Source organism: Hermetia illucens, chromosome 6 (assembly GCF_905115235.1).
Source record: "Hermetia illucens chromosome 6, iHerIll2.2.curated.20191125, whole genome shotgun sequence".
Lineage (NCBI taxonomy): Eukaryota > Metazoa > Arthropoda > Insecta > Diptera > Stratiomyidae > Hermetia > Hermetia illucens.
The window spans coordinates 71,591,383-71,708,746 of NC_051854.1; the positions used below are offsets into that span (position 1 = coordinate 71,591,383).

Sequence of the window (117,364 nt, forward strand, 5' to 3'; positions counted from 1 at the left end):
TCGACTGTTCTCGGATTTAATTTAAGGTGGATTCTGCAAGCTTTCACTTTTCGTGGGGAGAAAACTTCTGCTGCATTGTATTCGGGCTTGATCTTATAACAAATCTCGCCGGGGAATTCCGCAAAGATCTTATCTCTCATCGGTTTATTGAGCAGGGTGACGATCTAGTCCTCCTTCGTTTCTCAGCCCTTTCTTTTGTTGCTCTACAATTTGTGTTGACTTTAGGCACTCAGTTTTCTATCGATGTGGTGGGTTGTTTTTTTTGCTCCTGTGCTCTGGCGATTGCCTGAATGAAGTCGCCTTCAGATCTTCAGTCTTTCTCTTTTTGCATTTTCACGGTTAGTTTGGCGCTCATGGGACTCCTAATGGAGGCTTGGTACTTACAATGCTTTCAGAGAGTTTTGGCAATCTCCTGCCGTTGCCTATGCCCGCCTGTGTAGAAGGAAATGTAATGCATTATCTCTTCTAAACTCATCAGCCCGTTTTAACCGCTTTGCTGACATTTCCTGGTGGAAAATTGCTGTCCATTTCCTCTACAGCTCTAGCAAACATAGTCAACTGGCCTCTCATTCATTCTAAGTCCAAATCTACCAATAATCGCACTGTAGCACTATAGAATGTTGCTATCCCCCAACCCTTCATTCACACACTTTTTTGAGATTTCTTTCGTATTTGGCTGAGGTACCGCGAAGTGTTTCAACGCTTTTGCTGAACGCTGCGATGAATTGCACATTTTTACACTGTGTCCGAATGCAACCATCAGTTGCTCCTTCTTCCCAGGCAGAATAGCACTCGCTCAAGATGACGCGCCTACTAATAGCGGAATTGTTTACCCAGTGTCCGCAGCCTGACTCTAGATAAAGCTGGGCAATCGTAGAGAAAGTGCATCAGGGTTTCTCTTCCTTCTCCGCAGCTTCGGCAATGCGAATTGTAGGGTATGCCTAGTCTGGCGGCATGGTCGCCTATGGGGCAGGGCCCCGTGCAGACCGTCGTAATCTTGAATGCCCGCATCTGGCACAGGAGCTCTCATGATCGGGCTATGTTATAAGCAGACCAAATTCTCCTTGACTTGGCACAGTTCGTAAGCCTTCGTCATATCAGGCCCGTGGCTGCTAGGTAGTGCGAGTGGACTCGGCCCCGTGGAGATCTGCCGTCAGTAGAGATTTGCCGATGATTCCAGAGGCTCCCAGAATGTTCTGACCTATATCGGTCCTTTACCGGTAGCACTTCAACAAGAAACTATCTCAAGGCTAGGATGCAGGTATAATGTTAACTATGGAGTAAGAACTAATTAATCCACAGCCTTGCCATTCCCCCCAACAACAACAGAAAGCTCTTGGACAAATTCTAAGAAACAATCAATGCTTTCAGTCGTTGCATTCCAGGTGGCATCCGGAAACCAGTGAGAAACGTTAAGGATACCTTACACTAAAGGTCAAGGCTCAAATTGGTTTATTGTGTGGTTGATGAAGAATACAATTTATGTCCACCTTTTTCCCTGTTTTAACTAGTTTTCCTATTTTAACTAGTCTAAAATTTTCAAAGACAATGCGTGGTATTCTTCAAAAACTTGGTCATCCATTTATTATAGGGTAAAAGGAGCCAGCTGATTGGTTTCCAATAATTTGGTACGTATTTTACGGACCCTACACTTGTTTCCGCAGTCTCAACAAAAAATTTAAATTTCGAATTTGATTAATCACTCAAGTATCAAAAACGACACTATTATTTCACCTCGTATAACTTTTCCAACGCACGTTTCAACAATTGCTGTGCCTTCTACCAAATCGCCACTATAATAAAATCCTTTGGAATTATTGTCGAACAGGACTTGGTATCTAGTTGCATAAGGCATTTTCGCGACACATTTCAGCAATTTATGGAAAATTCGAATTAACAACTAAATCCGCGGAAACTATTCACTAAATACGAAAACACAATTAAAAACTCTAATTATCTAAACGGAAACTATCTTGTTATTTCGAATGTGATATTAAATTCCAAGTTAAATATTGACGTACTGAAAATTTCACGCGAACTAATAAGGACATTGTTTCAACCGAAACTAACTCGTCAGAAGTTAGGCTAGGATATTTTGGACTAGGAGCCTCACAAAAATGCCTTCGCAAGCGTGTCTGTCTGTCTGGACGCCACAAGCTCTGAATTCCATTAGATATGTGGCGCCGTGAATCCTTGCGATGCTGCTTGAACGGAAAGCTCCAGAATAATGATTTGTTGTTACCTAAACTTTTTTTGTAGACGAATATGTGGAATTTTGTAGGAGAACTTAATCCTGTATTTGATTGAAGGGGAGGTGGAATATTAAGCCTAAATGACCGTTTAGCACTTTGATAAAAAAGAAACTTCGAAAAACAGTAACCTGAAACTAAGTACTTTATTGGCAATGAAAGAGTTGTCCTTGAATATTTTAGAGATTGCTTGATGGAAGTGGAAAAGGCGTTATTAGAATAGAAGGTAGCAAAAAGAATAAGTGACCATCACCATTGAAAAGTAATTATATCCTGTGGTGATACTACCTAGACCACGTTTTCAGCGTGGCTACAAGATTGCGAATCCCTTTTGACGGTATGTGACTTTCCATAGTGTAAGGAACTCTCATTGACAATTCCAAGTTTGGTTATTGTTGTTTCTGTTGAGTTATTCAAGCGACATACTCGAAGCGTTGAGACTGTTGCCAACGCCAAGCATCCTTCGGATACTTGCTATCTACACTATATGATTGCAGCAATTGATTCTGCAGGACTGATGTTATGGTGGACGAGCAATTCGGAGAAAGTGTGTCGGCGACAAGTATCCTGCGTTTTCTGACATCATGACCTAGTTTGTGCCAAGTTCTTAGGGTGACCTTCACATTGACTTAACAAGACTTTTAAGATAACATTTACAAGGTCCTGAAGACGTTGCAAAAGCTGCTGTTGCATCCAATGTAAATGGGATAGAGGATAATGGGAGGTGGTGCAATATAGCACGGTGTTATGGGCGCGTAAGAGAAGGATTTTAGAATTCATTAAAACCTTGGCGCCTGATTGACATGTTCGATTTAATATACTGCAACTATCTTAAGGATAATTAAGCTTTTGTTTTTCACATAATGTTTTGGTAATTAGGTTTGACGTCAATCTATTTATCACATACTTGCTTATTCCTTAGATACCTTAATTGATTCACCAAGAATTAATGAATGAATGCATTTTATTGTTTGAATATTTTGTTAGGAGAATGGTATCAATCATTTCTTTTAGGTTTTCAGCCATTAAACAAATGTCGAGTCTGGTAAACGGTTCCAGGTGCGATCAGATATTTAAGGATAGCTACGAAAAGCTCGAAATATCACTCATAACAGGACTTCAGAAATATAAATTTTTGAGTGCCTATTCTGCAGGTCCCTAAATCTTATCAGTAATGAAACGCTATCTAAATCATAGGGAAGCACAGAGTATCGGATAGCACTTTTCTTTATCTTACAAAACGAGTGTTTTGAATTTCTGCTTTTTGGAACAACCGAAAACTGGCATCAACCAAAATTTTGGATGAACAATTTGACCACAGATTAAGCAGTATTATGATGATACAGTTTTACGCTGTAATGAAGATTTCTGATACAGGGGAGTGTCCTGTTAATAGCCTTACAAGGGTCTTCATGTCCCACTTGTCAAGAGAAAAAAAATTCCGTTCTAGAATAAAATTCTGGGCGGGGAGAGAATCAACGCTAGTTATTATCCTTTTCTCCGCCTTGAGTAGCCAGGAAGTATTTCACATAACTCTTCTGTTCAATATTCCCCTCGCGTGTGATACAACCACCTTATTTTTAATGTTGCTCTTGCCATTCTGGCGGCACATCGGAGGCATGAACCACGACTGCATTGTCGTGGTGAACTCGTCTCCGCCGACGCACTGTACTGCCGCCGCCACGGCTCATGATTTGAGACGAGGCCGGCGCGCAAACTTTCGTCCTTCTGGATTGAACCGCTGGCTCGAACGAACGTTTATGAAAGAGAATTTATTTTTTCCTTCTACACTTTTCATTACAGGCAACCAACGTCACTGTCTTCTATTCAATCTCAGTTATTCACAGCGAATGGAGTCGATAGGTCTTAGGACGGCACGTAGTATTCACTCTAATTGACCTCGAACTTGAATGTTGGCCAAGGAGACTTCCGATAGCTAGTTTGGCGCGAGTGCAGACCGTAATGTGAATATTTCTTTTCAAAGCGAGAGCAAATTAAAAACAAGTCGGGAAACCGGAAGTAAGTATCATAACGCAGTTCTCCATTGATTAATAGCATTGACTCGAGATATTTTAATCGTTCAGTTCTGTCAATGGCAGTAACCTGCCCAGAACTGACTGATTTAAATATGTCGGGTCAGGGATTTAGGTACAACACCTGTAGCTGACAATATTATGGAAACTACAACCACTTTCCCAAGACGCTAAATTTCTTTGATTTCTCGAGCCAGTGGCTCAAAGTTCATCTTCTTCTCCACGTATTTCCGTTCAATGTTGCTATTATGGGGGATAGCAAGATCGATAATATACACAGAGCGGCCCGTTTTGTCAATTAACAGTACGTCAGGCTTGTTGTGTGGAATGCGTCGATCAGTTAGAACTTGCTGGTCCCAATACATGCTGTAAACAAAACTATTAAGTACTGCTTGCAGCTCATATCTGTAAGCCGGATATATGGTATTTTCGTGATTAGCCTATGCTTGTATACAAGGTTTTGATGGGTCACCTAACATACAGCATTATGTCTGGTGATGTATTGCGGTGTCATAACGCCGTCGGTCTCTAACGCTGAACCATACATTCTGTACTGGTTGTTCTCCACCCGTTCTTTCATGATGAGCTTTTTATAAGCACCCAGCCATCTATTCCACAAATGCAAATCGACAAATGGCTGCCAAAGACAATTCACGTGTTTACCGTGCATTGCTTTCGACTTCCATTCATCGATTCGCTCTTGGTCCGACTTCTCCCCACTCAGAGGATTGAAAGATTGATCCTTCAAGTTAAGTGGAGTCAACCCACAATCTTCCTTACAGACAGCCGCATGCAAGGGACTCGCCTGCTCTTAGCTGTAAAAACAAAGGCACAGCGAGTCGACTTGGCGATGATGTTGTGCCGCCACGTCAACCACGCCCCTAGCTCGGATGTCACGAGGCAGGTTCATCCGCTCCACGGCAGACTTTGGGTGATGCATTCGGAATTTGGACATAGTTGTCCGTATCCGCTGCTGGACGATTTCCACATCGCTCTTCGTCCACGGTAATATTTCGAATGCAAAAGCTAGTGAAGGGATAGCGAATACATTCAGCGCGATTATTTTTTTCTTCCCCGAGAGATGCGATTTCAGCTCCAGCTTTACACGTCGCAGGAATTCGGACCGCAGAGCATTCTTCAGATCACCAACTCGAGCATGGGTTCCTTGCAAAATTCCTAGGTACTTGTAAAAGTCTGTCTCGGTCATAGTCTGGATGTGGAGGTCTGGTGTTCGTGATGACCTTTGCGGATGGCTTGAATTCGACACTTGTGTAATCCAAGCTCCATCCGAATATCACGACTGAGCATTTCTACTATTCACAACAGACTTCTAAGATGGTTGTCAGTACCAGCATACAGCTTGATATCATCTAATTACATCAAGTGTGTCAGTTCGCATTTTGCACGTAGGCTATATTTAATTGCAAAACCATGCCCTCTAGCTTTATTCAGTAGCCGTGAATGTGGGTTCAGTGCCATGCAAAACCAAAGGGGACTCAATGGATCCCTTTGGAAGATGCCCCTCCGTATACGGGTGGGCTCTGAGGTATTAACACCCTCAGATCTACGTACTGATAAGGTGGTATTCCACTCTTCCATGATTGTCGCCAAAAACTTTATTAATTTCGGATCAATGCGATACAGATGTAGGACATCGAATAGCCAGGTATGCCACACGCTATCGAAAGCCTTGACATAATCGATATATCAACTAAAGAGGTTTCTTTGGCCTCTAGTTGCTTGTCCTACAACTACCGAGTCGATAATGAGTTGCTCTTTGCAAACCCTTGACCCAACTCGGCAGCCCTTCTGCTCCTCGGACAGAATGATGTTGGTTTCGAGGTGTGAATTGACCCTTCCACTAATAATGGACGTTATGAATTTGTAGAGGGTTGATAAGCAAGTAATCAGGCTTGTGTCTGCGGGGTCCTGCACCGTGTCCTCCTTAGGGATAAAGTTGGTAATCCCCGCAGTGAGGAAGGGTGGAAATTTTTTCGGCCGGCTCATGACCTGGTTTATGCTATATGCCAGCCGACTGTGTACGCTAATAAATTTCTTATACCAGAATCCAGACCTGGGTCCTCTAGTTCTTCGAGCTGTTTATGGCTCGTTAAACTTCCTCTTCGATAACATCCGCAAAATTCATGCCAGGCGTATTGGCATGGCGGCTGCCTTCGGCGGTGATCCACTCAGCATGCTGGGCGAGTAACCCCCAAAGTCCACCCCAGTATTCTTTCGCTTCCGTCACCGAAAACTGTACTGCCTGGACGCTCTGTTGGGATTCGTTGAGAGATCTAAAAATGCTCCGCTAGTTCCTCGCATATGTTGCATTCTGGACACGTCTGGAATGATTTTCGCTATACCGTCGTAACTGGCTGAATTTGACAGAAAATTTCTGCTTTAGTGTGTCCAGAATTTCAACTACGGGTGTTTCATTGGGGATGGTATAGTTTCTGTAAACTTTCTGCACTTTATTTCTCACCCGTCTGCTGGCATTGCATGGATGGATTTCTTCGGTCACTCAAACCAATAAGACGAAAGCGAATCTTCTGACCGTGCAATCTGACAGCTGTAACTGCACCGCAATACACAAATGATTGTATTTGCAGCAGCGCAGCAGCATATCAGCACACAATGGAGCTGCAATCTCATCATTGATTTAAGATAGGATTCCCGGAGTTGCTAGAGATGCATAGAGTCTGGGAATACTTTGTCTATGCAAAGGATCCATTTCCAAGAATTTGGAATTCCTCCCGAACCTCAGCGAAAACCTCAGCTGGACGGTGGAGAAGAGTGCTTCGGTGAGTACTGAAACTGTTGCCTGTAGTGCGACGTAGTGTTGTTGATGCTGCCGCATCTACCCTCATCGACTCTCGGTCACCAGTTTCCCCGATGACCTCAAGTCGAACACGATCCCTGATGATGGCCGGGTTTGTATCGCTGCGAGTTATAAAGCGGTACTGGTCTGTGACTCCTCTTTTATGATTTTCTTTATTTCCTTATTTTAATTATTATTTGTTATTTGTGATTTAGAATATATGGGATCATGAAGTATAACTAGATTTCCTTGATGTGTGGACTTCCTTCCACTCTCCTCCTCCTTGATCTTATAAAACTCACATATATAGGTATATCCTCTCAAATAATTGCCTGAGGATGTTGAGGAAGGGATTGACTTCATGATCCGTCGTGGATCTTTCACCCCTCGATGGCGACAGTCGGGTTCGGAGGTTTACTGCTCCACGCACGCGGTCGTGCCGTTCAAGTTTAGCTTGTTTGTTTGGTGATTTTCAGATGCGGTGCGAACCCACGCGTCGGAGCAGACACGTTAATTTGGTATAATAACACGTGAGGGATCGAAGCACTCAAAGGACCCCCTCTCCACATTCCCGAGCCTGGTTAGTATAGAGACGTACAAGAACGTGCCAAGCGAGTGCTTTCATGTAGCTTCAGTATTTGCGGACATGCCTTCACGGTCCACTTAGCCAATTTATTTTAGGTTTTGGGATAGCTCTTCCCTCTAGATCATCTTGGCCACTCAGGATAGTCACTTCACTATCTAAATCTCCTAAGTTCATTATAGTGTCATGAGAGGAATTGAGAGGAGTATTCTTTACAACTTCAATGTCAGCAGCTACATTGGTTTTCCTACATTCACGAAGGCTATTACCTGATCCAGCCTAATCATCGGACCAGCTACTATCATCAACATTCCGCAATTTTTGTAAACAATGATGAAATGATTGAATTTTTGTTTTGGATGTCAGTCAAACGTTTTATTTGCAGTAAATTAGATAATAAATAAGAATTAAATGAGTTATGACATTCATTGCGGCTTGAAGAAAACAAGCTCCAATAAAATACAATGAGGGGATAATGCGCTCCTATTTTGGTAACAAGATAAAGTAATCTAAATCTAATAAGTCTAATATCTCTGTTTAGTTTCTTCAAAAGGATGGTGGCTTGTGCAAAGTTTTCTACATAGTATCATATCATCAAATTCATAATACACTGGATATTTCGGCACATATGGAGCAGGTTCCAAATGCTGATTTTCGTCTAAGTCATTGTTGCTGTCAACATCAAAGCGCGTTGCTTCTTCATATGATGGTGGGGCTGTAATTTTTTCAGAGTTTAGAGTGTGTTAACTTTTAAAAATAAAAGGCGAATCCTTACCTGGTATTGAATAAATTCCATTTGAAGTTGAATGTGAACTAGAGGGCTGGCAATTTATCTTTGGTTTCAGTTGCCCGCCGTAAAATAAGGGAACAGTTCCTATCACAACTGGTAGTCTCATATTCATATTGGAGTGTAGTCCTTTTGTTTTTAGATGGAAGTCGACAAAGTAGGAAAGTCCAATTATTTTGCATGTATTGAATGAAGTAGGGGGTACCGAAGGGATGCGCAGGCAACAACTTAAAGATTTCTCTCGGAATTTTCCGATTGGTCCAAATCTGTGATCAACTAACGTAACAGAATCGTACTTTCGTCTACAATGGGGTGTTGAACTATTATATTCGACCGTCCTCACTAACATCAGTTTCAGCTCGGAGCATTCAGTCGAGGAAAAGTTTCTAATGACTACATCTATAGGTATGTGTTGACCGGGCGCAAAACCGCTGTGTGGCATATGTGCAGTGAGTATCATCTCACCTCCATCGCCGCAACACAGGACCTTTGTGAAGCGTGTTTTGACAGTTTTGTCTACCGGTTGCTGGAAGGAGGAAAAATATTTAATATGTCTCTGACACGATTAGATTTCCTGCAAACTTACCCTGTACTTAGTGTGTATATTCAAATCCAGAGGGCATATCACTGTGAACGGTTGTCTGAAGACGTTATCGAATCGCCAAGGTCTGTCTATTGTTAGAACAACTTCATATCGGATTTCTCCGCATCTGCCTAGGAATGACGATGGCAAAACATATGGTAGGTGCACTTCGAAATCAAATTCGTATTTTCCAGGGGTCAGGTTGAATTTGTTTCCGCTTGTTACAGTCATAACTTGTGTCCTTGTCGTGAAGTATTCATCATGCGCTCTGAAGTATACTCGGCGTGTTGCACCACTTGATCGCGTCTCAGACCAATGTACGTCAGCATATCCACGAATTACAATGTAAATACCTGAAAAGGAAATATATCAGTTTATTGACGGAATCTCCTTTGGAAATATTGTATATACTACTGAGTATGCGTTAAGTTATATGTTAAGTGTCCGGATGACTTAAGTGGTTAGTGCGCTGGGCTGCCGTAGCGGAGTTTTTTGCACGTTGTAAATGTGCGAGTGATTGCATGTGATTTAAAGTTAAAAGTAGTGTTGAGTAGTTTTTGAATTGAAAGTGATGTCTTTATTGAATCAATGGAAAGCTTGATTAAATTATTTGAATGATACATGTCAGTTGAACATTGATGATGATGGTTCCCGGAATATCAGCATATACAGGGTGTGGCGCGGGAACTTCCTTATTGGAATCGTGCCACACAGCGGCTATTAATCTTACGAAAGTGGGCGTGTGCCCATTCAAAAGGGCGCAGCCCAAAGTTTTTGTACGGTTAGTTTAGCTACGACCATGCAGCGGACAAGAGAAGAGCATGTGTTCGCCGTGGTCACTTACTTTTCTAATAATCGTTTGATTATTGCAACTCAGCGTGCATTTAGAAAAAAAATTAAAATCGCACCTGCAGGTGCTGTTCCTGATTGGAAATCGATTGTTCAGTGGGTGGACACATTTATGGATACTGGTAGTTAAAAACCACCAGGACTCCAATGAACGTCAGAAGGTACGTAAGGCGGTTCTGAAATCCCTGAAGCGATCTGCACGCAAACCTTCAGTTACTGTTAGGATTTTTGACCGCACAATAAGACGAATTTTTCATGAAAACCTAAAATTTTATCCATACAAATTGGCAATGGTCCATAAACTTAATACACGCGATTTCGATTCACGACAAAGGGCTTGTGAAGTCTTTGTCGAAAGCTTGCCTCATGACGCGCTTGTGTTCGTTCTTCACCGATGAGGCACATTTTCATCTGTCAGGATGCGTTAATAAACAAAACATGCTATGTTGGAATAGCACAAACACCCGAGAGGTTGCCCCTGCATGCAGAACGTGTGATTGTTTGATGTGCATTGTTGGACCTTGATTTTTTGTAGAAAACGACAAGGCAATTAAACCTTGAACGTCTTATCTCTTTGAGGGATGATCTTGAATGGCCAGCACGCTTTCCAGTCTTAGCACCCCGGGATTTTTTTATAGGGATATCTCAAATTTTTGGTGTATACTAATCATTCGAAGACCTTGAGTATACTGAAGACCAATATTCGTGCTGCTATTGCTAACATTGATACGGGCAAAGTGGAACAAAACTTGCGGTTTCGACTCTCTCAATCTAATGACCAGAACGGAGGAAACCTTCAAGATATTAGTTTCAAAAAGCGAATTAAAAAAAACTTTAAATGTACTTCTATGTAAAAATAGAAAGAATAAAATGACGTTTCCAATAATTATTGTTTTATGATCTTTTCGAATAAGGAAGTTCCCATGCCTAACCCTGTACGAATAATACTGACGATAAAGCGACTGTCTGTAGTAAAATGTTTGGCGACAGCCATGGCAAGGTGACGTACCTTATTCCCAGTACGCTCAACTGAGGCTACCAGCGCTTCGAAGCCCATCCGCATACAGAAGAGGCTAGAAGAGGCTGGGGGCATTTTCTAACGAGACTTATTGAGCTTTCTTTGGCTTTGTGTGGCATCGAACCCCCATTTATGGTTTCTGAATGATATAAGAGGACATGGTTCTGCAATTAAATATAGCTTGCGTGTTAAGCGCGATCTTATATGATTATGTGATCTTATACGTGTGTTGCGCATAGTTGAAATGTTCAGCTGTGATATTCGGATGGAATTTGGTTCAGATAAATGTTGAATGGAAGCCATATGTTATCATCAACTGAATGCCGCATATAACATTGTTGACGTCAAGCTATTACTGGACTGATTTCTACACCTACCAAGGAATTCGGTAAGCAACTCATGCTTAATTTGTAATTTGAAGAACCCTGTGCTGTTCAAATCCTTGTGACATCTGGAGCTGATGAAAAAATTGTATCTCTTGGGGAGGAACAGAATAAACGCATTAATGTCCTTGCCATCCCTGTCAATGCAACTTTTCTCGTGACTCCAAGGCGGGAGCGTGGTAGCGTCGTGGATAACGTCAAAGTGAAATCGACTCACTACTCGCATATTTTTGCAGTCAGGAGCAGATCAATCTCTTTCATGAAGTTATTTGTAAGGCAGATTACGTGCTAATTCCACTATATTTAAAGGGTCGAGGCTTGAATGTTCTAAGTAGGGTGAAGTCGGACCAGGAGCGGGTCGATTAATGGAAGTCAAAGGCAAAGCACAGCAAATACGTGAATTTGTTCATGCTCCCCTTCTGCATTGCCACCATTTGGAGGAACTGCACCTTCCAGGGCGGTTAAAGTCGAGAAACGAATTAAATAAATGAAATTGGGGAAAGCAACAGGACCTGACCACATCGCATCTGAACTTTGGAAAGCGAATGTCTGGGACTCAACACTGTAACTCAGTGAATTCTTCAATCTGACTGGCAAGAAAGTTTCACAGTTCCAATATGGGGAAAGAAAGGTAGTCAGCAGAATGTTCAAATTACCGTCCGTTTTACAATGGTATTCACGAAATCGTTGAAATAGGCGTGAATCAAGCCGGATTTGTCAAGAACTGCGGAACTACTGACGTAATACACGCTGCAGTTACTCATAGAGAAACATCGTGAGAAGCATCGCCCTCTTTACTTGCACGTGCCACACGAACTCATCTGGTATGCTCTACGACAACACTTAGTGCGAGAAGAATTCGTGCACTGGATCCAACTGCTCTACTACCATCCGGAAAGCAAAGTTCAAAATGTGGCGAAACGCTCCTTGTCTCTGTAGGTCTTCATCAACGAAGCGCGCTCTTACCATTCCTCTTTGTTCTCGTTATTGACACTGTCACAAGGAACATTCAACATCCAGCGCCCTATACATTGCTCTATGCGGATGGTATTGCGTTGAACTAGTGGCGTGACGCGTTTTGAACACATCCGAAATGAGGATATCGGCGGTTGATATGGAATTGCATCGATCATGGAAAAATTGGGAGAGAGGCGTCTACGATGGTATGGTCACGTAATTCGCGTTAACGGAAATTTACTTGTCAAAATTGGTCTGAACATTGAAGTCGATGGTAAACGACCAAAGGCAGGCCGAAACAATGGTGGTTTGATACGCTGCATGGGGATTTGAAAGCCTCGCGATTGCATCCGGATCAGGTTGTTGATGAAACCAAATTGTGCAACCGATCACGACGAGCCGTTTGTGAACGGGAGAAAGGCTGAAGAAAGAGATTTTATCTGTTTAAGAATACCACCATGAAATTCTATAGAAGGCGGAAGTTGTCAGCAAGTCAGACTACTTAATTTAGTGTGATATGAATTGATATTCAGTGTTTTTGATTGCAGTAAGTTTACACAGAAGAGATACCTATGCGATACTGTAATTTTGTCAATAGTAGCACAGTTTTCACGAAACTTGTAGGTATCATGCTTTCAATTATAGGGTATGTAATTTTTATTAGTTTAAGATAAACTTAAGGGAGTTTTTAGCCAATTTCCCAAAAAGATGACAATATACCTTTATAAATTTTATTTGAGCAGAAATCAATGTAGAGAGGAAGCCTGGACCTGGGGCATCTCTATATCTTCTTTTCAGCTGAGTACTTTCTTAAAATGTCCGGATAGCTGACTGGTTAGAACACAAGGCTGTTGTATGGAAGGTTGCGGTTCAAATCTCATTTGTGGCAGTGGGGTTTGTATCGTGATTTGACGTCGTATTCCAGTCAACTCAGCTGTGAATGAGTACCTGAGTCAAATCAGGATAATAATCTCGTGCGAGCGCAATGTTGACCACATTGCCTCCTACCTCTAAAGTGGGAAGATAAGATCTAGGTTATAAGAAGTTGTTCGCAGGGCACAAAAACCGAGGTATTCCTGATCATCAAAATAAAAAAGCAAACATCTACAAACATGTGAATTAGGGAAGACACCATACTTCAAGACACATCTTACTAGTTTAGAAATAAAAACGTCCGCAGTTACTAAATTATTGGCGAAAATATTACCAAATATATGCATCCCAAGGCGAAGCCATTGGCTCCTTATCGCGAAAGATGTTAGCTCGATTTTGCTATATGTAGTTCCTGTCTGGGCCATGACATTAGAATATAATGCAAGTAGAAAAAAAATTGCAGGCTCCAATCGATTAAGTGCATTGCGGACATCGTGCCTTACTGTACAACATCAAACGAAGTAGAATGTTTGATAGTAGGCATGGTCTTGATCAACATCTTGTTGAACGAGGGGAGACACCTCTGTTGCCCAACATGAACAATCGGCGAGATCTATGTCTGTCGTCGGCAATTGGCACGAACTGAAACAGTACCGGAGCGGCAGAAGAGCTGGGATTATTCACTTAAAGGATTCACAAAAATATCCCAGGTGCCTCACAGTTAGGTTTCCAGAATTATCCCATATGCCTCGCAGTGCCTTAAACGTCGGTTTTGAAATTTCCATTTTTGAAATGATTGTTCTTACTCTGTATGAACTAATCAATGGACATCTTTAAAGTCCAGTTTACACGCCACGAGAGATCGTCTCGATTTCTCGACGACGCTTCAATAAATTGTAACGATTTCTTGTCCTACTCCGCCATCGACAGCTATCGACATCTATCGACCCCAATGAACAAACTAACAAAAAGAAGGAAACTCACTGATTCTGATTGGGCAAGAACACAGAACTGAGTTAAATTGCAGCAAGAAATGGCTCCAACCTGTTTACATGTTCAGACATATCGTTACGGTTCTTCGAAATTGATAAATTGATCCGGGCCCGGACCAACTGTCCAACCGAACTCCAAATCCGATAAAAAGCTACGATATCCCATCTACAGAAAGGTCAATTGAAATAAATCGATCGTTACGATTGCTCGCTTTTATCGTTGCGTGTAAACTAGCTTTAAGAAGCAGTAGACACAGGAATTCTGATGATACAGTTTTACTAAAATTGGTTCAATGTCTGCCTGTTTGACCGTCTGCCCATCTGCCTGTCTGTCTATCACATGCACTTATCTCAGAATATACCGAACTTGGGAACTGTGCACGCCCACACATACGGTAAGTTACATTTTGCCATGTTGAGTATAAGGAGGGCCCTATATATCATACAAAAGGAGGTTGTACATTTTTTCTTCACCGAATATAGTTGCGTTGGGTATCAAATGAAAACCTCGGTTAGTACATTTTGAAGCTAGTCTTGGTGTCTTGAAAAGGTGGGGAGTGCGGGAATCGAAGTGATGATATTTTTAACGGACCCATTCTCAGAAACTACCCAACGGATAAATGTGAACAAGGAACATGAAGCTGCCTCTGTGTGGTGCCCAGGCCTCAAAATACTCTCCATATCGATATCAATGCAACTTAAATTAATAATAGCATATTACTGTATTTTGAGGGTATTATAAAAATGTCCAGTAATATAGACTATAGCATGAAGCATGATATTCCCAAGTTTAATCAAAATACTGATAGAGTTACAGTAGTTCAAAATTGTCTTTTCCGTGTAGATTTACTGCAACCCAAAGTACTAAATATCAATATCACACGAAAATGGGTAGGTTATGATGCTAAATATACATATACATTACGGGCTACGCAGAAATGGGATAGTTCTCCACTTAAATATACTTACATAAGAAACAGACAAAACCTTTCATAACGGAAGCGCCGAGCTTTCGCTTTCCCGACTTGTTGAATAACTAGCCAAATTGCACGTATAGCGGTTCATAGCCTACATATTTTCACCAAATTTCGTGACGATAGCTCCAGCGGTTTGGGAGTAAATATCAGGGGGCAGACAGACGGACAGGCATTGAATCGATTTTAGTCAAGCTTTGTTTGACACAAAACCTTAAAAATCAATCGAATCAGAATTAAAGCCGTTTTTCTGTATTAACACGAAATAGTATATAAACTTTTTGTTAGATTAGAGTCTTAATAGTGATAATCTTTCGAAACGTTAGAAACGAATAGTATTGAAAGTAATATTCACTATATAACTGCGCACATAAAATACGTCATATATATCTTTATTCTAAACTAATCTTTCCTTGTTTATGATTTACTCTTCCTTCTTTACTTAGCTTATTTGAAAAACTAAGATAATCTATGTACATACATATTGTATAGTGGAACCAATCTACCACCTCAAACATTCGAGTTACAGAATAACTGTTGGAAGATTAGCAATGGCCAGCGATACAGTATCACAAATTATACGTAATTGACGGCAATCAAATTACAAAGCACGTTTATTCGAGTGACGTGAAAGATATTTTAATATGCAACATTTGACGAATCCAAATTCTATTTCTTTTGTATAATAAACGTGCAGATGAACTAACGCCGGTTCAAAACAAATCTTGTTTTGAAGCAATTCATTTTGAAGAATTAATATTCTTTTCAAATATTCTTACCTTGATCTACTGAACAGTTAACCAGGTGTACTTGAAAACTTTCAACAAAAATTAACTACTATAATTCATTCATTCAGGATAAAAATAATTACATAAAAAAAAAATTATGTTGGCTGGTGTCCCTTTGATGGTTATAGTGTAGCTATTAACTATAGTATGTCAATTAGTCCCATAGCCAACAGATATTTTCGGATGTTTTCTACTCCTTTTAGGAACCTGGGAGAATTTCCATTAAGGATCCTAAGGCTCTTCTGATAAGGTTCAAATAATCCTGCGAGCACTTTGATTCATATTTCCCCATAAGCACCCTGGGTTGTTCCAACTGGTATGTTTTAAGATAGTGTTCCCACAGTTGTTTCTCGGTTTTTCTGAGTTTTATTCCTTAGACCTCTTCCTGACTCAACAGAAGGATTCTGGTTAATAGAGCAGCGTTTTTGCTTTTGGTCAGCTTATTTGGATATCCTGAGGATTGTATGTGAAAATGAAGAAGACTCAATCCTAGAAAGGCTGCCGTTGGGCAGGTTCTCATAACCTGAGAGACACAAGCCATTCTTTGAAGTTTGTAGAACTGAGTTTAGCATTGGGTTTGATTCTATCTTCCCCGATATTTTCGTGGTGCACCCGTACTCTTTTCTTGCTAAATCATTATAGACTTTGTAACTTTGTTATATGTATTTCCGACGTGGGTCTTCCAGAGTAGCTTTTGGTTCAGCTAAATTCTACTTTCGCTACCTCAAACTAAACACATTTTTGCCTAACGGGTCGGTATAAGCAATTGAGAAACATCTACGTACATATAAACTGTTATGAAACCGAATCGAAATTTTTGACCGTCGTTCGAGAAAAAAGAAAGATTTGTTTTTCTTTCAAATAGCAGAATGGTAACCTGCGTTGAGAAGTAAAAAGTAGAAGGTTTTTTTTCTGACGCTGCTTGAAGAACAATATGGTCGATGTGGGTGTCCATTCAACTACCAATGCCCGAGTGCCAGATCATTCAGTACCAAAAAATGCTGTGGCATGGCATATCCGCTGGATAATGTTTCAGGGAGTAGCATTGTTTCTTTTTCGTTATAATCCTATGGATTTGATTGCCGCTCTAAGAACCGAAATCGTGGCCGAAGGATTTCGGGAGGGATCATCGAATGAAAGGGGGAGAGGGTTCGAACGGAAACTCAAAGAATCTTTCCAAGTAAGGACTTCGGCGGGACCTTTTCCTTTCTGCTGTGAGGGCGTGAAATTGTGATCGCCTGAGTTCTACTTCTGAGGTGAAATATTGGCAGAACGTACGCGTAAATTGTGCGAAGGACTTCTCTTGGTAAGCATCATTGCCGGGCATCGGTAGAACTTGCATATTTTTTGGAAGCTGAATGACGAATCTTAGGATCTTTCGCTTGTCGCCACTAACAAAGTAATCTTCAGTTCGTCATTGTCACCGCATCTAGGGTTATCCTGTTTAAAACATTTAAATTTCGAAAGTTTTCATGCTTTGGGAAAATCATACTGGACTAAAGATGAACGAAACAAATGTAGTAACAAGGGTAAGTCAATAATAGGTATTTGGTCTAGGGCTGTCTTAGTAACGAGCTCCAGACATCCTGGTTTTTAACTGAGCTTTACCCTTTTAATGGTTGCGCATGAAATATATATTGTGGCGAACTCAGTCGAAGTTTATTTTTATAAATGGGAGGACGGTATTAAGCCTAATTTGTGGCCTTTATCTATTTATTATCTTCCCGCAGTGGGGACCTGTGCTGTTGGAAACGGATAAGACACAGTCATAAACAATGCATATGGGATCAGGGCCTTGAAGTGTGTTCGAGCACTTCATTCAAGATTGTAACGCTACACTACAATACACTGCAGAAGGAAATATGACCAGCATTACGCTCGCCCAAGATTATTATCCTGATTTGTCTCAGACACTCATTCACAGGCTGAGTCGCCTGGTATCCGGCAACATCCCAGCGCTCTAACCAATTGAGCCACCCGGACACAGTTCTGGTGATGTTTAATTCTAGAACTGCGCGACCTTTGTATTTATTTTCATACCTATAAGAGGATAGTGTCGACTTTACTTAAGAATCTAATTTAATCATTGTTGTTTCTTAAAACGTAATTACGAAAAAATATTTATACTTTATGTGACAACAACAACTGCACCTAGTTGGAAATTGGTGGACATATGGGGATTAGGAAATTCTTCGTATACAGTGAAGCTTGACGAAAGGTGGGTGGAAAGTGGAGGAGGATTGCCTCTGGGCCAAGAGTTTTCTTGGGGTCAATGGCCGCGAAATGGGGGAATGATTGACTGGTACAAATTTTAAGTGAAACGGGACCCATTATCAAAAATTAATCAATTGAAAAATTTGAGAAAAATTATGATAAAATTAAGTCTTCCTGATCTTTATTCAAATAAAGTTTACTATTACTATATTTTCGCATTTTACTGGAAAGTACCTTTTAATTCGTGCTAAGGCTACAAAAGTTCAATGTAAGGCAAAATATTGGAAAGTTTGAAGAGAATCGTACCATTATTATCAAATTAATAGTAGGACAAAGTTATCTGTTTTGTGTGAATTTACGGTACTACAAGGTAGCATATTTGCGGTTAACACGCTATGTCCCATATAGGAGTTTACGGCAACCATACGACATCATAGAGTGACTGTTTCTGTGTGGCACATTAAATTTTTGATTTAAGGTAATTTTCATCACTCTTTTGTTGCTTATATAACTTTCCTTACTTTCAAGTTTGAAATCAAGCAGCAAGATATTATCGGAGCTCACACATTCAAATCCCCTTTTCTGAGTTGCATTCATTGCAATTGGAATGCTCCTTAATATGCATTGAAATCCGGTAGTGGGTATCCTCTTCGAAACCGGCTTCCAGGGAGCACCCTTGTGGTTGCCATAAGGATTATTTCAACAGCAGACTGATGCTTAATTCCGTTAGATTTTCCAAAGCACAAGAGTACTGTGTCTTATGATCGAGAGGAGTACTCGATAGAATCCCACTATCAAACCTCATTGCTGCTCATTGCGTTGGGACTTCACCTCAAGTTGGAGAAAATGAGCATTATGGGGTTCTTCGATGCGTTTATGAAGGAGCATACATACAATCGAAAAACTAAATTGTGTCCTTATACGATAGCCAGAGAACATAACCGTTATCCACGGCGTGAATAGACTTTCAACCGAAAGAAGAAGACTCGAAATTTACAATGCTAGCCCCTAAATTTCACTCCCCTTTAGTTGTTTTTTACATTAAACCTTGTGTTATCATTTCAGTGCGTTATAAGATGCGTTAACTTAATAGCGAATATTACTTCAAAAACATCCTTAAAAAAACATCCTCGATTATGGAAAAAAATTCTTCAAGCAAGATAATCTCTTCCCAGAACAGAGTAAAATTCACCAATCCTAAATGCTTTCCCTTAATAGTTGCGGGAATTTCTCTGTTGGAGTCTCCCTCAACAAGTTTCTGTTCCTGAACAGGGCCTATAGGTATCACACCTGACATTTTCTCTTCGCCTATCCAAAACCTTTCGTTGATGCATCTTTTCGGATTAGGAATTTACTTTATTATTCATTTTATTTTTTCCGCTTTGCATTTATTTACTTCACAACTGTAATTGCCCCCGAGAACCTTCACTTGTACGACCTCGCTGTCTAGAATTCAAAACGAAGACCGTCCACCTGGCCGTTTTTTCACTTCCCAAATTTTTCCAATCCCGAAGTGGGTGTCGCTACTCCTCTTTCTCGAAAAAAAAAAAAACAATTCAGGACGGTTTATTTTGTGACTTTCTTAACTTTATTTGTCAACAACGAACATAAAATTTGCTCAAAGGTTTTTCAGCGGGGAGATCCCATATGTCAGCATTTTTGAAAACTCCCCCTACAGCGCGTCAACTTCGCGTATATTATCGAAGAAAAATTCCGGGATGACTTCGATGTACGTTTTGATTATTATTTCCGTAAGAAAATGGCTTCAATCGTGGCGATATCCTTCTGTGAGAAGTGTATTTGGGCGGCAGATTTGACGGTGATTGGGATCAAATTGGGTGCTATTGTAAGGCTTAGAACGCCTTCTAGGGTGACTGACTTGGCAATTTGCTGCCTGCGGTGTAACTCAGAACAAGGAGACAAGGGCATCTTCGAAGCGTAACCAAATAGATTTTGTCTATGATACTAAACGACAACTAGCACAACATAACTGGCAACGAGGTGACGTCGTAGGATGCTTGTCTTGCGCAAGACTAGTAACATTCTAAAAATCGAGCGCAAGTGAAAATTCGATTATGCAAAATTATTCAAAATGAATCATATCAGCATCAGCAGGAAAGTATCGTTGCCGATTATATTTTTTATTTGAACCTACTCAAGGGAACCAATGATAGCAGCAAGCACTTGGGCTTACGCAAAAAAGTTAACACAATAACTTTGAACCTCCCGAACAGCAATAAGGGGATGATGTACGCTACTAAAGAGTGTAGCGGAAGTGTAGGCGATATGGAGAAGGAACTACGTCACTTGGCTTTGCAAAATATTTACTTTTAGCAGCTTGCGCCGACTGAGAGCTCTCCCTGGGGTCTTTTACTTTTACGTGGCGTACTCTGGTATGAAAACTGATTACTCAGTGCTATCGCGTGAAGATGTACAGGTTGGCGAATTATCAACAGACCGTGAGAATGCATACTAACGGTACAAACAAAAATCTATCTTTCAAACCGGTACTTAGAGGTGGTGGGGACTCATCTGAAGTGGTTATCTGGTCATCTGGTACCATGGGAACCGGGAATCCCTCTGAGTTCTTTTGTCTCAAGACAATTTCGGGAGTATGTGCTCTCGGCCCGGTTATTTACGGTTGGCACCCTTGTGGGAGTTTAATGGAGGTTCTTGCTATGTCCACATGCGGGTACCGTACTCCTTAGTTCGGTAGAGACCTTAGGTAGGTCTTGCATTCAGTATAAACTGGTACCGTTGAGTTTGTCACGATGGGACTCTGCTTGTGACCCACAAAATCAATTCATATCTTAAGAAGACCGTGGGGTTCGGCCGACACAACGGATACCCATGTAAAACCGCCAGGGCGTACTTTTAAATACGTTGAAAAGGTGATCCTTTGATGATGCTATCCATTGTAAAGGAACCGCTGGTACTACACCTTTACTTCCAAAATTTGCAACCTATATCAAACCTAGAAAATCTTTCATTTGTTACTTCAGATATTTGGGAAAATAAAATTAATATCCTGCCTCTGCGTGTATGAGGAGCCCACCTCCATTCTAAACTCCAAATAGCTAAGGGCACTCACTGCATGCATGGGGCTTTATAAATTGCATACCAAGTTTTGTTTCAATCAGTACAGCTATTTCCGAGAAAAGTGATTGTAGTAGACAGACAGGCCAACAAACATACAGTAAACCCACTTTGGTAATATTTTATTTGCTGAGAACCTTAAGAATGTAGTTTTACGAGCCCTACTTTTTAATATCAAAATATTATCTAACAAATGCGCATAAGCTGCGTAGAAGTTATCTTCAAAATTTATCCAATATCTACATCGCGACCTTCACTTTTAAATAAACAAATAAAGCGTTTGAACGTTTTATATAGCTCAAAACTAAATAGGTTTAAGAACACATACCTCTGATGATTTTAACTTTATCCGTCACCAAAAATACTCTGCCAGATAATTTTTGACCAGAAAAATACACCCCATCGGGATTTTCATTAAAGGTCATAACACAGGAACTAGGCATTGTCAGTTTTAAAAACTATCACAAAAATTAAATCCACAAAATGTTCATGTTTAACTTTGATCAAAATATTATAAATTTTCTTTTTAATTGAAACCGGGGAAGACTCCGTTCAGAATCTACTTTTGCTTTCTTCAATTGCGATAAAACTGAAGTCGTCTCGATCAAATACTCTGTACAAAACCACAATTATTTGGTTCCAAAAATTAAAAGCTCGCCGGCCGAATTGTACTGGAGATAGTTAAGATATGTGTGATTTAGATAAGATATTGTATCAGCTTCACTCCGCAAGATGTTGAATAAATTATCACGTTTTATCAATTAGACAATGCGCGATCTTTGTTATTATTATTTATGTATGCATTTAAGTTGCTGAAATGATTCCACTTAGTGTAATAATTTCTATGAGAATTTATTGTCAGAGCCAAGATAATTTGATTTTTTTCAACTGATTTAATTAACAACTAAATGCGGAAATATGGTTCATCGATTTAAATTGTCATTATCAATTTATATATTTTTGAATATAATTTCAAGCTTTATCCAAAAAACAGAGAGTAATTTCGCCTTTTTGTTAAAAATAATGCGTTTTGCTTACTTTAATCAAACCCTATACAAGTTATCTAGTAAAACAATGTCTTTAAGATATCTGATGTATAGTGTGCACTCAAAAAAAAAAAGATTAACTTCTTATATCAGAAAACAAAAGCTTTAAGCTGGGATTATCATTTCTTATCGCAGGCTGATAACAAAACAATTAATTTTATTTTTAAAGCAGAGACGGTGTTTTCGAACTTTTTTATTGTTCCACGAGTTATCTTAAAATATGAAATACAATTCGCCTTCCTTGCTACTAAATAAATAAAAATTAAATTTTTGTTGTTGATTGTCCAATGTGATTTGCTTATGTATTTAAAAGCTAATACAATTACCAGTTCTGTTTTGATAATTTTAATACTAAGTAGTCCTATCCAAATTATCAGACAACATGCACGGATTTCATTTTCTTATCTCTCCAAATTATAATTATTTTTACGTGATTTTATCTTAAAATCACACTTTATTCGCAGATACTGAGTGTAGTATGATAATAATAAAATTTGTTTGTTGTCAAGTCTAGAAGAATTTTGTGCGTCTCATTATTTTAATAAAACCACATCTACAACTATTCATCTGCAAATCTGAATGGATTCATTTATTTGTCTACGAACCATCGATTTATATCTATTCGATTCGGCCTAAAGTGAAGATGACAATTATAAATTATTTGTATTGCTAAATAGAACACGCTGGCCATTGATTGATTATAGGAAATTTTATTCATAAACGTTTTTTTTTACTAAATCAATAATTGTCGCCACTCATTGATAAATTGTAGTAAATCTAACTTATGGCTTATGTTCTTATATTAATCTGGCAAATAATTGCCAATTGGCACTTCAGAGTTGCATGTATTTGGCTTACGTCCTCCTAGTGATAACAAAAGCAAAAACATTTCTGAAATGAGAAATTACTTTGGAAAAGCATTAAAATTTGTTAAAAAAATTTTCGAAAATAATATTAGTGAAACTTCAGTTCATCAATAATATTATATATATACGTGGATCCTAGCTGTTGTTCAGGGTAGCTTCTTTTGTTCTGGAGTGAACTGGTCAGTTAGCTTCGTTAATTTTAATTTTCTGCAGTAAAAGTTATTTCAAGTATTCGCTCTTCCGTGACTTTCGAGTCATCGTTTGTTTTTCATTGTCCTAAGTAGTGCAATTAAATGCATTTTGTCTAACGGCTCGACACAGGTAATGGGGAAATTTCTTTATGTATAAGTTTGTCAGATAGCCAATTTGCGTGCCAATATTAAGAAGTGAAAAAGGCTACCTTAGGTTGCCGAAATATTTGCAATATTCTATGCAGATCGTTACAGTATTGACAGCCACATTCTGTACGAGCTGATCCTACTACTAATAAAATGTTGCGGATCGAGACCGAGGGGTCAAGCCAAGCGAAGATCAGCCTGGATTGATTATTTTGATGAATTGCACAACAACCAATATATCGGCAGGTTGCAGATCCCGCCGCCGAAGACGACGAACAAATACTGCCACCACCAAGTATAGAAGAAGCAGTCCGTGCAATTCATCCGTTTAAAAATTACAAGTCGTCAGGAGCCGATAGAGTTACAGCGGAATTGGTTAAATATGGTTGCGACCAATTACACCAAGCGGTTTACCAACTGATGCTCAAGGTCTGCGACAGCGAATCAATGTGGAGTTTTTGGCGCCCTACTTTAGGATGAATGATTCCGTAGCCTACGTAATAATGAAATCTGTGAACGATACCATGACCATCTGGTTGTGGATAGAATCCGGCTGAATAGCTTTCGGTAGGTGGGTTACCAAATCCGTATGGATGAGGATGAGCACGGAAATCTATGGTAGAAAAAGACGATGTGGCGGACCCTGCCTGAGATGAAACGATGGCGTTGGCCTGGAAGCCAGACAGCTTTCAGGGATATCGTATTGGTGGACCTCTTTGAAAAACCGGGACGATTGTAGCTTCTTACTAAGGCAGGCCTAAACCGGATACTAGTTGTTGCGCCGTTGATGATACTCGTAATGATACCTTTGTTAATAATCGTTGAGTTTCAATCAAACTTTCCGGTGTTGTCTTGAATATTGTAATATACAAGTCCAACCTTGTCTTCACCTACTTTTCCTCCCTTTCGCCAAATGTCAAATGGTAAAATATTCTTCATGCGCCGATTATAATGGCCAATTGCGACGACCTGTCAAGCATCATTTTCCCTTTTTCCGCGCTGTGGCTATTCACTCTGCCTTCTAGATTTACTCGTTGTTGATGGCTGGAGGATGATATCCACTTTCAGCCACTCTGCTAATTCATTTTTAAGTACTTCCATCTGCAGGGTTATCATCCTTGAATTTACGGATGGTATTTCGAATCTCAGTATGTCTTGGCGGATATTCTTCTATGTTTCTAGAAGTACTACTTGGCTATTTTTAAGCCTGTAAAATCCAATTTAGATTGGTTAAACAGAAAAACTATTGTTGCGCCAAGTTATTAGGCACAGTTGACGCTACTGTGCATTGTTTTGATGTGACAATTCTCAAGACCATGGTCGCGAAAAGTAGGAGGGGTAAAATCAAAACCACCTCGTGGGGTCCACGAAATTTATCAAATTTTTTGCTCTACATCGTTGAGATCACTGAAAAACCGTTTACCAAGTATCTGTTGCCTGGAGCTAACTGATGCAATTCTAAAGAAATCGCATGAGGAACTCGATTTCCTTGGCATTGTGTACTATGTTGTATGTCGAGTTTAGTGGCATGGGCTTATATTGGTCAGGACCCTGTGTAGATAGACAGGGTTATACAGGGTGCGGCAGCATAACTTCCTTTTTTAAAATGCGCGCCACTCAGTTAGTTGATATCATAGCGGAGCGCTAGTGGTCTCGTTCAAGAAGGGATACTGTAAAGTTTTGTCCCGACACGGTTCAGTCGCCATCATGCGTTGGAATAGTGAGGAGCGTGCCTTTGCCGTTAAGGTTTACTTTTCAAGCGGATGTTCGGTTATTGCAACACAGCGTGCATTTCGGAATCGCTTTAGTTTATCCCCGTTGGCTCCCGTCCCAGACTGCAAATCAATTGTTACATGGGTCACTACATTCAGACAAACTGCAAGTGCGACAAAAGGAAGAACTGGAGTCCCTCGGCCCGTTGGATCACCTGAGAACATTGAAGCAGTGAGAGCGTCAATGTTGCTGTCGCCACGGCGTTCTGCGCGCAAACACGCATCTGCCCTTGGACTATCCAATCGTTCTGTGAGAAGAATTCTTCGTGATGATCTTCATTTTCATCCCTATACGATGGCGATAGTGCAGGAACTTTCAGAACGTGACTTCAATTCTCGGATGAACGCGTGTGAGCTTCTTCTTGATGTCGTTCCCGAGGGTGCTATTGTTTTTTTAGCGATCAAGCCCATTTTCATTTGTGTGGGTCGGTTAACAAAGAAAACATGCGCTACTGGGCTGACACCAACCCTCGAGAATTGCATCAAAAGCCTTTGCATTCACCCAAAGTCACAGTGTGGTGTGCAATTTCCTCAGCTGGAATTATTGGTCCCTGGTTTTTTGAGGAAAATGAGGTTACAGTGACAGTGAATTCGGACCGGTATGTAAACATACTACAGAATTTTTTTTTTTCCACGGCTAAAAAATTTGGATTTGGGGTACACTTGGTTTCAACAAGACGGTGCAACAGCACACACAGCATCGATGGCTGTTTTGAGGGAACACTTTCCAGAGCGCCTTATCTCAATTAGAGGCGATTTGGAATGGCCGGCACGCTCTCCCGATCTGTCCCCTTGTGATTTTTTTCTATGGGGTTTTTTGAAATCCCGTGTTTATGTGAACCGTCCAAGAACCCTACAAGATTTGAAGACCAACATCCAAGAAGAAATTGCCAACATAACACCTGCTATGCTAACAAGAGTCATGACAAACGCCAGAAATCGGTTTACGCAATGTATGGAGAATGGGGGACGTCACCTAACAGATTTGATCTTCAAAACAATGTAAATAAAAACTTTAGACATGTACCTATATTATAAAAAATAAATAAATATTTTCCGATGCATACAATAGTTTTTATTGAGTTTTGAAAAAAGGAAGTTATGCTGCCGCACCCTGTATACATTGGCACTCGTTTGGTTCATAAGTTGGTATGTCCAGGTTTTACTGTGGGCGGGCAAGTAATAATAATAGTCGATGGCACACCAATTGGATCTGGAGCTTAAAGTGTGTTAGAGAAAGCACCCCATTTGAAGGCCATAACAGTTTACCGGGGGGCAATGTGGTTAAAAGACACGCAATAGTAGCAGAAAACGTACCGCGCACTTTGACTTATGCAGCCCTAGCTCAAGTGAGGGCAGTACAAAGCTCATAATACACATAAGCTGAATGCGGGGTACAGAAGTCAGGGGTACGTTTTGAATTCAGGAAAGTCACAGATGGTAGCACATTTTGTCATCTCGCTTATGACGCCTCGGCAGATGAGATGTAAAAGAATCGGTTGATCGGTGGATACCCAGATTGAACGGTAGTATCAAGGACTGGTTGGAGAGAAAGCATGGCGAGATCAGTTCCAATCCACCCAGTTGTCATGGGAATAAATAGTACCTCTTCTCCCTCTACATGTTCAATTTGGACACTTCTTCCCGGTGAATATGTCCTTCCAGGGAAGGGGAAAGATGAGGTGGTTTTAGTGGATAACAATTCCATATAATGACGTGTCCAGGTTAGTGTCCTTTGAAGATTGGTAGACTCTAAACGGATTCTAATAAGGTATGTTAATTTTGGTAGATACGATTTGTTGAAAATTTCTGCAAAAGATCTTAAAACTGTTAGTCTAATAGAAGAATGGCATGAACAGGGGTTCCCACTATAAAACTAGCTTTGCATTCGGCAAAGCAAGCGGGTTGAATTTAAACTCTCATCATTTGTTGGTGGCTACATTCAATTACCAAACGCGACAAAGTATTTGGGAATGATCCTGGATACGAAGTTAAACAGAATTGTGGCAAACCCGGCTATTTCTACAGGGAAGTCTAGAAAACTGATCACTCAGCCAGTCAGTACGGTTATCACACTCTTTATGTTTGGATTACTACTTGAAGCTATGTGCAAAGCATCTAGTTATTCACTTCCATTTTCTTTGGGTTTATAGGATAGCTCTACCTTCGTGGTTGGTAGTAGTCCACTGGGTGGTCTTTCTGGTCATTCCAATTCGCCTTTCATTACAATGCGAGGGAGTGTTTAAACGACCAATCTCAGATTGGGTAACCGCGGAATCAACTGCCAATACTCGTTGGAGCGAGTAGTGTTACAGTTACAGTTTTATAAAACGACATAAAAGCAAAGTCGGAGATTAGTTTACAAAAAATCAATATATTTTCTTTCAACAATAAACGATTCGGATATATCACAATAAGATTTTTAACTAATTACGTTCTTCTCAAAATATCGAGTGTCTTATTAACTATTCTCTGATGAGTAATGATATACTGGATATTTTGGGGTGAATTCCGTCTGGGTAACACGTTCGGTTTCGTCTGTTTTGCGAATGTACTGTGGACCATATTTCATTGCTTCTTCGTATGACGGTGGTGCTGAAATTGAAATAAAATTTATTAAACGATCAATTTATAGCAGATTTATTTTTGAATGCTTATTTTAACAATTAACAAATTAGGAACACATCGAGATTAGAATTGAATTTGTTGGGAATCAATCAAAGTTTTTCAAGAATGGAAAATATCGTTTGTCAAAGAAATTCAGTGGCGGATTACGAAGCAAGGCTTCCAAAAATCAGAGTTGGCGGTTTCTAGGGCTTTTGAAAAGTGAAAGGCTGCTACCTCACACTAAACAAGCTGAGGAAAGCAGTTTCCTTATATATAGAAGCGGAAATTTCGATTGGACGTACCCCGCAATAATCTGACAGAGAGAATTAAACTCAACACAGCTGCCTGTGAGTTATATAGACTTCAAAGACTGGCTTATGTATCAGTTGGGCAATGACAACATGCCCAAAGGCATCCCTAGAGTTCCTTATGGGCTTAACTCTTCTCCATCTTTGCCTACAGATGCAGGCGGTGAGGGCGATCTTCAGAATGCCCAGGAGTATCAGCGAGGCGGGAAGCTTCTTAAATTGAAGGAAGATAGATATTTTTTATAAGTGGCACCTAAATTACTGATACCAAGGGATAACATGGTCATGAGGTCCCATTTCGATAAGAAATTCGGGCAATCCAGGGCAACTATGGAAGCGTGGAAATAACCTACGGCTAAAAACAACAAGTGGTTACCAGTAGAGGTACCGTGCCGAGGTCGTTGGTTCAAGGAAACGTATGTTGGACCATCACCATCATCAACGGTGCAACAACCGGTATTCGGTCTAGACCTGCCTTAGTAAGGAACTCCAGACATCCCGGCTTTGCGCCAAAGTCACCAATTCGATATCCTTAAAAGCTTTCTGACATCCTGGCCTACGTCATCGCTCAATATCAGGCATGATCTACCACGTCTTCTCTTTCTACCATATATATTGTCCTTTTAGACTTTCCGGGCTGGATCATCCTCACTCATACGAATTAGGAGACCGGCCTACCGCAACTTATTAAGCCGAATTTTACCCTCAACCACACGGTCGTGGTATCGCTCATAGATTTCGTCGTTATGTAGGCTATGAAATTGTCCATCCTTATGTAGGGGGTCAAAAATTCTTCGGGGGATTCTTCTCTCGAACGTTGCCAAGAGTTCCAATTTTTCTTGGTAAGAACCCAGGTCTCCGAGAAATACATAAGGACTGACAAGGTCATTGTCTTGTGCACCCTATGGTGAGACGTTTCAAGCGAACAGTTTTTGTAAGCTGAAATGAGCTCTGTTGGCAGCTAGTAACCGCGCAGGGATTTCATTGTCAAAGTTGTTATTGGTTGTGATTTTCGACCCTATTTAGGATAAATTTTCAACGGTCTCAAAGTTGTAGTCTCCTTTATTGCTGTCGTTTGACCAGTGGGATGCAATATTATTGGTTCTAAAAGTTAAAGAAGGCGCATGATGGGGCATGTCCTTGTTTTAGACCGTTGTTTAGGTTGGGTGGTCTCGAGGCTGATCCTGCTGCTTTTATCTGACCTCGCATATTGATCAGAGTCAGCCCAGTCAGTCTTATTAATTTCGTCGGGATTCTCGGAATTCTCTCATGGCCGTGTACAGTTTTATCCTGACTATGCCATCATAAGCGGCCTTAAAGTCAATGAAAGAGTGGTGCCATTGATGGCCATATTCCAACAGTTTTTCCATCGCGTGCCGTGCAGAGAAAGTGTGATCCGTTGCTGATTTGCCTGAAGTGACGCCTCTTTGGCATGGGCCGATGATGTTCTGCGCGGATGGGACTATCCGAGCTCAGCAGCGTTACACCTCTATAATTACTGCACTGCGTGATATTTCCCTTTTTATGTAAAGAAGAGGTAATGTCACATTGCCAGTCGTCGGGCATTGATTCGTGGTCTCGTAGCTTCAACATCAGTTGATGAACCGCTTGGTGTAATTGGGCGCCTCTATATAGTATTTAACCAATTAATTCCATCCGCCTCTGATGGCTCATGGTTTTTTCAAGCCGATGAATTACATGGACCATTTCTTCCATGCTTTGTGGTGGCAATATTTGTCCGTTGTGTTCAGTTGGTGGAACCTCCAATTTGTCGATATTTTGGTTGTTGAGCAATTCATTAGAGTATTCAAGTATTCAAATTTCCCTCTCTGTGTCGCCGGGATGAGCATCGAAGTCTATAAGGCTTTACCATGCTGACTCGTTGGTAAAACTTCCGCATCTGGTGCGGTTGCTCTCTGTACTTTAAGAGTTCACAGACCTGCTGGTTTTCCCAGCCTTCCTTTTCCGTCTGTGAAGTAGCTTCTTTACTCGAGGGAGTTCATGAAAGGTCTCTGCGCGTGCGCGCGTTCTTTGTCAGTGCAGCATTGCCCGGTATGCAACATTCTTCCGTTCCGAAGTATCCTTCTTCGATTCGACACTCTCCTTTGTAGAGGCGTGAACGTTAAGGAATTTCCAAAGCCGATAACCTACTCCGAGCATATCGTTTACTGGATGGTCGGTATAATATACGATGTAGTGACTCTTTTACAGAAAACTTTGAACCAGGCGGAAACAGATGTATCTCCTTCAATCTTGAAAGGAGCTATAAGGGGCAGTACATTGCTACTTTGACCGGCAGCCAAGCAGTCAGCGAAACACTCAGGTCCGGCTTGGTATGGGAATGTCTTGAGAGACTGAACACATTGAGCTCAATAAGATCTGCATGCTCTAGGTTCTAGGCCATGTTGGGATGGAAGGCAATGAGAAAGCGGACGAGTTGGCCAGGAAAGGAGTAGGGATACTTTTATATAAGTCAGAACTAGGGCTCTGGAGAAAAAATCCGTTAATGTTACTTACTTCTTTGTGTGCCTCTATATCGAGTTCGACGCAATCACCTTCTTTCCTTTCCTTTTCAGGTCTGGGAAAGCTACGTGCAAGTGCACTGCATATTGCCTGCGTTCTGTATCATCTTTGCTTCGGCCTTACTGTCGCTGGATGTTTGGTAACTCGTATTTCGCAAGAACTAGTTAAATTTTAACGGCCCCGCGTAAAGTGATGTGGGTACATATTTGGATATTATAAGCAATGGTAAGTATAGGCGAAACAACAAATCGAATGAGGAGTTAAATAGTCTACCTATATAGGATTTATCAAATGAAAGAGGCTAAGTAACTCCTCAAACTGGATTTTTTGAGGAAGAAAATAGTGTCATCTTTATCATTTTCCAATTCGAAATTCTTGCTTATTGTCAACGGGTCGTACAAACTTATTTAGGCCAATTGGTGACTCCCTTATGCCTTTGTAAAGACGAACCTAAGGAGAGTCAACAGTGCCTGAGAAAAATAAATATCTGGTAGCAGTGAAGTGAAAACAAAGATAAATAAATGTAGTCGAAAAAAGTGCTCAAGGACAAAAAGATAATATTTGACTAGGCAAGAAATTAGAAAATTAGTGGAATGACTCCTTTGGAGCTAACCACCTAAGCTTCATCAATCAACTAAGTATCTCCCGTGTTCAGCCTTGGGTAACGAAGTTGGCTCGTCTGAATCGGATTTTCTACCTTACTGACGCCGCTTCGGTTTGCCTTTAAATTAAATTCTCGAATCCTAATAGGGCAGTTTAGGCTGCCGCTGGGGGATACCAACCCAACAGCTCAAATTGTTTAAACCTCACCAAGAAGTGTCTCTGGACCATAGTAGGAATGCTAACTGGACTTGCCACTGTCATCTGGGGAAGTTATGGGTATCTACAATGTCTGCAGTTCTCTGCGGAGAGTGACGAAACTTTAATACATGCTCTGGGGCAAGTTGGAAATAAGGTGAGGCACCTAGGAGAATACTTAATACCAGAGATGCTCGAAAGTAGGGAATATACTAAAATTTCTGTTGGTTATAGTCGTGCTTGACATACTATAGTTAACCGGTACACTATAAGTAGTAAAAGGGGCACAATAGTTCTTATTATTACTAAGCGGTACTTAATAGGGAATTTTTAGAAGTTGCTTTGTTTGGATTAAAATTTTTGAAGAAAAGATTGACAACGTTTAACTTACGTATATATATCTTACCTGTAAGAAGCAAACCATCAAATTGATTACCATTGACACCTCTTTGCAAGGACAATGGTTGACTAGTCACAATACTGTATTCAGGAGCAGCTCCAAGGAATAATGGGACGGTACCGATAGTTATAGGCAAGCGAACAAACATGTTAGTGTGTATTCCTTTCGTTTTCAGCTGTATCTCCACAAGATATGATATTTCGATAATATTGCACGTACTAAAACTAGACGGTGGAAGTGGCGGGATCGACAGATTGCAATTCAGCTCACGCTCTGGTAACTGGTCCACTATATCGAATCGTTTGAGCGTTACGACGATTTTTTCATAGTTACTTTTCGGACGGGGATTGCAACTTCGAAACTCGGTCATTTGGATCAGTTTGATCTTGACTTCGTGATATTCGATTTTGGATAAATTCTTTATCGACGCTTTAACTGGCACGAATTGTCCAGGAGCAAAGCCGCTGTGAGGAATGTATCCTGTTAGCAATATATTCCCACCGTCTCCACAGCAACATATTAACGAAAAGTACTTAATGGTCGACCGATCAACTGGTTGCTGAAAGAATTTTTTTAAACTTTTTATCGATTTATGTAAACTGCTATCAAACCACCCTTGATTTATTATTTTCAATCACTATTCGAGGGTGTTAATGTATTGAATTGTCAATTATTAATAATTTACCTGATATATTGGGTTCACATTAAGGTTGGCTGCTGAAACAATAGTGAAAGGGTGTTTGAAGACGTTATTAAACCGCCACGGTCTGTTTATCGTGCACACAACTTCATAGCGGATTTCACCATGTTTTCCACAGAACGACGAAGGCAACTGATCCGGTAATTTGATTTGGAAATCGAACTCATATTCTCCCGGCATTAAGTCGAAACGATTTCCATCTTCTGAAGTGAAAAGATTTGTTTGCGTTGAGAAATAATTATCCCGGGCTGAGAAGGTAATGGTTTCAGTATCGCTGTGCCCATCAGCTCCAGATTGTGGTTCCTCTCCTGTCCATTCGACTTCGGCATATCCCTGGATTGTTACTGTAACAGCTGAAAATATAAATATCAATTATTTTTGAGGTGCTAATTGAAATATGGGACGACAAGTCGATTATTTGCGAATTAGTCCTTCCAATAAGATAAATTATAATAGATTAATTTTTGTATTTGTATTTTAGTTTTTGCATGTCACCTCAGTTGGAAATTGGGCACAGAAACAAACTCAATAGTTTACTAAACATAAAAGCTATCTATTTTGTTCAAACTTGAATACCGCCTAAGGCGGGTTGGAAAATTGTCAAAGTATAATTCTGCTCTGGAAGAAACTTTGATTTTAGCACGAAATTCATTTTCTTGTATGCTATGGACGGGCTTTGCTAAGGAGAGTTTTGAAGTTAGTAAAAGAAGTTAGAAGTAAAAGGACAAGGTGGAAACGGAAGCTAGGCGCTTCAGATATGAGAGATTTTGTAGATATTGTATCTAAGTGCTCGATGCTTCTATTTGCATTAAGTTCGTAGTGTATATGTACTAAGTATGTCAACTTATTCATTTTATCGTCATACTATATAGTGCCTTACGGTGAAGTAAAGCGAAAACGGCACTTTTGACCTGCTACAGTTTTGTTAATAATAGTAAGATTTCCACCAAACTCACCGCTGATGGTTTTCTGAAAATTTGTCCTTAATGTAAGTGATCTTTTTCTGCCCCGCTAATTTAGAAAGTACTAATTGAGACCTTTCATTTGAGATCCTTTATGTCTATATTAGGTGAAAATTCGGCCCCCCCTTTTGCATGTAAACTCAACATATGACCATGTCACTCATTACATGCGTCTGGATTCATAGGTCCCACCTTTCCATCAAATTGCATTCCAATAGGTACAATTGTTTCTCAGAAAAGTGTGTGTGACAAAAAGGCACGGCGAAAAGTTTCCAGATCTCTTATCAGACGTGTCCCTTCGTGCGGATAAAGCAATTCCCTCGGTGAAAATTACGCCTCTATTTTGCATTTATGGGGACCCCCTTAAGCTTAACGTGTAGCTATGTTACTCGCTGCTTTCATAGATTGTGGTTTAATGGCTTTGAAGTTGAAGGAGGCAAATAGGTTTAGGCAAGATAAATACTAATAAACTAAGATTATCACCCTGTGCGAAATCCACCTTCGATGTCCAACTTTCGAAATATAAGTGATTTCTCTATACTGCTTTATGGAAACAACCCATGGAAAGTGACCCCCACGTTTACTTAAAAGCTTAACAAGTGTCATTTAATTGGTTGTACACTTTTGAACCATCTCTTTCCTTATTTTGAGGTGATCAGCAACACGTGATCTGGGCCTATTATCTTGTATTTTGGAACATTTATCGATAGGTTGATACGCCGTATTGCCAATTCAACTTGTCACATTCGTAATAGTCAGTAATCTGATTGACAACTAGAAACTATTATTTTCTAATTTTAGCACGAAATCATGTGGTTGAGGCCATTGTTCCTGGAGTTATAACAAAAAAAAGTTTCCCATCTGTTGTCTTCTGCATTTTGCCTGTTTTTAATAAATTTACTTTTGCAAACCGTTTGTAATAGAACATGTACTATATCATAAAGCTAAAGCTGAAAGCTTTCTACAAAATAATGTATATTTCTACTGAAATGTTATTAGTTCTGTTGCCTGTAAACTCATATGCCTTCTCAACTCTATGCGGAAAATGTGGAGTGTATCATTTACGATAGATGGCTCCCGGTTGTTGAGAGCCAAGGAGCGGTTTCTGAAGGGCAGGATAGGTTCAGTAAAGGTTTATCAACTAGTGATCCTTTCAAATTGTTTATTAGCTTGACAGAAGACACAAGTCACAGAAAGGGTAGTACCTACAAACACTGCATGGTGGTAAACTTAGACTTGGAAAATGCACTCAGTTCGGCCAATTGAAGTCTTATACGGAAGTCTCTGGCGACATCGTGCACCATGATGTACAACCAGTACAATAGATGTAGTCAATCTCCCGATTTCAGCGTAGACAACGGTGGGGGTAGAGCTGATCATATAGCATTGGTTGTGGTAATTTTTAGTTAGAGAGTGGTTTTAAACACTTGCGGAGAAAGAAATGAAATTTACGCCCGCATCAGAACTGTTAATCATATCATGGAAGGAAGTGCCCGGTAACTTAATGGTAAAATAGTTATCGTTCCGATGCTTGTAGTTCTTCTAAATAAAAATAAAACTAGGTAGCTTGCTCCTACTACAATATATTTTAATAGTTAGTAAATAGCTTAAGGTAGCTAGCTTAAGGTAGCTTAAGTACTGAGGAAGAAAGTAAGCAGCTTTCGAAATACGTATTTACTAACTATTAAAATATATTGTAGTAGGAGCAAGCTACCTAGTTTTATTTTTATTTAACTTAATGGTAGTTGCGAAGTGAACGCTCAGGAAAGGGTCGTTGGACAAATATGACAGATTCCTCGCATCAAGGAATGACTGGGACAACATGAGAAAGTCTATTATAATCTCACCAAGTTTCTCACGGGAGGATATTTCCATTGTTTAATAAAAGTTCGAATTGCATTTCTTCTGATTATCAAAACATGCCTTGATCTCACGAAGTACTCAGAACACGTATTTCTACTATCCCAGATTGGTAGACGAGAAAAGAAAGCTAGTAAATTAGGTGCTGATGATACTAGCCAGCCAGAAGCACTGCGATCAACTTCATGATTGGTACGGTGAAAAGTAGAGCAAACCAAGAAAGCGCAGTTGCGAGAACCAGTTTTTGGAAAAAGGAAACCTAATTAGAGAGCTGTTTCCGCTCGGGATGTAATACTTTACGATGGTTCCACAGGGCGGAGAAATTGTCGAGATGGTTTTAGTGGGTAAAAATCCCGCACATTGCCAGGGCAAAATCTCTGGAAATTTCCACCTCCTTAAAAAAGACAGGTGGACAAACAGGCATGCATAACTGGCGTGCAAGGTTTATCGCACAATACCGGGAGAAGCACATTCATATAGTATAATAATAATAATAATCGTTCGCACAACAATCCATATTGGATCAGGGCCTTGAAATGTGTTAGAGCACTTCATTCAAGACCGTAACGGTACACTACAGTAGACTGTAGGAGACAATGTGGTCAGCATTGCGCTCGCCCGAGATTATTACCCTGATTTGACTCAGGTACTCATTCACAGCTGAGTTGGCTGGTATCCGACGTCAAATCACGACACAAATCCCTCTGCCACCAACGAGATTTGAACCGCGACCTTCCGTACGACAGCCTTGTGCTCTAACCACTCAGCTATCCGGACACTATTCATATAGTATGCTGTGCATTTTTGTGAAATTTTGCGGTCCTATGAAGAAACAAAATTTGAAAGTGTAGTAATATCCTGTTATTAACTCAAGGTCGTTTCGGAGCCTAGATTATTCAGGCGCATCACTGCGATTTTTTTTTTCAGATTTTTCAATCGAATGGTGGTGTCTCGATTTTGGATCCTAACTCTCTTACCTCCACCTCCAGTTGGGCCAGTATGGCAAAGTTTTCTGCCTAAGATAAGACTTAACACAAAATCATGCGACGCGTTGCATGTAAAGGGATTTAAAGACCTCATGTTCTCACTAAATTTCGTGGCAATAGATTAAGCCATTTCTGAGTATTCAGGTGTAACAGAAAGACAGACAGTTAGGTCAGTGCCCTTGAAGACTTCCACTTCTAAAAAAAGTGCAAATCGACAAATGTTTCCCTCAAGAACTTAAAAATTATCTACGGAATATTATATTATTAACACTTTTTTCTCGTAAGTTCTGAGCAAGGCAAACCTACCCGCTGTTCAGGTAAATCTTATGAAGTTCCTATCACAACCATGGAGGAAGTCCGTGCCTCAAGGACTTCGGGAGAGGATCACCGAAAATAAAGCTTCAGGCTTAAACGGCATCTCGAATAAAGTTTTGTTTGGCCGTCCAGACTGCACCAACTTAACGGAATGGAAGAAGACTTTTCCCAACAGAATGGATGCAAAAGAAACTAGTGCTGATTACGAGTATGCCTAGTAAACGGCATCAATAAACTATTCAAACGAGTCATCTATAATAGGCATATGACGACAGTAGAAAAGGAGGCTCAGGGCTCAAATAGGCAGTTCTGATTCGAAGGATGAGACGTGTTGTCAATGCGATCAATATGGCAACGAAAATTGTACAGACGGCAATGGAGATCAACAAGTCTTGCCCGAAGATTACTCCTGACGTGAAGGATTACTTCAATTTTGGGAGATGGAGCAAAATAGATTGACGCTTTACCCAAATTTAGCATTCTCAAATATCTGCTGCGAATAGTTATAAACGACGCTGTTCTGCTACGATGTAAACAATGGACCTAGGAAGTATCGGATAACCTGTGGGACTTGGGACTGTTGGGACTGTGGGGTTTTTAATGTTTAAAATGGGTTGCAAGAAATTTACATGGAAACGAAAATTTTGACAAGAAAAAATCTTGACTCATGGTTTCGTCCAGGGCAGAGGCAACTTATCAGCCGCTACTTCACCTCTACCCTGGGAGCAGTGTGACCGAAAGTGGCAACAGGTGGTAATCCCTCCATTTATCGCTCCAAATACGACATGAGTGCCAATTATATTGAAGGTCGAAGTGATTTTTAAGGTTTTGTGTGAAACAAAACCTTATTAGAATCGAGTCGATGTCTGTCCGTCTGTCTGTCTGTCACATCCGATTTATTTGGAAATGGCTGGACCGATTGTCACGAAACTTGGAGTATGTGATCTGTTGTTTCCTTTACATACAGCCTGTTGCCGCCATTTTGTGTTAAGTTTAAGGGGGTCTCCCCATACATGTGAATGGAGGGTGTAAAATTTTTTTTCATAAAATGTGGCCATGTGGTGTATCAAATGAAAGGGCTCAATTAGTACTTTTCTAAACTGGTTCCATATTTGATATCGCGTGAAACATAGGGAAGGGGGGGGGGGGGCTCAAAATATGATCCCCAAAAATTGTAACAGGTCTCGTTCTCAGAACCTATCCAACCGAAAAATCTGAAAAAAACCATAGTGGTGCACCTCTACGAAATCTAGGCCTTAAAATACATCCGGTTCCGATATGTCCACAAATAAAGTTAATAATAGCATATTGCCACATTTTAGAAATTTACCCGGCAACCCCCCTTATATTCATCCCAGAAGTACAAAATTCGGCACGAGAGTAAGGGATAATATAACGCACAACTTGGTCAAGCTTAAAGGAAATCCAATTATTATTAACAAAGTTATGGGAGTGAAACTGGGTGCATTCTAAAACATGCATGACGTCATCATCACATATCAATTCATCAATACCACATCCAAGGGAGTTCGTATGAATGAGGTCTCAAAGAACTATTTTGTTTTAGTTTTTTAGTCATTTGTATATGAATATCAATTATTCCAAACAGACGTATGTATATGTAGGTATACAATGTATATGCGTGCTAATGGAGTTTGCGGGTAGTGTCTAATTAAGATAGATATATTTGTAAATTAAACCAGCAGTATTTAATGTTTGTGCTATATTTGTACATATGTATGAATTTGTGCCCGAAGTAAATCGAAAATATGGAAAATATGCATATATGTACAGTATTCGGAAATAGGGTGAGGATAATATCTATGGCTGTAATATGTACGTATGTCTTGTAGTTTGGAAAAATATGAAGGATTATGTTGGATTTGTACCTATATAGGGATAGAAAAATGTGCGTTGAGGTTTCTTACATAAGATGCACACAAAACCTTTATACCCGAAGCGCCAGCTTCCCGTATTCCGACTTGTTTTTTGTTGCGATGCTGGCAGTCCGTCATTGAGAGGATACGGACTCAGAACTCCAGGCATCCTCAACAAAGAGACACTTTTGAGCTACTGTAACTTTGATCAAACTTGTGGATATCATGTTTCATAATATAGTCTATATTATTGCAAATTTATAACTCCACGATGAATTTAAGGGTGGTTTCTAGTCAATTTCCCCTAAAACATAGCAATATACTGTTATTAATTTAATTTTAGTAGATATCGATATGGAGAGTATTTCGAGCCCTGGAGACCTTATGGAGGCAGCTTCATGATCTGAGAATGGCTCCGTTAAAGAAATCAGTAATCAATCAGCGCCACGTATTCCCCGCGTTTCTAACCAATGTCAAAAGTAATGCTGGCTTCGTACTAATCGGGATCGTTCGTTTGATATTGATATCCGTGAACAAATTGTACTCCCGTAATTTCAGAAGATTTAACTATGTGCGCCTTCACAGTTGCCATCTTCCCACCAAATTTTCGTGCCCGCTGTTCCTGGGAAAAGCGCGTGTGACAGACAGACAGACAGATGGACAGACGAGCAGGCGGATAGACGGATACACGGACAGACTGACAGACGGAGAGACATGAACCGGTTTTAACAAGGTTTTGCTTTATTTTACAAACAAAGACTTAAAAAGGGCAGGGAAGAAGTAGATTCTTCATGAATGGAACTCGAATGTCAATTATTCTCTTTAATATATACTATACAATACTATACAATAACCTCCCCATGTGAAAAAAAAAATAAAATTTTACAAAATAGCGGAGTTTAAAAAAAAATTACAATTTTTCCCAAAAATTTGTTGATTTTGGTAGGGCAAAATTACATTTTTCATTCCATCCAAAAACTGGATGGTCATTGTGTGGAGGAATATATACCGAATACCTAAGCAAGTCAATCGCGCTATTTGTTATCGACTTAAAACAACAGCAAATTTGAAAAATGTCGTTTTAAGAAAAACGTGATTAAAGATAAAAGCACTGATTTGTAAATCAAAAAATCTAATATATAATATAATATAAACAATATGCGAAAAATTTCTCGCATTATTATCTACTCATACATATCTGTGTATGTGGTCCCTAATACTACTATAATTATTTATGAGGTCCCCTAACCCGAATAATAAGTTAGTAGGTGCTCTTGAAGGCTGGAATTCAAAGACTGTTTAAAACACAATCTTGAAAGCTTTAAATACTATTTTTAAAGGTATAAACTATCCAAATGCAATACGATAAAAATCAATTTTCCGGAAATTTTACAGGAGTTGTGCCCCTTAAAGAAGATGCAATAAAAAATGTTTCAATTTCCCCGTCCATTACAATTGTATACAACTCCTTAGGTTTATTCCAGAATAATCCTTTGCAAATTTGCAATAAGGTAGGTTTTAATATGGAGAATCATGTTGCCGGCGCTCAATGAGTAGTATGAGTCCCAGGGCAAAACGTGGATTGGTACCCACGATGCAGCATAAAACCTGGGAAATGCCTGCTGAACCAACACGAACAGCTCTACTACCAAACCCTATCCCCACCTCCACGTGGTGATTGTTGGGAGTTCTTTATTGATGAAAACTGCAGACGGAGAAGGATGAAGGCGAGTCTCCCGCGCCTAAAAATGTGACGAATTCTTCCAACTGGTCCTCCAGATTGGGGTTTGACAACCCTACACGGAAAAGCGATATTATGAAGCCACAGAAGGAACCTCGGACAGGATGGACTTTAAAACGATGAACCGGACAACGACATGAAATAACGATTTGTGCATTTTCTCATGGAACGTGCGCTCCCCATACAGCAGCTAGCTGATACCCTATCCCAATATATGGCTGATGTAATAGCGTTGCAAAAGATGCGCTGGACAAATACTATAGCGTATCTAGAAAACCATCTGCTCGGAGTAGATTTCTTAGTGAGCCAAAAAATGAAACCTGCTGTTATCGGCTTTGAAAACATACGCGAGCGCTTGCGAGGCAAGTTTAGAAATATAAGTCTCATTACAGTTCACGCCCCTACAGAGGAGACTGCAGAGTCGGAGAAGACCTTCTGTCTCAGATATGATATTAAAATCATACTTGAGGATTTTAACAGCCAAGTAGGGAAGGAGCCCGTATTCAGGCGATACGCTGGCTCCCATAGCTTACACCAAAATACAAATGATAACGGACTGCGGATTATTCAATTAGCAGCGTCACACGAAATGGTTGTTGAAAGTACTTGGTTTGCGCGGAAAGCGGTCCATAAACATACATGGGCCTCTCCAGACGGAACCACTTTCAACCAAATTGACCACGTATTGATCGAACGCCGCCACCTCTCAACCTTGATGAATGTCAGAACATGTAGGCCAATCAAGTTAGAAGGTTAGTGAAACCATTCACAACACAGTGCTCCATAACACCTAGAAATATCGGCGAGTTGGTCGAGGAGGACGGACAAATGCTGCCACCACCACGCATAGAAACAGTTCGTGCAATCCACCGGCTTAAAAACCGTAAATCGCCAGGAGCCGATGGAATTACAGCCGAATTGGTTAAATATGGAGGCAAAGTATGGGACAGCGAACCAATGTCTGACAACTGGCATCTGTCCCATAAATAAAAAAGGGGATATCACGCAGTGCAGCAATAATAGAGGTATCACGTTGCTGAGTACCATCTATAAGATATTCTCTGCAATCTTGCTAGGCCAGATGGCCCCATACGCCCAAAACATCATTGGCTCATACCAAAGAGGCTTCACTCCAGGCAAATCAGCAACAGGATCATATCTCTGCGGCAAGCAATGGAAAAACTGTTGGAATATGAACACCAGTTGCGCATCGACTTTAAAGCCGCCTATGATAGCACAGCTAGGGTAAAACTGTACACGGCCATGAGAGAATTTGGTATCCCAACCAAATTTATAAGACTGACTAGACTGACCCTGACCAATGTGCGAGGCTAGATAAAAGCAGCAGTATCACTCCCAAGACCATTCGACATCAACAGCGGTTTACGACAAAGGGATGCCCTATCATGCGTCCTCTTTAACCTCGTCCTCGAGAAAGTGATCCGTGATGCTGAGGTAAATGCAAGATGTACGATCCTCTTTAAGTCCACCCAACTAGTGGCCTATGCTGAAGATATCGACACCACAAACAAACCGCACTGGTCAACAGAGCCTATTTCAGCTTACAAAAACTGTTCCGCTCGAAACGTTTCACCATAGGGTCAAAGCTCTTACTGTACAAGACAATGATCTTGCCCCATGTATTATTCGAAGACAAGAAAAATTGCGAACTCTTGCACGCGTTCGAGAGAAGAATCTTTCGAAGAATTTTTGGCCCCTTACATGAAGATGAACGATTCCATAACCTACATAACAGAGAAATCTATGAGCGATACCATGACCGTCCGGTTGTGGATAAAATTCGGCTCAACAGGTTACGGTGGGCGGGTCACTTAATCCGTATGGATGAGGATGATCCCGCCCGGAAAGTCTATAAGGGCCATATCTATGGTAGAAAAAGAAGACGAGGCAGACCCTGCCTAAGATGGAGTGATGGCGTAGATCAGGACGCCAGAGAGTTTTTAGGGATATCGAATTGGTGGACCTCGGCGCAAAACCGGGATGTCTGGAGTTCCTTACTATGTCAGGCCTAGACCGGTTACCGGTTATTGAGCCTTTGATGACGTTTAGTGGAAATTGTATTATCAGTAGCGAAGTTATTGCAGATTGAAGTTTGTCTTCTCCTACAAATTTACTACACATTGGGTACCCAAATATTGTTATAATACATAAAAAATTTGTAGATTTCGTACCTGAAGTGCTAAACTTGTTTACTATGTGTTGTTTAAAATTACGCTTCTTTGCGTATCTCATTAAGATCGGAACCAATCTATTCAATTAACAGGTCTATCTCATTGCTTTAATCGAAAAAATGATGTGCCGGAAGATTTTGTACCGCATTCTCTTATTAAACATTATTAAATTCACTTTTCATACAGTTAACTAAAAAGTTTTCAGTCAATTGTCAACCTCTATACATATATCAATATTTAAATATTCTTATTCTTTCGATTACTTAGTGCAAACTTATAAATTTTAAATCATAACATTTGCTGTCCAATAAACAGCGATGTGTGGTAAATTATATGGGAAATTACGGTCAGCGGAGGTCTGGAGATTGAATAACTACTGAGAGGGGCTTGACCCACATAGTTTTTATCGAGTAATGTGGAACCTCCACGCCATTAGTATTTGCATAATAGTTTTCTCATAATCCGAAAGGTCGTCTTTTGATAAAAATAGAGCCATTTACATACAAGGAAGCTTTATTATAATTGTTTTATATAATTTCTGCGAGATGATTTTTCCGATTTCAAATAGGTGCTGAAGTTGAAACGTAGTGTTGACGTACACACGACATAGTATCTTAATGCTAATTGTTTGTTGGGACAAAGCTTGCACTTATTTTTCTGACTTCGTATTCTTCTAAACTGTTGTTCAGCGCGGATAGATCTTCACTTTTAGATCTGTATGGCTGATTTAGATCACCGCTTTGAATTAAAATTGGGCTGATTTTCCCCTGACCACAAAAAATCTTATACCTTTTATAGCCTTCACTTTTTTTGTAACTAGATTCACTCTTCCGGATAGGATTTGTCCAGGGCTATATACGCCCTCAGGATTTTCAAAAAACACAATTGAACAGGAACTTGTCATTTCGCCACTGTTTTTGAAACTCTTCCAAGCTCATATCACCTTTAGCAGTATTCGCTGATTTTTCCGTTCACCTGATAAGAGACAACAATTCCGACTGTTCACCGCAAGATAAAATAACTTCTAAAAGTGCTTTCATAAAACATCAGCAGCTATAACTTTGTTCCGTGAGAGATAAGAGCGAAACAGGTTGGTTGAACCAAGGCTCCGTGTTTGAGCTTGAAAGTTATTTAGTGTTGAAAATAAGATAAATTGTTATTTGTGTGCGTATATCACTCTGAACAAGCGAGATTCGTCGTTACTATCTAAATATTTGATTTCAGATTTGTAGCTACGTTCATGGATAATGAATGTCTTGGATCTGACTCGAGTGTGATTGTGTTAGGTTTGATTGTTGGGGACAATTTGCCAACTAGATTTTAGCTGTTTTGATGGGAAAATCGTTTACATTCGATCTTTGATTTGCACGAACTGGAGTTTGGAGTTCAAAGCTACAGTTTGCTTGGAAGCCAATTAAACTAAATATCTGTTGGTGACTATTTACACTCAGATTTAAAATGAAATATAACAACAGTATTAATATACATATACTGTGCATACTTTTGTTCCATGATCAATTATGCACATACTCGTATAACCTGTTGATCTTGAACACTATTATTTTTACGTCTATTATTTCTATGGTTACACCAACTTCTGCTCTTATGAGTTCGATTTACGATAGTAATACAGTGTAATGGGCTGAAAATATTTCGAAAGTACAAAATATTGAAAATGCACTGACAAAACCTCAGATTGAAACTTAAAATTCAACGTTATACTGCAAGAAATGGAGCGCCCCACAGTAGGTATAGAGATGGTCAATTTGCCGCAAGAAGCTGTTCCAATCGTCCTCTTTGTTTTCTGCTTTCAACAAAACCTTATTAAACACAAAACATTATTAAAATCGATTAAATGTCTGCCTGTCTGTTCGAATTTTTTCTTTGGCTTTGTAAAAAGGTGGAAATCTTCAAAAGACTCTGGCCTGGACACGCCAGAATATGAAAGTTTTATCCACTAAAACCACCCTCGACTCCACCATAAGGTATTACATCACGGGCCGAAGCTAGTTCACTTTAGCTATTTCTTCACTTTTCTATGCGAGACGTTCGTAACTGCGCTTTCCTCACCTCTTCCGCTTTTCGCAGTTTCCCCTGGATTGATGCAATCATTGAGTTGATCGCATCCCAATTCTTCTGCGATGTTAATATTCTCTTTACCACATTTTCTAGTACCAGTGCTCCACCTAAACTTTCCTCGAGGTTTCTCCTCTCGTCCCTGGATCTAGGCAATGAGTGCATTGTACAATTTGAACCAGTAAAGGTACTGGCGATATCCTCCATGCCTCGTCAGAAACTGGGTAAGATTATAATTAATCTCCCCATGTTGACTTCCCAGCCACTCGTTGATGGTAGGGATCAGCCTGGGTGCCTAACGGCTATTTCCCAAGTGGCCCTAACGCTCCTGCCATCTATTTACAGATCTCTTCTTTTCGGCGTTTTTCGTCTGCGACAAAGGAGGGACTAACTTCAGATTGTATATACTCGTCATCTCATTTGCCAAGAGACGAATGCATCCTTATCTGAGACGGTTCCGAAGGCAGAACACACCCTTAGGGCTATGCTCCTATAGACTGCACTCAGTAAACGAACATTACATGATATACTAAATGCCTTTTCCCAAATAGGAATGGCACAGAGCAAGATCGAGCTCACCACCTTGGCAATAAGTAGCTTACAAGTATACCGTGGGCCTCCCACGTTCGGCATTATTCTTGCCAGTGCCGTACTCGTCGTGAATATCTTGTCATAAGCTTATGGCAAGTGTTGTTTAAAACTTACTTTCGTATCTATCATCACTTTTAAGTATCTGGTAGGCTTGGAAGTGACGAAGTGATTGCCGATTCAAATTCGGGTGTAATTTCGTTTCTGGCGGTTTGTTGTGGGGACCGCTTCCATTTTTTCCTTCACAGGTGCCAGCCCAGCGCTCTCTGGTCAGGCTTTAACAGAACTAATAGCTTCGCAAGAGTATAACTCAGCATCCTCTAGATACTTTGCGACTACAACCAATGCTATATCAATGACATAACCCCCCATCGTGGCCTTCCTTGGAACCGGAAGGTTAAGTACATCATTGTACATGATGTTTCATAGTAATGAGTCAAGTGCGCCTTGTGGGATATCCGCTGAGACAACGTACTGCTTGGGTCCATCATCGGTGTCGTACCAGAGCGTCCGTTCTCGCAGATAGCTGCGAGATAGGTGGGATGGGGATATAAGGTTCCCGAATTAAATGCGTTCTTCACCTTTCCATGAATTGCATTTACGGCCAAGCCAGTAACCATTTTCGTGGCATCAACAATCAATCAACTGAAAGGCCACCCAGGCTCCTGACGATCGGGGATAATCTATTGTAAATTACCCGCTGCAACATTTCCCCCATTGTGTCTAGAACATATGGGTCTATAAGAGGATGGTTCACCTGGAGGTTTACCAGCCTTAGGCAGCAGTACCAGTTTCTGGCACTTCCATGCTGTAGGGAATATCCCGTCGGACATGCACGCTTCGAACAATTCAGCAAACATGTCCGGTCTGGATTTTACAGCGGATAGTTCTTCCGGGTCAGTTTTCTGTTCTCTATGAGTCTTAGCCAGAATATCAAATCACATCCGTAGCATTTAATGTGCTTTTCTGCGTTTTATATTTTACTTCTCCTGAATGGATCAGTTTTTTGGTCTCGGAGTCTCTCCTGTAGTCCTCCGTCTCTCACAAATGCGTTGGGAATCGAAATCGCCTTAGTCGGGTAGCGATCTCCTTGCAATTCATTTTTTGCCTTCGTAATTGGTGTTCTTGGCATGGTTTTGCTTCGATTGAGCACCTCTTTCTTCAACTTTAAATCACTTGTAGCATTGAATGCCACGGTGGCCAAATTGCCCACCACCGAGGCACTGCGGAGGATGGATATCGATGACCGGGAACCCGCTCACTCCCAAAAGCCGTCGGTACTGGGGTTCCAAGCCCTGCACCGTAAGTTGCCTAATTCTCTCTTCTTCCATGTTGGTTTTATTTTCTGGGTATTTTTCACATAGCTATTTTAGTCTACGTACCAGAGATGACCAAACACTAGCCTATGCACTGTCAGAAAAGAAAAGTACATAAACACATAGGCATGCCCCAATTCATCAACCGGAGTCGCACATGATGGGAGATGTGGCCACTACTTACAGGTCTGTCTGTCCGTTATAACCGATTTACTCGAAAACGGCTAAACTAATTGTCATGAAATATAGTAAGAAGGTGTGGTCTGTGAATCCCTTTACATATAACCAGTGGCGCCATTTTGTGTTGAGTCTGATGAGGGACTCCTCATATATGTGAAAGAGGGTGTACATTTTTTTCACAGAATGTGTTTATGTGAGATATCAAATCTGTCTTCGATTAGTGGGGCTCGATTAGTGCTATCGAAAATGATCTTGTTTCTGATATTGGGCAAAAGATAGTGGAGTGCGGCTCAAATTGTGTGCCCCAAAAGGCAAAGAAGGTCTCGTTTTCAGAACCTATCCAAGCAAAGAATCTGAAAAAAGATCACAGTGGTGTATCTCTACGGAATCTAGGCCTCAAAATACATCCGGTTCCGATATTTTCACGAATAAAATTTATACTAATTTGTATACTTCCATATTTTGGGAATTTACCCGGTAACCCTCTTAAGTTCATCATTCATTGAAAGTACAAAATTTGGCATTGGTGGAAGGGATAACATACGGCACAATTTGAAGAAAATCCAATTATTAGCAACAAAGTTATAGAGGGTGAAACTTTTCCATTTTTTTGTGAATTTCGTGCATTCTACAAAGTGTATGACATCATCATCACATATCAATTCGTCAATACCACAACAAAGTAGGCTCACATGAATGGAGGGTCGCAAAGAAATATTTTTAGTTTTTGGTTATTTGTATATCACTATCAATTACTCCACACATTACGTGTGTGTACATTAAACCAGTGGTATTCGATATACGTGCTATATATGTACATATATATGTATGCTTTTGTGCACGAAGTAAATCGGAAACATGGGTACGATCAATTTATATATGTTTATGTACATGTTCAGTATTCGGTAATGGGCAGTTCGTTTGTTTACGGTGAGGATAATATCTATGCCTGTTTGAAAAAATATGGAGGAATATGTTCGATTTGTAGCTAGATACGGATTTCTTACATAAAATGAACACAAAACCTTTGTACCTTTATAGCTGCAGCTTCAGCATTTCTCTGATGCTTATCCTGATTTCAAAAGAGTCTTCTAGGCTCCTTATGACCGAGCAAAATCGTAGATAGTAGAACGTGACATGTTCTGGGTCCTCTGGCATGCAACCAAATTTAGGCAAAAGGGGGAATCATCTAACCTGAGTGAGAGTGAACACTGAAGCCATCCACAACACAACCCTCCGCGACACCTATAAGAGGGGAAATGGATGCCGCAATAACTGCAGTCAACAGAGGACCTGGAGATGAAGCATCAACTAATGATCTTCACAACCACCTGAAGAACGTTATCATGGATACGGCCACAAATATACTTGGCCCCAGCCGCAAAAGGGGTCGGAACGGCTGGTTTGACGATGAATGTAAGCTAGCAACGGAACGGAAGAATGCCGCATACCGAGTAATGTTGCATTCTCAAAGAACGCGGGCACGCGCAGAGACTTATCACGAACTCCGTCGAGCGGAGAAGCGACTTCACAGACGGAAAAAGGAAGCCTGGGAGAACCAACAAGTCTGTGAACTAGAAAAGTACAGGGAGCAACCGCACGAGGCGCGGAAGTTTTACCAACAAGTCAGTAGGATGATGCCTTATACACCTCGATGCTCATCCTGCCGAGACAAAGAGGGAAATCTGATTTCCGACAGAATGGGCATATTAGAGCGATGGGTTGAGTACTTTGATGAGCTACTGAACAACCAGAACATCGGCGAGTTGGAGATCCGCCAACTGAAGACGACGGACAAATACTGCCACCACCAAGTTTAGGAGAAACAGTCCGTGCAATTCATCGGCTAAAAAATCATAAGTCGCCAGGAGCCGATGGAATTACAGCCGAATTGGTTAAATATGGAGGCGACCAGTTACACCAAGTGGTTCATCAACTTGTGCTCAAGGTATGGGACAGTGAATCAATGCCTGACGATTGGCAACGAGGCATAATCTGTCTCATACATAAAAAGGAAGATATCACACAGTGCAGCAATTATAGAGGTATCACGTTGCTGAGTACCATCTATAAGATGTTCTCCACTATCTTGCTAGGCCGGATAGCCCCATACGCCCAGAACATCATTGGCCCATACCAAAGAGGCTTCACTCCAGGCAAATCAGCAACAGATCAGATTTTCTCTCTGCGGCAGGCGATGGAAAAACTGTTGGAATATGGACAACAGTTGCACCATCTGTTCATCGACTTTAAAGCCGCCTATGATAGCATAGCCAGGGTAAAACTGTACACGGCCATGGGTGAATTCGGTATCCCGACGAAATTAATAAGACTGACTAGGCTGACCCTGACCAATGTGCAAGGCCAGATAAAAGCAGCAGGATCACTCTCAAGACCATTCGACATCAACAACGGTCTACGACAAGGGGATGCGCTATCATGCGTCCTCTTTAACCTGGCCCTCGAGAAAGTGATCCGTGATGCTGAGGTGAATGCAAGAGGTACGATCCTCTTCAAGTCCACCCAACTACTGGCCTATGCTGACGATATCGACATCATGGGAAGAACCACCCGAGACGTGCAAACTGCCTTCATCCAGATCGAGCAGGCGGCGCGAGATCTTGGGCTGCACATCAATGAAGGCAAGACAAAATATATGGTGGCAACGTCAGTACCGAAGACGAATCAACCAACAACATCAAACCGCACTGGTTAAACACAAACACGAAGAAGAATAAGGATAGGAGAATACAACAAGAGACCGTTGACAATTTCTCCTATCTAGGGTCGAAAATCACAACCGATAACAACTACGATGATGAAATCCGCGCACGGTTGTTGTCAGCCAACAGAGCCTATTTCAGCTTACAAAGACTGTTCCACTCGAAACGTCTCACCATAGGGTCAAAGCTCTTACTGTACAAGACTATGATCTTGCCAGTCCTCATGTATTCCTCGGAAACTGGGGTTCTTAGCAAGAAAAATTGCAAACTCTTGGCCACGTTCGAGAGAAGAATCCTCCGAAGAATTTTTGGCCCCCTACATGAGGATGGACGATTCCGTAGCCTGCACAATGACGAAATCTATGAGCGATACCATGACCGTCCGGTTGTGGATAAAATCCGGCTCAATAGGTTACGGTGGGCGGGTCACTTAATCCGTATGGATGAAGATGATCCCACCCGGAAAGTCTATAAGGGCAATATCTATGGTAGGAAAAGAAGACGAGGCAGACCCTGCCTAAGATGGAGCGATGGCGTGGGCCAGGACGCCAGACAGCTTTTAGGGATATCGAATTGGTGGACCTCGGCGCAAAACCGGGATGTCTGGAGTTCCTTATTAAGGCAGGCCTAGACCGGATACCGGTTGTTGCGCCGTTGATGATGATGATCTAACCTGAATTCGTGCAGATACTTCCTCTAACCATCATACCTTGACAGGAATTGGGTCACGTGGTAGTTAATCTCGCCGTGTCGTCGCTGAATCCATCCTTCAGTACGGGGAATCAATGTGTGGGTCTAGCGACCCCTCTACGAGTCAACCCGTCGTTGTTGCTACTTTTCCATCGACTCTCCCTGCCGCCTTTCTGTATTATGTATTCTTTTCAGGTGGATCAGAAAGCGTGCCTCACTTGCCAGAATGTCCACCGGGATAATTTCTGCAATAACATATACTGCCTCGCCTGAGATTGTTCTGAAGGCACTGCACACCCTTAGCGCCGCTAAGCGCTAAGTCATGTGTACTCTCTCTGATTGCTCTCACATGCTAGTGCTCCTCCAAAATTGGTGCTGCGTATAATAGTATAGAACAAGCCACTCTGGCCACAAGTAATTTGCAACTGTATCTTGGGCCTCCAATGTTAGGCATCATGCGCGCTAATGACGCAAATTTTGTAGCGAGCAGGTGCCCAGAAAAAAAAGAAAGAGAATTTTATTCACGTTTCGCAATTACTACCCCTTGTGAAATTAAAATCGGAAAGAGTTTCTGCTTACCTTAAAGGAGGACAACTGCAATGGGGCGAGTGTTATGTTTACACGTTTTATATATTTCAATTATGCTGATGCGACATACCTGTATACAATTGCGTTTTTGTATTTGTCTTGACTTTGAACAGCTGTCCAATTTCAGGTTTGCAAGTGAATTTTGTTTGTTTTCCGGATTCCAAATATGACGAGGTCTAATTTACTCAAGTTGGAATTTATTTGGCTAAGTATTTTAGTTACATTGTCATTTGATTACGTTTACATAACTCGTTAGCATACACTTCAACGTCTTCAGGTTGTTTCACGAAGACGACCACGGCTAGATCTCTGCGAAACCAACCGACCCCCTTTGGCACGGGAAAGGCAACGACACCATTGTAGATCAAGTTCCACAGGAAGGACTCAACACTGAGCCTTGTGGTACTCCTGCTGTGACCGTACCAAAGTACCCTTTCCGGGAGGTAACTTTCGATTAGCTTAGTCAAATAACTAGGAACATCCGTTTTACCAATGAGCTTTTCATCCACTCCCAGCTGGCTGAATTGAACGAATTTTCGACTTCCAACGTCACCATAGCACAATATTTATTAGACGACATGGCATCTCGAGTCAGTTTCAAAACCAGGTCTACCATGTCAATCGTTGGGTGTGCTTATCAAAATCCAAATTGGCGCTCTGATAGGCCATCCTTATAATCTATGATAGAAGCAGTCTATTCTAGACGGCTCTTTAGAACATTTGGCCTACCGTGTCGGCAAGGCAAATTAGACGGTATGATGATGGATATCCCGGTTGCTTATTGGGTTTCCGGGACAAAACAAGTTTTTGCCTCTTCCAACGAGCGGGAAAAATACCCTTCAAATACCCCAACAAACCAGTGGGGTCTGGTCTTAACAGCGAACTTAAGGGCTCTATTAGGAACAGCATCCAAACCAGAGCTTAGTTATCACCGATTTTCCAGCAAATCTTTGCAAGTTTCTTCTTGTTACCACAGTTACAGTGTAAACGTCCAATACTTATCTATGTTTTTCCGATCCCCTTTATCCGGAGCGAAGAGCACCATGAAGACATTGAGCCCCTTCATCTTCATAATCACCCTGAACGCTGTTTTCCAGGGATTTTGGTCTGCCACTGCGCAAAGTTGATTGAAGCATTCTCGCTTGCTGGTCCGTATTGCCTGCTTGAGCCTGCCTCGAAAGTTCGCATATACTTGCCGTTTCTCGTCGAAGTCCGGTCTTCCTCTAGATCGTTGGCAGATCCTTCTAGCTCGAAAACATGCAGCCGCAACTCCACGATCTCTTCATTCCACCAATAGTTTGACCCCCTTTTCGCGGCATAGCAGCGTCGCTAAAGCGTTTTATCATTTGCTTTACCTTTTCTAAAGTTGCAAAACCCGAATTGTGGCCTTCTAATAGCATCTCCATGAATGCATCCTCTTTAAACTTTTCCACGGACCAGCTCCGTAAGAAAACACATCGCCACATGGCCCGAATTCGATCTGGGGGAAAATTGCTTAGTGGCCACTATGAGTATACCATTCACTCGCTAACAAACCAGACCATCCTACTCGGTAATGTGGTGAAAAGTGAATACATTTCCGTGTTTTCTTCAAGCATAGCTCCGCGAAAGCCTCAAGCAAGATTCGGTCGCTGGGGTGTTCGTAGATTTATTGCTCCAATCCACAGCCCACGCGTTGTAATCACTCGCTATGATCTTGGGGTTTCGACTTTTTGCATCCGAGAACAGCATACCTAGCATTTCCTCCTTCTACTATCCCCGCGTTTGGTGGAGCACAGTAACTATATTTATATAGATGCCAGCTATTTTTGCCCTGACAAATCCACCTTCTGGAAACTCCATCACTTCTCGAATGGCTTGATTTCCACACTCCTATATTGCCGCCTTGCTAGTTACATCTGTAGCCCAGACAACACTCTTATTGTTGCCATAATTCCCTTGTAGTAGATGATCTGTGAGGGTAGATCTTGCGCCGCCTCGCAGTGGCTGAGGTTGATTTGCATCGACCTCACTTCTCTCCTGTGTCCGAGGCGCTCCAAAACACTGGGTATCTGCTGCTGCCTGCAACGTGTCGATAGTCGACGCCCTTTTTCGCCTTGCAAAACCTACATTCAGGGTCAGCCATGCACTTCCTGAACATATGACCTTTTCCCCATTTTTTCTTCACTTTTTTACCTGTCACCGCCGGAAAGTGGCCAAATTCCAGGCGTCTAAAACAGCGCTCCCTGAGTCGGCAAATCGCCCAACCTATTTTTACTTTACCAGCCGCCACTAGTTTGAATGCTGCTTCAGCTGGTAAGCTAATAGTTGTGATTTGCGTGCCTCCGTATGCCTTCTTCAGCCCTCTGGATGCGGAACCTTGCAAAAGGGTGGCCCGAACTGTTTTTCTAGGTCTTCGTGAAAATCCTCCTTGGTTGTTAATGTCTTTCCATTGTATCATAATCTCTGGTTTTCTGACCCGAAATTGTCCCCTTTCCCCTAAGGACTTCTTAACTTAGCCGAGGCAATTTTCAGCAGTTTTGTTTGAAGACGTCTTTAGCTCCAGCATCGAATCTCCTTTTTGGGAGTGTTTGATTTGGCTAACGCGACATCACTTGTGTTGCCTGAGTGGCTTGCTTTCTTGGAAGAATTTTTTCGTAATTGGCACTGTTCGTGTACTATGAATGGCTCTGACAATGTTTTTGATGGCCTGGTGCACAATGTATTTGTTACGAATTTGGATAACCTTTTAACTAGAGACTATTATGTAGCTTCCTTCTAGATTTCATTTAAAGTAATTCTAGCTTAGTTAGCTTTTATGCTATAGAGGGGAAAGTCAGGAAAAACCCCTCTTAAATTGATGGCTGTCGCCTTTCGACGATTCCCGACCTATGTCGGGAGCAGCTTCTGGGTTGCCTTCGAATCTCGACTGAACTTCTCTCTCGCTATCCCCAATGGGGTGCATACTTTTGGAGTCAGGATCTGGCTATTGGGGGGACAGTGACCGGTCGTCTACTTGGCGTTTTCACATAGGTCATCATGCAAATTGTTCCTGTGCTTCAGCTTCCGAACATTTAACCTCCCTTTTTTTCAATTAACTTTTGCACTTTCGACTTTATTGAGAGAGGACTGTTCAAATACGTTGCATTCACTCGGAAGTCTGACAGGAATCTACTAAACCTCATCACCGCGGTAAGGTAATTATAGAGACAAACCTAGCTAGAGGGTGCCAAATTCCTTGGCATAAATTCCAGCCCGAGTAGTTTAAGGATGATAATTGCACTGCCTTCTATATGGATTAAATATGTACGATATATTTTTTCTTTGGATATATTGCAATGATAATAAAAAAAATGCAAAAAAGTAAAATAGTTCGATGCTTCTATTATACTTTGATTAATTTGGTTGAGATGTTACCACGTCAATCCTGTCATTTGGTTGTACGCCATTGCTACTTTGAAAGCTATAAACCGGATACCTTGGCAGGAAATTAACGTTTTGTATGTATTTATCTTCTTCCCTGTTTGTGACGTAATTTGGTCCTAACTTGATAGCTTCTTCGTAGGCTGGCGGATCTAGAAATTAAAACAACAATCGATTAATAAAAATTATACATTATTAAATAAATTTGACATGATCGCAAGAGAACAAAATTGCTAATTAGTCTTTGCATTAGTTCCTCCCACTATTGTTTGATTTGCCAATTTAATTTCTGCAAAATTTGGCGAAGTGCACATCTTTGCGTTGTAGTTTAGATATATTAGATATCTTACCTCCTGATGCAACCGCTGCTTGAGAAAATGACGTCCCACTTTCTTCCCTTTGATTGTAACCGGTGAAGTAGGGAATAGTGCCAATAGTTACTGGCAACTTCACAGTTAGATTAGTATGTAGTCCACGTGTTTTAAACTGAATTTCAACGCAGTAGGATACCTCGATAATATTGCATGAATTTAGGCTTGACGGTGGAATCGCAGGAATACATAAATTGCAGTTATGATCCGTTTCCCCACGTTTTTCTAAAGGACCAAATAAATTGATTGTCACTAGCCTCGCTTCTGATGTACTGTGCTGATATGGTGTGTAACTACGATAGTCAACGGTTTGAACAAGGCAAGCGTTTGTTTCGTAAGAAGTAACTCTCGAGAGATTTTTTATGAATATCGAGACTGGTATACTTTGTCCTGGAACAAATCCACCACATGGAATGCTTCCTTTTATGGATACCTCACCACCATTGCCGCAACAGCATATTCTGGAGAACTCCTTTCTGTCTTGCCGCTCGACAGGAAGCTGAAAATAAAAGATAAATCGTAACTTGTTTAGAATAATCCTGGCTCAAAAATGTTTCTATTCATAGTTATATATATGACAGCTTTCTAGGATGAACCTGTGGTTCCTCTTCATACCAGGTTTATTGCCAATAAGTTCAAATCCAACGGCCTGATAATTGTGAAGGGATGCTTGAAAACGTTATCGAACTTCCAAGGCCGATCAATAGTGCAGACGACTTCGTACCGTATCATTCCGTATTGGCCGTTGAAAGAGGATGGCAGGTCAGGCGGTAAGGTAATTTGATAATTGTACTCATATTTGCCTGGGGCCAGGTCGAAACTATTTCCATCAGAACTGCGTAGTACGTCAACGCGAGAGTCAAAGTAGTTGTCATGAGCATGATATCCTTCAGATCTATCATGTAATGAATTTCTGTTTGCATTCTCGGTCCAATGAACGTCTGCGTACCCTCGCACGGTTATGTATATGCCTGAAATAAGAGTTAATTTAACAGAGTCACACAGTTTTTCAACGCATTGGTCTAATCTTCTCTTTTTATCTACTTAAAGAACTTCTTTCCACTTATATGTACTATTCTATCTTTTACGGTATCTGTAATGGTTCAAATTTCGTGAGGATAAATTTGGTAGACCTACCGTCTCCTTTGAATCTCCTATAAATCTATCAGTCGTCCAAGATGAATTTACTTCTGACTTACCTCAGAATATAGTAACAACAATCTGAATTGCGAATACGGAACATTCGTAAAGCACAAATTATGTATGTATGTCACTCAAAGAAATACTATAATGATTCATACGAACCTCTTATTGCTTTTATTCGCTCAGTTGTAAGGCTGACTTTTCCAGACAATACTTGGCCCCCATAATAAACCCCTGCCGGACTTTCGTTAAAAGTTATAAAGCACAAGGTAGGCATGTCCTTTTTTATGCAAATACACTAGAAGCGCAATATTCGAACCTGTTTCTCCGTAGATTATCAAATTTACTAAAGCACTACACTATGCACTGCAATCTATCGCTTATGCCCAAATATCAGCACACATAAGTACTTGCTTGAATTTTATCAATATTTTAGAAGAGTTGATTAGATTAGAATTGGGGAAGCCGCTTTCATGGTTATATTATTACGAGTATGTTTGCACGTATAGGCATCATATAATTTTTGAATAAAAACTAAAGTGCATGCGGGAACTTTCTGTTGATATATATATATGCTCATCCGTGACCGAGTTTTGAAGAGCATGATATGAGTTACCAAGCTTTCTGGGTGCCAAGTTTCCACTATGCTTCGATCTTGCAGAAAATTAGCCTCTACTGCGTACCAGCATCGTAACAACGGCCAATTTTGCCCCTTTTATACCTCTGTATACTATTCAATTCCATCCATGGTATCAAACATATACGCCAATGCAGTGGGTGTCTGCGAGTATAGTGAAGAAAACTGTTAGATCCTGGTTACTTAGGCCGCTCTAGTTTACTGTAGTCGACGCCCTGATCTAATGGAATATCCCAGATTCGTTTATGTATTGCAGGCTGTGATACTACCCTCCGAAACTGAAGTAAATCAGCACCAAAGTCTGACATCTGATACACCCATAGGAGTGGCACGCACATATAAACTTTGCAGAATGTTCTGTTCTGTTCTGACAGGCTGTGTTTAGCAGGTATTAAGTAGTGCCCCCTGTTTTTATAGAAAGCGTCCCATTAGGAAATGCTGCAACTCATTTGATAATTGAAGTGTCATTATTGAGATCGAACCTATTTTCGGTAAGGCATTGGAGGTTTCATTTAGCCCTGGGCCACAATAATCAGCTGCCCAGATTAGTACCACTGCGTTGGAACTAGATATATAGTTTAAGCGAGTTTTACTTTCCCGAATGATTTTTAATGTGACCAAGGAATTACTCAATGCCCTCAAAATGGTTTGGCTTCAGATTGTGACGCGCAAGTCCATAAATCGCCTGTCAATTACCCCACTTGTCTCTCTCAGGATTCTATATCCTGAAATACGGTTGTCTACTGTTTCTAGTAGACCGCCGACTTCCCGTTTCTATTTGACAGATAGATGCATACTTTGGAGCCTTTTTCAGTTTTTGGCGTATCGGTGGTGAAAATATCATTATATCTCGCCATGTATTCTTCTAGCCCCCCTGAATATATGATTTCTAATTACCCCTTTTGGGGTACAGCACACCTCCGCGCCATCGTTCGTTGAAATGCCCTGCAACTACCCGCAGCAATCCCGACACACCGTCGCTCTTCCTCCACTTTTCGGCGCCAAGTTCCCTTGGGACGACCCCCACGTCGGTGATCTTGGCAGAAGAGTTTCCACTGCATGGCCTACCCAGCAGTGCAATCATCGCCCCTCCTTAATGTGCAATGTGTTAATGTAATCCGGGTGACTGGTTTGTGCATCGTATAAATTCTCCGTTTGAAATATTATCACGCCAGCATGCTTCGATGATACGCCGTACACTGGTGTTGACGAAGGCTTGGAACTACTCCCGTATAATATCGTATATAGTAATATCGAAAGAATACTAGCAAAGAAAAGTCTCAATTTGATATTGGGGATGAAATAACTGCTATTACAAATTTGGACGAGGCACCGAGTGCAGATTTAGTGCTACTAAGAGTCGGCAAAAAACACACTTTCTAGTTATACAAACTGATCAACGTTTCCAATACTTTGTTCATTAACGCAGGTACGGAGAGTGCAGTGACTCGTCAGACTAAAAACCTTGGTTTTGTTGGTGCTTGCCATCAATTCAACTCTACTGGTTTTTCTTTCAAATCCAGCGCCATTTGGGCAAGATCCATAACTTGGTGGGAGAGCAAATAGATGTCATCAGCGTAATAGAGATGTTTGAAGAAAGATGTCGTAGTCCTCCACAACCTTCGAACAGGGCAGCATGAAAAACGATACCGATAGCTAGGAGAAATAATACCGACGGTGGACTCCGTTTTGGACCTGAAATTTCTCTAAAATTTCAATGGGATGCAGCTCGTCACATTTTGCTCCACCATATAGTGCTCCGATAATAGATACCACTCTCTACGGAATGCCCTTGCGTAGAGTATGCTAGAAACGCTCCCTGTTCATACTATTGAAAGCCTCCTCGAAATCGACGAAGAACAAATGAAGCGAAGATCTAAACTGAATAGGTGTTCCTTCCAACTCTTCAATTGCTCGTCATCGTGAATGCGGAGTCGACTGATAAGGTCATTCACGGGAACATCAAAAGATTTGCGATCATATCCAAGCTTTTTCGTGTTGCGGTATACATTTCTGAAATCATTACGCGGCAGCTTCCGCTTTTCTGACTAGCGCAATAACAAATTTCCTTTTGTCGCGGCAGACACTACGTTGAACATTCCGTGATTTCGCATCGAATCGGAGTTCGAGCGCATCATACCCGACATCACTTGCAGCAGTGAATTGAGCCTTCGATGGCTTCGGGTCAACCAAATCTTATTACGCCCCTTGTGGACGTGGTCAACGCCAGCGTAGCACCCGGGAAAAGAGCATTTTTGATAGCGACCATATACTCCCCACTATGGAGCTGGATCATACAATTAATGAATGTTGAGTTTGTCAGGTCGCAATTCTCCAACCCTGCGATAAGTGGTGGACGCCACACTCTAGCGAACGTGCGATCTTTTTTGATGGCTGATTTCAGTGCTATTCTTGTTATGTACATGCAGAAGACGACTCCTTATCCGACGGGTAATCGCAAAGCGGTCTGATTGCCTGTACGATATCTGTCAGTTGAAAGCCAACTGACCTTATGGCAAGCTCTGTGCTCGAGGAATGTGCCACCAATGATGATGTGGTGTGAACTGCAGAAATCCACAAACCTCTCACCATTATCATTAGGATTGTAGATCGTACTTTCTCATCACACGTCCGAGCAAAGCCCCCTTTGGCATTCAGATCACACAATTTGTTAGTAGAAAGCATCCTTCTCCACCATTTCGGGCCTCTCCTTTGGTGTATAGGACTGTGCAATTGCGATGGTCTTTAACCTGGACCGAAGTCTTCCACTCAAAGTCCTATCAGAACCCGCGCCCAGCTCAAGAGAGTGCATCTTGCGGTAGCCGCCAGAAGCAATCCGACATGGAATTCGCGTCTTCTAACGCTTTGCACTTTCTGTATTAGAAATTGCAAATTATTTCTTTTAATATATAATAAATAAATATTCAATATATGTATATTACCTAGTAAATTACTCATCGGGTCAACTATGAAGTTAGTTACTAGTCAATAAATAGCTGCCGAAAAACAGAACGTTTCCATTTCTATTCGTACTTTGCATTTGTTATTTTTTTCTCATTGCGACCCAAGACCCACCAAGGCAGTACCCAAGTTGATCAAGTACCGCTAGAGTGGCTCTTTGTTGCCCTTAGATGTTTTTTTGATTATGCCATCAATCACCAGGGACGGAAAAAACTAGGCGCTGTACGGTTTGGACATACCAGCTCAACGAATTTATCATCCGCGCGTGCTATTGTGTTACCAATTTGGAACGGAATCCCGCAAGGCACAGAAATCGACACTATAACGAGCATAACTATATCATGCTCCGTTGTTAGCCAGTACGGAATAGTTCCTACTAGATAATCAAAAAGACAAAATACAGGAGGAGCAAATCAAGTGTTTAGGGCGCCCGTACCGTAGAGACGAAATAGCTAACTGCCCGTGGCCTTTCCGGTTCATGTATTGGTCTGTCATTGTGCCGATGGTTTGGGGGGCATTGCATCACATATACAGCACTAACACCAGAATTATTAGGCGGATTTTTTTCGCATATTCACCGTAGAAATTGGAACATGCGCAATGATTTCTTCCCACCATACGATTTCGAACACTGACTTGAGAGATGAACCTCCTGTGTTTAGCCTTCATGTAGGCAACAAATTTTTCGAGAAATTTCACTTCTCAGGTATCCGGTGGACGGAACAAGGAGCGGTTGAAGAACATCCTTTGTAAGGAAGTGTAGGAAGTGGGATGTTGACCCAATTTATATTTGGACGTTCATGGATTTCCACAACTTTCACCGCCTCGTCATTGGTGACGTATTGTTCCAGCATAGAGCCTGGGATAAGTTCGGTTGGGTTTCAACTAACTGACGCCGTAATCAGATCATTCATTCATTACCACTACATAACGTGTAAGCTGACTTAAACTTCTTTGCGATTGTCCAGTTCTAGTCAGAGACAGGGTACGGACACCAGCTAAACCATTCTTTGAGGATCTAAGGAATATCTTTAGTTGGACGGTGGGAGAGCTGCTTTCATTTGTGAATGCTATGAGTTGGTTGCTCTTACCACAGTAGCCATGGTCTTAGGATTGTACAAATAAACAAGTCGGGAAACCGAAAGCTGGGCGCTTCAGGTATGAAAGGTTTTGTTTGCTTTTTCTGTGAGTATATTTAAGTGTAGAACTATCCAATTTGTACGTAGTCCGTTATGTATATGCATTTGGCGTGTCTGACTACTCACTTTAGTGTGATATTGATATTCAGTTGTAGTAAATTTACATGGTTAAGTCAACTTTGAGCTACTGTAACTTTGTTACTAATAGTATGATTTTGAACAAACTTGGGGATAATAAGCTATTTTATACTACTACCAACTTTTGTAACTCTGGGATATACTTAAGGCGGGTTTTACTCAATTTCGCTAAAAATATGATAATATACAATTATTAACTTAATTTGAACAGATATCGGGCACTATATAGAGGCAGCTTCATGATTTTTTCGGTTTTTTTTTTTGGTTGTGTAGTTTCTGAGAATGGGTCCGTTTATGAAATCATCACTTTCGACCTCTCCCACATAATAAATCTAAAAACTAAGACTGGCTTCGAAAAGTACTAATCGAGACCTTTCATCTGGTACCCCAAATGAGTATATTCGGTGGAACAATTTTTACACCCCCCTTTTCTACCCCTAAATCTCAACGTAGAAGGATATCACTCACTGCATGTCTGGGGGTCCACAATTTCCACCTTCTCACCAAATTGCAGACAGACAGACAGACAGAAAGACAGACAGACAGACAGACATTGAATCGATTTTAATAAGATTTTGTTCTGCAAACAAAACCTTAAAAAGGAAGGAAAATTCTGTTCGCATTTCTTTCATATGTTTAAAGTTTTTAAACTTTTGGTTGTATCAGGGGTTCGTCAGTTATTGCTTCACTTTCATTCTATTTACGAGACTCAAGGAATTGTGCTTCTGTACTTCAATTTTAATAGCTAATTATTTGCAGAAAGGAAAGCATTTCTTACATCCAATATTTTATTTTCTTCAAAAAGATGAATTAATTTTTGACTTTTTGGTGGTTTTTCTCGATTAATCTTAGCCAGGGGTCTTCCTTCAAATGAACATGTTATTGACAGAACTCCACTTTTCAAATATTAACGCTCTTTAGTGGTTAAACCATTTCGCCATTCTCAGCTAGTCACCCGTTGTACTGTATACCTAATTTTCTGGTAAGTTAGTTGTCCGTATTTGCTTCCTTTTATCAATATTTCTCTTTGGTTTCAGTTGGTTGAGTTGTGATGGCAGGGGCTGTATTATCGGGTTGGATCCCGGTGCCATTTGCAAAATTATAGACAGGATATCTTGGCAAGAAATCAACGTTCTGCATGTACTGATCTTGTTCGTCGTTGGTCGAGTAAACTGGACCCAGTTTAATAGCTTCCTCGTAAGCGGGAGGGGCTAGAATTGTAAAGTAGTCAATTGAAATAATAATGGGGCATATTTATGCTAAGTAAAAATAGAAGCAAACTCACCATCTGGGGTAACTGCTCCTCGTGATGTTGTTGGTACGCTTGTGTCCATTGCATTGTAATTATAAAAATATGGAATTGTGCCAATCGTTACAGGTAATTTTACAGTCATATTGCTATGGAGGCCTCGAGTTTTAAGCTGAATTTCAACATAGTATGATACCTCAATAATGTTACACGAATTGAGACTCGTTGGTGCAATCGCAGGAATACATAGATTGCAACTGAGTTCCTTTTCTTCATACTTTTCCAACGGACCAAATAAGTTCAGAGTCACTGGTGTCACCTCGAATCTGCTTTTCCGATGAGGTGTGTAGCTCCGATACTCTACAGTTTGAACGAGGCAAGCGTTGGTTTCATAACAACTAACTCTTGCTAAGTTTTTTACAAACGCCGAGACTGGTATAGTTTGCCCAGGAACAAATCCGCCAACGGGGATGCTTCCTTTGATGTAGATTTCGCCGCCATGGCCACAACAGAAGATTCTTGAGAATTGTTTCGTTTCCTGTCGTTCGACGGGTTGCTAAAAATGGAGTAAGGTAGTGCATTAAATCAATCTGATCTTGAAGTAGTTGTAATTATACTCAATTTAGGAGTAATGCTTTCAATGTTCCATGCATAATCAACAGGTCAAATTATAATTTTTAGTATTCTACTACTTATCCAGCATAAATGGTGCAGACATTTTAAGGGAGGTCTGTGAAACTACAGTCTACTTGATACAAACATTCCAAAAACTAACTGAAGAATCTTCGAAAGAAGCCATCACACGCAGGCTAAAAATCGTTGATACTCTATTCGGTTTGTTCTCACTATCATCCTCAAGTCGATAACCCTTGGACAATGCAAAGCAGCAGAAAAGAGAGGGTGAACGAGTAGCTTAAAACAGAGGTGAACTGAATAGTCGTTTAGGATGAAGGCGGTATAACACGCTAGTAATCGCTCGCAATATAATATTGCATTGAAAACTAGCATGCGCATTTTCTCATGGAGCATGCTCTTCCTGTACAGATTACTCAGCAGCTAGTCGATACTCTGTCTCAATATAACGCTGATGTAACAGCGTAGCAAGAGATGCGTTCGTCAGGGACCGGTTTTCTGGAGAAGAGCCACTACACCATATATTATAGTGGCCACCCAGTAAACCATGTGTTCGAAGAAGGTTTCTTAGTTAGTCAAAAAATGAAACTTGCTGCGTTCACGCATCTACAGAGGAGACTGCAGAGTTGGAGAAAAATACCTTCTACGAGGCAGTTGCAGTGGCGGACCCTCGAAATCTATCCCAGGAATGATACCAACATGTATGAGAAATCAACCTTTGACGTCTTTCACAGGATCATCAAGTGATGCGATATATATTTCTGAAATCCTTACGATCTGCAGCATCTTAAGCTTTCCTGACCAGCGGAATGCCAACGAACAGTATATACTACGTTGAAATTCTCGGGATCCCGCTCGGTGTTGAAGTTTGAGCGCGTCACGCTTGCTATCACTTGCAGCGGTCAGCAGAATCTTCAACCCCTTCCGTTCATTGATTCGCTGCCGTGTTTCCACAATCATTCAGCTCTTTTGAGGCCCCTTCGAGACGTGGCTGACAGCCTATGTAGCACCTGAAAAAGGAGCTAGTAATAGCCCATCTGCTGTCCGATCAGCGACCATCGGGGACACCATCCAATAGACAGCTGTTAAATTTTCTACTGATTGCGAAGTGATGGAGCTGATAGCTCGTACGGCCTTAGTCAGTTGAAACCCAACTGAGCTTATGGCAGGCTCTGTTCTCAACAATGTGCAGCCAATGACGAGGCAGTTGAAGTTGTCGAAATTTACACCCCTCCCTCCAGTACCGTTCTGGTCGGCGGGATCGTGTTTCGCCATCATAAATCCGAGCAAAGTGTTGTCGAAGCTCACCTTGGCATTCAGATCGTCCATTACGATCACAATGTTACCTTTAGGAAGCTTTCTTTGAACTTAGTGGGATTGCTAGTAGAAAGCATCCTTCTCTACTACATCGTGTAGGAGAAAATTCTGAGAAATGACCCTCACTACCGTCGTCGCGGAACCTGCACACATTTCAGAAACCGATCTTTGCCCGTTTTCGATAGCCAAAGGTTGTAGCCATGAAGTCATTCCCTATCCGAGGCGTTGTTGATGTTTCGGTAGCAACAAAATTTTAAATTTGCAAGTTGCTTGCCCACAAATTTGTATCTCTTTTAATTGCCTTTGGGTGGATTGTTAAGCCTCAACTCACAGGTCTACTTTACCAATTTAGGCGTTATCAAATACCTATGATGTCTCCTTGGAAAACTATCTTGCTATGGTTACTTTCAGTTTATTTTTTTGGTAGGATAGCGAATACGTTTATGCAGTTAAAAGGGTGCAACGATACCAACTATTATAATTACTCAACTCTCCATCGTTAGCGAACTAACCTGGGAACATTTGTTACGTTGCTTCAGGCTAGGTCTCCCGTTCTCCCGCATTGTTTAGCATTCAAGACAGATAATACCTTGAATCATCCCTCTGCCAATGTTGTTTGGAGAGAACTCCTTTGTGTCTGCGCAAAGTGGTTGACGAATATTATATTGTTTTCACGAACAAACATCTCCTTTGAGTCCTTGTGCTTGTAAGTAGCGTTACTCCTTAGCAAGAAGGACAACGATCGCCACCATGACCGGTTCCGGGACAGAACGATAGGCAGACACCACCTGTAAAGTCCACAGGGTCTGGATTTGCTCAGGGTACTAATAATATATCTGCTCAACAAAAGCACCAGCCCACGACTTCTTCCGGAGAGCGACGGGAGCCCGTTAGAAGAGAGATTTCCATTCTTTTCTGGCCCTCTAGTCTCTCATAGAGCAGGAAGCGCTTTCTCAGACAATCCCTCAATATCTACGCCCCGGGTCATGGAATCCCTCAATATCTGCACTAGACAATCTGTCTTGGAATGAGTTGTCGTGTCCCTAGCTTGTCTTTCCTTCTAACGGAATTAAAAATATTTCTGATATCAGGCGTTACGGGGATTACCATCCCTCGCATCAGCACAACGAAACCCATCTATGACCTGGATAACAGCATCCAACGTGGATCTCCCTGCTCTAAAACCGAACTGCCTTGGGGATAAGTCCCGGGCTAGGGGAATAACGTCGTCGTTATAAAAGGAATAACGCCGTCGTTATGGACAAAACCAAGTATGACCAAGTTGTCATTCAAAAACTGGAGAATGGAAACTTCTTCGAATTGCGAAGTAAGTCGCTACTCGAATCTATCAAAAGGGTCCATCGAGCGTTGAAGAAAGCTAATGTTGTCTTCCTGACCATTGGGCGACTCCGAATGCCAAATCCTGCGCTTCCAAGAATCAAATATCAACCGAAAACCCATGGCGGGCCCTTGGGAGGACGAGCAGTAAGTAGTGGCTAAATCTCACCAGCTAATCCAGAAGCTACAATGCATTGAGACGATGAGGAGGTAAAGTAAAATTTATGTAAACTTTTCAAGGCTCTGTATAAACGAAAACTATTTTACGTTTCGTGATGGATTCTACAAAACCATTTCGGAAGTAGCAATGGGGAACCCTCTCTTGCCGTTACTCACTGAAAGGTTCATGGCATCGATCGAAAAAGAAATTATGTCGAGAGGAATAATGCGTAAAGTATGTTTTAGGTGTGTAGATGACGTATTTGCGATTGTTAGAACTCGGTAAACAAAATTTATCATAAAATTGAGTTTACACTAACAATAAGATTTTGTTTTACACAAAACCTTAAAAAACAGGCAAGCCGGCAGAGAAGGTAAATTTCATTTTAATAAGGTTTCGTTTTACACAAACTTGAAAAATATTTCGGCAAAAACTTTCAATACTTACCATATATATTGTTGCTTGGTTGAAATCCAAGGGTCTTATAATTGTGAAGGGATGTTTGAAAACGTTATCAAATTTCCATGGACGATCAATTGTACAAATCACTTCATATCGAACCGTTCCATACTGGCCGTTAAAGGAAGAGGGCAGTTCAGATGGCAATAGAATTTGGTAGTTGTACTCATATTTTCCTGGTACCAAATCGAAACGATTCCCATCTGGACTACGTAAAACATCCACACGAGAATTGAAGTAGTCGTCATGAGCCCGATACCAAACAGTGTCTGTTACTCTCCTGCGATTTGCCCCATTCCTAGTTCTATGCTCTGTCCATCGAACATCTCCATAACCGCGGACGGTTATATAAATACCTAGAAAGATATCAATTGGAATTTTCATCTAAGTATATATACATTAGTGTATATAGTGTAGGCGTTGGCCTCTAATTACATTTAAGGAAAATTTGTTTTTCTTTTGGTTGAAAGGAAAAAAAAATGTTATTGCTATCGATGAAAGCCGATGTTTCGGCGCCTAGCGGCGATGGAGAGGATATTCAGAGGAAAATGAAATGTTCTGTTTTTGTAATCCTATTGAAAAATTGCAGCATCGACCCTCCCTTAAAAAGTGATGACTGATTTATGTCATGATGGTTGGGTTCAACTATGAATTTCCTCCCCTCCCCTACTGTCGGTGCGTAAATGCATTCACCTACCCTACCCTACAAAAAAAAAAAAAAAAAAACTATAAACTCCAGAGAAAAAGGAAAGTATGAAGGCAAAGGCAAAGTCTTCTCTCTCAGACCTCGTTGCAAAATCGCGGCGGTAACCCTTTAAAATGTTATGGCGATACATTGTAGTGACCGCGGCTCTGCGACCGGCGCGGAATCTCATTCATCTCTTTCTGAATTAGTTTGCTCAAATAATGCATTCCATAATGTGCAGTTACCCTAATGTTCCGCGCGGATTGCACATATTTCAATGCATTCGAGGGAATTGATCTTGACAGGGGGAATAATTTGCGGCATCCGTAGGCGGACGCGCATGCTGCTGCAACATGCACTCTCGGAGTTTAACAGAGTTCAAGGTGAGACTAGCGGCAGGGGGACCGGTTCGTGGGTGGCCAGCTGGTCAACAGCCGGTGGGATTCGGAGAAAGGTTTTGGCTGGCACCAGGAACAGCCTTTTCTGAATTTCCCTTGAAGTGAATTATTGTGAATTAGTGAATCTCGTCCGCCCTTTGATTCGACCAATCAAAATTTGAATTTAAAAATCTCCAGTTCGCCGGGTTCTTGTCGTGCTGTGTGTTTGCCAAAAGCGATAAAAATATATCAAAAAAAGTTTCTAAAGATGGAAAATTAATTGCGAAAATTGACGAGAAGCAAAATGATCGCGAATTTCTTCTTTTGTGGTCTATTTTTAAATCCGGTGTGGACCCACGCATCAGTATAGACAGTTAATTTTGTGCTAATGACACGTGAGGGATCAAAGCGTTCCAATGACCCCCCACATTCTCGAACCTGGCTAGCACAGAAATGTGCAAGAACGTGTCAACCGAGCACCTTGATGGCGCTTCAGTCTTTGCGGGCAGACCTTCACGGTCAATTTCGCCAACTTTTTAGGTTTCTGAGATAATTCTTCCCTCAAGGTCATCCACGGCCACTTAGAACGGTCGTCTGATCCTCCTATTTCCCCTAGGTTCATTACAACATATGGGGAAGATTTTGATGTCATGATGGTAAAGTTGGATTTGCCAGCCCCATCTCGAAGAAACTGGATAAAAAGAGCCTCGTTTCTAATGCTCCTGAAGAATTGTGGCGGTAATCCGTAGTGTATGGTGCCCCACAAAAGGGCTATTTTCGCATCATTAATAAACTTATAAGTAGGACAATCGTGTATGTAACAGTATCACAAGGACTGGGCTAGACAGGAACCGGTTTCTTGGAAAAGAGCCGCTACACCATATATTATAGTGGCCATCCAGTAAACCACATGTTCGGAGTAAGTTTTTTAGTCAGCCAAAAACGTTTTCGATTTTGAAAACAGAAGCCAAAGGGTATGCACTCTGCGCTTGGGAGCAAATTTCAAAATATAGACTTCATTAACGCTCACGACCCTCTAGATGAGAAGACCTATGTTGTCGACAGAGGGAAAATTATGGTACTAAAAAATGTGACAAAAAGGTACTAAATAGTAATTTTATATAAGCGTACCAAGTTTCAAGTAAAAAGAAAAGGTTTTCACCTCTCCTGTTGTTATAAATTGTGTCATACATATGTATATCATGCAATGTGACTATCAATATTGTTAACAATAATCGTTGACGCGACAATCCATTTGGACCTGGACCTCGAAGTGTGTTAGACTACTTCACTGAAGACCGTGACGGTACATTACAGGTCTACCCTATACTGTGGGAGGCAATACGGTTCGCTCGCCTGTGATTACCTTGATTTGACTTAGATATTCATTCACAGCTGAGTCGACTATTGTCAAACCCTTCTGTCATCAACAAGATTCGAACCGAGATCTTCCATTACGACAGCCAAGCGTTTTAACCAGTGACCCATTTGGAGACACCAATATTGTTGGTACATCGTTTTAGGAGAGAGGAGGTTGAAGACCGCACATCTAAACACGTATGGGATAATACGATGAAAAGACCAAAACATTTATGCCCACAGCCAAGAAAAAGAAAATGAACATATACAAGTAAAACAAAAGTAAGTAGCTTTCGGAAATATCTTCCTGAAATTATTATTCTTTTTGGGGAGGTGTTCCTTGTATGGGCCTGAAGTTCGAACAAATCCTACAGATGTTGAACCAGGTTAAGGTTTACCGGTTGGAGAGGCATATAAAGTCGACGTTGGACATTATATTGCACAATAAGTGTGCTAGGGGATGTTGTTGAAGCCTCAACTTATTCGCGCCATCATGCTTGATGGTTGCATGTATAGTGTATGGTGAGTATTGTCTTACCAATAACAACAACCCAGATTCTACTTTTATCGGATCAAAGAACTAAATACAAAAAGTCAAAGAAGAGTTCTTTCATAAAGGCAGGCTGTTTTCTCGCTTTTTTCAGAGATGAATGGCTTTTCTCTGACGCGGAGACTATGTAACTTCGCTACCTGCAAAACTATACGTCTGCTCTAGAAGTAGGCCTATCCGACTGTGACGCTTTTTAGCCAAGCTTTATGCGAATTACGTCCAGATATTTTTGAACTGTCAGCTTCTGCAGTGGGTCCTGCGTTATGATGTGATGGACTGCATTCACCGAAATGAGTTTCGGGAAAGTTTTATCTATTTCACGAAGTTGATCACTTTGTAGCGAAACGTTAACAATTCAACTTTATGGTCATTTTGTCATTCAGCAAAACGTGATATTGTCAAGTATTAATTTCGTTTCGGTTTCTATTGAAAGGTACTCAAAAGCACCTATTTAACTAAAAAAATACTGAAAAATAAAAAAAACTTACTGAGGCGCTGATGAACTTCAGCCATTGGATCAAAAACACAATACTGGTGACAATGGAGTCAGGGAAGGATCTCTTTCACGTGGCAGATAAACGGACCCTCAAAATATAACCCAGGTATGATATCAAAATCATACTTGGAAATTTCAACAATTGTGTTAGGAAGGAGCCCGTGTTCAGGCTATACTGCGGATTATTCAACTAACAGTGTGATACGAAATAGTTGTTGAAAATACTTGGTTTGCGTGGAGAGCGGTTCACGAACAATCGTCGACCTCTCCAGATCAGACCACAATCAACCAAATTGACCACATTCATAGGGAGTAACTATTGACTGGGATCACTATCTTGTTGGCATGATGTTCCGAGTCCGAATAAAAACACCACCAGATGAAATTGAACACTAAAGCCATCCTGAGGAAAGCCGCAATAACCGCAGCTAACATAGATCCTGGAGATGAAGCAGTGTAAAATTATCTTCACAACCACCTGAAGAACGTTATCATTCAGACAGGCACAGAAATACTTAGCCCAATCCCAAAAACATTGGAAGGATTGGAACACCTGTTTCGACCATGAATATAAGTCAGCAACGGAACGGAAGAATGCTGCACTCTCAAAAAATGCGGGCCGCGCGGGGACCTTTCGCGACCTTCGTCGAGTGGAGAAATCACTTCACAGACAGAAAATGGATAAATATGAGAATTAAGAGTCCAGCGTGCTCGTGAAGTAGAGGGAGCAACCGCACCAGACGCGGAAGTTCCATCGATAAGTCGGTAGGATGAAGCCATATACACTTCGATGCTAATCCTATAGCAACAAAAAGAAAATCAGATTTCCGACCGTATTTTGCTGAACTGCTCAATAGCCAGAAAATCTACCAACCACCAAACATGGAGGAAACAGTGCATGTAGCCCACAAGGTTAAGAATCATAAGTCGTCTGTAGCCGATTGAATTACAATCGAATTGGTTAAATACAGAGGCTCAAATTATCAACAGGTGATAGTTTCTGTCTGCGGCAAGCGATGGAAAAACTGTTGGAATATGGCCATCAGATGCACGATCTCTTTATGGATTTTAAAGCCGTCTATGATATAATGGCCAAACTGTACACGACTATGAGAGAATTCGGAATCCCGATTAAGTTTATAAGACTGACTAGGCTGACCTTGCCCAATATGCGAGACTAGTTAAAAGCGGCAGGGTCACTCTAGAGACAAAGAATTTACAACGGTCTAAAACAAGGGGATGCACTATCGTGCATTTTTTTAACCTGGCTCTGGAAAACGTGATCCGTGATGCTGATGCAAATGCTAGAGGCATAATCGTCTCCAACTCCACTTAGCTTGTAGCCTGTGCAGATGATATTCATCAGAAGAACAACCCGAGGATGACAGCCTACCTTCATCCAGATCGAGCAGGAGGCGATTGGGGCGTGATCTTCAGCTGCACTTTAATGAAGGCAAGATGAAATATAGGGTTGCAATGTTAGTACCAAAAATCCAAAGAAGTAATAACATCAAATGAGATTGGTCAAATGAGAACAATAAAGTTAGGAGACTACAACCATTTGACCGTTGATAATTTCTCCTATCTAGGGTCGAAAATCACAACCGATAACGGCTATGATGATGAAATCCGTGCACGGTTGTTGGCTACCTATTTCTGCTTACAAAAAGTGTTTCGCTTGAAACGTTTCACCATAGGGTCAAAACTCTTACAAGATAACGAACTTGACAGCCCTCATGTATCCCTCAGATACATGGGTTCTCAGCAACTCGAACTCTTAGACGCGTTTGAGAGAAGAATCCTTCGAAGAATTCTTGTCCCTACATGAGGCGACCGTTTGGTTGCGGATAAAATAGGTAGGTAGGTAAATAGGTTGCAGTGGGCGGGTCACCTAATCCGTACGGGTGAGGATGATCTCGTCAAGAAAGTCAATAAGGGCAATATCTACGGTAAAAAAAGAAGAAGTGACTGATCTTGCCTCAGCTGGAGTGATGACGTAGGTGAGGACAGACAGCCTTTGGGGATATTGAATTGGCAGACTTCGGCGCAAAACGGGAATGTCATGAGTAACGATGAATCATCATTGCGATCTGTAAGGGGCTCTCATACCATCGAGGATGGGTAAAGGGTGGAGGAGTAAGGCAGCAATCCCCTCTGTAAATCTCTTGAATATTGCGATGATGTTTGCCCTACTAATAAGGTTACTAATAATACGAAAATAGCCGATTTTCGTTTTTTTAAAGAGTGGTGACAACTGCGGCATCTTATTCTTTCGCTTACATGCCCTTTTTACAGCCTTTCTCTGCGAGGATGGAGTATGCAAATCCAAATTCACCAGGATGATTTGAAAATGCGTTCCATTTAAGAGAGGATGATCGCTGCTATTTTGCAATTTTGCAGTGAGGTTTTGAAGAGAAGATTTCCCGCACTGCCCCTCATACCTTCTTTTCACGCATAAAAAAACCAACTTAGGTGGGCCATAACTTTCTAAGAGGGGTAACCACCAGGAGTTTTCACCTCCCCCTCTTTGCTTCATAATATTCCGACCATCTTCAGGGATGGGGTTGAAAAGTGTTGTTTCAATAAATTAAATTATAGCCGAAAAAGGAAGACCGTTTTTTAATTTCAACATTTGGAATACTGGGTACCTGACCACCTTAAAAATTGCCGAATTGATTATTGTATCAATTGTTTTCTGTCAGAGCGCTTTTGCAAATTATCCTATCAGCCCATAAGCCTGAAATCACTACCTGAAACTTTTTCAAATTATCAGTTCCCAGCTACAAATAAACAACGAATCGGAAGCAAGGAAAATATCAAACATATGCAAGCATTGATTTAGTGAATAGATTGGACGAAAATAAGATAATATTACCAAAGAAGATAAGTGAATTTTCTTGTTCGCAACTACTAATCGCATGTTGATGTGAATAGAGACTTACAGTATTATCTACAACGGACATTTACGTCAATTTTTTGTTACTGCTCGATAACTATTTCCGATATAACCACTCTTCTCTCTACTTACTCTCTCCAATAGATACACTTTTCCAACTCAACAACAATGTTATAATAATATGACAATATCACTAAATTAAAGAAACGGAACGATTTTCAGGGAAATTTTCAACTAAAAATAATCAGCTTCTGATTACAACTTTCGTAGTATCAATCGATAATAATTGAGATAAAATATTAGGAATATATTCCTCACTTTTATAAATATCTGGAAATAACCACTAAACGAACCTCTAATTGCTTTTATTCGGTTGGTTGTAAGGGAAACTTTCCCGGATAATACTTGCCCTCCGCAATAAACCCCCGAAGGATTTTCATTGAAAGTTATCGCACAAAAGGTCGGCATTTTATTTTTTTGCAGTTACTCACGATATAATATTTCTTGTTATAAAAATCAGGAAGGCGTACTCATCCACCCACTCTCAAATCACCGACTATTTAATAGGGGCTGTAATCTACCGTTTATAAATAGTCGCGAATTCCTTCCCGGATTGAATTTTATCAATGGGTCGACAAGCTTGATAAGATTAAACTAACTTTGGAGGTGTGACGTGAACTCAGGGAATCCGTCATTATAATCGCATTATAAGTTTGTATGTTTGGTTTTATCAAAGGAATGTATAACGAACGCTGGGATATTGAATAACCTCGAAAAAACAGTCACAATGAATTAATATAATATTATAGTCAATATTTATTAAACTGTCTACTTTTGGCAGATCTCTTCAATTATTGAAATTGATTCAGTGTCCATCCGTCTTTTTTCAATGGAGGAAAAAAATTATTATAAGGTTATGTCCGTAATTTTGAATTCACATACCTAGGTTCCTTACAAACATTCTAAATATTTTCCACACTTGTTGTGGGGCAATTGTTTTGGCATTACTTCTCAGGACTGACGCAATCTATAGCTAGTCTCCATTAGTGGATTTTTTTTTGGCAGTAGGGTAGGTGAATGCGTTTATGCAGTGTGTGTAGGACTCCCGTAACAGCACGCTGGCGGACTACCAACTCAACACTTCTCTGTCATCAAAAGCAAAAGAAAAAGGTGTGTTCAGCATCGTCCGCCACTCCATTGCAAAACATACAATCAGGAGATCGCGCCTTCCCAATCCTGCACAGATAAGACTGAAAACCTCCATGCCCACTTAGAAGTTGGGCAAGGAAGTAGTCAATCTCACCGTGCGTTCTGTTCAACCACGGGTCTAATTTGTCGATAAGCCGCGCAGTCCACCTGCCCCTTGACTCATTTTGCCAAGAAAGTTGCCACTCGGTAAGGGTGCGTTGACGTTCTTTACGGGCAACCACCTCTCTCAAGTTTTCACCCTTACGGCGGTAGATAGCTCTGCGCTCCTTGGCAAGGAGGGTAACAGGGATCACTCCCGCGATCACCATCGCAGCCGGTTCAGAGGCGGTGCGATCAGCAGACGCCACTAGCAAAGCTGCCCGCCTCTGCACTTGAGCGAGGCGTTTACGATCCTTGTTAAGGGCATCAGCCCATACCTCCGCACCATAGAGAAGAATCGACTACGTTGCTCCCATAAGGAGACGTCTCCTAGTTGATATAGGGCCCCCGACATTCGCCATTAGCCGACTCAAGGCCGCAACTCCAGCTGCAGCCCTGTCCGCTGCTGCTTTGATTTACTCGAAGAAGGTCATCTTCGGGTCGAGCATTAAGCCAATATATTGTGCCCGGATAGCTGAGTGGTTAGAGCGGAAGGCTGTCGTACGGAAGGTCGCGGTTCAAATCTCACTGGTGACAGTGGAATTTGTATCGTGATTTGACGTCGGATACCAGTCGACTCAGCTGTGAATGAGTACCTGAGTCAAATCAGGGTAATAATCTCGGGCGAGCGCAATGCTGACCACATTGCCTCCTAGTGTACCGTAACGGTCTTGAATGAAGTGCTCTAACACACTTCAAGGCCCTGATCCAACATGGATTGTAGCGCCAACGATTATTATTATTATTATTATTTTTGGCCGCCGGTTTTGATTCTATAGTCAATTCGCCGATCGATATGGGACGCAGGGTCGGGATTTTCCTTCTGGTCAGGATGACTACTTTTATATTACTATATATAGACTATAAAATGAAATTGTAGTTTGGAGTAAGCTACTGGTCTATAAATTTTAGGCTTAACTACAAATAGAAGAAAATAATTAACCTCTTAGAAATGACTACTTCGGTTTTTTCCAGCGTAAGGTTGAAAGCGTGAGCAGTCATCGATCCGCTTACCCGTCGCATCAATATGCCAAGTCTGCTTTGCACCTGTTCAACATTGCGTCCGGCAACAAGTGCCGCAACGTCGTCTGCATAACCGACCAGGCGCAACTCTTCGGACATATCGAGTCTTAGCAGACTATCGTAGGAAGCGCTCCAGAGGTCCGGCCCTAGGATGGATCCCTATGCTACTCCCGACGTGATTTCCATCCTCCTTTGGCCCTCCAGCGTCTCATAGTGCAGGGAGCGGTCTTTCAGATAATCCCTCAATATCGCAAGAGATAGCAAGCAAGCGTTGAACACTTCAAGCAACAATTCTGACCATTGGCGGAACAACAATTGCAAACTTCCGCCGGAATGCCATCAGGACCTGGCGCTTTCCTGTTTTTCATAGTGAGAGCCGCTTCTTCGAGGTCTCTCATTGTGAAAAGGGGGTAATCCATGACGCTTTCCGCGCTATTTACATCAACCCGTACAGGGTGTCTGGAGAACAATGCACGCACAATGCGGTCCATCTGGTCGGTGCTCAGTATGAAGGGCTTCCGCAGAGCCCTGATTTCCCGGGTGACAAGCTTATAGCCAAGTTACCACAGGTCCTCATTCACCTCATTAACAAGGTTCTGCTAGTCGCGAGCTTCGCTTTTATTTATAGCGCTGCGGAGTCTTCTTTTTGCTGATCTTTATTGTGCCTTTATGGCACATGCTTCCTCATTGGCAGGCAAACGTTGTGCCAAACGGCGGAGCTTATGACACTCCTTCCGTAGGTCGGCAATTTCTGCCGTCCACCAGTACAAAGCACGCTTGTCGCGCCTGGGGCCCCTCCGAACCCAGTCGAATTACGCCCTGAAGATCGGACACCGTCTCAAGCCCGCAGTCTGTGCGACGCTTTCACTAGACGCGCCACGATCCCTGCAGAGAATGCAACTCTCGCTTTCCTTGCAGGTTTTCGCTTGATGACCCACTTGGCCGCATCTCCGGCATGCTGTCCTCCTGTTCGGACCCTTGCAAGCTGCTGACGTATGTCCATAGTCCAGACACCTGTAGCACTTGGTGGGGACTATCCGCATTCGCACCCTGCATACTACCCATCCAATTTTGATTCTCCCGCTGCTAAGGAGTTTCCTCGCATATTGTACCTCTGGACATTCACGTTTTAGGGCCTCCTCTACTTCGACCTTTTCTGTGAGGCAGTCAAGATCCCGTATGGAGAGCACATGGGATCTAGGCTTGAAACAAGAGCCTTCTTCCCCAATAGCCCCTTGACCGCTTCGCCGAACGTACTCTTGTTGGTCGTCTTTGGGGGGAAGGGGAGGGGGTTTAGATGTCGTTTCTTGGCGCACTTTGTAATCATAATCACTGGAGCGACAATCCAACTGGAACTCAAAGCTTGTTAGAAAACTTCATTCAATACCGAAACGGTTCACTATAGGACTACAGTACTATAAGAGGCACTGGGGTCAGCATTACGCTCGCTCGTGGTAATTACGCTGATTTATCCCAGGTACTCATTCACAGCTGAATTGGCTGGTGTCCGAAATCCAGTAACAATACAAACTCCTCTGCCAACAGTGAGATTTGACCTGTAACTTTCAGCCTAGCACGCTAACCATTAAGCCAACCGGGGACGCTCTTAATGATTACGTATTTTAGTTACAAATATGTACCTACCAAATTCTGCACACTAATTAAATCCAGCATAGATGTGCATGCTATTAATGTTAGATTCCTCCTTATGACTTTTCTTTTGAATTCTTCGGTCCGTAGTGCGCATTGTACACAACTTCTCGATGTGTGGGTTACCAATGGAACCTGAACCATATCGCGTGGCGGATGAAAACATGCAGGCTAAAACTGGATAATAAATAAACAAGTCGGGAAACTGGAAGTTTGACACTTCAGGTATAAAAGGTTTTGTGTTTCCTTATGTGAGAAGCATATCGTAGTTCTCCATTGGCTGACAGCATTGACTCGAGATATTTAAATTGCTCAGTGCTGTCAACTTCAACAACCTGCCTAGAACCGAGCGAATTAAATATCTCGGGTTAAGGTTATTAGCTAATGGAGAACTGCGTTTTGAAACTGCTTCACGCATTAATGCGACCTGGATGAAGTGGCATTCCCCAACTGGTGTTCTTTGTGATCGACGTATCAGCGCACGTCCCAAAACTAAAATTTACTGCAATGTCATCCGTCTGCCGCTTTCTATAGTTCTGAATGTTGGCCGGCTATAAAAGACAACGAACGGCGTCTTGCGGTAAAGGAGATGAAGATGTTGTGGCGTGAAACGTTTTGATCACGTCCGAAATGAGGATATCCGCGATCGATATCGGGTTGCATCGATCGTGGAAAAATTGCAAGTGAGGCGTTTTCGATGGTATGGTCACGTAATTCGCGCTAATGAGAATTCACTTACCAATATTTGTCTGAACATCAAAGTCGATGGTAAGCGACCAAAAGGCAGGCCGAAACAACGGTGGCGTGGTACGATGGATGGGGATTCAGAAGTCTCATGGTTACATCCAGATCAAGAATTTGATAAAATAAATTGCCGATCACGATGAGCCGACCCTGTTTGTTAACGGGACAAAGGCTAAAGAAAAAGAAGAAGATGTGGGGAGCCGTATTGAGGCTTAGATTTTGTAGAGATACACCACTGTGTTTTTTTCCAGATTTTTTGCTTGGATAGGAGGACGGGACCTTTTACACTTTTTGGGGGTCATATTTTGAACCCCCACTCCCCTACGTTTCACCCGATATCAAATATGGAAACAAGTTTCGAAAAATAATAATTGAGCCCTTTCATTTCATACAACACATAACCACATTCTCTGAAAAAAAAAATTGTGCGCCCTGCATTCACTTGTATTGGGGTGCCCCCCCCTTAAAATTAACACAAAATGGCGCTACTTGCTTTATGTAAAGGGAACAGCAGATTACATGCTCTCACCAATTTTCGTGACAATCGGTCTAGCCGTTTCCGAATAAATCAGGTGTGACAGACAGACAGACAAAGGATGTAAACTACACAAATCTGCCTAAAGTCTATGTAAACCCCGACGAAATTTCTGTAGTGGTAGAAGAGAAAATTCTTGCTGCAGCAAGGAAATTCGCTGAAAATAAGACCCCAGGGCCAGATGGAATCTCGAATATCGCCCTGAAAGTGGCAGCCAGGACAGCACCAGGAATGTTTGCCAAAGTTTTTTCGATATGCCTTAGAGAAGGAGAATTCCCCGAGAAGTGGAAGCTGCAAAGGTTCATACTTATTCCGAAGCCAGGTAAACCATTCGGTGACCCTTCCTCATATGGACCGATATGTTTGGTTAATATCATTGGTAAACTATTTGAATCAGTATTATACAATAGGCTGCTTGCTGTTGCAGAAAAGGAAGGAGGCTTATCCGACAAGCAATTCCGGTCTCTATTAATCGTCGATGCAATCAACTTGGTGACTGGTCTGGCTCGCGCTGCAATACAAGATGACGAATGCTGCGCATTGGTGACACTCCATGTAAAAAATGCATTCAACACTGCAAAATGGACGAAAATGGTAGAAGTTCTAAGCAAACTACAGGCTCTGAAGTACAATATACGCATCGTGCTTGCATTTCTTCTAGGAAGAAGATTATATTGTGGTTCGGACGATGGACTGAAATTATTCCGAATGACATGCGGCGTACCACAAGGGTCTGTTTTAGGTCCCTTAACGTGGTTAATTATGTACAGTGGAGAGCTGACGCTACGTCTTCCTGACGGCGTGACAACCATTGGCTTTGCGAACGATATCGGGGTAACAATAGTTGCAAAACGCTTAGACGAGATCGAAATCTACGCAAATGAAGCCATTGGGAGATCAATTCCTGGTTGAAAAAGTCCTGTCTATCACTTGGTGAACATAAAACGGAGCTAGTGCTAATCAGCAAAAGAAGGAAGGACACAATAGTGAAAATTAAAGTTGGTTAACAAACAATTTACTCTCAAGAGTCGGTTGAAAATTTAGGAGTAATGATTGACAAAAGGCACAACTTCAAAAAACACACTGAATGCGCTGCAACTAAAGCGTCTTCCATCGCTCTAACGATCTCGAAGATACTACCGAACATTGGCGGACCAAGACAAAGTCGACGGGCAACCGTACTGGAAAACAAATCAAACTACCGAAAACTATAAATGGCGTATCGACTAAGGGCACTCCGGGTATGCAGTGCTTAGCGAACAACATCAGGAGGAGCAGCATATGTACTGCCAGGGACAATCCCCAATGACATCTTGGCGGATGAAGGTCGGCGCCTCTACGATAAAATGTATGCAATCAGGGAATCTATTCTACTTCTACGGCAACTAGCACGGCGGGAATCCATCGCAGAATGGCAAAAGAGATGAAACGAGGAACAAACTGGCCGTTGGATCTAACGTATCATTCCACACATTCGAAAATGGATTGAAAGGAGCCACGGAGAACTAAGCTACGAGCTAACACAGTTTTTAAGTAGACATGGAGGTTATTGGGCTTACCTACATCGATTTGGACACGACGAGTCACCATGCTGCCCAAGATGTGGTAACGTGGCTAAAAATGCGGAGCATGTTGTATTTGAGTGCCCAAGGTTTACAGCGCACCGAACTAGGCTGCAGTAGGAGTCTCACATAACTGCATGGCAGTAGTCAGCAGTTGGTTTTCAACCTTTCCACCTTCCAACGATGACAAAAAAAAACGACAGACAGACAGACACCGACTCGATTCTAATCAGGTTTTGCTTCACACAAAACTTAAAAAATAGAAAGGTTCATCTACGCGCAGGTGCATCTTTTCGGGTGCCTTGTCCTGTAATAAGCTTACAAGAGATTTATTTGCTAATATGGCACATCTTACTTTTCTTTTTTTTTCTTAGCTTCTCCATTATACTTCTTCCAAGCTCCTAAATTCCATGCCGATATTCACGCATTTTAAAATATCCATTTATTAATGATCACTTTAGCCGTCTTTCACAAGCTATGATCGTTTCGACTTCTTGCATCCGAGACCAGCATACCTAACTTTATTTCAAATTCTGCTATTGTCGCGCTTGGTGGGGCCTAGCAACTATATATGTAGGTGCCAGCAATTTTTCCGCTCACGAATCCAGCTTCTGGAAATTCCATCACTTGTTGAATGGTTTGATGTCCACACGGCTATATTGCCACCTTGCCAGTTACATCTGTAGTCCAGGCACCATTCTTATTATTGCGATAAGGCTCGCTGATTATGACAGCTCCGATACCTTTCTCATAGATAGAAGAGAATAGCCCTTGTGCTGCCTCGCAATGATTGAGGTTGATGTTTCTTTACTGCACTCAAGGCTCTCCTAACCACTGGGCATCTACTGCTGCCTGTAAGGTTCTCCTTGCAAAGCATATATTCAGGCTTAGTCTTGCAATTCCTGAACACATGACCTTCTTCCCCATATTTTCTCGATTTTTTTGACCTGTACAATCACCGGTACATTTCGCCGCTATGTACGCTTCAGCTACCAACCTTATAGTTGCTATTTGCCTTCCTCAACCCTTTGTTTGCGGAATCTTCCAAACCAAGTGGTCCGAATTGTTTTGATCGCGGCATCGCGGATATCCTCCTTGGTCGTGATTCCATCTATGCCTTTACATTGGATCACAATCTCTTGCCCACAATTGTGCCTCTTCCCCCAAGGACTTCTCCACTTTGCCGAGGAAATTTTCGGCCGTTTCGCCAGGAGACTTTTTCAGGTCCAGCATCAAATCTTCTTTTTGGGGGCGTCTGATTTGGCTGACACTTTATTTCAGTTCGGTCCACATTTCTACACTCAGCCAGGTCCTGTGATATTCTTTTGAGACGTGGCCGCCAATTGCATCCAATTTTGAAGTAAAATCACTTTTGATACTGCTCTAATTTTATTGGGCAGGTTGTTCGTAGTTTGTGTCGTTTGTTCTCTTTCAGTCAGTCAAAACCCAACTCATTTTCTGGCTGGCTCGAATAATATACCGTCAATGATGAGGCGGTAAAGGTTGTAGAAATGTACAAACCTCTCACCGTTGTTGTTATGACCACGCCTCCCCATCACATACCCGAGTCGACCTTGACATCCAAATCACAAATCATGACCAGAATGTCATTTTACGGAAACATCTCCTGATGAGAAATGGGCTCCCGGAGCTAACTGTCGCCATCAATCCGACGATATAGGTGGAACTTGCATTCAAGTTGAAGAAATCAAACATTTTGTTGTCCCTTGATACCGTTGTTAATGAGTAACATTCCCTGGAATCTTGAAATCCCAGTCAATCTACACAGATTGTATCAATGTATTATCACCTAAGGAATTTACAATCATCCAAAAAAAGTGCACGTGACTTGGGCAATGAATCATTGTATATTGTTTAATTATTTTTGTCTACCGTAATATTTTCACCAATTTATGGCCATATAAGATCTGATAAGTGATAATCGGTATTTATGGAACAGGTGAGTCAGATTTGCTTATACCTATTTCTAGTAACCTTTACTGTAGATTCCATGTTTGAAAAAAGTCCTGACTAGTAAGTTTATGAGATTTATCAGGAATTATTCAAAAGAGATGAAAGTAATTTCAGCTAAGTAAGTGAAGCGCTGTTTACAGACACATTATGATTGCAAATAATTAATTTTGCTGGCGTGATAACACAGAAAGAATGTAACAAGCCTCCATTTGCTGATAACAATGATGTTCATTTGATTTGTCTTGATGTAGATTCATTTGCATTTCAATAAAATATCATCATATCAAGGCTAAAATGTAATGGCAAAATATTTAGACTTTTTAACGAGTCGTAGTTTATATACAATATAAATGAATACAATCGGGTTTAAGAAAAAGAAAAACTTCAGAACATTTTAGTTAACGCAGAAAATTGGAGCAAACTTGGAGGAACATATGTTTGAATACGAGAGAATACCCACACTCAAAACTCACTCACGGTTCAATTAGTAATTTAGCAAATGGCTAGAGGAGAGACTAGCCGTGGTAGTGCGGGGAAACGTTGAATTAATTTTGACGCTGGTTCGTTGATTGGTGTTCCAGATCCTCTCGCGACGCCCGCATTCATCCTCCACTCCCTTTAGGTGACCTATACGTTGGCCATCTTGGGGGTGTGGCTTCGACTGCATGGTGTAACCAGAAACACAATTATTGTTCCTCCTTAATGTGTGACCTACCCATTGTCACTTCTACCTTCCAATCACATGGCGTACGGGTGACAGGGTTGTCTGCTGACCAAGTCCTTCGTTTGAAGCAAAATTAGAAAAGCTTACCTCGATAATATGTCACAGGACAAGGAAGTATGAAGAACGTTACCGTAAAAAGAAGAAATATTATAATATGGGCGACGAAATGCAATCCTGGCGGCCTCCGGTTTCTACATCAGATTTATCAGACATTTTACCACGATACGGCATCATATGTCACTCTTATAATTGCTATTAGTTTCTCTGGAATTCATCTTCTCGAAAGCCTTTTCGAAATTGATGAAGGGCAGATGAAATGGAGATCTACGTTACGCGCACTGCCCCGAAATGATCCATAGGATGTTGATGTGGCCAATGGAGAAACATAGAGAGCGAAAAGAACAACCCCCTTCTCACGTCACACTCTTCAGAACTCGCAGTGGGTAATGAAGCCTTCAATCTTTACAATTCATCGATTCCTACCCTAGCCTTCAATCTTTACAATTCATCGATCCCTATCGCTTCGGGACGTTGCTGACGACCTGTATAGCATCCGAGAAACGCACGTTTTTGATGGCGGTCTAATGATCATCGGTGGTCTTAGGAGGGTTATTCAGGGTATCTGCCGTGCGATCATTAAGATAGGTTTCCTACTGCCGAGCGACGTCAGATAATATATACGATCGACATTAAACTTTCGGGGTTGCAGCTCTCCAACTCTGTAGAAAGTGGGGGGAGGCAACGCGCAAGCGAAAGTAATGGACCATTAGATGATGATAACTTTCGAAGCCAATGTCAGTACCTTTGCTCTTACCCCATCCAAAAGACAACTCCTAAATCTACTGCTGACCTCAAAGTGGTCAAAGTGACACTATTACTGTATGATTCTGTAGTGGACGAACTGCAGAAATTTCTGAACAGGACAGGGTATCACGCTCGGGGGTACACTAACGATATCTGTAAAAATTCTTGCCAGCGTTTCAAATTGCTCAAAATGTAGTCGTTGCTAGATCTAATACCTGGTCACTACCCTCTATAAGAGCATCTGTATACGATAAGCATCGATACTGGAGATGGATACCCAAAATGTAGACTTTGAGGTGGGCGAGACGGCCTCTCATGATATTCTAGACTGTTCGGCACTGATGCGGTTTATGTTTGACCAGATGCAACTGGTTGAATATCTTCTAAGTCTAGTGAATATGATCTTGGTAACGTAGTATCATATCTTTTGTTTGTTCACGTCCCCGTGTAAATCGAAATGAGTCTAAGCATTGGAAAAACATCTTGGAAATCGATCAAGTTTTCGTCAATCATGTCAAAATTTTTCGGACAAAATTTCAGTTTTTTGGCAACTCAGCTTCAACTCGTGGGTGAAATGAATGTTATTGAGGTAACGCATACGGTTTTCGTATCATTCTACGCACGTTTTTGATAGTGTATTTCGTCCTGGTGGACCTCGGGCACCCGTCATTCATAACAGTCGAAGCTCTACCTGTTTCGTAAAATCTTTTCATGATTCGATTTAGGGCATTCTCATGACGTTTCAAATTAAATTCTCCTTTAAACACGTCCTGTACCGCTACTACACTTTTATTACACTTGAAATACTGCTTCATGACAAATGCACATGTATCTTTGGGGATACCTAGGGGCTTGGTTTTGTTACTCTACTCAGGCTACTCAATAACCTATCACCTTGATAGTCGGAAAGCCTAGTTTATGTGCGAAACCACATTCTTCACTTCCAGCCGCACCTTTGCAAGCTAATCCTTAGAATCGTAGAAGGGCGACCAAAGAAAAAAGAAATCTAGCGTCACTATCAACTCATACCTATCGAACATTCCTCACATCAATAAGGTTCTAAACCGTGCCAACGGTGCCTTCATATCACTACCATATACCCCACATTCCTCTTTAAAAAGTGGGATTTCATCAAAAGTCAAGGTTTTCTGCTATAAGCAGCTAATCCGACTTTTAATCTCTGTCAGTTTCATCTTCTAGAATGACACCTCGCTTTAACAGATGGAGTGGTTCTACCTCAAGGAGAGGTAGATCCTTCGCCAATGTATCATCCTCTTCATATTCACCTCGAAAACACCACATATCGACTCCTTCCTTGCCAGATATGTGGTGAAATTACTTGAGAAGTATCTGCCTGACAATCACTACATTGATCCGAAAAGCGGAACGGAGAGTTCAAATTGGAGGAGACTTTAACTTTAGAGCCTTCGAATGGGGTATAGCTTAACCAGATTCTCGAGGGTGTTATCCCTGATATTACTTTTCTTACGGAGTCCATAGCAAATTTGCGGGGTGAATGAGCCAACAAACCCGGATGTACATAAAAGCACTGCGACTGAATCGTTAGTGCATTCAACAAATGGTGCTTGCCCACGCGGATGATGTTGAGGCACCAGTTGCCGCAACCACGATTTAAAAAACTCAGCACATAGTGGGAACGGTGGTGCTGCAAGTCAGCAGATAGATGACTGCTAATGGATTGGATCATCTCGAAGCAACATATTATAACTCTATATTATTATAACGCTGTGGGTTCGATCTTCATTTGTTAGATCAATATTTTTGCGTGGGTGTTATGACCATCTAGTTGAAGCAGTACAGAACGATCTATTGTAGCCCCATTGAATTTCACAAATTGTTAAACCACCCCAGAAACAATTCTGCAGCCATCCAACCTGGGACACTTACAACCCCCCATGCTCCAGAATCTGTGTTGATTAACTGAGGGTTCATCCTCTTTCTGGGAAAATCCATCATAGGGGACAAATATTGTCAACTGGCGCTGAAGCACATCTCTACTGTTATACCGTAGTTGGACCTTTTCCGCAGAAATGAAGGCCCCTATTTGCTTTTGACCTCGTCTAGCTACGGTTTTTGAATGTGTTTCGTCGTAGTGATAGATGTGGTCTGGCGTCAGATGGTGTTCGTCCTAGATTCTAAGTAAAAATTATAAAATTGATGAACAAATTTTCTGTTGAACCCTGCAGCAAGCACAGCTGAAGTGGTCAAGAACCCTTGAACCCAGTCTTTGCCAGCTTCTTGTTTTTCAGTGTTCAACAGATGGGGTTAACAATTTGAATCTGCTGTACGAAGTTGAAGCGACGGTGAAGACGTCTTGTTGCGGAGCGATTGCTCAGAGACGAGCTTCCTCTTCAAAAAGCTGCAAGAGAGACGCCAATTGCGACTTTTGGTCTCATGTCGCTTCAGCTTAACTTGGGTCTCCTGCTCCCCTTCCCATAGAGTTTCATCATTGCGGACATAACTACTGCCTTCATCGGAGCTAACGCGCTAAAGCATGATGGTCGTTGACCTGCGACCTTGGGCATGGTTTTCTCCATTATCGACCTTCATCGCTCCTTTACCAAACACCAGTTGCGCCGGAGGATGTTGAGAAAACTACCGTAGCGATGTCTTTCGACCTTTTCGAGTTTATTGGCATGTCGTTGGGCCTCCATAATTCAGCCCAAACACTCAAGCGCACGATGAATCGCTTGCTTCGAGCACCCTTGTCTTCTCGTCTAGCCACAACAAGCATCGACAACACCTTCGACAATTGTTTTCCACGCTGCTAGACGCGAAGCTATCCATCAACTGGGCCAAGTGTCCCCTCGGGAAGAACGTAGTTATCTTCGCAGGATACCAGGTCGACCCAAGTAGTATGCGCCCGCCGCCGCCCAAAAACCAAGCAATATCTGACTTCGCTAGGTCAGTAGATTCCTCTCAATTACGGCGTTTTCTCGGCATATTCAACTTTTATCGGCGTTGCATCCCGAACGAGGCCGACATGCAAGCTGCGCTCACCGAATTGTTGAAAGACTCGCCTTCAAAGCGCGTGACTCTCGTATGTAGGACGACCGTCATAGACATCTTCCAACGCTGCAAGGATAGCATCGTTAATGCCACAATTATGGCTTTTACCGCCCCGTCCGGCCCTCTCGCCTTTCGAACGGACGCCTTTAGGCACGCCATAGACGTCACCCTGGATCATCGTCGCCCCGACGGTAGTTGGGTTCAATTGGGATTCTTTTCTAGGAAGCTATCGTCGACGTCGCCGTACGATCTCGAACTTCTCGCTGCCTTCGACACCGTTAAACACTTCTAACGTATCTTGGAAGGTAAACAGTTTAGGCTTGTCACTGATCATCGCCCACTGACTTTCGCTCCCGAGCAGAGCCCTCAGAAAAGGTGGCCAGAGATGGTCTTTCCCCGTAGCAGCCGAGCGGATGGATTTCGTCGTTTTCTGCGTACCGCCCACTTTATCTTTCCTGTTGCGTACTCTTCCGTATTCATTTAAACGCAAATAAAATCCTTTTTGCCAATGTCGTGTATATTTCATTAGAGTGTGGTCCAAGTCGACATGATATCTCGTTCCCCACCTAAAAATGCACTTCAGGAAATTAATAGAAACCATCCTGATTAGGCTAACGCGCCTTTTGTGAATCGTTCAATACAGTTTTACATTATTGTTCTATGCATAGCTGGAGCTGTTTCGCTCTGCAAATCCCACTCCCTAGTCCCCTTTCAAGAAAATGGGCAGTGAAATACCACAAGTTTTTTTCGCTTGTACTTGGAGTTACTTTCTTTTTGAGAATTGTGGGGTCCGAAGTCTGCATCAACTTAATGCCGGACCGGACCAAATGGGGAGCAACTTACTCCCTCTTTTTTTGGTCACCGGACCACTCGATTAGGGCTTAGCACCCAAACTTTAAAAGAATGTCAGGCGATGACGGCTTTACGGTTTCTTACCAGGGCAGAGGCAAATCGTCAGACGCTGCCTCACCTCTGCCCTGGGAGCAGCGTAAACGGAGCGGCTCCCAGATGTTAAGTGCTCTTTTCTATAATTCGCAGAACACAACATGACTACGAATTATATTGAGCGCAAATCCGCCTTCCTGACCAGAGCTTGGGCCGGCCCGGCATTAAGCTGATGCGGACTTCGGACCCCACAATTCGCAAAAAAGAAAAATATTGTCAGCTCTGGCCAAGCTCTGGTAAGGCGGTTTTGCGCTCAATATAATTCGTAGTTATGCTGTGTTCTGCGAATTATAGAAAAGAGCACTTAACATCTGCGAGCCGCTTCGGCCTCGCTGCTCCCAGGGCAGAGGTGAGGCAGCATCTGATGATTTGCCTCTGCCCTGGTAAGAAAGCGTAAAACCGTCATTGCCTGACATTTTTTTTGCACTTGGAGTTCTTCAGAAACGAAGTAATTCGTAAATAAATGAACAAAAAGTAAACAGAATAATAAAAAAATCTTTTATTTTATTTCGTATGTGTATAAATAAGGAGATATGCACACGATATACTTATGCATTCCAACCAATTGGTCTAGGCTTCACATCAGGCTGTTTTGGCGGCGAAGAAGGCTGGTCTGCTGGAGGGACTGGCGGATACATCGGAATAGGACCAGGAGTCGTAGCTGCCGGATTAGGAATAATACCAAGATTCAACTCTTCAGGTGTTGGTCCAGCGGCTGGAACATTCGCAGGTGGTTTACTGGGCGTAGTGTGTCCTATTGTTGGAGGAATTGGTCCGGAAGTAGGAGCGTTCGGACTATGATAAACTGGATATTTTGGTACAAACGGTAATGCTTTGCCATACTTTTCCTCTTCATCTTTGTCTACAAAGAGCTTTCCACTGTGTGTTGCTTCTTCGTAGGCAGGAGGGGCTAAAAACATATCAAATGATATTATTAACACAGAATTTCTTAATTATTAAGGTATATAAAGTCTCACCTATTGAACTGTATGGTGGTGGTTGCCCGTCACGTTGACCATTCGCTTGGGGCTGCATTGTAATTACGCTGTCACCTCCTGCAACGGTGCCCGCCAAAGGAATAGTTCCAATTGTAACTGGCACGGATATATTCATATTTGTGTGTAGTCCAGCAATTTTAACATTGATTTCCAAAGTATATTTCACTTTGATTATACTGCAAGTTTCCAAACTCGACGGAGCCACTGCGGGAATTTTCAGGAAATCTTTATATTCCTTTCGGCTCAACTTTAAAACGGCTCCCAATTTTTTCTCTGCCACTTTCATGCTTTCGGTGCGATGTTTTGCTTCTGGAGTTCGAGTTGAAAACTCAGTAGTTTGGACCAACTTGATTTTCACTTCTCTGCAATCGACATTCGATTCGTTGCCCACAAATATTTTAAAGTCAATATTCTGTCCAGGGGCAAATGCTGAGTAAGGAATGTCTGCGTTGAGGACGATTGGATCGTTTTTGAAATAGAAACATGTCCCGCAACAAAATTGTTTTTCTTCCTTCTTTTCTACAGGTGCCTAGATAAGAGTAGATTCATTTGAAAAAGGAAGAAAGGATTAACTTGAAAATATGATATTTGATGTTAAAACAAATATGGAAGTTACCCTATAAATCGGATTCGTATTTAAATCAAGTGGTGAAATGACAGTAAATGGTTGTCTGAAGATGTTATCATATTTCCAAGGCCTATCGATTGCTAAATTGACTTCATATCTAATTTGTCCGTAAAATCCATTGTAAGACGTCGGCACATGGGGTGGAAGTTGAATTTGGAATGGGTACACATATTTGCCAGGATGTAATTCGAAGAAATTTCCAGTATCCTGGCCTAACACCACTGTTCGTGAGGACAAGTACTGCTCGTCACCTCGGAAGGTTTCAATGTAATTCTCACTTTTCCCTTCAGCAGTTTTTCGGGAACGGCTTTCAGTCCAGCGCACCTGAGCGAACCCATTGATTGTAATGTAGATTGCTGAAATTGAAATAAATTACGTTAGCGTTTTTACAAGTAAATGCCGGCAAAATGTCAATTCTCTTGTTTTTAAGTAATTCTTTGTTAAAAGATAGAAGTTTCACTTTCTCTGTTATCTTCGAATTTATCAGCTTTGCTAGAAAAATTCGTATATGGAAGTTCTAAATAAAATTAAAGTTCACTGTAGCTTTTAACTTGGCAATCTTTGCAAATAATATTGCAAATTGCAACACAGCCTCGATTAGTGTATATAATATCGTAGATAATACATAATACACAAATCAAGCTAAAATCTGCGTCGCAGCATCTTGAATACATTTAAACATATTTAAGTTTAGCTAGACTTACATCGATAGCACGCATTAGCCCCAATCATCCTCCACTCTCTTCCCTTGAATGCAGTGAGGATTTTCATTGAAGTCTCATAATGTCAGACTCATCAAATCCAATTACAATTGATATAGCGAACATTGTGTTGCTGTTAAGAAGCACAATAACATGGAAGTTATCGCTGAAAGCTACCCTACTTCAAACAAATCCAACCATTACAAACCAGATAACAAATCAGTTCAAACCTTGAAATTCTGCCATTCAAAGTATCCAGAATTCTTCACTTTAATTACGACAGAATTCGAGCAATCTTCCCTTGAAAGCAATCAGCACCCACCCGAATTGAACTTTAAACCACCGTGAATTCAATATTGGGCTATTACATATCTCACTTATCTGGAACTCTGTTTAGTGTATTCATCACATCTAGTATCTTTTACCCTCATAGGGGTTGTGGCTCCTTTCCCGATCAATTCAAAGAATCAATTTCTGGGAAAATAGTGCTAATAGATAATAAGGCCATGTAGTTATGACCGTTCGAACCAAAACATCTCCATGGGATCAAGGTTTTACGACTTCATGTAAAGAATATTAACCACGCGCATATAATTCAAGCTGTTAGTACTTTTACAATTCACCTCCTACTTTTCGGGTACGACGGTGAAATGCATTTACCCATACAGTGCCGGACTCCAGTCTCAGGCAGACTATACTATCCCAGAAACGGTGATCGCATTATCTCAGGCTAGACCTATTCAGTGTAGAACCACAACCCCGTGCTCCAGGGAGCCTCAGGTACCCTGTGGTCGCTCCTATCCATCTCCTTCTTCTTCGCCACCCCGCCTTTCATTTTTCTTCTCAAACGACGGTTTTCATATTTTCCTTGCTTTTCCTTAAAATTGTATTATGTAAACCTCCATTCAGTATATAGAGCGATCGGGATAACTCCTGTTACCAGCATTACTGCTGGTTGTGAAACGGTAAAATAGGCGGACGTAACCCGCAAAGCCCGTCGCCCCCCAATCGTGGGAATGGTATAGAAAGTCGGAGTCAACCGTTTTTAACAGCAAAGGATGCCTACTGGATAAGGGACTTCCGACAAATCGCAAATATTCTGAATGGGTCCTTGTCTGCGGTGTTCACCTTCGTATCCATGAAGCCGAGATATTTCATCGCTGGCTTTGACAAGACCATGGTTTCATCAACCCGAATAGGAACGACTGTGGAAACCTTCTGCATGGTCAGGACGACCACTTCCATTTCCATTTCCAGACTCAGCCATCCATCTCCTGAGCCGTCACTTTACACGTCACATTGCCAGTCTACGCTGGGCTTGTTTGACCATGCGTATGAGACGCTCCAAAGATTCTGACCAAGGGTAGATCTCTGGGTCGCGCGCATCCCCAATGTGACTTCCATTCTAAGCTGTCCTTACCGGGTCTCTCAACATACGCAAAATGTATTTCTATTCTACGCCTCGACCATTCGCACCACCCCGCAAAATTAAAGATATTTTTTCCATCTAATGTCGCAAGGAGCACCCCCAGCATCATGTGGACCACTTCCTCAATCGCATTGATTATGGATAGACCCGCTCTGATTTCAGATTATTTTGGTGAGAAATCTAGTCAGCCTTAATTTGATAAGCCTCTCAAGTAGCTGTAGCTTCCATCCTAAGCTGTCTTTACCAGGTCTCTTAACATACGCAAAAGGTATTTCTATTCTGCGGCTTGACCATTTGCACCATCCCGCAAAATCGAAGAGGTTTTTTGCATCTAATGTCGCAAAGAGGACCAGCACCACCATTTGGACCACTTCATTAATTACATTACCTAATTACATTACATAGGCCTGCTCTGACTTCATAATATTTTGGTGAGAAATCTAGTCAGCCTTGACTTGATAAGCCTCTCAAGTAGTTTCACCGCTATGCTCAATTTACTAAGAGGTCGGTACGCTGCCGGCACCTCGGGGTTGTCTTTGCCTTTATTTATCAGCACGAACTCCGCAACCTTCTAGTAGGAGCGGTGAGTTGCAAGTCGGCAAGTTTCAGCGTTTCGCTGGAGATACGATCCGCTCCTAATGCTTTTTTGTCCTTCATGGACAAGAACGACTCTTCCAATTCCTTTATAGTGAAGAGTAGGCATTCCTCAGTACACCCGCTCTCTCGTCGCCAGCGTCAGTTCTGATGGGGTTGACAAGATTTCTGCGATTTTTTCCAATGTTTTCATGGAATTTGGTAACCAATTTACACCCGAGGCCCCACGAGCACATATTAATGTCAATGACTCGCCAGCAGCGTGTTTTCTGCCTGCTGTTTTCGTGGTGAAATTCCTTTCTCTCTCTTTTATATTGCGAATCTAAGTTCTATCTCACCTTGGACTCTTACACGCTGTACAACCCGCCGAAGTCTGCAGTGGTGGAAAGGCTCATGTTAAGTTAACCAACGATTCAATCGCAGTTCTTCTTTCCACATGCGGGTCTCATAACTCCTTTACCTCTGTTGAAAGAGTTTTGATAAATTTGCCAGCATCGATTTGCCGGATTGTCAACCCACTAGATATTTACCGGACATACGAATAATGTCGGAACATGTTTGTCACTTAGGGTGAAGTGCACTGATGATCATTGGGCGTGAAATCTTCCAGTACCCGCCATCGTTGCATCGGTGATACTATAGACTCTGTAGGAAAGCCACGTCAAGGATAGTCCCCTCACCACAACGGCGTTGAAATTTCGGAGTGCTCCAATACATTGCTTGCACCGAGAATTAGACTGAACTATGCCTCATTCGAGGGCTCAGACGCTAAAGTCTCCTACAACTTTTACTTTACTGTCCGTGTTTCAAGCCTCGTCATCCAAGATATCGAGTCTATTTCGAAAAACGAACAGTCGTTCGGTGTGAGGTAAACGCAGTTAAAAGTCACTTCCGCAGAGCAAACCCAAATGAAGTCACTTCCTCGACTATGGTCCTGTTGACCGATATATGGCGGTACCCCGATGGTGAACCACTATCTCAATACTGCTCGCTGAGGAGTGTTAAATCAGCTTTTCTTTCTTGTTCAATTTGCCCCATCAAATCGCAAAGAGCATTTTCCCGATGTTTTCGTTTTATGCGAGAGTTCACCATACTTATAACATAAAGTGCTTCTGTTCTGCCCTTTGCAAACCTCTGAATGTTCTCATAAGCCCATCTCTTTAAGCAGGGGGTTGGAACTGCCCATCGCTTTATTTTGCAAATTCGTCGTAAAATTTGTCCTCTGGTATTAACGTATGTGATTCCCACCTTGAATTGTCTCACAAAATGTATTCTTCTTGTCAGTTTTCGACCTAAGTTCAATGAGTATGACACCGATTTGAATCTGCGGGAGAGATTTAACGTCTACGACAACGTCTTCTGGTTTGACGTCATTGTGGATTTCACGAAGAAATTTCGCGAAAGATGTCCCTTCGCTCGATTGGATGACAAGGGTCTCTGACCGTGGTTTGTCACTTATCTTTCATCGTAGTTGACACCGACCTTGCTAGCGTTGAAGTACGGAAGGCGCTATCCTGCGCTATCGTGGCATTGTTGTTGTTTCACTGGTGTGTCATAGGGTCCAATAGTTCCTCCATCTCGATTATGTCATTTTTGAATTGCATAGAAATGTTACGCTAAACGATGGTAGCAACCTTCATTTTCTCTAAGACCACCCCGAACTTCATGAGTAACCTTTCTTCGTCTACAATTGTCTTTCGGATAAAGTCCACCCACTCCGATGAGATGACTTGCGTTTTCGCCTGATTAGGGAGTTTGCCTATCTTTCTTCCCGACAAGGGAGTGGGACGCAGCTCGAAGCATGCTATTTTTTCTTATCACTCTTTTTCCGACCACAAATTTGGTTGTCAGAATTATTAGCCTCCACAGTGCACTCTCTTATTATTAATTGGTTTCTCAATTGGAGCAGCGGCCTTTCTACCTTTTCATTAGTTAACTTTCAGAACTTCGCACCCCCTCCCGTTTTTGTGATCAGAAGCGGTGAGCGTGGTGTATTGCCGTTCTCTCTAAAAATTTCAGATGTTGTCGGTTATGTCGCCGTAATTGCCGTTGTTTTCAGTCCCGCCTGAAAGCTGCTATTTCTGATAAAAAGTGTAATCGGCTTAAATGACCCTTAAATGATTGTTTATGTGAGCAGCGTGGTCACGCATGGGTTCACAGCCATTCTTATGGAAATGTTGTTCAAAGAGGGGATAAGGCGCTAGTCAGGAGTCCGCCTCAACGGAGCCTGTACCTTCAGCCTTGCCAAGATTATTATCGGGACGGAGTCATCTGTAACATTAACCTAAAAGCCACTTTTACAGTAGTAATAGTGGTGTAGATACGGAACAGAATGGCAAAGCTGTCAGCCAATGTGCAACTAATTTTGAACCGTTTGCCAAACCGTAAGTCCATGTCACGGCGACTCGACGTCGCAATCGTTGTTCAAATTAGTTCACTACCTCTATACTAGCTGTTATCCGTGGCTACAAACTGTGAGATGTAACTTTGGCAGAGCCCTCAGCTTAGATGTTGTCGCGGATTCTATGAAAACTCTACACCATCCTTTTGCACATATGGGTCATAGGATATATGTTGATGTATACAGTTTCAACATTCTCACCAAATTTCATACCAGTAGTGGTACCCGTTTCTGAAGAAAATTCGATTGACCAATAGATCGAAAGACGGAGCCTAAACTGATTTTGATAAGGTAAATAAATTTGTTTCTAGTTCTATTTACTCGCTTCATCGGGGACCACCTAACTTCGTTGCTTCATCACAAAGATACTATTCTACTTGATATATCAACTGGACTTTGCTTTATAGTGTTTGTGGTCCGATATTATCCTTATAGACATACAGACACACATAGATTCTGAAACAGATAGATAATATAGGATATACTGTCTCTTCCTTCTTCCCACCATTGCTCAAAGGTAAGTAAAATCGATTCACCAAAAAATGACCTAAAATAAATTTCACTCATGGCATTGGAACACGCTTCACACAAGATCCGAACAACGAGCATTTTTCTGCTCCCATATAAAAACACAGGCGAAACAGTCGCGGAACCAACCTCTACTTAATGTTGGCGTTCAGATAACTGCATTCTTACGACAATATAGCGAAGGTGGATCTAACTGTGTTAACGCATTGACTAACATCGAGCTCGGTAACTTTGCTGGCAGAAACAATGATTCCTAGATATGCAAGTTGGTCAATCTCTTTAGTGGACTGACTATCAATGCACTTAAGGAAAGGGCAATGACCAGTCAGACTGCGAAGATTGGGTTTATTTGTGTTTATCTTCAGTTTGATTCTACTTGCCTCCTTTTCGGAATCCAGAGCCAGAATACGATTTTATGGAGTCATACAGCGCTCTGATAATAACTATTAGTTCCTGCGAGGAGCTTTCTTCACACTGTTTAAAGCCCTCTCGTATTTGATGAAGAGCATATCAGATATAATGACATAATGACATAATGCATCATGATCACTGTAGAAATGAGGACATCGGCGATCGATATGAAGTTGCACCGTTCATTGGAAAATTTTAAAAGAGGTGCCTTCGATGGTGTGGACAAGATCGGCTTGAACATTGAAGCCGATGGGAGACGACCAAAAGATCGTCCTGAATCATTTTGACTCAATTCACTAGATGGGGTTTTGAGAACAAAATGGCGCAACCGATGAAAATCATCCGACCCTTCTTCTGACTGGGGCAAAGGTTGAACAAGAAGAAGTTTATTTTCAAGTAGTCGTTCCATTATAAGCAAATCTAAAATATTAAGAAGCTGAAGCATTCAAGAAAGGATTCAACGTATAAGAAGGTGTAAAAATGGAAAACTGACTGCAAAATCAACAAACTGGTAAATTTTCCAGAAATTTCATTGGAAACTAAAGGCCAGGACTTTACTTTTTGTTTTCAATGAATTATTTCGTGCGGTGCCAATCTTCTGAAAAATTTAAAACCGCTGTTCCAAGTAAAGCACATGTTGAGATAACTATAGCGGGCGTTCATATCTCCAGACCCAAAAAAAACACTAACCAAGGATACAATTGGCTCCGTAGAACTTTCCAAGCGTCAATGGAAATGGGAGTTACAAAGCTGTTCACGAAAAGGCTAAAGATCCCTGTTCAATGTGCATCAGTAGACAGTCACAATGAATTTTAGAATCTTTTGTTTTGAAGTGGAATGGGAGGTGTACCTTGAACTCCATGTCTCAACTTACAACTTAACAAATGTTGCTAAAGTTTGAATGAATGGTGTAATGATCCTTTAGGAGAGTGATTTAGAGTATCTAAATATATACCTGGATAGCCGATTAAATTGGAGGAAGTTAATCGAAACAAAAGTACTGCATCTAATTCTACTACTTGAGTACAAACGTCTGCTCCACGAAGCCATCTTAACGTCAATCTGAACTTATGGGGTTCAGTTCTGGTGTGCAGAACTGAGCCTAATTGGTGCACCTGCATTATCATCAATGGCGCAACAAAGGTATCTGGACTAGGCCTGCCTTAATAAGAAACTTCAGACATTCCTGTTTTGCATCAAGATCAACCAATTTGATATCCCTAAAAACTGCATAGCGTCCTGACCTATGCCATCGCTTCATCTGAGCCAGGGTTTGCCTCGTCTTCTTTTCTACCACAGATGTTGCTCTAATAGACTTTCCGGGTTGCCGCATAGAGAAAATCTGATCTGTTGTTGATTTTCCTCGAGTGAAGCCTCTTTAGCATGGACCACTGATGTTCTCGGCGTACGGTTATCGGAACTAGCAAGATAGCGGCGTAGTGGGTATCGGAACTAACAAAATAGCAGAGAATATCTTAGAGATGGTACTCAGCCATGTGATCTCCCTTTCCATGTATGAGACAGATAATATCTCCTTGCCAGTCATCAGGCATTGATACACTATCCCACACTTTCAGCAGATATTGATGTAATTGGGCCCCTCCATATTTAAGCCGCTTCGGTTGTAATTACATCCTGCCGAATTGTTTAAGCCGATATATTGCACAGATTGTTTCTTCTATACTTGATGGCGACAGTATTTGTTCGTAGTCTTCAGTTGGTGGGACCTCCAACTCGCCGATATTTTGGTTGTTGAGCAGTTCATCAAAATACTCAACCCATCGCTCCAATATCGTATATTAGATTTTCTTCCATGTCTCGGTAGGATGTGGATCGCGGTGAATAAGGCTTTTTCCTGCTGGCTTTTTGGCAAAACTTTCGCATCTGGTGTGGCTGCTCCCTCGAGTTTACAGACCTGTTGGTTATCCCAGGCTTCCTTTTTCTGTCTGTGTAGCGGCTTCTCCGCTCGATAAAGCTCGTGAAAAGTATCCGTGCGGGCTCGCGTTCTTTGAGAATGGAACGTTACTCGGTATACAGCATCCTTTCATTCCGCTGCTAGTTTACATTCATCGTCGAACCGGCCGGCCCGACTTTGTTTGCAGCTGGGGCCAAGCATGTTCGTTGTCGTATCAATAGACTTTAGTATCTGAAAATTGTAGCGGGCTCAAAATTGCGTCAATATGGGAAGAGATGTCATTCCAGATAAAGAAGTATAAATGAAGACTAGCCTTCCACCCTAACCCTGATGTGTCGTTTAAGTGCTCACTTACTTGAAAATTAAGTGTCATGGGTCAGAAATCTAACGTTTTTAAGCAAAACAACTTGACATAGCAACTTTGGTAACATATCCTTGTCTTCAAATAGCGAGAAAATAGGTGCATATTGTCACAATGGACGAAAAACTCGAAAATTGTATTTCGACAACATCAAACAAAGGTAGTAAGTTTGAAGAAAGCTGGTAATTATGATTTGAAAGGATTGGAAAATTGGCAAACGTACCCTGGTAAACCAAAATACCTCAACAATATCCTAATGGTGGCATAAATATTAGCGTTAGTAACACTGCGCGGCCAATTATATGTAAATATTGTTGTAGCAAAGTCCATAGGCCTGCATGATTCCATAGGGTGCCCATTGTGTCTAGAAGATGTGTAAGGCACTGTGGCGCGGCAGGATTCGCGGCATTCGAAATTTATTTCGAATGTTGCGAATACGAACAAATAGATGGCGCGGAACTCTCCACTTTTAGAACTCGACACGGGAGTGGAGGATTAGCGGTGAAAAAGTGCCGTTGATTGGGACAGAAAAGACCGCATGGCAATAAGCCGGTCTCTTCTGCCTCAATCACCAAGGAGATTGGAAGTTCGAGTCCACACAAATATCTTTACAAATTTTGCTCACTATATTTTATTCTATTTCGATTATAGAAATATGCAGTCGAGTCGTATAGAATAGCCAATTTGAAGTGAATTTAGTAAATTATATTCATATAAGCAAATCGTTTAAATATACAATTTTGTTATGTAGTGAAAAATGCATGTTTTATTTGAGTTGCAGAGTTCGGTTGTCGGTACTCTTCCGGTGTATCATATTTTCGCGACCCCGTTAGCAACTACTTTGACTTTTTCATCAGAAATGATAAGTTTTCCTAATATAATAATTTTGCAGATGTGTAATTCTACACTAAAGCACTGAGAGAATGGCTCGCCTCAAGGTTTATTTGCTTTGGAATATTAGGTCTTGCATATCCGTGAGCATAAATTTCTTACTTGATTTCCCTTTGCCATATTCTAACATTCTCACAGGCTCTTCTCTGATTACTGTGAGCGCTACTATTACCTCTAAAGTTCCTAATGGTAGTCACGATCTCTTCCTTGTTGAGGACGTACGAGTATAATCTAGGATGGCGTACGGCTTTAAAGTCTCCCATCACAATCCTCTAAAGCCACTTCGAATTTGGATTAGTTTGCCCGAGAAAGTGCGTCATCACGCCATTAGGCCATATTCACTTGTGTATAAAGGTCTCTCTGTGCGTCTATCCTCGATAAGTGTTAAGACATATACCAGAGCAGCGCTAAGAAAAGTTGTGGAATATTTTTCTTCAAGCTATATCATTGCAAAACTAAGGCATTATTATTACGGACGGAAATTATAAAAACCCGGATCATAAACCTGTCCGTAACCCATTTACCTGAATTTCAATTTTGCCACTAAATAACTCCATATCTGAACTATTAATGAAAATAGTAGTCACAAAATAGATCAAAGGAAATAGTGACTATCGAACCCAGAGAACAACATCAGAACTGAGACTAATGCATGCAGACAGGTTTACCTTTTGACAAAACTTGAATCAGTAAGAATTTGACTTTATGTTTCCTCCACGAGCATTTTTTGCTAATTTATCTCCTCCATGTCAAGAATGAGTTACAGGTTAAAAGACCCAACCGACATTCTTCACGTTATTTATTCAAAATGTATCTTATCTAGATTTCTTTGCATTCGCTGCAAGATTGCGGCAGAACTGTACAATGTGCGACCTTCATGCTTGAAAATTAGACATTTATTTTTAAGTTTGACGATATTACTTGAGAATTTTAAACTTGTACATCTTCATCTTTCTCATTTCTGCATATCAATCGAGTTTCAGCTTTTCTGTTGAAAGTGGTGTTTGTTAAAGGTTCATTATTTATGTGTGAAATTAGATTGTATTTTCCCCCCGAAATCTTGTATCTTGTATGTGTACCAGAAAATGTGTTCCACACTTCTCCTTTTCTGAAATGTTGAAATTTACCCAACAAATAGGAAACAGAAAACACAAATAACGCAGCTCCTTAAACAAGAAGTTAATTTTACGTTTGGGGCCAATCAGCCAACCAAATCTAACCTCCTCCTAAACTAACCTCACTATTTAAATTGGCAACTGGTGCCCGTCGAAGTCGTGGCCACGCTAGTGTTTTAGTCATCTTCAGAAAATGGTCAGGACTCTTGGTATTTTGGCCATTAAGGAGCAATTGCACAAAATTTACCCATTTTATGCCTAATGCAACGGGATTCACACCGACTCGTCGTCACCCTTAAATTTTTTACATCAATGAAATTCGTTATTTAAGCAATACGGTTCGACCTGAAAATGAAATAAAGGACTAAAAGAATCTGAGAACCTTGCTGATCCAAATGAAGACATCCAACGAGAGAGAATCGAACGAAATTTATATGTGCATGGCCTTTGAGATTCCTTGGGATCTGACGGTAGACACACCTTGAGATGGCCTTTTTAACTATTACACCATCACCTCAGGCTGCTCTTGCATTTGTAGCGAATCTTGCGAGGAAAAATCATAAAAATCACTATGAGCCCATATGATGGTGCCACCCAGAAGGACCCACCAGGTTTTGATCCCTATTCTGACAAATCCACGGGAAGAAACCCCAAATGAACCCTCTTCGTGTACTTTTGGATAAGATGTACAATTTCTGTTTTGGTGCACTTGACTGCTATGCAATGGAAAGTATTCTTTTATTATTTATTAATATACATCATTATGAGGAGAGTCCATAACTTATAAGATCTGGTTGACTTCGAGGACATTCAGGTAAGTGGAAGTTGGTACTCATGCATTAACCCCTTGGGTGTATGGTTGAACATGAGTTTATTTCCCTTGCTTTTCATATAGTTTAGGATGACTTTAGGCAGCGTCAAATAGGAGTGCACCCTGAATGCTAGAGACCTAGCGACACATGAAAATGCAAAATAATACATGTTGTACTGAGGTAGAATTTCAGAAAAATTTGAAGCCCGAAGCGGTGTCCGACAGGGTTATATTTTGTCACAGACGCTTTTCCCACTCGTGATCGGTGACGTTTCTCATGCTCTTTGAGTGGAGGACCAGAAAAGAACATGCCTTCTTGCCTTAAAGACTTTCAACCCGACCTCACTCAATGGCCATACCACGCCGTCCAATATCGTAGGAAAACCAACAAGTAGGTCGTCCCAGAATGATACACGACGCAGAACAACGGAAGAAAAGTGCTTTTAAAAAGTACCTAGGGGAAGCGGAAGAAGTTTGCCAGAAATCATCCTTAATTGCAGCGAACCTCCGCAATCACCTAACAGCGGGATCACAGTAAAATCGATCGATGGTGAATTCCTACACATCCACTCAATAAAAGCTGAGGCAGTAGAAGTATCATACGAGTATGCATTCTAACATGGATTTTCCTTCCTTTATCGAGGTATCTGAATAGCGAGATATTCGATTCCACGTACGTTATCGGGAGGTTATTTGCATTGGTAGTATAGATAACTTGTGTCTAAAAGCACAAGGCTGTTATACGGAAACCCACGGTTCAAATCTCACTGGTGGCAGTAGGATTTGTATCGTGATTTGCAGGATCGTCGCAGTGCGCTGAAGAGTCAAGCTTACCAGTCACCTGCGGGAAAAGTAGAAAGAAGCTCAAGACCCAAGTCGAATGGTAAATGATTCCGTTGATGAGACATGTTTTCAATTTACCTAAAATTGGGAATGACCAAAAGGAACTTCGAGAAAAGCAAGCGAAATATGCAAAATAAAATCAATTAAAGTCAGAATAACAACTAAAGGGATTACAAAATCATACATGGTAGAAAATAGAATAGAACAAAGTTAAAAAAACTGTTGTCTCTCCATCCGACAAACCAAAACGAAATTGAAAGACGAAATAGGCTATCCTCCAGAAGTTTCTTACAAGCGTTCCGCGGTGAGCGCCATTTCGTATGAATTTTTGTGGTGATGAACACCAAAAACCGCGCCTCATGAAGATTTCAGACATGAGAAACATCAATTCAGGCTTCCACTCAACATTTCCTTTTATTTTTGCATTTCTTCTTCTTCCAGTTCATTTTCGCGTATCCTTTTTGTGCGATATTCCTTGTTTTTTTTTGTGTATTTCAGGTTTCGGTGGAATCCCACGTGTCATTTTAAGGACACGTGGTATTTTTGTAAACTGACACGTGAATGACTGCAGTGTCGAAAGAGAGAGCCGACTTCAGGAGAGCTTTGCGAGCGGACCTTTACAGTCAATTTTACCACCTTTTTAGGTACACTTTCGGATAGCTCTCTCTCTAGGTCGACTTCGGCCGACTGGGATGGGCTTTTGGTTATCGTCCAATCCTCCAGTCTTTTTCATAAAAGGTTGATCGATTGAGAGAGTCTGAGAAATACTGGAGCATTCATCTCACAAGAAGAAGATTGATATTTGCACTCTATAATAAACCCGATGCTCTGGTGCCGAAAGCTGCGACATAAAAGGCGAACGCGGTACAAATGGTGGACCTGATGCCGAAATAGATGCCTCTTGGCAACTTCTCGATGCAAAGACTTGCAACGGTGATGGCTACATAACGGATGCATCATTACTGGCGACCTCAATGGTCATGTGGGTAAAAAGAGAGACGGCTGCAGGTGTCATTCGGGAAATGGGTTTGGAGCACTCAATGAAGGTAGCAAGCATATCGTCGATTGTGTAGATAATCATGACTTTGTACTTGTGAGTACATGTTTCATCAGACGCTTGTCTCATCTCCCTATATTTTATAGTGAGAACAGTAAAATGGAAATCAACTATAATCTCATAAGGCTCCGACATTTTAGCACCGTCAGTGACCGAAAGGCTGTTGCCTATAGCTTTAGCATGACGATTTCCAAAGTTCCAAGAAACCCTGCCTCTACTACAAATTTATCGATAATAAAATGCTAGAAAAATGCTAAATTTGTAAGAAGAAAAAGAGCAATCGCTCTTACCCGAGTGGTCCATTACAAAGATCTATACGATAAACTGGACACTCGTGATAGCGAGAGTGATCTGCATACAGGATATGGGTCACTTCTGATAAATCGAGAAATTTGTTCATTATCGACTTCCACAACGACTATCGACATTTGGAGCAATTCCCCCTGTCAATGTTATTGAAGCCGTGGAAGCAATCAAATTAACGAAATCCAGAAAAGTAATAGGGCCTGGCGACTTTGCATCTGGGCTCTGGAAAGCAAAGAGGTAGGGCCCAACACTCAACTCTCGGTGAGGAGGGTAGAACAGTATCTGACTGGTAAGAAAGTGCCGTAGTTCCAATATAGAGTCTGCAAATTATCGTCCGATCCGGTTCAAGCCCCATATCTGGGAACTCATACAATTAAATGCCACTAAGAGGGCAAATTCAATTTTTATGAATGGAAGCGACCGAACTAATGCAAGTGACATTAATAATTAGCACTTGCAATGCAAATAATGCCTTCCACAATTCTCAAAACGAATTCATTCGAATTAATTACATTCAAAAGTAGCAAACGAAAAGCACCGCCACATTGCAAATAACGTGAAGTGTCAACAAACTGTTATCTGTCACACATCGTAAAAGTTCAATTTTCTGAACTTTTTTGCGTGCCGCGTTGGGCATCGTACTTGTTGTACGTCGGTGTGGGAAAAAAAATTCTGTAGCATGTTTACATACCGGTCCGAATTCACTGTCACTGTAACCTCATTTTCCTCAAAAAACCAGATACCAATAATTCCAGCTGAGGAAATTGCACACCACACTGTGACTTTGGGTGAATGCAAAGGCTTTTGATGCAATTCTCGAGGGTTGGTGTCAGCCCAGTAGCGCATGTTTTCTTTGTTAACCGACCCACACAAATGAAAATGGGCCTCATCGCTAAAAACAATAATAGCACCCTCGGGAACGCCATCAAGAAGCTCACACGCGTTCATCCGAGAATTGAAGTCACGTTCTGAAAGTTCCTGCACTATCGCCATCTTATAGGGATGAAAATGAAGATCATCACGAAAAATTCTTCTCACAGAACGATCGGATAGTCCAACGGCAGATGCGTGTTTGCGCGTAGAACGCCGTGGCGATCGCAACATTGACGCTCTCACTGCTTCAATGTTCTCAGGTGATCTAACGGCCCGAGGGACTCCAGTTCTTCCTTTTGTTGCACTTGCACTTTGTCTGAATGTAACCCATGTAACAATTGATTTGCGGTCTGGGACGGGAGCCAACGGGGCTAAATTAAAGCGATTCCGAAATGCACGCTGTGTTGCAATAACCAAACATCCGCTTGAAAAGTAAACCTCAACGGCAAAGGCACACTCCTCACTATTCTAACGCATGATGGCGACTGAACCGTGTCGGGACAAAACTTTACAGTATCCCCTCTTGAACGAGACCACTAGCGCTCCGCTATGACATCAACTAACTGAGTGGCACGCATTTAAAAAAAGGAAGTTATGCTGCCGCACCCTGTATATTGCTTCATACAAGTCCATGTAATGAACTTCATTTGACAGCTCTCTCACTCCACACCACGCAGTCATTCCGTTGTTGTGTTTCGCCCTTTTGTCAAGAACTGAAAATCTACTGATGGAGTACATACTGCGTAATTACTCATGGAGAAACACTATTTGAAACATCGCCGTTCAAAAATGGAAAGTTCCCCTCATGCAACATGGTCTCACATTGAAACTGAACAAAACTGAATTTTTGACGGTCGGTCCCCATGAAGCTGGCACTGTCGCTGTCACTGACAATTATAATAATAATAATAATCGTTGGCACAACAATCCATATTGGATCAGGGCCTTGAAGTGTGTTAGAGCACTTCATTCAAGACCGTGGTCAGTATTACGCTCGCCCGAGATTATTACCCTGATTTGACTCAGGTACTCATTCACAGCTGAGTCGACTGGTATCCGACGTCAAATCACGATACAAATCCCACTGCCGTCAGCGAGATTTGAACCGCGACCTTCCGTACGGCAGCTTTGTGCTCTAACCACTCAGCTTTTCGGACACACAGTGATAGTTACCTATCCAAAATTGAGCGATTTAAATATCTTGGATCAAAGTTATACGACATTAATGGCGTCTTCCATCCACTGGCCAACATTGATTTGACTGTCGAAGTTGATGGGAAAAAAACAAAAGGCCGGCCGAAATAATGTTGGCATTATACGCTGGATGGTGATTTGAAACCCTCGTGATTGCATTCAGATCAGGCCTTCGACAGAATAAAATGGCGCAGCAAGACGAGGCGACCCGGCTTAAGAACGGGACAAAGACTGCAGAAGAAGAAGATTATCGTGGCCAATAATTCTGCATAAATAAATTGCGGTGATCATGCACCTGATGCACTTACATGCAGGGTGCAGCCGGTCAACTGTTTTCGTGCAAAATACAGGTAAAATATTATTTGGCAGACTTGCTGCGTGCATCAATAAAATTCACTTCAAATTGCGTTATCTTATATCCTATTGTTCATTTTTGAATGATTGGCTTCCACTGTTTGATAATAATAGGGCATAGGTTGTCACAATTAATCTTATACTGAACGATTTTGTATCCCTTCGCTCCCTTTTCTCACGGCAATAAGGTATTCAAATAACACCTGTACTATCTGAAAAACTAAGGAAGCGCGCCCGCATGTTATCAAGGGTTAGGGATGAGATGAAGACCAAGCAACATACACGTCCTAAGTTAATGGATAATGAAATGAAATTCCGATTAAATTTGTTTTAATTTAACTAAATGCTTCACCTACTATGGATTGAAATCCATTAAAAACGAGGAGATGTAATGCTTTCGTAGAACCTCACGCGCCGAAATTATTTTCAAGGTCACAAATACTTTACAAAAACCTAGCCTAAGATAAGATATTTCGGGTAAACTGTTTATTTGAACTCGAAACTTTAGTACCAAAATACTCGTATAATGCAATGATTGAAGACTGATCACCACTCAGTATTCCATTTGCTGCTTGACCCCCACATCAGAGCGGTGTCCAATTAAGTAATTGTAACAGGCAAGTGGAGTAATGCCAATTGAGTTATAAAGTAATTATTTGTGTACATATACATAAGTGTTGATCCCCTTTGTTCTTTAATGCTTTTAATTCGATTTTATGGACTGTAACGAACGGTCATGCTTGGCGGCTTGATGACACCCTACTATTTATCGCAGTAGGCGGAAAGACAATATTTGTATGTAGTGGAGATTGTTATTAGGTACTATCGTTAGAAACCCTTTTGATATCAAAGATCCAATTCCTTTGAAATTGTCATATTAAAAACCCATTTCTGAGGGGCTTTCTCGGGGTCGAACAGCTTTTGCTCTGGATATAACACTTATATGTATTATCTTTAATTACACTTTGGATTTCACGAAAATAGGTAAACCTTTCTATTTCTCTATCCCTCATATTCTCAGTTAAACTGGACCAACCTCTTATGGTTTTCTGCTTCGTGGTAACGAGTTCGCATGCACCGGAAACTAGCTGACCGCTGTAGTATACTCCATGTGGATTGTTATCAAAACGAATAGTACACTCGGTGGACATTTATCTTCTTTTAACCGAAATATCGGAAATGACTATAAGATCGCACAGAACACAAATTATTCCCAAAGGGTTCACTTTTCCCTGGAGAAATTTCGAGCCCACAAAGTTCAACTGGAACTGGACCACTCTCCGCCGTGGAGCAACTCTGCTCTCGGTCCGAACGATCTAAAGACTAAAAGTACGCATCTTGACGCGGAAATAGAAAACAAGTCTGAAAGTCCCATTGTATGGGGAAGGGGAGCTCATTTTACGTAATCAAGGTACATACGGACTAGCAGATAGGCTGAACCTACGTTATACATGAGTGAATCGGTTGTGGACTGCTACTAGTTTTTATGGTTACCATGGACTTGAATGTAACACGCGTTCTTCTGACTCAAATGTGCCAACATTCGAAATTCGGAAGATACTTAGATTTCAAAGTGTAGGCCCTGAGATGTTGGTTGACCCTGAAATGTGTTGTATCTTTCTATTATATTTTCGGATCGCATCTACAGTCATTTAAGTTGTTAACCCTTACCATTCTTTTGAAAAATGGAGAATATTTAAGTGAATTGGGAGGAACAAAAAAATTATATGGGTTTAATCTGCTTGAAAGTTTTCTGTAATCACCTGCTCCCGTGAATTAGAATTTTCCCGCTGGTATTCAACAAAGCTACCTACCATATTAATTTTCTGTCAAAATAACTGATTATACGGAGACTCGTGAGGACCATAGAGAGAAAATCCGAGCCATTCATTCTATTATATCATATTATCTCTATCTCAGGCACCCCGGGCAATTTCGGATTTGAAGAAAATTATCCCATCTTTCATTCGTTCCTCAGGCCTAGTAACTTAAAAGTAGTACACCGCGTACCTCCTGCTAACGTTACTGGACGTATTTAAGAAATACTCTTAGGGACTAAAATTTGACATTGCAGAAGTTCATTTCTTATTCTTATTCTGTTAAGGGAAAGTCGCACCGCGTCCTTGAAGAACTCTTGTGCCCCTTTTGCTGGTTATAGTGTACCTATTGATCATAGTATCTCAAGCAGGCCTGTAACCGTTAGGAACTTTAGTATGTTCTCGACTTCCAGATGATTCAGCGTTGCATCTGGAATTGAGTGTTCTCCCAGATGTCTCGACCTACTTTGCACAAGTGCCGGACACTGTCCCAGGACGTGTATAGAGGTTTCGTCCTCCTCCTCACAAAACCTGCAGGCAGTGTCCGTAGATATTCCTAGCTATCCCTAGGTGATAGTTCAGCCGACAATGACCAGTGAGAATTCACACTATGATTCCGAGGTTCTTTTTGGTGAGATTTAAGTAATCCTTTGTGCGCTTGGGTTCGTATCTCCCAATAAGCATCCTAGACTGCTCCATCCCTCGTAGGCCCGCCCAATATAGTTCCTTCAAAGGTTTCTCTTCGTTTCTTAGATTCATAGCCATGAAACCGTTTCCGATTCCACAGAAGGGTTCTGGCCCGTGTAAAGGTGTCCCTGCTCCCTTCTTGGCTAGTTCATCCGCTGCCTCGTTGCCTTCCAACCCAGCATGGCCTGGAACCCAAAGTATCCAGACCTTGTTGGACGAGCCGAGTGTATTCAGTCTCTCCAGACATTCCCATACCAGTTTAGAGTTCAACTGGTTGGACGTAAATGCCTTGATCGCTGCTTGGCTATCGGTGAGAATAGCTATGTTCTGCCCCCTGTAGTTCCTTTGTAGATTAAAGGAGGCACATTTGTCTATGGCGTATATTTCCGCCTAGAATATGCTAGTGTACCTGCCCATTGGCCCAAAGTACATTTTCCTTGGACCAATGACACCGGCACCCGCTCCCTCTGCTGTGAGGGATCCGTCAGTGTACCAAGTAATCAGTTGCTGGTTTAAGCCGTATGTCGCAGCCACGCTCTCCCAGTTTGCCTTGTTACTCCAACGTGTTTCAAACTTCTTATCGAAGTGAAACCTCGTTGTCATGCTATCCCTTCGTATCAGTAATTCGAGATACCGCCTAGAAAGAATATCAATCTTCCTTCGATTTAGACAGCTCCCCGCCTCACTCATACTACCGGCCATCCTGAATATTGATCTCCTTGCCTGCATCTGTATGTGCAGATGGGGAGGGCTTAATCCCAGAAGGATCTCCAGGGATGCCGTTGGGCATATCCTCATTGCTCTATTGATACACATGCAAACCACCCTTTGGAGCTTATGTAATTCCCTGGCTTGTGTGCTGAGTTCGGTTCTTTCTGCCCAGATTACCGCTCCATAGGTAATTATTGGCCTTACTATTGCAGTATATATCCAAAGTAGTATCTTCGGGCTGCATTTTCTTCCTGCTACGGATCTGCAAGTCATCAGAGCCCTCGTGGCTTTCCAACAAGTGTTTCCGACATGTGTCTTCCAGAGTAATTTTTGATCTAGCGTGATTCCCAAATATTTGACCTCTGTTTCTCGTTTCACCTCCATATCATGTAATGTTATGGCTTTCAGGTGATCCAGCTTACGCCTCCTAGTGAATGGTACTATGGTGGTTTTGGTTGGGTTGATCCGCAGTCCCACCTTCCTGCACCAGGCACTAGTAACCCTTAATCCAGTTTGGATTCTATCACATAGGGTATCTTCATATTTGTCCCTACAGATTAAAACAATGTCGTCCGCATAACCCTGGACTTGTATTCCAGTATTTGTTAACACGTCCAGGAGTTCATCCACTACCATACTCCACATCAGCGGGATAGTACTCCACCCTGTGGACAGCCTTGAGTGGTGTTCATGATAATAGAATTTGTACCTGTTTGTACCTCTATTTGTCTGCTTTCTAGCATTTTGCCCATCCAGAGTGCCAGGGTGTTTCCCACTCCTTTGCGGGTCAGAGCATCCTGTATCTCTGTGTGCGATGTATTGTCGAATGCTCCTTCGATATTCAAAAACGTACAGTGCAATTTCTTTTGTTTCTATGGCGTCCCGTAGCACCTCTGTCAGCTGATACAGAGCAGTTTCAGTTGACCGTCCTGCCCGGAAAGAGTGTTGACAATGATGTAGGGGATTGCGCTTTAGAATGTTAGTTCTAATATAGTTGTCTATGACCTTCTCCACCGTTTTGAGTACGAACGATGTTAGGCAGATTGGTCTGAAAGATTTAGGGTGAAAAGGATCCTTTTTACCCGCTTTCGGAATAAAGACCATTTTTGCCCGTCTCCATGTCCTTGGTATGTAACCCAGTGCTAGGCTCCACCTTACCACCCTCAGAAGAGACTCTAAGATAATTCCTAGGCCTCTCTGAATAAGTGCCATCTACTCTGGGAGATTTCAGCGGTTTAAAAGTTCCCACTGCCCATCTTAGGCTAGCTTCTGAGCATACCTCTTTTGCTAATTTCCAGCTCTCCTTCCTCCCCCTTTTATTCGTTGTTGGGGTGTCAGGCAAACTGCCTGCCACCGAGGGGTAGGACCCCGGGAAATGAGTTCTGAGAAGCAGGTGTACCCTGTCCTCATTCTCGGTAAATGTCCCATCTTCCTTTTTCAAGCAGACAGAGGATATTTCCCCGTTTTTGGCTACAGCCTTGTACAGCATGGTTGCTTCTGTGATCTGTTCAATCCCTTCACAGAATTCCCTGAAGCTGTTGCGTTTCGCTTCCCTGATCGCGTTGCTATATGCAGTCAGTGCATATTTATACCTCTGCCAGTCCCCGGTTTGTTTTGCCCGGTTAAAGTGTTTTCGTGCCTCTGTTCTCATTCTAGCTAGGTTCTTGTTTCACCATGATACATCCCTTGATGACTTGACTGTCTTAGCTGGACAGCTGGCCTCATATGCGTCAATGACGATTGTGTTGAGGTTTTCCAAGTTCATTTGATAGCTGCGGAGATAAGAAACCCCTTGCGTCTATCATCGGTGTCATACCAAAGCACTCTTCTCCCTATCAGTCATCGTTAGTCACCTGCAAATGTGTTTTCAGTTGGCTGAATTTAATATACATTCACATAATTCCAGCCAAACCGGTAACCAATTTAATGGTTTTAATAATTAAATTCCTTCGGGAGATCAGTTGTCAATCCACAAAGCTCACAGACCATTAAATACACAGAGTAATTATCATGCGCTCTATTCCATCTCCATATTATTTAAGAGAGGTTTGGTCACTGCTCTCTCCCAGGTTTCCTATGGTGACCGCTTCCTTTCTGAGGGAATAAACTCTGATTGATAATAAAATTAGTGCATCGAATTCCTCGTATAGCTTTCAAGTGAAGCGATTACAATCTCCTACAGACCCGTTATAAATTTATACCCGCTTCTGAGAAGAATGCTTACAAGAGTCTTCCCTACTAGTTCTGTAGCTCTAGGCTTCTTTACAGACGTGTTCTATCATCCTTAATTAATCTTACTTACTGTAGCCTGGACAATTGTTCGGTTCGAGGACAACCTGAACGCAAGTTAGGCAGTTCACTTATTCCACCGACAGTTAAATTTTGTACTCGGGAATATGCATCATCTTGGCACTGAAACATATTCTGCTCTTTGCAAAACTCTCCCTTGGCGAATACCTGATTTAATCGCACCTACAACTGAAGCAGTTCCGTCTTTTATCGGCATGTACCATGTCCAATTGCATAAACTTAAAACAATGAACTGGGTTTTCCATCACCATCACGGGTAGCGAATCTTCTCAAATTCAGTCAGAATAAGAATTGGTGGAACGCGGCATCTGTACATACTATATACAGCCTGTCATGGTTAATTCAAAGCTGCCTCTTATCTAATTCATAATCCATCATCATTGGAAAGTTTCATGTAAAATTCACTGGAAAAGTGGTCTGCAAACTCTAAATCGGTCTTCTAGTTCAAGGGAAAGTGACAAAATGCCGTACCCTGAACGAATCTATCGACATGAGAACTATTCCAATGTTCCTTTTAAGTCAATTCTGGAAATGTAGCACTGCGAGAGATGATCGTCCTGCTTCGTCGCCAATGTTTAGATTGCTAGCTGGTTTCAGTGCCTGCTACCGCAATACCGCAAGCTTCCCCTATTTTCAACCCGAGCACTTCTCCAGTATTACAATGTTGAAGGTGTTTCTCCACCAATACAGCTTTCCATTTGTATCAAAAATAGAGCTTTACTCCTCATCGTGGATCATCATCATCATCAACGGCGCAACAACCGGTATCCGGTCTAGGCCTACCTTAATAAGGAACTCCAGACATCCCGGTTTTGCGCCGAGGTCCACCAATTCAATATCCCTTAAAAATTTCTGGCGTCCTGACTTACGCCATCGCTCCATCTTAGGCAGGGTCTGCCTCGTCTTCTTTTTCTACGGATTAAGTGACCCGCCCACCGTAATCTATTGAGCCTGATTTTATCCACAACCATATGAGTTCATATGAGTTCACTTCTTATGAGGATGATGTCACACACGTCTTAGAGTGCAATAGATTCGTGTGGCGGGTATATCACATCTTGTCTCTGTCGGTGTTCATAAAGGAAACGCCCTCTCTCCACTCCTCCTATTATTAAAATCGATTCACTGTCTGTCTGTCACACACACTTTTCTCCAATACGGCTAAACCGATCCGAACGAAATTTGGTGGACATATAATAATATTAAATTCTGAGTGTGAAGCTTATGAGGTTGAATATTACCAATACAGTGCTTTCCATCAAATGATTTATTTAAATCGCTTTCTATAAAATGGAGGCGAGAATTTCGAACTATGTGACACGGAACTGTCAGGCACTCATCGCTTCTCACATCTTTTTTTTTTCTTCAGCCTTTGTCTCGTTCACAACCGGGGTCGGCCCGTTGTGATCGGTTCCGCAATTTTATTTTATCAAATGCCTGATTTGGATGCAATCGCGAGGCTTTTAAATCCCCGTCCAGCGTTTCAAGCCACAGTGGTTTCGGCCAGCCATTGTTCAGACCAATATAGGAGAAAATTTTCGTTACCTCGAATTACGTGACCAAACCCCAAGACGCCTCTCTCGTAGTTTTGTCCACGAACAAAAGTGGAAAGTGCGTAGTTTGGACGACAGTACGATACCCGTTAGAAGAAGTAACCGCAACGCCTAGTAATGGGTTCGTATGAGCTGAAATTGACGGTGTTCATGTCTATAGTTGCTATGGTTCGCCAAGTGCAAAAGCGTGGAATATGAGAGAATGTTTCGTGAACTGGCGTTAGACGCAAGTGTACGATCCCCCGTTGTCATCGCTGGAGACTTCAATGCATGGTCTACTGGGCTCATATTGCTGGAGGCTTTTCCTTCGCTGGACATAGTTGTTGCTAATGTCGGAAGTACCTATTTTCAGTGGTAGATATTACCTTCGTAAGCAGCGGATTAATGAGGGACATTACACGGTGAGTTAGGGAACACTTCACGCATAGCGACCATCAAACTATACCGTTTAGTGTAATGAATAACAGGGGAATGGAGGATCCGAAAGGCATAAAGTCATGCCGAACGAATCAGTCGAGTTAATAGATGTTCGATATTAAAGGATAGTTCTACACCAACAGGTACAGCGAATGAAAAATTTGAGTACATTAATTGAAATAATAAAAACTTGTTGTTTCTTAATTAATCGTTGGAAACACCGCATAATTTCACTCTGATTGAGTACATTGTCAGAAACATGGTCGCAGCTTGTGATGTTCCAAGCCGCAGAAATAACGCTCGCAGATTACCAAAACCGCGTTGGAATCTGCAAATGATGAGCAGGAAATTGCACAGACAAAGACGAGGTACAAAACTAGTCGAAGAGAGCTGCAAAAGGCGATCCGGGAGAGTAAACGGAATGCCTTTAAGGAACTCTGGGAAGTGGCCGATATCAATCCGTGAGGAGAAGCCTATAGAGCGGTAGTGGCTAAGTTGAGAGGAAGCAGGCCCCGGACATAAAGCGCCCAGTTTTATTGTGAAGAATAGTGACCACTATATTCGCATAGCAAATAATATGCACTATTGCGGACGAAAGAGACCATCCCACAACGGCTATCCCAAGTATAACACCTGCTTGGAAAAGGGCACTTTCCTGGCTCAGTCGAATAGGCAAATGCTGGTGGCGCTACCAAAGAGTGGTAAACGCCATCGTCGCATCGTCCCATTTGTTTGCTGGACAGTATTGTAGAGTTGCTGGAGCGCATTATATGCAACAGGCTGCTCCTAATTGTAGAGGAAGCATGAGACATGTCCACAGTTTTTGCGCCGGCTGATCAATGGTGGATGCTGTCAACGCAGTAATCACAATCTAGCAGAGGAAGCAATTGCAGGTATAAGGTGATGGTATCAAAAAATTCTGTGCCATCATCACCCTCGACGTGAGGAATGCTTTCAACTCAGTGCAATGGCGGCATATAATAAGATCCTTAAGCCACCGAAATGTGCTTACGTGTATTCACCTAATCATCAGGAACTATTTCGAGGATAGAAAGCTTCTTTAAGCCACTGAAGAAGGACCAGTTGAATATGTGGTAAGCCGCGGAGTGCCCCAAGGATCAGTGCTGGGCTCACTGCTCTGGAACGTAATGTATGACCATGTGCTGTGCATCAAAGTCCCGCGAGAAGCTGGCCTTATTGGCTATGCAGAGGACATAGCAATTGTTGTAGTAGACAAAAACCTGGAAGAAGTTATCTGGGCATATTAGTTATCGGTTAGGCTGATCAAGGATTGACTGGCATCATATGAATTAGAGTTGGTGGGACACAAAACTGAGGTTGTAGGGGTCAGCAGCCGTAAACTGAAAGAAATTTTACGGTTTCGTGTGTCACAGCATGTGATAGAGTGGAAGCTTTCCATCAAATACTTCGTCGTTATGCTGGATCATCGATTGACCTTGAAGGAACACTTGAGCAACGCCAGCGCGGATGCAACGAACGTTGCAGCTGCTTTAGAAGGACTAATTCTAACGAAGTAATGTCTCTAGATAGTTCCGAGTGAAGAAGTGGTTTTAGTGGGTTAAAGTGCACACTGTAGTTTTCGATGCTTTCCAGGTGGAAATAAGTAAACAAGTCGGAATACCGGAAGCTGGCGCTTGTTTTACACAAAACGTTAAAAAGAGCATTTTTAGACAATCCGTTCAAACTCAAGATAACCTTATATACTTAAGAAATCTTTTTGATTTTTATGGTTTTGTGTAAACACAAAACCTTATTAAAATCGGTTTACTGTTTGTCTGTCTGTCTGTCTGTCCGTCACGCGCATTTTTCTCGGATACGGTTATAGCGATTGATACCAAATTTGGTAGAAAGGTGGGAACTGTGAACGCTCACGCATACAGTGAATTATATCCTTTCACGTCGAATTTAAGGGGGGGGGGTCCCCATACATGCAAAAGGGGGGTGTAAAATTTTTTTTCATCAAATATAGTCATGTTGGGTATCAAATTAAAAGTCTCGATTAGTACTTTCCAAAGCCGATCTTAGTTTTGACATTCGTTGGAAGGGTGGGGAGCGCGGGGGGTTGAAAGTGATCACTTCTTTAAGGGGGCCATTCTCAGAAACTACCAAACCGAAAAATCTGAAAAAAAATCAGGAGGCTGCCACTATATGGTGCCTGGGCTCCGAAATACCTTCCATGCCGATATCTGTTTAAATAAAGTTAATAATAGTATATTACTACAATTTTTTGTAATTGGTTAGAAACCCCCCTTAGGTTCATCCCAGTACCATGAAATTTTGCAGTGATATAGGCTATAATATAGAGCATGATCTTACCAGGTTTGGTGAAAATCGCACTATTACTAACAAAGTTATAATACCTCAAATTTGTTGCTTCTTTGAAAATTGAAGATTATGAATGTCAATATCACCTGAAAGTGGATACTCTCACATAATATATGGATATATTAGGTGCTACGTACTAAGAAATACACAAAACCTTTCGTACCTGAAGCGTCCAGCTTCCGGTTTCCCAGCTTGTTTAATTTCGTATGGAGCAATTATGAGCGACTTGGTTCTCCCCACTACCACTTGCTTAATTCCCAATATTTTTTCATGAAAATTTCGCATAATATCCTGAAAATAATCCTAATAATGTACAGAAATTACAAAACATTAATAAATCAGATACTCTGAAAAATTTTTCTTTTAAAATGTTTTTTCGTATCTCAGGCCCTTTTTCCCTTCAAATCGCCTTTTGCGATAAGCAGGGAAAATTGTATTCTTAAACCCCAAATCACAGGACAATAAATGTTATAGCGCTTAAAATATAGGTATGTATAGTATCCAGATACTTTCTCTTTATGAACAACGAACGTTTCAGTTTTCGAGGCGCTCACATGGACGACTAGGTTTAGCAAACATATCCCCTATCATTAGTGAATAGTTTGAATGAAATATCTAATATAATTTATTTCATAATTTGGTGGCATCAGCCACTGACAATGAAGTTGAAATGAAAGCAGTAGCGGGTTAAACTTCGTTGTTTCATATTCACGCGAATATCACAAATATTTGGCTGTCTTTGCTGCAGTATTTTCATAGCAAATATTTACTCACTGTGACGCCGAATCTCTTAAAAAAGCCAACTAATTATATTTTCTTTGATAACGTTATTTGGGGCTTATATTATGACTCGGCACAGTTTTGGTGTTTGGTGGGGTGTTGCGGTAAAACTTTCACTTTCACACATTCACCCTATATGAACTTTGATTTGGTTGTAATTCTAGAACCAGTTTCGATGGTGTTCACTAAGTATGTACAAATGGAGCGATAAATCAAAAAACGACAGCAAAAAACTACAAAAGTTATTCCTCTAAATTAAAATATTTTTGATTTTACCCCATTTCGTCTTAGTTCTTCCGTATTAATTGCGGCTTTATGAAAACAATTTAATTTTTTCTTATTGAAGTTGAAGTTTTCAATGCAATGGATATGAGTAACCACAGGTGTACGAGTGTAGCGCTATGTATTATGGGAGAATAAATTTTCTTCCAATTTGCATAGTTATATTTGCAATTCATGCACACTATTCCACTGTTCTTCGGCATTATTTACTTTCAATAAGTGGCCTCCATTCAGTTCTAACTTACTCAAAATGCGTTGAGAAAAACCTCAGCAGTTTCTGTTTAGAATTTTTATGAATCCGCCAAAGATTTAAATAGTAAACAATAGTATGGAATAAACACAATATGCGTAATGCTTTGAGCCATGACGAAAAATTCCTTAACAGTGGTCGGATGCGCATTCAGTGCACAAGAATATTGTACTCTTTACGCGTAGATTAATTGTGAAAATTCGTAAATGAGATTAGTTTCAAGAATTAACTAAAAGATATATTTAGAACGCTTCTCCCAATTCTAAACTTTTCGTCATAACTTCAATGAGACCAGCATTTCAATAAGATTGTCGCAGTGCAATTTTCGAAAAAGGAATGACATCATTAGCAGGGATTAGCTAAACTGGCTAGTTTAGATTCAAAGCACCATAACCAACATTGCATAAGGCAGCCGAATTTACAATGGCCGGATTTAATGCCATCATCAGATAAAATGATACACCAAAAAAATTCAGAGCTGGAAACTAGTTTTACAAGTCTAACTTCATTAAATATGCTGGAATTATCATCACGTGTAGGGGATATAACTTTGTCAGTATGTGTCACTTATGAGAGGCATACAAAAAATCTAATTTTGAGGTGGATAGATACGAACATAAAAGTTTGAGTGAAATAATTATGTAGACTTGTGGTGAATAACAAGAAAAACTCACTCAAAAAATTGGACGTAAAAGCGATGGAGAAATGGAGAGAATTCCGGTTCGGTTATAGAAGGTTTTGTAGGTTTCTCTTTTAGGATATGCCTTAACCTGGCCTTCGAGAAATTGATCCGTGATGCTGAGGTAAATGCAAGAGGTACGATCCTCTTTAAGTCCACCCAACTACTGGCCTATGCTGACGATATTGATATCATGGGAAGAACCACCCGAGACGTACAAACTGCTTTCATCCAGATCGAGCAGGCGGCGCGAGATCTTGGGCTGCACATCAATGAAGGCAAGACAAAATATATGGTGGCAACGTCAGCACCGAAGGCAAATCAACCAACAACATCAAACCGCACTGGTTAAACAGGAAGAATAAGGGTACAATTTCTCCTATCTAGAGTCGAAAATCACAACCGATAACAGCTACGATGATGAAATCCGCGTACAGTTGTTGTCAGCCAACAGAGCCTATTTCAGCTTACAAAGACTGTTCCGCTCGAATCGTCTCACCATCAAAGCTCTTACTGTACAAGACTATGATGTTGCCAGTCCTCATGTATTCCTCGGAAACTTGGGTTTTTAGCAAGAAAAACTGCGAACTCTTGGCCGCGTTCGAGAGAAGAATTCTCCGAAGAATTCGTGGCCCCCTACATGAGGATGGACGATTCCGTAGCCTACACAATGACGAAATCTGTGAGCGATAGCATGACCGTCTGGTTGTGGATAAAAGCCGGCTCAATAGATTACGGTGGGCGGGTCACTTAATCTGTATGGATGAGGATGATCCCACCCGGAAAGTCTATAAGGGCAATATCTATGGTAGAAAAAGAAGGCGAGGCAGACCCTGCCTAAGATAGAGCGATGGCGTAGGTCAGGATGCCAGACAGCTTTTAGGGATATTGAATTGGTGGACCTCGGCGTAAAAACCGGGATGTCCGGAGTCCCTTATTAAGGCAGGCCTAGACCGGATACCGGTTGTTGCGCCGTTGGTGATGATGATACATACTGTTCTAAAATTGGCAGACAAATTGTATTCCAGCCGATTCCCTACGTAATTCTAAGCAAAAAATAATAAATATTTTTTTTTGTATTTTTTAACCCTTTAGCTGCCATAAGCATTTTCATTTAAAAGCAAGTCAGGAAACTAGAAGTTTGACGTTTCAGGTATAAAAGGTTTTGTGTTTCCGTACGTGACGAGCATAACGCAGTTCTCCATTGGTTCATTGCATTGACTTGAGATTTTTAAATCGGGCAGTTCTGTCAATGGCAGTAACATGCCCAGAACTGAGCGATTTAAATGTCTCGGATCAATGCTATCAGCCAATGGAGAACCGCGTAATGAAATTGTTTCACGCATTAATGCAACCTGGATGAAGTGGCATTCCACAACTGATGTTCTTTGTGATCGACGTATCAACGAAAGCCTCAATTCTAAAATTTACCGCAATGCCGTCCGCCTGCCGCTCTCTATAGTTCTGAGTGTTGGTCTACTATAAAAGAAAATGAACGGCGTCTTGCGGTAATGGGGATTAAGATGTTGCATTGGACTAGCGGCGTGACACGTTTTGGTCAAATCCGAAATGAGGATATCCGCGATCGATATGGGATTGCACCGATCGTGGAAAAGCTACGAGTGAGGCGTTTTCGATGGTATGGTCACGTAATTCACGCTAACGAGAATTCACTTTCCAATATTGGTCTGAACATCGAAGTCAATGGTAAGCGAAAAAAAGGCCGGTCGAAATAACGGTGGCTGGATACGCTGGATGGGGATTTTAAAGCCTCACGATTACATCTAAATCAGGCATTTGAAAAAATGAAATGGCGAAACCGACC

General features: G+C 41.5%; 6 protein-coding genes across 6 annotated transcripts in view; all 6 read right to left on the minus strand.

Annotated features, from left to right (window-relative positions):
* LOC119660044 (arrestin domain-containing protein 17-like) overlaps positions 1-2,190 on the minus strand; it is an 11,061-nt gene extending 8,871 nt beyond the window's left edge. The window contains exon 1 of the mRNA XM_038068423.1: positions 1,735-2,190. Within this exon, the coding sequence (XP_037924351.1) occupies positions 1,735-1,855 (121 nt within the window). The 5' untranslated portion in view covers positions 1,856-2,190. The remainder of the gene's footprint in view (positions 1-1,734) is intronic.
* A 5,856-nt stretch (positions 2,191-8,046) lies between these two features.
* Positions 8,047-22,060, minus strand: LOC119660503 (arrestin domain-containing protein 17-like). The gene is made up of 4 exons (XM_038069100.1): positions 21,526-22,060; positions 9,057-9,406; positions 8,459-8,996; positions 8,047-8,398 (listed from the first exon to the last, which is right to left on the minus strand). Exons 1-4 carry the CDS (start codon positions 21,638-21,640, stop codon positions 8,208-8,210), a joined length of 1,194 nt encoding a protein of 397 aa, XP_037925028.1. The 5' UTR covers positions 21,641-22,060; the 3' UTR covers positions 8,047-8,207.
* A 5,513-nt stretch (positions 22,061-27,573) lies between these two features.
* Positions 27,574-43,529, minus strand: LOC119660266 (arrestin domain-containing protein 17-like). The gene is made up of 4 exons (XM_038068725.1): positions 43,278-43,529; positions 32,541-32,908; positions 31,862-32,414; positions 27,574-27,814 (listed from the first exon to the last, which is right to left on the minus strand). The coding sequence occupies exons 1-4, from the start codon at positions 43,390-43,392 to the stop codon at positions 27,681-27,683; spliced, it is 1,170 nt and encodes a 389-aa protein (XP_037924653.1). The 5' UTR covers positions 43,393-43,529; the 3' UTR covers positions 27,574-27,680.
* A 10,451-nt stretch (positions 43,530-53,980) lies between these two features.
* Positions 53,981-55,966, minus strand: LOC119659384 (arrestin domain-containing protein 2-like). Its single transcript, XM_038067443.1, has 4 exons — positions 55,728-55,966; positions 55,038-55,393; positions 54,402-54,921; positions 53,981-54,203 (listed from the first exon to the last, which is right to left on the minus strand). Exons 1-4 carry the CDS (start codon positions 55,840-55,842, stop codon positions 54,025-54,027), a joined length of 1,170 nt encoding a protein of 389 aa, XP_037923371.1. The 5' UTR covers positions 55,843-55,966; the 3' UTR covers positions 53,981-54,024.
* Positions 55,967-61,233: 5,267 nt separating this feature from the next.
* On the minus strand, positions 61,234-72,507 carry LOC119660502 (arrestin domain-containing protein 2-like). Its single transcript, XM_038069099.1, has 4 exons — positions 72,313-72,507; positions 65,585-65,952; positions 61,726-62,245; positions 61,234-61,651 (listed from the first exon to the last, which is right to left on the minus strand). Exons 1-4 carry the CDS (start codon positions 72,425-72,427, stop codon positions 61,455-61,457), a joined length of 1,200 nt encoding a protein of 399 aa, XP_037925027.1. The 5' UTR covers positions 72,428-72,507; the 3' UTR covers positions 61,234-61,454.
* Positions 72,508-86,778: 14,271 nt separating this feature from the next.
* On the minus strand, positions 86,779-105,067 carry LOC119660188 (arrestin domain-containing protein 3-like). The gene is made up of 4 exons (XM_038068602.1): positions 104,744-105,067; positions 87,912-88,279; positions 87,275-87,824; positions 86,779-87,207 (listed from the first exon to the last, which is right to left on the minus strand). The coding sequence occupies exons 1-4, from the start codon at positions 104,856-104,858 to the stop codon at positions 86,846-86,848; spliced, it is 1,395 nt and encodes a 464-aa protein (XP_037924530.1). The 5' UTR covers positions 104,859-105,067; the 3' UTR covers positions 86,779-86,845.
* Between the last annotated feature and the right edge of the window lie 12,297 nt (positions 105,068-117,364).

Excerpts from the sequence above, each read along its gene's own strand:
- LOC119660503 (XM_038069100.1), bottom strand. The coding sequence starts at position 21,640 with ATGCCTAGTTCCTGTGTTATGACCTTTAATGAAAATCCCGATGGGGTG. Across the intron at positions 9,407-21,525 it reads TAAAGTTAAAATCATCAGAG|GTATTTACATTGTAATTCGT; the intron begins GTATGTGTTCTT and ends TTTCCTTTTCAG. Across the intron at positions 8,997-9,056 it reads ATATACACACTAAGTACAGG|CAACCGGTAGACAAAACTGT; the intron begins GTAAGTTTGCAG and ends TCCTCCTTCCAG.
- LOC119660266 (XM_038068725.1), bottom strand. The coding sequence starts at position 43,392 with ATGACAAGTTCCTGTTCAATTGTGTTTTTTGAAAATCCTGAGGGCGTA. Across the intron at positions 32,909-43,277 it reads AAAAGTGAAGGCTATAAAAG|CTGTTACAGTAACAATCCAG; the intron begins GTATAAGATTTT and ends TTATATTTTCAG. Across the intron at positions 32,415-32,540 it reads ATGTGAACCCAATATATCAG|CAACCAGTTGATCGGTCGAC; the intron begins GTAAATTATTAA and ends AAATTCTTTCAG.
- LOC119659384 (XM_038067443.1), bottom strand. The coding sequence starts at position 55,842 with ATGCCTACCTTGTGCTTTATAACTTTTAACGAAAGTCCGGCAGGGGTT. Across the intron at positions 55,394-55,727 it reads GCGAATAAAAGCAATAAGAG|GCATATACATAACCGTGCGA; the intron begins GTTCGTATGAAT and ends CTCTTATTTCAG. Across the intron at positions 54,922-55,037 it reads ACTTATTGGCAATAAACCTG|CTTCCTGTCGAGCGGCAAGA; the intron begins GTATGAAGAGGA and ends TTTTATTTTCAG.
- LOC119660502 (XM_038069099.1), bottom strand. The coding sequence starts at position 72,427 with ATGCCGACCTTTTGTGCGATAACTTTCAATGAAAATCCTTCGGGGGTT. Across the intron at positions 62,246-65,584 it reads ACCAAGCAACAATATATATG|CAACCCGTCGAACGACAGGA; the intron begins GTAAGTATTGAA and ends CTCCATTTTTAG. Across the intron at positions 61,652-61,725 it reads AGGAGCAGTTACCCCAGATG|CCCCTCCCGCTTACGAGGAA; the intron begins GTGAGTTTGCTT and ends TTACAATTCTAG.
- LOC119660188 (XM_038068602.1), bottom strand. The coding sequence starts at position 104,858 with ATGTCCACCGAGTGTACTATTCGTTTTGATAACAATCCACATGGAGTA. Across the intron at positions 88,280-104,743 it reads GAAGCAGAAAACCATAAGAG|CAATCTACATTACAATCAAT; the intron begins GTTGGTCCAGTT and ends TTTCAATTTCAG. Across the intron at positions 87,825-87,911 it reads ATACGAATCCGATTTATAGG|GCACCTGTAGAAAAGAAGGA; the intron begins GTAACTTCCATA and ends ACTCTTATCTAG.